Here is a 144,179-nt window from a genome sequence, read left to right as displayed (position 1 = left end):
TGTTCCTTTAAAAGATGAACACATTCACAGAGAAAAACAATCAATACAAAGAGAACTTGAAGTTCAAAAATGAAACAAAACATGAAACATCAACTTTCCTTGCTTCCCTTCATAAAAATTAGATGGCCACTTGCAGAAAGTGTAAAAGACAAGACTTCAACCAGCACATGTGTAAAGGATCTTGTGAACTTTCCTTGCTTCCCTTCATAAAAATTAGATAGCCAATTGCAGAAAGCAGAAAGATGAGACCAAGCAGCACATGTGTAAAGGAGCAAGAGATAAGAGCCTTAGGCTTGCTTCTCATATTATAATGTCAAGAAACAGGAGCACTCCAATGAGTCATGTCTGTATAAACATATTGTTTAAATAACCACATAGGCAACTGGTTCTGAAAATCATGGGACTTGTTTCCAGATGTTATACCACTCATGGGTTTGTCTTGCAACAATTTAGGCACACTAACAAACTGCTTGCTTTTCTTTCTTTCTTTCTTTCTTTCTTTCTTTCTTTCTTTCTTTCTTTCTTTCTTTCTTTCTTTCTTTCTTTCTTTCTTTCTTTCTTTCTTTCTTTCTTTCTTTCTTTCTTTCTTAAGAAATGGGAATGAGCAGACAGAGCTTTGTTTCCCAGGTTTGAAACATATATTTAAGGCATATATCTATCTATATTATCCATGCTTAGAGTAGTAGTAAGTAGGCTTATCTTGACTACTTCAAACCAAACCAAGTGATACATACATATATACATACATATATACATACATGTATTCGGTGTGTGGGAGGTGGGGAAAATTGAAACTGATTGTAATATAGTGATGCCAAGAGTAAGTTGAAACTTGAATTGAGGTCTGTACGTTTATCCTTTGATCCACCCAGCCTAAGAGATCATCCTGGGTCACATCTCTCCTTATCCTAATTTCTGAAGTGCTTCATGCTTTGGAAGGAATCTGCAAAGTTCCTATTCTAGCAGAGTAGACATCTTCCAAAATGAAACCTTTTTTTTGCACCTGTTGTCTTTATATCATATAATGTGTACTAATAGAAGATGTAAAACACAGATCTCTTACACCCCCCCATTACACATCATGGACAACGTAGGAGTGAGTGTGTTGAGAGCTGGTGTGTGTCCGTGCCCTGCAATCTGGAGTAGGGATGAAGGAGGAATCAGTTAAAACCAATTTCTACATAGAATGTGGCAATTTCATCCTGATTGAGCTTTGCTCAGATTACCTTGTGCATCGAGTGCCCACTTATGTCTGAGCTGCTTTTGCATCGTCAACGTTGTGTGTGTTTTTTAAATCCCAGCTAATTATATGCCAAATTATACACAAATACATATATTAGACATATAATATGTATTAAATTGTCAAAAGCCCCATGCTATATTTCTGGGGCATAACTTTGTGTGTTTATACGTATGTGTTTTATACAGTTACATGCATTGTTGTATATATCTGTTTATATGTTAATGACTTTAAGAAGCCTGGAATGCATATGCTTATAATATTAGGCATAATATTACATGTTTACTATTAGATGTTTAATAATGCATATAACATGTGATAATTGTTCATATGGAATTAGAAATTGTTTATGGAATTAGAAAAAAATACATGAGGATAACCTCGGCATTGAGATTTTCAGAAAATTCCATCCCTAGTCCAGAGCTCACCATGTAGCACTTTAGATCCCAGCCTACGTAAATTAGATATGCAGATGCATTCCATTTGTTCTACCTGACATGGTACAGAGCAAAAAGCAGAGAAGTGCCAGTACAGCATGTTCTGTTTCTGCTCAGCGAAGTGCAGTTAGGTGGAAAGAGCATACATGTAGCAGCCACAGCTTCAAAGCCTTATTTTACATGTAGTGCTAAAATCTCATAACATGAAGAGTGCCATTGTCATGTCTTATGGTTGGCAAAACTACACGAGGGCTCAGAAATAGTTGTTTATGCGTGGAGAATTCTGCAGAAGAAACTAAGTTCCACATATCTAACCCTTTAAAAAGGCTGCATTTCATATAGTAGCACAACAGAAGTTTATACTGAACAATCTTCTGTGCTTTTCTTCTCTACCTTATTTTATTTATTTATTTATTTATTTATTTATTTAATTCAATTTCTATACCGCCCATAGCAAGCTCTCTGGGCGGTGCACATCAAGTAAAAACACAGCAAATACAATTTAAAAAAAAAACGACCTGGTCATCAAATTACAATTTAACTGTCTGTTAGAACATTAAGTACAAAATACTAAAATATTAAAAAATGTTAAAAAATGTTAAAAAATGTTAAAATGTTAAAATACCTGGGCAAAGAGGAAGGTTTTTACCTGGCGCCGAAAGGATAGTAGTGTAGGCGCCAGGTGGACCTCGTCAGGAAGGGTGTTCCAAAGTTCGGGGGCCACCACCGAGAAGGCCCTCTTTCTTGTGATCGCCTTCCGGGCATCTCTATGAGTAGGCACCCGGAGGAGGGCCTTCGCTGTTGAGCGCAGTGTACGTACCTTAGTATGTTCATGCAGCACAGCAGGGATTTATGGAAACACACCAAGGCAGCTGGTTAAGTTTCTTCTTTTTCCAGATGGGTAGTCTCCATTTCATTCCCCTACCCCCCCAAAAAAATAGTGCGCCAAGAAAGAGCATGTAAACTTTGCCATCCAACAACAGAATATGGAATCAGCACTAATATGATTCTCCCTCAACATGTGGGTCTATCCCAGATCAAGGCCATTAAAAATAAAAACCAGCATGTTTTAAGATGGGTATATATTGTTGCGTCCCACCCCAATTTCCGAGCGGTGAGAGATCTCCAGGGGTCCCTGCACTTACCCAGGGTTTGGTTTCCTTGGAAAGAATGTCAGTGGAGACTGTGGCGACTTTATGAAATATGGTTTGTTTATTTACACACATTCCAACCTTAGCTTAAGATGGAGGGGTTCAAAGCATCAGCAGTCCAATAGATCCTGCTTTTCCATCAGGCTTACAGGAGGCATCCTAAAGGTGCAGGGAGCCAGCCTCTCTGCGTGTCTCCAGTTCCCAGCCTTTCCTCAGACTTAACTCAAAACACAAGCCTCTCTTTTGGCCCCAGGAGGGAGGGGCTCTCCTGAGGAGTTTCAATAATAATAGGATCTCCCTGCCCATTCACCAGTTAATGGGCACTTGATAGACCAATTAGTCCACCTGGCCACTCTATTAGATTAACAAAGGAGACATCTGACCAGCACAGCAGGTTTCTCAGTTGCAGAGCCTACCTACACATGCAGGGTTCCAAATCAGAGGCTGCAAGGGGTCTAATAGAAATAATCTCTATCAACCCCCAAGCACATAACAATATTATGTGCCAGACAATAGCCATGCATCAATGTTCTGTATCAACTTGTGGATAAGGAATTGGTTAAGAAGCAGAAAGCAGAGAGTAGGAATAAACGGACAGTTCTCCCAATGGAGGGCTGTAGAAAGTGGAGTCCCTCAAGGATCGGTATTGGGACCTGTAGTCTTCAACTTGTTCATTAATGACCTAGAATTAGGAGTGAGCAGTGAAGTAGCCAAGTTTGCTGATGATACTAAATTGTTCAGGGTTGTTAAAACAAAAAGGAATTGCGAAGAGCTCCAAAAAGACCTCTCCAAACTGAGTGAATGGGTGGAAAAATGGCAAATGCAATTCAATATAAACAAGTGTAAAATTATGCATATTGGAGCAAAACATCTTAATTTCACATATACTCTCATGGGGTCTGAACTGGCGGTGACCGACCAGGAGACAGACCTTGGGGTTGTAGTGGACAGCACAATGAAAATGTTGACCCAGTGTGCGGCAGCTGTGAAAAAGGCAAATTCCATGCTAGGCATAATTAGGAAAGGTATTGAAAATAAAAAAGCCGATATCATAATGCCGTTGTATAAATCTATGGTGCAGCCACATTTGGAATACTGTGTACAGTTCTGGTCGCCTCATCTCAAAAAGGATATTATAGAGTTGGAAAAGGTTCAGAAGAGGGCAACCAGAATGATCAAGGGGATGGAGCGACTCCCTTACGAGGAAAGGTTGCAGCATTTGGGGCTTTTTAGTTTAGAGAAAAGGCGGGTCAGAGGAGACATGATAGAAGTGTATAAAATTATGCATGGCATTGAGAAAGTGGATAGAGAAAAGTTTTTCTCCCTCTCTCATAATACTAGAACTTGTGGACATTCAAAGAAGCTGAATATTGGAAGATTCAGGACAGACAAAAGGAAGTACTTCTTTACTCAGCACATAGTTAAACTATGGAATTTGCTCCCACAAGATGTAGTAATGGCCACCAGCTTGGATGGCTTTAAAAGAAGATTAGACAAATTCATGGAGGACAGGGCTATCAATGGCTACTAGCCATGATGGCTGTGCTGTGCCACCCTAGTCAGAGGCAGCATGCTTCTGAAAACCAGTTGCCGGAAGCCTCAGGAAGGGAGAGTGTTCTTGCACTCGGGTCCTGCTTGCGGGCTTCCCCCAGGCACCTGGTTGGCCACTGTGAGAACAGGATGCTGGACTAGATGGGCCACTGGCCTGATCCAGCAGGCTCTTCTTATGTTCTTAACTGAAATTTCTAAATTTTCTTCTAATGTATCCCATTTACAGCATATTATAGTAGTCAATCTAAAAGTTATCAGCTCATGGAAAATCCATGAAGTCCACTTCATCAGATGCACCAAAATGTAGCCATGTTACTGCACCAAAAATAAGATTCTTGTAACTTCTGAAATACTAATTTGTGATGGCATAAGTTGTCATGGACCAGACTCCACTTCATCATATCTGTACCCATTCAGTTTTCCTCCATCAGATTCCTGAATATACAAAAGGTTATAGGTGACCCAGGCAGTTTTCATCTCAAACCCAGGGCAGATGTCAGATCAAAATGGATCCAGTAATCCATTTCTGATTATTTTCTGAGGTGCTGTATCTTTGAACATCCTGCATGGTGCTCACTGGTTGCAGCTTGAATTGGCTGTATGGCAGGGGTGGCTACTCCTTTTTGGCCCGAGGGCCACATTCACCCTTATCCAGCAGCCACATAGCAGTAGTGGGGTATGGGCACTCCACACTCTCAAATGTATACACACAGGCATGCAGCCCCCCAAGATGGCATTCACCTGTCCCATCTTATCAAGCTGATGACCAAGGAGGGAGCAAATTGTGTCTGTCAGTGTTGGGCTAGCTGAAGAGGTTTAAACCTTCTCCAGGGCTATATCTACTCTTTTTTTCTTTTTGCCACTGCTGTCAAAACTGGTGGGGTTTAGGGAGCTCAGAAACATTTCCTTGTGGGAAGGGGGCTTGTCTGACCCCTGATCCTTAGGTGAGACACCCCTGCTGTAGGAGGTCATAATTTTATGCCTGTAGCTGCCTGACCAATAGCATCATCATGAATCAATAACAGCATTGTCTGGACTTCTCAGTTCTTACAATTACTATTGTAGGCTTGTATTTTCTAGATTTTCTAAATTTAAGTTTGAAAGTTATCAGTGCAATAATTATTTAGAAGCTTCTGACAATTAAACATTAAAACTTTGATATGGGGAGATGTAGGTAAAAATAGGATGTGGCCCCAGCTATGTTGTCCTGCAACACAAGCCAACTTGTCTCAGAATTTCAGAATAAAAGTGTACAAGAGCTCTGTATTTCGTAAAAACCCATGTTATAAAATAATTCCAGATTAGTTTTATTTGCTTAACACTACTACCGCCTGCTGGCCAATTTGCTGAATAATTTACAGCATTAACCAGTGCTGATTTAGATATAAAGAATATTTATTTGGGAAATGCACATTTGTTAAGTTGTCCAAATCACCACCTTGCAACTGAGCACTAACAGTGTGAAAGATATACAAGAGCTATTCAAGGTGAAGAAACAGCACATTGTTGATAGCAAGGAGACTTTCAGCGAATGCTCCCCTATACTATTGCTTTCCTTTTCTTCATTTGCTTTTTTCTGTGATGTTATAAATCAGAACATTCTTTTTACTTTACAAAATATTCCAAGCTAGAGGGAAATATGCCACTGCATCATATTAAGAGACTATGAGCCAAATTAGCATTCATTTATAGAGTGTCTGCATTTTATTCAGGAAGAATAGGAAGAGAGGACAGAGAGAAGTGCTATGCCTAAAAGGTTATACATAACAGTTACCGAGTCAGTATCTTGAAGATTATAGGACAAGTGTGAGATTCAATTTATAAGTAGTCAGTATATTAAAAAGCTACTAGCAAGTTTGTTATAGGATTTAAAATTTATATTGGGGCTGGTTCTGGGGGGGCACACTGAAGCATCTAGCACCCATCTGGGTACCCACCAAAAAGATACCAACCCCCATTTGTTGTCTACTATTGCTGTTTTATTGGCTATGCTATACAGTTTAGGGTCTGGCCCTAGCATTCATTGGAATCCTGTTCCCTTCACAGGTCCCCCTCTGCTGCCCTCAGCCAGCTCACACAAGTCCGTGTTTTCTGGCCCCCTTCAGGGCAGAGAGCCTCTGAGGCCCGGCCCAGCAGTCACCCCACCTGTAGCCACCTTCTGATCTTCTTGTGGACGGCAACCTCCACCTATCTGGGGAACCTGGTCCTTCCTCCATAAGCCCTGTTTGCTGTCAGTCACTGGCCATGTCCTTGGCTGGCTCTCATAAAGGCTGGGGATTCGCTCTGCTGCTGCTCCTCTTCTCGCCCCAGGGTCTCTCTAGGTGCAAAGCGGATGGGTATGATGATGAGCCAAGGAAGACAACCACCCCTTAAGCCTTTCAGGACTGTTGTCTCTCTCCTCTCTCCTCACCCTTGGCTGAGTCGCTGAAGAAGAGCCCCTCCTTGGTCTTCCAGCCTGCCTTTATAGTAGTTGGCCCTGAAGTAGACGTAGCTGTGTTGCTGCAAGGGCTGGGCTGCTCAATCCTGTCAAAACTGCTCAATCTTGCTTTGTCCAGTTCCAGTGGCTGAAAAATGACCTACACCTGCTGAGAGAGGAGAAGGTAGAGGCAAAGTCCACAGCTGCCCACCTGGGGTGCTGGCATATATAAAATGAAATTTTTTTTCCCAAGAGGTCTCAATGGCATCACTATAAGCAGCATGAAAAAGTAGCTACCAAAAAGAGAGGGGCAAGAAAAGCAATCTCCCTCCCCCAAATGTAATAACTGCAATATGCACTTTAATAGTAATACACAATGGACTCCTTGAATACATATTAAAGAGGTCCTTTCTCGCATGTTGATAATGCACAAGAATTTTATTATTTAATTTTTCCATTATCCTTTTATTTCAACAGTTTATATACTGCTTAACACCTTAGTTTCTAAGTAGTGTACAAGAGGTTACAAAAGAGTTACAAAATCTGTTTCCATGCAATTTTCTCCATTATTTCTGAGTCAGTTGCAATCCCAGAGATGAGGGGTGACAGACCTGTGGCCCTCCAGTTATTGCTGACTCAACTCTCATAAACTCAGTCATCATGGACAATGGTCAGGGATTATGGATAATTGCAGAATTTTGAATGAATACTGCACACTTTTTTCATTTAGCCTTGTGATAGATAATTTGAAACATATGTGGCTGTTAAAAGGCCTGGGGTATTTTAATAATTTAGCCAGTGACCATATCACCTTTTTTTAAAGCTTATCCATCTAACTATGGCCTGATTTGTCTTCACCACCTGAACACAGGAAGTCACTTTATACTAGATGAGATTATTTGTTCATCTAGACCTTTGTGGTCTACTGACTGGCAGCAGTTCTTCAGGTGCCTGGATCACAGTCATGATAAGCCATGGTTTGTCTTTAACCATGGTTTAATTGTAGGGTTGCAGGTCTCCGGTTTTCAACCAGAGACTCTGTATTTGGGGGGTCCTCTCCAGGTGAGTCACCCTAATCTCCGGACTCTATGCTTTCATTTTTTAAAAAAAAGTTCTTAGGTGGTCTAGTTCAAGAGATATACACCAAAACATCAGTCGCCCTCCTCAACTTCTGTTAAATGAACTCATAGCTGGATGCTCTAACCTCACCCTTTCAGGCTTGTAGCCAATAAGTGAAGTCATAGTTGTGATTGACAAGGAATTTGTTGACCTCCAGGCAATAGGTAGAACCCATTGTAAGTCCAGAAAACAGTTGCCTTTTCCTGCTTGTCTGAAAATCTCATAACTTGAGTAAGTTTATAGCTTTTAGCAGCAGTAAGAGTTTCTTGCTATGTGCACAATAATCCTGCAGAACAGAAGATCGCAGCAGGATCTTGGTAGCCATGCACAGTAAACAATTTCAGTTATGATTATAATACCAGTGTACTTGCAATGTTTTTAAATTACTTGGAAAAATAGCATATTATACATTTTATCTTTCAAATAATTTTTGAACAGAAATTTTTAAAAAGTGCACATGCAGCTTATGATGCCATTATAATGTGTTATACTTTTCTAATTATACGGAGTCAAATAAGTTTAAATTTTCCTGGGCTGTTGAAGAGGGCAGTTTATTTGTCTAATTCATAGCCTGTTTTGAAACCCTTCCTAATATGAAGCTTTAATTCTACACTTGCTTTTCTGGGAGTAAAGCTGCAATGCTAATCCCACATATCCAGAGAAAACCCCATTGAATACAACAGGACTTACTTTTGAGTAGACATGGTTAGGATTGTGCTGTAAATCAGTAGGAGGTTTGAGTGAACATAAAAAAGGATTTACTTTAGTATTGTAATCCTTTCTCTTCACCTCCAATCCTATTTTTTAAACAGTTAGGTAGGGCTTAGTTAGGTGTCAAAGTTTTTATTTGGTTGGAAACTAATACTGATTTATTTTTTAAAAAATTCTGCAATGACCAATTGGTTTTCACAATAAACTACTATATGGGATGTATACATTTTTACATCCCCAGTGTGTGTATATATGGAGTCTTTCCAACAATCCTTTGAGGTAGGTTGCTGACTCGAAACCAAGGCACCTCACAACAATAAATGAATGTATTTATTTATTGCATTTGTATACCACCCCATAGCCAAAACTCTCTGGGCGGTTTACAACAATTAAGAACATTAAAAGCAAATATACAAATCTTAAAACACATTTTTTTAAAAAGCAATTTTAAAATTATTTATATGCAGGCAAAGTTTATTAAGTAGATCCACATAATACATATAAAGCACATCCAACTCACATTTAAGTCCATGACTTCCCCTAAAGAATCCTGGGAAGTGTAGTTCCCCCTCACAGTTATAGTTCTCACCACCCTTAACAAACCACAATTCCCATAGTTTTGTGGTGGGATTCATGTGCTTCAAATGTGTTGAATATGCTTTAAATGCATGGTGTGGATCTGCCCTAGGTAAGCTGTGCATTCAAGAGTGAATTGAAAATAACCATTTAAAAAGATCCTTTTTTAAACAGGGGAAGGGCTGTAGCTCAGTAGTAGGGCACATGCTTTGTATGCAAATGTCCAAAATTCAATTTCTGGAAAAGACTATTGCCTGGAATCCTGGAGACCCAATGTGAGTCTATGTCATTGGTACTGAGCTAGACAGTACCAAATGGCTTGAGTAAGTATAAGGAAGCTTCCCTTGTTCGTCAAAGAGGTTAGAGTCCCAAAGGCCACAGTAACTCTAAAATTTATTTATGTATTTTATTTACAACATTTATGTACTGCTTCATTGTAAAAACACCACAAAGCCATTTACAGAAGGAATTAAAACAATAAAATGATTGGCAAAAACAGTTAAAGACAGGAATTTAAAAACATTCAAAATAATAAAACCAACAATAAGTTAAAAACAGATAAAAAACATAATGGCTTCTACAAGCCTGGGTAGGCTTGCCTAAACAAAAAATGTTTTTAGCAGGTGCCAAAAAATACAATGAAAATGCCTGCCTAATGTCAATAGGCAGGGAGTTCCAAAGCATAACTACCCATAACATGGAAATCACATCTTGAACTTAGCCTGGTAGCAAATTGGCAACTAGTGCAGATTTAAGAGCAGAGGTGTTATGTGCTGATAGGGTCTCACTCAGGTCAGCAATCATGCCACAGCATTCTGCACTAACTGCAGACCCTGGGTCAAGTTGTGCTGCATGGGGATTTCTGTGACTTTGGCTGACTGGCTGCCAGGATATTTTTAGTTTCGGTTTTGGTTAGGAAATCTTAATGATACTAAGTTTTCTGCCTTACTCACAGGAATCCTGTTGTGGTTGGTATGGTATTGCATTTAGGAAATCATAAATGTCTTTTGTTTTTGTTTTTCTATTTACATTTCATTTACCTATAACCTCACTCCCTTACATCCATAGTAGCAACTACATTGGTTCCATGTGCTCAGTTCAACCCCCTTAAACCCACTGATGATGCACTTTGTTGGTTCCATTACTGTTTTTTTTTTACCACTATTGGGCAAGAAACAGAATTCACATACTGGGAAGTGTGGTTGCAACTACTGTTGTTCCCAAGCTGCTGCCCGTGAAGGTAGACTAAACCATGTGTGTTTTCTCTCTGTCAGTTATTACTCACTGGAATTGAGTGAGTTTATAGCAGTCCACAGGGTAGGCAGGAAAGGGTAGAGAATCTACACTTACTCATTTCTCAAACCTCTTTCTGATGTGCAGGGCCAAGTCTGTAAAGATGTTTAGAGCAGCCATGTTAAAAGGCAGGGGTAGGGCATTCCAGGCAGAGCATTGTCAACTGTGCTTGGATATGGACATTTTTGCAGAAGATCCCTAGTCAATCCTTACCAACAGCACAATCTGAACCATATCTTCAGAGAAGTAAGTCCTATTGAATTATATGAGACTTAGTCCCTTATTCAAAATACACTTACCTAGGACTAAGTCCCATTGAACCCAATGGAGCTTACTTCTGACTAGACATGTATTGGATTTTAGCCTGTGTGTTTAGAACTGCAGCCTCAGGGGCATCCATCTTTACTCCTGAGTACTCTATCTAACATCTCTACAACACTAGGCTTCCTTCCTACAATGGCCTTCTGGTGATTGGCCTGGCTTGAGGGCAGTTAAACCCTTTTTGCCAGAAGCAAGTAGGCTAGATTAAATGTGCCCTATGCAGGCTCTCCAAGAGGTGAGAAGGAATGATTCTGTCACTTCAGCTGGACCTGGGGAACACCATATTTTAGCTAAGATGTCTATCTTTCCAATCAGATAAATGTTTTTGTTTGAATTGTATGATCCAAGCAACTATGGTTGATATTTAATGACATCACTATGGCCCACCCTGTGGCATCACTAGGGAGGTGAACTAGATGAACCAGGTTCTTATGTGTCTAGGATAATGCAGTATGTTTCCTTGCAGTGTGCAGCTTGCCTTATCCTGACCTGCTTATCTTAATCTATTGTACAGTGCAATTTCAGCTTGCCATGTTTTTCCCTAAGGCTTTGTGCTTTTAACAACTGTGTAGCAGGCAAAAATTCAGCAGGGGCATTTCCTAGGCAAAGAGCCTCTGTTGGGATAACTGGTGGCAACTCCATTGTGGCTGCAACTGCAAAGTAATAATGTAGGTGGATAGTCCTGTTTTGGAGATGAGGTTGGTTGTGATGGTGGTGGAATAGAGGTATGAATTGTAAAGTGATACATTTCCTTCAGGAAGAAATAATGATTATTCTCACTTTAAAGACCATTCTTACCAGAATTTGCATCCCTAGAGAGCAGGTTGCATTTTTTATAAGATTTACTCCCATACAGGCCAGAGCTTAAAACATGGCAGGATTCTATAATAAATAATTGTCTTTCACCATTTCAATTACTCCCTTTATTTTATGATGTGGAATTAGGGTTGCCAGGCTCGGGGCCTGAGAATGATTCTGTATCTTTAAGTGAAGAGAAAATTCAGCCAAGTGCAGGTTTTCTTGTAACACTATAATGGGAAAAACCACCAGGTGAAATTCTCCCTTCCCCCTGCACAACTTTTAAAGATACAGAAGACCTCTTGGAGGCTGGACCTGGCAACCAAGAGATCTTCTGTATCTTTAAAAGTTGTGCAGGGGGAAGGGAGAATTCCACCTTGTGGTTTTTCCCATTATAGTGTTGCAAGAAAACCTGCACTTGGCTGAATTTTCTCTTCTCTTAAAGATACAGAATCATTCTCAGGCCCTGAGCCTGGCAACCCTGTGTGGAATACAGGGCCCTTGGGTTTCCTCCAAATATGGGATTCTATGTCATGCAGGTGAACTATCTTGTACTTCATTTTCATAGAGTTTATTAATATTCACATAAAGGATCTGAGCTAGCACCTTACTCTGAAAGATTTTCAGTGCCAGGATGATAAGTTTACCCCCTGCTGTACGATAAAAATTGAGTATAGCTCCACATGTTCTAAGAGCAACCACTTTAGAAAACTCACTATGTTTCTTCCAAGAGAGAGCCGCAAAGTGCAAACCCAGATACTTGAAAACACGACATTGGTCAGTTTGGTGTCCCCCAACAGACCACCTAAGGTTAAGGTCCCTTTTGCCAAACACCATGACCTTTGTTTTTGTGTGATTAATTTGGAGATTTTCTTTGGCACAATAAACGTTAAGTGTTTCCAAAAGTCTCCTTAGGCCCATGAGGGTGATAGAAAATAAGATGTCATCCGCATAAAGAAGCATAGATACTTTCCTAGCTCCCAGGTAAGGAGGGAAAGAATCCGGATTTGATAGTTCAGTTACTATGTCGTTAAGGTAGAGATTAAAGAGAGAAGGCGCTAAAAGGCACCCCTGTTTCACCTCCTTCCCAACGTCAAAAGGGTCTGATAGTGAGCCCGAGATACCAACCCTTACTGTAGCACTGGTATTGGAATGTAGTTCTTTTATAAGAAACAAGAGCCGTCTGTCGATGTTAGTTTTTGCCAATTTTGCACACAACAATGACCTATCTATGGAATCAAAAGCAGCTGCCAGATCGACAAAAGCGACATATAGATGTTTCGTGGGGCCATTCACACTCTGTCTGGCTAAGAAAAAAAGGGATAGACAGTGATCGATTGTACTTTGCCCTTTCCAAAAACCAGCTTGTTCGGGAAAGATGACTTGATTAGCCTCTTCCCACTCTTCCAGTTTAAGCAGGAGATATTTGGCATAAAGCTTCGCACCAATGTCTAGCAGGGAGGTCGGGCGGTAGTTATTAGGATCATGCCTCAGCCCCTTTTTGTAGATTGGAACGACAATGCTCTGATTCCATCCCTCCGGAAACGTGCCTGTATTATTTATTTGCGTGAACAGCCTGGCCAGGACAGGGGCCCACCAGTCCGGGAAGGTTTTAAAGACTTCAGGGGGCACCATATCCTCTCCTCGATGGCCTATGGCTAAGCAGTAAAGTTATACTACTACTAATATTCACATTATTCTACAGCTACTGTTTGGATATGCATTGTGCACATTTATAATCCACACTGAATCATATGATTCAATGGAAGACCATGATTATAACAGGGGTTCCTCAAAGCAAATAAATCACATCTAGTTCTCAGCTCAACCACCTGAACATAGGAAGCAACTGCTTTCTATCAGGTCAAACTATATTTTCTTCTCTGTCTGATAGCTCTCTAAGGTCTGAAGCAGATTCTTCTCTGTCACCTGCTCCTCTTTACTGGAGTTATCAAGGATTGAAGCTTGGACTTTCTGCATGCAGGGCATATGCTCTGCCACTGTAAGCCAAATCCTGTTTCATCAAGTCATAGTATTAAAATAAGCCATGTGTATTTGAGTTTCTGATCATCATATTAACAATTTTATACCATTGGTGCATACTTAATATTATATTGTTTGCAGTTTGGCCCTAATTCTGAAAATGCTTACACAAACTGACAAATTTTTGTTAGCATCTAGTCATGCAACAGGGCTATATGCAAGAACTATATTCTTATCTCTAGGAGGACAAACAGCAAAACATATGGCTAACTAACCAAATGCTTACACATTATATAAAGGGGATTTTAAATAACACAAAAAACTCATATCTGTTAAGATGTTCATAAGTAATAGAAGTAATTGTTACTGCTCTCCAGAAATTGAAATGGCAACACCACTAATGAGATTATAAATTATGTGTGCAGGCATGGCAACAATCTCATTTAAAAATAATGTCTCTTATTGTCTACATATTTAGCAAATTGTGTCTAGTGAAAAGAAGTTGTGAACTGATGTGTCCATGATCTTTAGATTCATATAAGTCAAATGGATTAAACTAGAATGAACAGATTGCACGTTTTTGAAATGTCAGCAGACCCCCCAAAGGAAAAGAGTATGGGAAACGAGAAACATCTACATATTTGCCCAAGATCCTGGATAAATAAAAATAGTTTTAGATTCATATAACTGTAAACCGATCTAGAATGGACCTGAAGACTATGTAATTTTTCTTTGGACTTGAGGACAGGCTTTTCTACATACCCCCTAAAGGGCTTTATATAGTGAAAGTCACTTGAGTTGGATCCAAGTGACCAGAGGTGCAAACAGGAGTTGGTATATAAACATGTCGTTTGACAAGGAGGTTGGGTTCTGCTGGACTTCTGTTGCAACAGCCAGTGGCAACATAGTCTCTAAGTGTGAATTAACTGGAGACTTTACAGACAAGAATCAATTAACCGGTCATGTCCTTTAGCCTAGCAAAGCCAACTAGATTGTGACCTAGATTGACTGTAAATAGTTCATGGGACTCTAAAATCTCTACTTTTTTTAAGCATGAAGAGTAAAATTTCTTCAGAACATAAGTATAGTCAGTATAATCAGAAGTTATGTGGAAGCATTTGAGAATGCAACATTTTATCTAAGCATCTAAACCTCCCTGCAATAAATACAGTAGGTTTTCAAGAGATAGAATTGACAATTTGGACAAAAAACACAGCAGAATTTCATATTGAAACTTTCAATTTGCACTATTATGGCAAGTATCTTGCTCTATTCATACATATACACACTGCTTCCCTGAAGTCTTACTGTACTGAGTGACTAAAACATCATTTAATGAACATACTTTTTTTATAGAATCTTGAATATTTCAGCTTTTGCTAGAACAAATAATGATGTCTTGGCATGCTTGAAAATGTGACTGTAGACTCTCAGCCTATTTCCTGAATGCTCTCTATATGCACTGTAGATTCAGATACCAAGGACTGCTAAGATGAATAAGAGGCTATGAACAGTGGATAGACAGGAGATGTATGGAAGGGGTAAGGGTAATGTGAAAAACAAGGGAAATGGGGAACTATATGTGTAGGGGGTGAAGTTATATATTTATTGGTTCACATAAAAAAGTTCAAGGATTCAAAACTTTTTTCTTACTACTTTGCTTTAATGATATAGTTAGATTGTTTTTTATCTTAAGCGTTGGATGCAGACACAGGCATCAATCATATATCACAGTAAACCATAGTTAATAGTTACCATGAAACATCAATCTTACTTCCTTTGCTCCTGCCCATTTATAGCCCTGTAGCCCGGGTGGGGCAAATGGGTGCACCGCTTCTCCCCCAAAGCTGTGTTGTACCCTACCCTAGGATTTTTTTGGAGAATTGTTTTTTTAATATGTGTCATGACAGACAATGACAACCTCCATTTTAAGAATGACAGCTTGTTTTAAGAACAGGAGCAATTTAGGAATAGCATTCTTTGGAAGACTCAGTGAATAAGGCAGGGTGAGTGTACAACAAAAGCCTCATTTGGAAGAGCCCCCAAAAGTCTGCTCATTCAAGACTTTCCCTGACTGAGAGTGGATTTTTTCATAAACACAATCACCCTATAATTGCTTAAGTGATCCAGAGAAAAACACCAGCCTGTATAGTAACATGACCCTTGAAGAGTTAAATATTACAACTTTGTATTATGGGCTAGAGTTAGATTCCATCTCTTGGATTTTCATTTGTTCTCCTTTTCTATTTGTTTCATTACTGTTCTCTACCCACTAGCAGTAAAGAAGCATGCTTGTTTGCCTGCAGTAAGAAGTACTCAAAATCATAGTGGCCATTTTTTTCTTTTTCTTGAGTACTTGATGGCAAAGGATGAAAATAGCCCTAGAGGAATAGAGCACTGGTATGCACAGTACAGTTAGCCAGCTGGCTGGCCACCTAATTTGTAATTCAGGCCGAATGTCTGACTTTCCAAATGTGTGCAGCTCAGCATGAGGCCTCTTCAGGATTTCTGGAAAGAAAAAATTCAACCCAGCAACCATTAAAAAAATTCCAGTAGCTTTCCACAATTTGTTCCCAATCACTTAGTCCTTTATACAGCAGGCAGTTAAAAATGTTCCCCTTGACCGTCTACAATAGGAAGGAAAATCTAAAAGTGAAGAACATGAGCTACCATCAAGGAGGAGTTAACACCTTCTGGTATCCCCTTGTTCACTGTATCCTTTACATCCTTTCTTCTTATGAAACAAAATATATGCCAGTCATTTAATTCCTGATGTTCATCCAAATTTTTCTGTTAACTTGACCTTTACGTAGTCCATTATGTAAGTGAACACACTCTCTACATGGAGGGGGAAGGTTACTGTCTTTCCCTTTCCCTGGCCTGGCCCTCACATCCTCTCCACCATAAGTGGTAGAGGGTGATTGGCTGCAGCTATGCACCTCCCTACAAACAAATGCCCTGCCTAGAAATTTTAATATGCCCAGGCATTTTAATATGTTTTTAGTATGTGTTGGAATTGCTTCATCTTTTTAAAATTTTAAATCTTTTTAATGTGTTTAAATTGTTAATATGTGTTTATTGTATTTTGATGTTGGTCTTGTGCACTGCCCAGAGAGCTGCGGCTATGGGGCGGTATATAAGTTTAATAAATAAAAATAAATAAATAGCATATCAAATGAAAAGCAGTAACTTTTTTAAAAAAATATTTATTGCATTTACATCCCATCTTTTCTCCAAGGAGCTTAAGGTGGTGTGCATTGTTCTTCCCCTCCTCAGAGGCTGTGACTGGCTGAAGGTCATCCAGTGAGCTTTATGGTTGAGTGGGCACATAATAAGAACAGTTACATACAATCATGATGACAATAAATATTAAAAAACCAATCCATACTACATTACACTACATTATACAAAAATTACAAATAAATTAACATAGCTTAAAACTAAATCATTGGCTTTGCTATTTTATAAGAAATGCAGATTATAAAATAGCTCATGATGTTAGTGAACCAATGAACTACTAGATCATTATCAATATGGATTAGGTCCTTACAGATCCAGAAAGCCTTTGTGCTAATCCAGCACAGGAGATTGGTGTGCCAAAGCAGCCTGTGGTAGAAATGCACATGTGCACCTGCATGAGTACCAGTATTGTCTGCGCAACAATGAATTAGGTGGATGCACTTGTGATGTCCATGAACCTCTTCCACCCACAGCTACCAGTTACTAGGCACTAGCTGACTCCTAAAATACCCACAAAACATATACCCTGGAGAGCTCCTGTACTGAACTAGATTGATCAATGGTCTGATTCTTAATATAATGCCTTTCTTTGTTGTTTTACAAAAATGAATATAATTCTATGGTAGAGATATTGAAAATGTGATTGAAATATTAAGATAAATTGTGAGTTGCATAGTCTATTATTCTATATGCTATGGATCAATAAAGTTTAAGCAATCCGCATATAATCAGTGAATGTGGAATTAAGGCAATCCTGCACACACTTATCCTGGAATACACCCCATTGAACTCCATCAGGCTTATTTCTGAGTAGGCATGTATAGAATTGCACTATAAATGATTTATATTCTAGTTTGGATTTGCTTCTTTAAAAGGCAGAAATACATTGCTTGTCTCTAAGTGCTCACAGTATTCTCCTACTGAATTGCTCTTTTGAGCTTTTTTAGTTCCAACATCTTGCTGTTTTTCTAAGTGAGAGAATACTTTAATTCTTTGAGGGGCATGGCACTACCAATCTTTGATGCTCCTATTACTTCTCCTCTTGATATCATGATATTTTCCATCTTTAAACTTGTGTTTCATATAAACAGTAACATCTCTTCCTTTCACTCTGACTGCATTGTATACCCATTTTCTCTGCTTCTTGGGCTCCTATAAAATGGGTTTTGCCATTGCAGTCAATTGAAATAATCCAACATGGGGCTTCAATAAAGATATCTGTTTTGTACATTCGTGAGGCCTTAAAAAGATTTGAGAGGGCATCTGCCTATAAATATCAATCAAAATGGCAAAGTGTGAAAATGTTTCAGGTAAATCCATCCAATTCAATCTGTAACTTAGAGATGGAAAATGAATTAACAACCAACATATTGAATAATCTGTTTCTGAATCATGTGTGTCATGTCAGGTCAGTGGATAGCACACAAAACTAATCAAAACCTACATTCCTTTTATTTTCTCGTGTTACAGAATGGTGGTCACTAAAAGTAGGAAATGCTTTATTTTGCAGCTAATGACATATGAATGTTTAAACTGTTTTAATCTCATGTTCTTAAGTATCAATGGAATACTGAGTGGATATTGAATATAACAAAACAAAGCTAGTATATTTGCTCTGGACCTCTCATTTACCTCTTCTTCTCTCCAACTGTAGCTGAAAAGGACTAAAAAAGCCAGGTAGCACAGCAGTAATTTCCACTGTGACTCATTTGTTGCTTAGACTTGACATACATTTCTGCCTGTCCCCGAAACATGTTAAACTAGCCTCATATCATCCAACTGCAGTGATACATTGATGTTCATAGTTTATGAATATTTCTAAGAACACAATAACCCTTATGTTTACAAAAACATAAAAAGAGTCGAATTCAGCCAAAAGCCCATCTAGTTCAGCATCCTGTACTCAAAGCAGCCAAACAGATGCCTGTGGGAAGTCTACAAGGACACGAGCACAATAGCACTCTCCCCACTTGTGTTTCCTAGCAATTGGAGGCAATACACAGCCATCATAACTAGTAGCCTTATCCTCCACGAATTTGTCTAACCTCCTTTTAAAGCCTTCCAAGTTGGTGGCCTCACTACATCCTACGGCAGTATATTCCAGTTTAATTATGCACTATATGAAGAAATATTTTGTCTGTTCTTACCTTCATTGGATAACCCCAGGATCCAGCATTATGAGAGAGGGAGGAAAACTCTGCCCACTTTCACTGTCTCCATGAAGTACGCTCAGGACATTTGGTCTCAAGCTAGCTTTCAAGTCCTGCTCTGCCATTTGGGTTAATTTTTCTAAAGAACTGGATTAGCCTACAAGAGCTCATAGAATCAAATAATTGGAAGGCAGCTCAAATGCCATCTAGACCAACCTCTGCCAATGCAGGAAATCTACTGTTGCAACATTCCTGATTCTTTTTAATTTTCATGTATTTATTTTTTAAAATATCCAGCCTCTGCTAAAAGACTTCGAGGGAGAGGCCACCACCTTCTAACTTGAATCATCAGGAAGTAATTCCTAATGTTTAGTTAAAATTCCTTCCCCTGTTATTTGACCCTATTGGTTCACATCCTTTCTTCTGGAGCAAAAGAAAACCTAAAAATAAATAAATAAAACTTTAGACATGGCAGCATATGCACTTGAGAACTGAAATTGTGGTTTCAAGGTAACTTCTAGTTCTGTCAGACATTAAGTAGCTCCCAGTTAGGATTTTGGCTTCATTGTTTGGCTTTATTTATTAAAAAATGCTGCTTAATATAATAAAAATCTCTAGATGGTTTACATAAAGACAATAAAAACATTCAAATTCTTAAAAACTAAATAAAATTAGAGAAATACAAAACAACTCTTTATCGTGCAAAGCTTTTTTTAAACAAACTCACAGGACACAACTAGCTAGAAAGAACTAAGAAAAGCTGACTCTAAAGCATTTTGAAAAAGACCAGACAATGCACCTGAGAATATGTACAGATTATATATGGATGGATGACATATGCACATTTATGAACTCCAATGTTCTCTGTTCCTCTGAGTTGCTTAAGTTTAAGTAAAAAATTCCTCTGTGAAACACAAAGTATACCTATTATTGCTCTTAAATTTATGGAAAATTATGAAAGACTAGTGAAACAAAGGATTGGATTTGTAATTTTTGCCAGTGTGGCTACAAAGCATTTTGCACAGAAAAGCATTACAACAATTAGGAGATCTTAATGAACCAAAGGTACAAATTCACATGACAGGGTGATATCCAGCTAAGTCATACTAAGAGCAGACCCACTGAAATCAATGGACTTGTCCATTGGTTTCAATGCATCTATTTCTATGACGAAGACTGGATATCAGTCAGTATGTTGATGAATGTTCAGTGTTATTGAGCGTGTGCAGAGCGCACTATTGTAGCCTACAGTTGTTTCTAGCATTATCATAGGATATATTTAACCATCCTTTAGTGCCTGCATGTTTGCAGTCTGATGAATTGGCTAAGAGTGCCATTATGGGTTCTAGAGACCCAATAAGTCTCCACTCCATCATGAAGCCCATCTCTTAGCCCAATACACTTCATAGGGCTGGATGTGAGTATAATGAAGGGGAAAAGCCATCCTGTCCTGTGTTCCAAGGAACAGTGGGATAAACATATAAATAGTATTGTACCTATGGCCCAGTTTGGATGCAATGACAAACAATGGTTTGTTGTTTTGAGAACAAGCCCACTTGCCCTTTCTTCAGCTCTGTGCACAGCAAGGAGTTTGAAAGCTTCTGCTTTCATTTTAAATCAGAGTTCACAGTAATAGCGTATTCCAACAGGCTTTTTGGATGCTAAATATCTGTAAATGTTGTTTTTACCTGTGATTTCTACTCTTGTTGCTTTCATTTTTTTAATGGTGTATGTTTTATATGCTGTGCATGTTTTTATTTTCATCATTGCATCCTTTGTATTTTAATATATTTATTGTATTATGATTTTTAAATTATTATAATCCTCCCAGAGTGGTGCATAGGCACTAGAAGATTCAGACAGACATTTTTATATAAATTAAATATATTTGAAAAAATGTGGTCTCTTCTAACTGTGGTTAGTTAATAAATGAGATATGAAGCCATTTAAATTGGGCTTCCTCTATTTTCTGTACCACTACTTCTAACTATTTCAACATAGGCTCTCTATATAGTTCTTGTAAAACATTGCCTAGGCATACTCCACGACCCACTGAAAAGAAGCCAATAAAAGTTATTGCTTTTTGTAAAAGAAAAAAATCTGTTCCGCTGGTTGAAGATAGAGCCGGCAAGCAGTAGAGGTGCTGGTGCTAAATCCAGCCACAAAGGAAAAGGTAAAGGCCCTCTACTTCTAGGAGTAACAGAGCCATACAATATGTTACCTGGGCCTGCAAATGAATTTTACTGTGCATTTGCCGTGTTTTCATCCTTCAAGGATAGTGTTTTTTCATAGTAAGCAGAAGCAAGATTGCTATTGCTGTACAGACTACAACTAAGTGAGATACCCATTCATACTGCACAGTACATTTGTAGACTTTTAACAGAACTCTAGAGCTAAGAGGGCTGTGGATTGCAGCACAAAGATCACCTTCACAGTTTTGGTTACATTCTCTTCAATTAAATAGCAAAGGCCACAGTAACATACAAAAGCGATCCCTATTCAGATTTAAAAATGTGATATAAGCATTTACACTACCCTGCACCCAATTAAATGCACTCAAGAACCAACTCTGTACATTTATTTGGAAGTAAGTTCTATATAATGCAGTATGCTTCCAGGTAAACAGCCTTAAGATCAGAATGTAAATTCTGCTGAAGTCTATGAGTTGTATCCAACTAAGAAAGAACCAAGGTAAAAGCATTCTATTATAAATTATATAAACATAGATTTTTAATATAAATTGCACAGTATAAATAAATATAAGGAAAACTATCTCATTTATAGGCCACTGCCAATTAAAAGAAGGTACTTTAAAAAATATAATAGCCGGACATGTTTCAACGTTTATACTCTTCTTCAGTATCCAACTATTTATGGTCTAAAATAAAAATAAATACAAATAATAATGGTTAGGACCTCCTATCACTCACCCATATGTTTCTTTATTAAAAAAATCAAACTGGAAGTTTGAAATAAAACCTACATTGGGGTATGTATATCTATTTTTAATATCTTCCTAAATTTTTTATCCCATCAACTGCTCAAAGAAGTAGTAAAAGGGGATATTATTTCAATCCTGAAATGAAAAAATGTGTCCTATTATACACTAGCTTTGCCTTGCTCTTTCAAGAAAGTTGTTTATTGAATGAAGGCAGATGACTGTAAAAATGTTTCCAGGACTTATAAAAATCATGCTAAAAGCAACAGTAAAAACCAAGAGGTAATATAAACACAATAATAGCAAACAAGAAGAAAGCAGCAGTTAAACACAATTCTGCCACAGCTATTTAAAAAAAAAAAATTAGAGGCCCAGGAAAATAAAAAGAACCTTTGCCTGGAAATTTTAGAACATGTTTGATTAAGCAATTGGCCAGAAATACTATAAATGTAAGCTAATAGCTCAAGCTGTGAATATTCCAGCTATAAAAATAACTTTTCTTATGTAGCATAGATAAGAATCCAGTATCCAGCATATCCAGTAAATAGCAACAAACCATTGTATGATTGCATATCCTAAGCATGATTTGGTACTCAGATTCAGCATCGTTCAACCACCTTATCTGTTATAACATGGAGATTTTCTGGGCAACTTCTTTACCAAGGAAAACTAATCCTTGCTGATCTTTGGGGAATGGGAACGGGGAAAACAATATTGACTGGCTCTCAGTAATTTAACTACAAAGCAGTGAATGTATACCTTTTTCATGTTACAAAAGAATGCGTAACAGCTTACCTTGACAAATGCTAATTTTCATTTGTTTGGAGAAGCAAGGCTGGAGGACAGCCTGCGGAGAAAGAATTACAGGAGACCCCGTGCGACAACGAGCAAGAGGCTGAAGCTCTATCAAGCAGGGACAATGAAACCACGCACCACAAGAAGAGTACTAGTAGTGGGAGACTCCCTACTGTGTGGGATCGAAACCCAAGTATGCAGAGAAGATCCGTGGACTCGCCAGGTATGCTGTCTACTAGGAGGACAGATTAGAGATGTGACGGAACGGTTGCCATCACTCATCAAGCCCAGTCCTCATCCATGTGGGAACAAATGACACTGCCAAATGGAGCTATGAAGAAATCACACCAGACTTTGAAGCTCTGGGAAGGAAACTCAAGGACTTTGGGGCCCAGATAGTTTTTTCATCCATCCTTCCAGTACTTAGAAGAGGAGTGGAAAGGGAAAGAAAAATACTCCATGTGAATGAATGGCTACGAAGGTGGTGCAGACGTGAGAGATTTGGATTCTGGGACCATGGGCTATGGTTCCTGGAAGATGGACTGCTGGCAAGTGATGGGTTGCATCCCACAAGGACTGGGAAGAATGTGTTTGGCCACAGTATGGAGACGTTCATCAGGAGGGCTTTAAACTGATTCCTAAAGGGGAGGGAGACATAAACTTGGTGGTAACAACTGATGAAGGCTTATGCACAGTAGCGGGACCAAAGAGATCGGCTCTAATAAGGCCCAGTAACAGCCCTCAGAAAAATGTAGTAAGGAAACCAAGCCATAAATCACATGGTCTTCCATGTCTGTATACTAATGCACAGAGCATGGGAAACAAGCAGGACGAACTTGAACTCTTAATACAGGAGGGCAATTACAACTTGATAGGTATAACTGAAACTTGGTGGGATGACTCCCATGACTGGAATACAGCAATTGAAGGATACAACTTGTTCAAGAAGAACAGAAGGTATAAAAAGGGAGGTGGAGCTGCGCTATATGTTAAAAATATATATCCCTGCACAGAAATACAGGACGATGAGCTTGGTGACTCCACCGAGAGTATCTGGATTAAAATTAATGGGGCAAGTATCAAAAGGAATGTGGTGCTTGGAGTCTACTAGGAGATGAGAATGTAACTTTTGAAAACCAAATTGCTAATATTTCGAGGAGGCATGATGTAGTAGTAATGGGGGATTTCAATTATCCCGATATCTGTTGGGAGACAAATTCTGCCAAACACAGTCCCTCCAAGAAATTTCTGACTTGTGTTGCAGAAAACTTCCTCCTACAGAAAGTGGAGGAAGCAACCAGAGGATCAGCTAACCTGGACTTGATTCTAACCAATAGAGATGATTTGATGGATGAAGTGGCAGTTACAGGAACTCTGGGGGAAGTGACCACACCATACTTGAATTCTTGACTTTAACATATGCAAAAGCTGAGAGTAGCCATACGCGCACCCTGGACTTCAGGAAAGCTGATTTTAATAAACTCAGAACAATTGTAAGTACAGTTCCATGGCAAGCCACCCTAATGAGAAAAGGAGTCAAAGATGGGTGGGAGTTTCTAATAAAGGAAATTCTAAAAGCACAATGACAAGCAATTCCAACAAGGAAAAAAGGGGGGAAGCAGCAGAAGAAGTCAATGTGGCTTCACAAAAAGCTTAGAGATGACCTGAAAACAAAAAAGGACACATACAGGAAGTGGAAAGAAGGCCAGGCCGCAGAGTACAGGCAGGTATCACGGAATTGCCGGGATGGTGTCAGGAAGGTTAAAGCTAAGAGATGCTAAAAGCAACAAAAAAGCTTTCTTCAGGTATGTCTATAGTAAAAAGACAGAGAAAAGAAATGGTGGCACAGCTGCTCAATGAGGATGGCAAAATGATAACAGATGACAAAGAAAAGGCAGAAGTGCTCAATTCCTACTTTGACTCAGTCTTCTCCCAAAAAAGGGTCTATGACCCTCCCGGGAAACGTGAAGTAGAAGGGGCAGGATTGGACCTTGAGCTTGACAGACAAATGGTCAAGGAATACCTAATCACTTTGAATGAGTTCAAATTGGCAGGGCCCGATAAACTGCATCCTAGAGTATTGAAGGAACTGGCTGAAGAACTCTCAGAACCGCTCTCTATTATCTTTGCGAAATCATGGAGGACCGGTGAAGTGCCGGATGACTGGAGGAGAGCTAATGTTGTCCCTATCTTCAAAAAGGGTAAGAAGGAGAAACCGGGGAACTACAGACCAATCAGCCTAACATCAATCCCTGGGAAAATTCTGGAGATTATAAAGCAGTCAATCTGTAAGCACCTTGAAAGCAATGCAGTGATTACTAGGAGCCAACATGGATTTATGAAGAACAAATTCTGCCAAACTAATCTCATCTCATTTTTTGATCGGGTAACTTCCCTTGTAGACTGTGGGAATGCTGTGGACATAATATATCTCGACTTCAGCAAAGCTTTTGACAAAGTGCCCCATGATATTCTGATTAGCAAGCTAGGTAAATGTGGGCTGGATGGAACAACTATCAGATGCATCCACAGTTGGCTCCAGAATTGTACTCAAAAGAGTGCTTATCAATGGTTCGTTCTCACACTGGGTGGAAGTAATGAGTGGGGTACCACAGCGCTCGGTCCTGGGCCCAGTGCTCTTTAACATTTTTATTAACGACTTGGATGAGGAGGTACAAAGCATACTTATCAAATTTGCAGATGATACAAAATTGGGGGGCATAGCTAATAATGTGGAAGACAGAAACAAAATTCAAAGGGACCTTGATATGCTGGAGCATTGGGCTGAAAACAACAGAATGAAATTCAACAGGGATAAATGCAAAGTTCTACACTTAGGAAAAAGAAACCAAATGCACGGTTATAAGATGGGGGATACTTGGCTCAGCAGTACGACATGCGAGAAGGATCTATGCAGGTAAGAAGCCAGCAGGGGTGTGGTGGCTTTCCAGTGTATTGCACCGCCTGCAGCATGTACGACTATCTGCCTGTTGGACAGAAGTCGTGGGTGTGCTCTCGGTGAAATGAGCTCCTGGCTCTCCGGGAACGACTTAATTTTCTTGAGGCCAAGGTGGCGGACCTGGAAAAGCTGAGAGAGGCAGAGAGGTGTGTGGAGGAGGCCTTCAGGGACGTTATAGCTGTGTCCCACTCCAACGATGATAGCTCTCCTGCTATCATGGACAACGATGGTCTCGGGGAAGGAGAGCATCCAGCTGAGGAAGAGGGAAACGATCCCTTAGAAGGGACCCATTCCTTGGGGGATGAGCAGCTATCCTCTCGGGCCGAGGATATATCTCCAGGGGGTGGAGGGATCCTTGTAGTGGGTGATTTGATCATTAGGAACATAGACAGTGGGGTGTGTGATGGGCGTGTAGACCGCAAGGTGTTTTGCCTGCCTGGTGCGAAGGTTGCGGATATCGCCCGTCGTTTAGATAGTTTGGTAGACAGTGCTGGGGAGGAGTCAGTGGTCGTGGTGCACGTCGGCACCAACGACATGGGGAAATGCAGCCGTGAAGTCCTGGAAGCAAAATTTAGGTTGCTAGGTAGGATGCTGAAAGCCAGTACCTCCAAGGTGGCTTTCTCTGAAATGCTACCGGTTCCACGTGCACGACCAGCCAGACAGGCCCAGCTTTGCAGTCTCAATGCGTGGATGAGACGATGGTGTCGGGTGGAAGGGTTTGGATTTGTTAGGCACTGGGGAACATTTTGGGACAAGCCGGGCCTGTACAAAAGGGACGGGCTCCACTTGAACCAGAATGGAACCAGACTGCTGGCACTTAAAATTAAAAAGGTAGCAGAGCAGCTTTTAAACTGACTGAGGGGGTAAACCTGACAGGAGCTGAGGAAGGTCCGGTTCGGAATAAACCTCCCCCCTGGGATAAAAACCAAAGAAATGATGAAATTTTAAAAGGGGTAGGCCTAGAAGTAGACATTGTGAGAGCAGGGGCACAGGATATCAATTCAGAAGAGCAAAATTACCACAGACCAAACCACAAGCGCCAAAGACACTTGAAGAGAGACACTGCTTACAAGTGCCTGTACGCTAATGCTAGGAGCCTCCGAACCAAGATGGGAGAACTGGAGTGCTTGGTCTTAGAGGAGAGCATTGATATAGTGAGCATAACGGAGACCTGGTGGAATGGAGAAAACCAGTGGGATACGGTTATCCCTGGATATAAACTATATTGGAAGGACAGGGAAGGACGTATTGGTGGCGGAGTCGCTCTATACGTGAAAGAAGGCATTGAATCCAGCAAGCTCAAAACCCCAAAAGAGGTGGACTCCTCCACAGAATCGTTGTGGGTGGTGATACCATGCCCCAGGAGGGACTTAATACTGGGAACGATCTATCGTCCCCCTGATCAAAATGCTCAGGGAGACCTTGAGATATGAAATTGAGGAAGCATCCAAACTAGGAAATGTGGTAGTAATGGGTGACTTCAAATACCCGGACATAGACTGGCCGCATATGTGTTCCAGTCATGACAAAGAAGCAAAGTTTCTAGATATTCTAAATGACTATTCCCTAGATCAGTTGGTCATGGAACTGACCAGAGGGACGGCAACCCTGGACTTAATCCTCAGTGGGGACCGGGACCTGGTGCGAGATGTGTTGTTGAACCGATTGGGAGCAGTGACCACAGTGCTATTAAATTAAACATACATGTAAATGGCCAATTGCCAAGAAAATCCAACATGGTCATGTTTGACTTCAAAAGAGGAAACTTCACAAAAATGAGGGGATTGGTAAAAAGAAAGCTGAAAAACAAAGTCCAGAGGGTCACATCACTCGAAAATGCTTGGAAGTTGTTTAAAAACACTATATTAGAAGCTCAACTGGAGTGCATACCGCAGATCAGAAAAGGTACCGCCAGGGCCAAGAAGAGGCCAGCATGGTTAATGAGCAAAGTCAAGGAAGCTCTTAGAGGCAAAAAGTCTTCCTTCAGAAAATGGAAGTCTTGTCCGAATGAAGAAAATAAAAAAGAACACAAACTCTGGCAAAAGAAATGCAGGAAGACAATAAGGGATGCTAAAAAAGAATTTGAGGAGCACATTGCTAAGAACATAAAAACCAACAACAAAAAATTCTATAAATACATTCAAAGCAGGAGACTATCTAGGGAGGCGATTGGACCCTTGGATGATAAGGGAGTCAAAGGTGTACTAAAGAACGATAAGGAGATTGCAGAGAAGCTAAATGAATTCTTTGCATCTGTCTTCACAGTGGAAGATATAGGGCAGATCCCTGAACCTGAACTAACATTTGCAGGAAGGGATTCTGAGGAACTGAGACAAATAGTGGTAACGAGAGAGGAAGTTCTAGGCTTAATGGACAATATAAAAACTGACAAATCACCGGGCCCAGATGGCATCCACCCGAGAGTTCTCAAAGAACTCAAATGTGAAACTGCTGATCTGCTAACTAAAATATGTAACTTGTCCCTCGGGTCCTCCTCCGTGCCTGAGGACTGGAAAGTGGCAAATGTAACGCCAATATTCAAAAAGGGATCCAGAGGGGATCCTGGAAATTACAGGCCAGTTAGCTTAACTTCTGTCCCTGGAAAACTGGTAGAAAGTATTATTAAAGCTAGATTAACTAAGCACATAGAAGAACAAGCCTTGCTGAAGCACAGCCAGCATGGCTTCTGCAAGGGAAAGTCCTGTCTCAGTAACCTACTAGAATTCCTTGAGAGTGTCAACAAGCATATAGATAGAGGTGATCCAGTGGACATAGTGTACTTAGACTTTCAAAAAGCGTTTGACAAGGTACCTCACCAAAGACTTCTGAGGAAGCTTAGCAGTCATGGAATAAGAGGAGAGGTCCTCTTGTGGATAAGGAATTGGTTAAGAAGCAGAAAGCAGAGAGTAGGAATAAACGGACAGTTCTCCCAATGGAGGGCTGTAGAAAGTGGAGTACCTCATGAATCGGTATTGGGACCTGTACTTTTCAACTTGTTCATTAATGACCTAGAATTAGGAGTGAGCAGTGAAGTGGCCAAGTTTGCTGATGACACTAAATTGTTCAGGGTTGTTAAAACAAAAAGGATTGCGAAGAGCTCCAAAAAGACCTCTCCAAACTGAGTGAATGGGCGGAAAAATGGCAAATGCAATTCAATATAAACAAGTGTAAAATTATGCATATTGGAGCAAAAAATCTGAATTTCACATATACGCTCATGGGGTCTGAACTGGCAGTGACTGACCAGGAGAGAGACCTCGGGGTTGTAGTGGACAGCACGATGAAAATGTCGACCCAGTGTGCGGCAGCTGTGAAAAAGGCAAATTCCATACTAGGGATAATTAGGAAAGGTATTGAAAATAAAACAGCCGATATCATAATGCCGTTGTATAAATCTATGGTGCGGCCGCATTTGGAATACTGTGTACAGTTCTGGTCGCCTCATCTCAAAAAGGATATTATAGAGTTGGAAAAGGTTCAGAAGAGGGCTACCAGAATGATCAAGGGGATGGAGCGACTCCCTTACGAGGAAAGGTTGCAGCATTTGAGGCTTTTTAGTTTAGAGAAAAGGCGGGTCAGAGGAGACATGATAGAAGTGTATAAAATTATGCATGGCATTGAGAAAGTGGATAGAGAAAAGTTCTTCTCCCTCTCTCATAATACTAGAACTCGTGGACATTCAAAGAAGCTGAATGTTGGAAGATTCAGGACAGACAAAAGGAAGTACTTCTTTACTCAGCGCATAGTTAAACTATGGAATTTGCTCCCACAAGATGTAGTAATGGCCACCAGCTTGGATGGCTTTAAAAGATTAAACAAATTCATGGAGGACCGGGCTATCAATGACTACTAGCCGTGATGGCTGTGCTCTGCCACCCTAGTCAGAGGCAGCATGCTTCTGAAAACCAGTTGCCGGAAGCCTCAGGAGGGGAGAGTGTTCTTGCACTCGGGTCCTGCTTGTGGGCTTCCCCCAGGCACCTGGTTGGCCACTGTGAGAACAGAATGCTGGACTAGATGGGCCACTCGCCTGATCCAGCAGGCTCTTCTTATGTTCTTATCTTGGAATTGTCATTGATCACGGGCTGAATATGAGCCAACAGCGTGATGTGGCTGCAAAAAAGGCAAATGCTATATTAAGCTGCATTCACAGAAGTATAGTTTCCAAATCGCGTGAAGTAATAGTTCCCCTCTATTCAGCACTGGTTAGGCCTCCTCTTGAATACTGCATCCAGTTTTGGTCTCCGCACTTCAAGAAGGATGCAGACAAACTGGAATAGGTTCAGAGGAGGGCAACAAAGATGATCAGAGGATTGGATACAAAGCCCTATGAGGAGAGACTGAAAGAACTGAGCATGTTTAGCCTGGAGAAAAGACGACTGAGGGAGATATGATAGCACTCTTCAAGTACATGAAAGGTTGTCACATAGAGAAGGGCCGGGATCTCTTCTCGATCGTCCCAGAGTGCAGGACATGAAAAAATGGCTCAAGTTGCAGAAAGCCAGATTTCGACCGGACATCAGGAAAAACTTCCTGTTAGAGCCATACGACAATGGAACCAATTACCTAGAGAGGTAGTGGGCTCTCCGACACTGGAGGCATTCAAGAGGCAGCTGTACAGCCATCTGTCGGGAATGCTTTGATTTGGATTCCTGCATTGATTCCTTGATGGCCTTGTAGGCCCCGTCCAACTCTACTATTAAAAAAAAAAAGTATAAGTTTCATTGAACCTAGTCGCAGTCACTTCTGAGTAAACATGCATGGGATATTTTTCTAGTCTAGTGGGGGGAAAGTATCAGCAGGCACCACTAAAAACATAGCATTTCATATTAAGTACTTTGCATCTCCAGACGTTTATCCCTTATTCCAACCATGGAGCAACTTTGTCATTCTGTAAGGTTTATAAATATAGCTTGAAATCTGACAATACGACTGCCAGTTAAGATGTACTAAAAATGTTAGCAACAACTCTTTCCCTCAGCAATGAAAGAAGACATCTCTATATAAATAGTCTAAAAACTGTCATCTTCCCTACACAGAGCCATTAAGTCTTGTGATCACATCAAATGCTTGTGAGAAATTCTGATTGAATTTGAGGGGCAGGGGGCTGAGGGAGCTGGGAAGAAAAGGGTGTAGTTTATACATAGTGGTCAAACAGCACAATTAGTAAGCTTTTGATGTGAGTTTCTCAGTCAGAGGCTCTTTGTGCTGCATGGCAAACCACCTAAGAACAGCATGTGATATGGCATAGGGAGAAAAAAATCTAAAATCATACTAGGCATATCCACTATCAAGGGCATACCCAACAATAAAGTGTATTGATAAACAGTGATTAATTTGGACTAGACAATCAAAATGACTACAGATCTAGACAATCAAATCTTTGACTGCAGATCTGTCTAGCATGGTGCGATATATTGGGATATATTTATAGGATGGTTTAAAGGTTGCAGATCTTTATCCAGCTGTTCATTTATACTTTACTCTGCTTAACAGCATGATTAATATATAAGAAAATACATTAAAAGTAGGTTATTAGTGTGGGACAGTAATTTCTTCAACTCTTTTGTCTTTATCTCCCATCACATACTGTGCTTGTTCTAAACTGGCAGGTTTGTTTTTGGTTTGTTTTTAAAAAAATGAAAACAAATGGTTATACTCTCCTTGGATCAGTGTACCAAGTTACCAAGATTTATTATTTATTTATTTATTAAATGTATATCCGCCCTTCCTCATAGAAGGAACCCAATGATAATGGCAGGATTTCAATAGATCAAACAAGATTTAAAAAAATATTCAATAAAAGTACAGAATGTAGTTCAAAGTTTTACATCACAACAATAAGACACAGCAAACATTTGCATTTATTTAAACATACTAATTTCATTTTAGAGCCAAAGTTTGTGGGAAATTTAAGAACTTTCCAGCAATGCATTGTTATTGGTTTTTTTTAAAAAAAAAATAGTGTCAGTATTGCATTCATGTTGCAAAGTATCTTTCTACAAAGCCACATACATACTTGATCCAAATCCTAGAACAATTTGAAATTACTTATAACATGAATTGAAAAATGGACTGCCTTCAAGTCGATCCCGACTTTTGGCTACCCTATGAATAGGGTGTTCATGGTAAGCAGTATTCAGAGGGGGTTTACCATTGCCTCCCTTTGAGGCTAGTCCTCCCCAGTTGGATAGGGCCTGCTCAGCTTGCCACAGCTGCACAAGCCAGCCCCTTCCTTGTCCGCAACTGCCAGCTGGGCTCCTTGGTACTATGCAGCTTGCCCACGGCTACACAGGTGGCAGGGTATGTAACCCCTGAGCCACTCACTGTGGGGGTGATCTTTAGCTGGTCCTTGACACCTAGGAGACACGAGCGGGGATTTGAACTCACCGACTCTGGACTCCCAGCCAGGCTCTTCTCCCCACTGTGCTATACCAGCTATAACATGAATTAATTGGCCTATATTAAGGGCACTGTTATTCAAATGTACTTCTATCTGTAAAATACTGCATCAAATTATAGATGCCCTTTTCAAAATATACTATTACACCAGATTCCTTTTAAAAGCCTATTTCAGCATCCATATTGCAGAATACTGCATAAAACTCAAGAAGCTGATTTTTCCCAAAGCTTGCTTGAACTAATGAAGAAGCCAGATGGAGTTCATTAAATCTAGGCATACAGGGATTAAAAATAAATCCCCCAACACATCCAGAAAAACAGTTATTTTAGTATTTGAAAATTGAGAGTTTGAGTAATTTCCTTTGAATTGGCTACAAGTGAAGTAACATCTCTAACTTCAGTGTCATCAATTGCTCACATACTTCCATTAAGAAACTGACAGAATTGCTTATTATTTTAAAGTGAACGTTAACCTGTAGATTTTTTCCAGTTAGAAATGTACAGTAAACGACTTTGGAATAGCATTCAGTAATAAAGTCTTAAGTAATAAAGAATAAGCCTAGCTAAGCTAACTTCTAGAGCAGTGGTTCCCAACCTTTATGAGTACGGGACCCCCTTTTTAAACTCAAAATATTTTGTGACCCCCACATGCTAATTGTTGTAATTTTAGTATCTGTTAATTGGGAAAAAAATACATAATGAAGTGTTAAGTAATGTCATACCCATACCCAGGGACTCCCAGCCCCACACGCGTGCAGGTGCGCATGCATACACACACACACTCAACTCACTCACCCACCCACCCGAACAGGTCCCTCCCCAAATGAATCTGCTCAGATAATTACTTCTGAAACCCACATTCTGAAGAAGAGTGAAACCAGGTCACATTCACAACATGCATTTATTCTACTATTATTCTACTTTAAATACTCATGGCTTCTCCCCCAAAAGCCTGGGAAGTATAGTTTATCAAGGGTGCTGAGAGTTGTTAGGAGGCTCCTGTTCTCCTCAGAGAGCCACAATTCCTTGAGTGGTTTAACATTCCAACCCTTTTGTCCCAGGAAACGCTGGGAATTGTAGATCTGTGAGGGAAACAAGGGCCCCCAGCATACTTTGGGGGAAGCCATGACTGTTTCAAGTGGAATAATATTGCAATAAATGTACAGTATGAATGCAGCCCAAGAGTGTCCAGGTGACCAAATGATTAAGTGTTGACAGGCTCTTAAATCCATGGCATAACTGAGTTAATGAGAAGGCTGGTGCTGTTTTGCAGCTGTCTGAAATTGCCACTACACTACCGTGGGGCAGCGAATTTAAGAACAATTGGGTGTCATATATAAAAAATGCTTCGGAAGTATTTTAATTTAATAATTTAACAGGTTTTTAAAGTTTAAAAACGTAAGGTTATAATACAAACTAATTAAAAGAGCAAGCAACTTAAAAACAAAATATACAACACCGTCCAATGACCTTACACAAAAGAAAGACAGGTTCTCACAGCATTTGGATAAAAGTTACCTTGGGAACAACCGGCCGGCTCCGGAACTCGCCTTTCCCTTCCCCGTGGTGGGCAAGACAGTCATCTCTGGTGGTGGTGGTGGTGCAGCAGCCTCTAGCCTAGCCTGCCTGGTAACCAGCTGCAACGCTGCTCGAGGCCCCACCCCGCGGGAGATCCAGCCTGGCACCCTTCCCTGCTCTTCCCCCATGCCTTCTACATGCTAGCGTGGGCAGGGCAGCTCTCCGCCTGCCCCGCTTCCCGGTGCCTAGGAGCAGCTCTGGGTGTCACCCCTCTGATGGTGTCACACCTGGGTGCAGTCCGCACCCCCCTAGTGACGCCGCTGGTAGGCAGGCAGGCAGGCTCTTTTCCCCCGCCTCTGTACCTGCGGTGGTGGCAGCAGCGGCATTTCCTCTGCAGTCTGCTCTCTTGCCCGCAGCCCCCGTTTTACTGGTTCGCGGCCCCCTTGGGGGCCGCAGACCCCAGATTGGGAATCACTGTTCTAGACTACTGCATCTATATTGTTTCTTTCTTTAGCTTGTTTCTCAAACTATAAAGCAGCATTTTTCCAAATGTGTATATATATCATTTTATTTAAAATATTACTCTATATGTTAAAACATATCACATTTATCTATGCCATTGTATTAATACAAAAAGTAAAACAATGTCACAGTTGAATTGTACAATCAAGAGAGGTTACACAAAAATATACACTTTTTTAGAATTGTGTTACAATCAGTGTGGGTATAGTACAAACAGGCACCTCTGTTTGAAAAGTTTGTTTGGACAACAAGAACGATATGGTACTCAAAGCCTTAAAGAGCTGTGACTAACAGAATACACTGGCATAACCAAACAATTGGACAGCATAACCAAACAATTCTGCTAAGGCAAGCACAAATACATCAATTTGTAAGGGTGTGTGTGCGCATGAGAGAGAGGGAGAGAGAATGGGTGTGTGTACAGCTTTAACTGTCCATTGGCAAGGTTCTTTCAAGAATGTCCTCTTTATACTTTGGAAAGAAGCCCCGACTCTGGAGCACTTGCCTTAATGAGGTTCTGGATTTCTTTGAATTTGGGATGCTCTTTGTCAGCTATTAGCTGCAGCAATATAGCTTCACTAGTGGTAACAATAATCCCGGTGCGAGCAAGACGCTGAAAAGCAAAAGGAAACAGCTAGAGGTGAGTACATGGTAGCTATCTAATGAGTAACTTTTCAACAATAAAACCACTGTTTAAAATTTCTTGTGGTAATCTTTAATGGCTTGTTATTTTAAAACAAGGGAAACATACATTACCATTTGAGGAAAGAACTTCAGTTCTCTTTCATTGCAATGTAGATGGACTAGATTAAAGACCCAAAGTGCTAGGACTTAAATCACTCATATGGAATGGTAATACACACATGCTTATGTCCCTGGTGAAATTAAATGGAATTTAATTCTCCCATGTAACATTCTTCATTCATGAGAGTGTTCGGACAAGTCTCTCTGGTGAAGAAAACAAACATAGGAAAGAGGAGGAAGATAACTCCTTTGTGAGTTCTTAATCTGTGGTTAGCAGAGTCTATGGTGTCTTTATGAAATATTATTTATTTATTTACACACATTCCAACCTGAGCTTAAGATGGAGAGGTTCAAAGCATCAGCAGTCTGATAGATTTTGCTTTTCCATCAGGCTTACAGGAGGCATCCTAAAGCCATGGTGCAGGGAGCCAGTCTCTCTGTGTGTCTCCAGTCCCCAGCCTTTCCTCAGACTTAACTCAAAACACAAGCCTCTCTTTTGGCCCCAAGGGGGGGGGGCTCTCCTGAAGAGTTTTAATCATAATAGGATCTCCCTGGCCAATTACCAGTTAATGGACACTTGCCCACCTGGCCGCTCTATTAAATTAACAAAAGAGACTCATCTGACCAGCGGAGCAGGTTTCTCAGCTGCAGAGGCCACCTTCAGGTGCAAGGTTCCAAAACAGATGCTGGAAGGGGACTCTTATAAATCATCTATCTGAACCCCCAAACCCATAACACTAATAATATGAGTGTGTTGTCCAGCATGCATTAGAAAAGCTGAGGGGGCAACTGGTTTTGCACTGAGGATCAGCAAAAACACTATGCCATCAGATATAAAAATCACTTTCTGCAAGCCAGAGGATAAGAAATGTACTTTTTAAAAGTGATGTTAGGGATTTTCATGATTCTAAATGGGAAGAATCTCTAGACTGTGCATATAAGACTTGTGGGCGCAAGCTGCTCATGATGGACAGCAGTAATTTCTTCATTGAAAGGAGAATTAGAAACAGAAGCTTGGCATTTTTCCTTTGCTAGAGAAGAACAGTGCAGTTCTAATGTGCTACTCTGGAAATGTTAATGTGTTTTTAAAATTAGTAATAGATTTTTAAAAGGTTTAAAACATCTCTTAATAATAGCTTTTGTTCCAATGATTTTTACTAGAGCAGTTCAAATGTTTGTGCCCAAATGGAAAATCATATCTGCTTTCACTTATACTCTAGGTCTGTGATCCTATGAACACTTAACATGGGAGTAATCTTACTGAAAGCAGTGGGACTTTCTTCTCAGTAAAGATGCATAGGAATGCTCTCTAGGGATGATACAATGAAAAATAGGGGCAGGGATGAGTATTTTAATATATTCCTATATGGTATATAAAATCAGAGAATGACAGTTGTGGCACAGAAAATAGTTTCTTAGTAACACTATGAGACCTACAGCCGAGACTGAAAGTCTGGAAAAACACTATCTAACCTGAACCAAACCATTCTACTATGGCAAAATTCCCTAAACTGAAAACCATTTTTCACTAGATACTTATCCAGTTCTTCTTACAAACTTCCAAAAACAACTTCTTAGGGAGCTTGCTCCAGTGTTAGTCCATGTGTAAAAAACTAAAAGCCTGGATGAATATAAAAGGGTTTACATCTTTTCTAAATCCAGGTAAAGGGGAACTGCCTCACAGGGCTTACACCAGCCCCTTAGGGATACTCCCACTACCATCATGGATGCACAGCACACGGGACATGTGCACTGATGTGCTAATGTGACAAGTAGGTGGGGTGGACAGGCTTGTTTAAGCCCATGTCGCCTATATAAGGGAGTTGCCTGGGAGCTCCCGCTCTGTGATCCACAGCAGCTTCACCCTCCCATTCTAAGGAGGGGCCTCTCAGGGGCCCCCAGCCAGGGCCCAACCTGGCTACCTATTGGTACTGGACCTGCTGCCCAATATCCCCAAATTGTATAAATTGTACAAAATAAGCAAAACAAATTGATCTCACCAGTCAAGTAAATAATGAAATCAGGAATTACAAATATGCTATCTGGGGTTTGTTTATCCATGTGCAGGTCTAATCAATGCATTACATGTTCCATCAAGAAGGATTCCTGCATATACCAAACCCCTTAAACCTTAACTTCTGTCCCTGGAAAACTGGTAGAAAGTATTATTAAAGCTAGATTAACTAAGCACATAGAAGAACAAGCCTTGCTGAAGCAGAGCCAGCATGCCTTCTGCAAGGGAAAGTCCTGTCTCAGTAATCTATTAGAATTCTTTGAGAGTGTCAACAAGCATATAGATAGAGGTGATCCAGTGGACATAGTGTACTTAGACTTTCAAAAAGCGTTTGACAAGGTACCTCACCAAAGGCTTCTGAGGAAGCTTAGCAGTCATGGAATAAGAGGAGAGGTCCTCTTGTGGATAAGGAATTGGTTAAGAAGCAGAAAGCAGAGAGTAGGAATAAACGGACAGTTCTCCCAATAGAGGGCTGTAGAAAGTGGAGTCCCTCAAGGATCGGTATTGGGACCTGTACTTTTCAACTTGTTCATTAATGACCTAGAATTAGGAGTGAGCAGTGAAGTGGCCAAGTTTGCTGACGACACTAAATTGTTCAGGGTTGTTAAAACAAAAAGGGATTGCGAAGAGCTCCAAAAAGACCTCTCCAAACTGAGTGAATGGGCGGAAAAATGGCAAATGCAATTCAATATAAACAAGTGTAAAATTATGCATATTGGAGCAAAACATCTTGATTTCACATATACGTTCATGGGGTCTGAACTGGCGGTGACCGACCAGGAGAGAGACCTCGGGGTTGTAGTGGACAGCACGATGAAAATGTCGACCCATTGTGCGGCAGCTGTGAAAAAGGCAAATTCCATGCTAGCAATAATTAGGAAAGGTATTGAAAATAAAACAGCCGATACCATAATGCTGTTGTATAAATCTATGGTGCGGCCGCATTTGGAATACTGTGTACAGTTCTGGTCGCCTCATCTCAAAAAGGATATTATAGAGTTGGAAAAGGTTCAGAAGAGGGCAACCAGAATGATCAAGGGGATGGAGCGACTCCCTTACGAGGAAAGGTTGCAGCATTTGGGGCTTTTTAGTTTAGAGAAAAGGCAGGTCAGAGGAGACATGATAGAAGTGTATAAAATTATGCATGGCCTTGAGAAAGTGGATAGAGAAAAGTTCTCCTCCCTCTCTCATAATACTAGAACTCGTGGACATTCAAAGAAGCTGAATGTTGGAAGATTCAGGACAGACAAAAGGAAGTACTTCTTTACTCAGCGCATAGTTAAACTATGGAATTTGCTCCCACAAGATGCAGTAATGGCCACCAGCTTGGATGGCTTTAAAAGAAGATTAGACAAATTCATGGAGGACAGGGCTATCAATGGCTACTAGCCATGATGGCTGTGCTCTGCCACCCTAGTCAGAGGCAGCATGCTTCTGAAAACCAGTTGCCGGAAGCCTCAGGAGGGGAGAGTGTTCTTGCACTCGGGTCCTGCTTGCGGGCTTCCCCCAGGCACCTGGTTGGCCACTGTGAGAACAGGATGCTGGACTAGATGGGCCACTGGCCTGATCCAGCAGGCTCTTCTTATGTTCTTATGTTCTTTAAGAAAAGATACTTTTAGATGAATGTCTCAGAAAAGGCAAATAGCAAACAGCATCTAAACGATAGTAAACTAAATGAGGAAACAAGAATGAAATGCAACAGAATGTGGTCTCTATAAACAAGCTTATTATCTCAATTACTGACAAATAACAAATCTGAAAGCCAGACTAGAGAAAGCAAAACTGGCCAGCTTTTGCCCTAAGATTAGCTCAACTACAGGATCAGAGAGAGAAAATAATTTAATAACATACTCAGCTCCCTGATATTTGCATTTAAAACTTAGTTGTTTCACTGCTACTCTTTAGTCATTATCATAAATGTTTGGCTGAAATACTTAAGATTTTAGATTTTTTTTTTAAAAAAGGGTACACAATTTCAATCCCTAAGAGGATTTTATATGCTAGCCAAAGTCAAATGCTAGATGAATGCTTGTGAAATCCCCTCTTTAACAACATCCAAGTCTGAAGATGGATGAAGACTGCCAGTTTGGTATTGTAACATTATGAATTCCTACTGATTTTGGTGATATCTTCAAAAAAAGTAACCTAACTAAAATAGTATTTACAATCCAGCTATCTATCAAGCACTTGTAGGTCTGGGGTTGTTTTCTGCATTGATGCAAAGGAGCCATTTTAAGAGTAGGTATTGACCATGGCTCTCCCAGGACATTCCACCTAGATTTTTTTGCTTATTTCAGGATTCTGAAAACAAAACGAAGACCACTGCCAAGGTATTTAAACAGGAGTCACGGGGCTATTTCTGGCCCTAAGACAGCACTCAGAAAGAGCAGGCAGCCAGCTAGACTCTGTATGAGCTTTGATGAAAGGCTCTGTAAATATATCAGAAAGAGAGATGAACTAAAAGCATAGGATGAAGAGTTGTAGTAAAGTACAGTGCACTAACTTCCTATTCCATCTAAAGAATTTCTCAATTGCTTCTGAATAATATGCTTTTTCATTATTAAATTGAGTTTGCACCTGTCATCTTCAGAGAAAACCCATAGCAGTTCTGCAGATAAGTTCTTCCACATATATGGTAAGGGCAGCAGACGAACGGTGCCCTTGAATCCTAAAAGTATATATTTTAGGTTGTTTAAGGAAGATGATAAACCACTGGTTCTGCTCTAGGTTCCTAGTTGTGGTGGGAACAGTCTAGTCTACCTCTGCAATGAATACTTCTTAGAATTTGAGAAATGGGGTGAACGTGTGTGGTTACCACTTGTCATTGTCTTTGCTATTCTCTTATCAGACAGATAATCTCCAGGAATAAATAGGGCAAGCAGACAAGAAAAGGAGTTTAATTTCTTTTGTTGCTGTCTAGATTATTAGTTTAATCAATTTTGGTTTTTATTAAAATTGTAGGCCATCCTGAAGGCTCAACTTTTGAGACAAAAGGACAAGGTATAAATCTTTTAATAAACGAACTAAATAAATATTGCATCTGCCCTGTGCTTCACAGTCATCAGAAAGGCAATGTGAAAGCTAAAGTTTGGTACAACAAACATGTGAGGTGTATCTGAGCCTGAGGCTCTTATTCTTATACTCCTTGTGTGGCGTAAGCATTATAAAATGATTACATTAAACTTCCATTTAATTCACTGTAACTTGGGTTTTATTTATTTATTTATTATTATTAATAATAAATTCCTGCCAGTAGGAGCCCAGGGAAGCAAACAAAAGTACTAAAAACACACTTTAAAATGTCATAAAAACAGACCCTAAAACATATTAAAACAAAACATCCTTAAAAACATGTTAAAACAGAAGAGCTTTAAAAAATCTTTAAAAAAAACTTTAAAAACGTATTTTTTTAAAACAAAAAGCATAAACAATGTATTTAAAAGCAATTCCAGCACAGAGGCAGACTGGGATAAGGTTTCTACTTAAAAGGCTTGTTGAAAGAGGAAGGCCTTCAGCAGGCACCAAAAAGAAAACAGAGATGGCACCTGTCTGATATTTATTTTCGTCACCTTAAGGATATTTATCAGAAATTGAAACGTTTACTATTTGATAGCACACAACCAATAAGTAGCAAGTAATATTGCTTATCTCTCAATGTTTTATATTTGAAGGCTCTACAAAAGTTCCAGAACAAAAAGGTGCAACATAAAACCTGCCAATTTCCTTAACATTCAGATGAGAAATAATCACAAAATATCCTCTCTTTTTTTCTCTTGACCAAAGCCGGTAGCAAAAACACTGCATTGGATACTAACAATGGTAGAAAAGTGGCACATAAATTTCCAAAAAATATTCAGTCCATTAGCTGTCTAGTTATTTCTTCAGTGGAATATTCTTCTGCCAAAGAAATTACTAGACAGCTAAAGGATTGCATATTTAATTAAATATCTATACCACTTTTCTACCATTGTCAGTTACCACAAGATGGTTATCACTTCTTTTCTATGAAGCATGAATTCTAGCAGCTAGTAGAAAATTAGTAGTTACGTCTGTCTTAACAATTACTGAGATCAAACACATATGCAAGCTCATCTAAAAGTAGGTACCTCTAGGGCAAACATTCTGTCCATCATACTTCTTGAAGAGGTTGCATCAGCCACAATGTGAACTTCCAGACCTCTGCCTACCAATTCCAGTGCTGTCTGTTGGATGCACACATGAGTCTTGAAGAAAAATGAAAGTTAGCTAGTAAGTAATCCTAGTTATTACATAAACAGGATATCCAAAACTATAGAACAAGCTTGCAGTTTGTATATTTAATTTCCATGCTGTTGGACATAGAATGTTCTCCATGTAAATGGTTATTGCTTAAAGCAAGCTTAGCAAGTAACCTTTATGAAAAGCACATAACCTATTCTAAGTATCTATTAAAGGTTTAGCTTTAGCTTTAAGTATATTATGGAATAACTTGTCGGTTTTCATATATTTATTCTTCTATAAATGTTTATTTAAATATTTTATAGGATTACAGTCGTAAGTAAAAAACACAAACATGTAACCTTTATCTACATAGTAATACTTCTTTAGAAAATTTATAAACAAGAGATAATGATGTACCTACTTCTACCCCAAATAAAACAACACTGCGAACTCCAGGAATCTCTGCTATTGCAGACTCAACTTCAGGCAGTACCATAGAAAACTTTGTTTTGGGCAAGACAAGTTTAGCTCCAGTTAAATCAATTTCTTGCACTGTGCTTCCAAGACCTTTAGGATACTGTTCCGTTACAATGACTGGGATTCCTAAAATCCGTGCACCTTGAAGCTACAAAAATAAAGAACCCACATAATAATTAAAACTTTATTTAAACAAGAAAATATTCCGTAACAATAAAAATTAGACAGCAGCAGCTGATGAAATAAGAAACGAAGTATGTTATGTTAAGAAATCAAGTAAACTTACTAATCGTTGGCTTACACTGATGATATCCCCAAAATACTTGATGGCAGGTCTGAATCTCTCTTGCATATCACAACAGAAAAACACAGTGCTTGAAGGTGTAAGGTTGCCCAATGTAGTTATCTGAAAGAAATGAAAACATCAGAAATCACAGGTCAAATAAGTCATACTTAATGCCAGGATCCAAACACCCACTTCAGGTGAGCCCAAGGGGCTATGTGTGTCCAGCAGGGTATTTGACTTTTTCTTTGAACAGCACACCCCCATGTCATATCGCCAAGTCACAAAACCTCCATTTCAATATCAAGCAAGAAGAACTAGTTTGAGAGAGAAACACCAAAAGCCCCTTCAAGTGTGTTGAACTAATTATGCAGTTCTTTGGACCCCAGCCACTATCTGTAAGAACAGCTCTTACATGTAGCTTTCCAGTGTTTGTGCAATCTAACTGTATTTCAACATAAAGACAACAGGTATCAACACAGATTTCTGAACTGAGCAACACCAAATATAATTTTTATATTATAGAATCTATGGCACTGTGCAGACATATTGCCCATGTTATACTTTACAAATGGCTAAAAGGCTAAATTTTAAAAAGTTAAAAAAATTATAAGGAGAATCTGTGTGATTCCAACCTCACGATTTGCATACTTACCACTAGGGTGAACAATGGACTGATAAACTGTTTCCCATGTTAAGGAAATGTGACAACCTACCCCACGTGCATCAAGCAGACTGACCACTTCTTACTGTTTTGTTTTTCGTAAGTAGCACAGATTCATTTATACAAAGACACACTGATCCTTCACCATTATAAAACAAAACGAACACCACAAACAGTTTAAATGGCAAAACTGACACTCAACAGGCCCACAGCAGACCTTGCCCAGCACAGAGAAATCTATGTGTGTCTGGAGGACAGTGATAGCACTCTTAAACAATCTTCACCACCTTAAAAGGGTTGTTAGTATTCATCCTTATTAATTTCACTCAGAACATTAGAAGGACCTCTGCTGGCTGGAGAGGCTAAAGCAGGGGTGGGAAGCTGTGACCCTCCAAATGTTGTGGGGGCTACAACTCCCATCAGCCCTGACCATGCTGGCTGAGGTAGATGGCAGTTGGAGTCCAACATCTGGAGGGCCAGATGTTTTCCACTAGGACTGGAAGTTATTTATAATAGGTTAAGATTCTGGAGCCTCATGTAAAATTATAAACATAACTACAACATACAACATTGTTTTATAAATGACTTAAATCCCAGTTTAGGACATGAATATGAATTTATATTTGGACACTAGCAGAGGCTCTATCTAGCAAAGGCCATGTCTGGACTCAGGACCTCCAGGCACTACTACAAAACTCAATTTCTGATCATCCAATATTTAGAAAGATAGTAAACTTAGAAATTTCCCAGGTATGTATTGCTATTAACTAAACCAGAATGGTTTGCATTTGTAGACTACGTTAAAGACCAGCAAAAATGTGTACACCACCTCACTAAACTAAAGGAATATACTTTGGGATTTAAGTAAGTATGAGATGCTGCAGAAAAATCAGATCATGAAAGAGATGTTTTCAGCAGATTACAAGGGTACTGGTAAATAGCTTAAACTCCAAAGGTTACCCCTTTGTTCAGTAATCCAGTGTTTTTCTCTTTCAGAGTTTAGGTTGCCCACTATCCTTTTATGTTGCCCTTTGTAATGAGAAATATTTTCAGCAAAGAGCAGGGATACAAAGCATCACATATCTAGCAGTGTACCTACCCCTAGAGACCCCAAAATATCAAAGTACCCTCATGAAGCACTGGAAGCTGCTGCCAGAAATAAAATTGGTTATCTCTACCCCAACATTCACATACAGCTTTCCTATGAAAGTGCACATGCATTGGCCTCTAGATCTATATCATGCATCTCTGCTTGTCTCAATATATTTCTACTACTTCTGAAATATATCATAAATGAATTATCTTTGAAACAGTTTTATTGTCCTTAGCTCTTGTTGTTATAAAGGGATCTTTATAAAAGTTAAATCTTTATAATAGACTGGCAATCCTATCTGTGTTTACGTGGATACAATCCAACTAATTTCAGTAAGATCTACTCCCAAATAAGTGTGCCTAAGATTACCGATTGGGAGACTGTAACAGTGCAATCATAACCATATCTATTCAGAGGTAAGTCCTTGAAATTCATTGGGGCTTACTCTGAGCTAAGTGTAGTTAGGATTGTAGATACACCAGGATGAGGGGCACCAGGATGCACTGGAGCTGCGGTGAAGGCGGATGGATGTCGGTGCCACTGGGCTCTGCCCGCAGACTCCTACCCCCCAGTGCAGACGGGGTCTAGCTGGGGAACTTCACCACCATCCTCGCTGAGCTGGTTCAGCTGAGAGTGGCACAAGTGGAGCTGGCAGAAGGCCTGAAAAAGGGGCATTCCGGGAGTGCTGGGGGTTGAACTGAGGGGAAGGGGACTTCCACCACATCCTGAGCCTGTTAGGCTTGGTCCTGCGGCTCTCCATCCTGGCAGCCACTACACCAGGAAAAGGGGTGGCAAGAGATATGCATTTTGTTTCTTTCTGCCACGCCCTGCCACCACATCCAGCATCCTCCCCTCCCAGTGGTGCCTGAATGGAAGTTGGATTGTGCCCTAAATCTCACTTCTGAAAAACCACCTAAAGTTTTAATTGAATAATTGTACAGGAAATTTTTATTCAATGGTAGCACACATCAATTAGAATGGCTGAGACTGCCCCCTTTATGGCAACTTTTGCTTTTGTATGCTATTATTATAGGTAATGAACAAAAATATATCGAAGACAGACTTCTTATTCTGACAGTATATGGTTGCTTTCTTTAATAAATGTCAAGGTTTTAATTTCTTTTCAATATTCTGAAAAAAGGCATCCATCTTAAGGTCTTAAGGTTTTAATATGGATATATATTTAAATTAAATTAACTGTCCAATTTATTGCTAAACAGAGATGATGAATCAACAACCATTTTAAAATTAATGAATATATAGATTCTCAAGCATTTGTCAAACTTATACGCTCACAGTAACACTATCTAACATACTGTGTTGTCTCTAGAAACCTTCTGTCATTCACAGGACATAACAACCTAGTTGCTTCATATTTACAGTGCCTTGCAAAAGGAACCCAACCCCTGACCAATGCTCTCATATTACTGAATTACAAATGGTACATTGTAATTTCGGTCTGTATTATATTTTATTTTGAAACACTGAAACTCAAAATCAATTATTGTAAGGTGACATTGGTTTTAGGTTGGGAAATGTTTGTAAGAAACATAAACAACTGAAGCATGTTGGTTTCATAAGTATTCAATCCTTGTGCTGTGGAAGCTCCCAGTTTACAGAGATGAAAGAAATTGCCCTATAAAAACCCCACTGTTGAAGGATCGCTGGTCAGGCTGTGGATCTGAAGGAAAATGAAGATCAATAAGCATTCTACAGAAGTGAGAGATAATGCAACACAAAGGCATAGATTAGGGAAAGGGTACAAAATAATATCCAAGTGTTTGGATATCCCAGTGAGCACAGTTGGATCAATAATCAGCAGGTGGAAGCTGCATCACATCATCCAGGCACTGCCAAGAAAAGACCGTCCCTCAAAACTCAGTGCTTGAACAACGAGACTTGTGAGAGAAGCCACAGAGAGGTCAACAATCACTTTGAAGGTGCTACAGAGTCCAGTGGCTAGGAATGGAGTAATGGTGCACCAGTCAACCATATCAAGAGCACTGCATAACACTGCCCTGTATGGGAGGGTGGCAAGAAAGAAGCTGTTACTCAACAAGTACCATCTGAAAGCACATCTGGACTTTGCCAGAAAGCATGAGAGTGCCCCAGCTGCGATGTGGGAAAAGATTTTGTGGTCAGATGAGACAAAGATAGAGCTTTTTGGCCAAAAAGTTGTTTAATAGATGAACATTTAAACTGAAGCAGATTCAACATCATTTAACACAGACTAGCATCCTTCAAATATATTTTTGTGCATACTGGCATAGTTTGTGCATCACTAAGCCACAGTTTAAAACAAACTATGGTTTCATGTAAATGACTAGCATGCTTGTGCATGCTGCTGAAAGGTTTTGTGGCACTCCTTCTCTGCTGCTGCCGGTGCCATAGACAAAACAAGCCAGTTTGGCTTGTGTTGTGCAAACCCAGGTCATGGCTTGCTTCCCCCCAAACAAACCATGAGCAGTACGCAAAGAACATACCTCGGCTATTGCTCATGGGTTGTTTGGAAAAAAACAAACGAGAAGCCTCAGTTCAAAGGACCAGACAAGACAGACTCAGGATCAGCAGGGGCAGGAAGAAGCCATGGAAACCTTTGAGTACTGGCACACTGTTCATACAACTATAGCTTGTTTCAAACGATGGTTTAATGTGACATCTGAACTGGGCCAATGTGTGCTGTCGAGATAGTAAAGATAGTAGACAAAAAAAATATGAGGCATTGTCTCCTACACCCACTCTGCTCAATTGCTCCATTCAACTCAAATTCACTTTCATGAGCAGCAGTACACAGCTGATCGTTATTGGGTCTTACAGTTCACAGCTGTGATGAGAACACAAATCAAAAGTGAATATTGACAAGTAGAGAAAATGAGAAGATATGTTATCACATAGAGGTGCTTGTCAGCTATTTCAAGCTGAAAGTTTCAATTACCATTTTATAAATAGTTAGGCATGCCTAACTCTGCACATGATCAGGCTGTTAGTGTGCTTCCAAACAATAGCTTAGTAATTGAGAGAGGCACTACTTCATGTATTATTTGTACCAATCACCTGTCCTTGTATGCTGTTGTAATGGATGAAAGTTGCCTGTCAGTACTTGAGGTTACTTGCTCTTACTAGAGGAATCCACTTTCTAGAGGAATCCTCCAGTCAACTGTGTTTCACAGTGGATGTTTTGCTTGGCCTTTTATATGATTAGTCTCATATACCTAGTTCACTTTACATGAATTTCCTACTTGTCCTTTGCTGAACTGCAAACTCTCATTTTTATTCTGTATTGAGAATATTTTCATGAGAGCTTCAGAATAACATGAGTCAGGATTCCCACTCCCCATCTAAATGTACTTTTAAAAAGTGGGGGGAAATCCCCCACTTCTTTTTGCCTTTGAGCCCATTTCTGCGGGGGGGGGACTTCATCCATCCAGTATCAGATGGGTGAGATTTAAGGCACTCCAGGGTCCTAGATAGGGCTAGATGAGAGACCCTGATCATAATCAAAACTAAGTAAGGGCAAGTACAGAGTGGTCAGAACAGTCACTTTCCACCTGCCAATAGCAATCTCCTCCCTTCCTTCTTGGGGGGGGGATGCATTTACAAGAGTCCAGTTTCTCCCTCCACCCTGAGATTTCTTGCCACCCTTGCTTGTATTTTACGTGAAGACATGGAAACAAGTTCCACTGAAATAACTGGGGCTGTCTTAATAAAAAGCTGGGTCAGGTTGGATTTCCTGACAGCTGATACAGGAGAGCCCCAGTTCACATCTCCCCTTATGCCCTGACCTCCTTACATGGCCCTTCGGAGGCAAGCCACACTCTTTTGGCCTCAGCTCAGCTTCCCACCTGCCATCCTGGCACTGGCCTACTTCAGAGGTTTGCTCTCAGGATTGCTGAGAATCATAAACACTCCACAGGGCTCTCCACACATGCTTCTGCTAGCTACTTATGCGAAAGGCGGTTGCCTTTCCGACTGTGTAGTTTACCCTTACTCCCGTGTGTTTGGCGGGAGATGGTGGGGAACCAGGACGTTGTTCCTCTGGTGTCAGCTGTGAGATTTCATCTCCTCCTCCAAAACGAGAGCACTGTGGGTGTGAAGGGATCTTCCCTTTATGTCCCTGCGGGTGCGTCTGTGAAAAAAGACCGACAAGAGGTTGCCCCGCTGGCTGAGCAAAGCTTCCTCTCTTGCTGTTCCTCCTCCGTTTTCTTCTTCTACCACCACCTCTCTCTCTCCTTCACCCACCTGTATCTGCAGCGGCACGAGGCGGACTTTGCAGCGGTCGCTCACCAAGAAGCCCTTGGGCAGGTCGATGTATTGGCTCCACTCCTCGGAGAAGAGCTGCACCACGAACTTGCGGTGCATGTCGAGCTGGTCGCCGTAGAGGCTCAGGAATTTCTGAATCAGCACCTCGTAGCCGGAGCCGTGCGGCACGGTCGAAGGCCTAGCGAACACCGAGAAGCAGAAGAGCACCGGCACCGACCCAGGCGAGGAGCCGGCACTGCCGCAGGTCGCTTCCCTTCCTCCACTTGCCAGGGGAGGCGCGACGACGGCTTCCGTAAAATGCTGCTGCTGCTGCTGCTCCGCCGCCGCCATATTCGGGGGCAGCCGCTCCGGTTCCGCGCCGCCGCTACTGTTGCTGCAGCTCCTCCTGCTGCTGCTGGCGTTGCCTCCTACTGGCCAGGCGGGAGGCGCCGGCGGCCCCCAATCCCGGCTCCTGCTCCTCCTCCTCACCATGGGAGGAGGCACGGCCCTGCCCTACCAGGGCAGTCAAGACCCGGCCAGGTGGAGACCGGAGGCGGGGCGCGCTTCTCTTCGCCTCAGGCCAGCGATGACTAGAGGAGTCTTCTTGTTACAGCCGCGTCTGCTTTATCTGAGCGGGAGTCCCGCTGGGGGGGAGTCTCTTGAAGAGTCAGTCTGTCCCACACGCACGTTGCACCGGAGCGGAAAATCCGGGCGAGCGGGCGGCTTGTGATGTGGAAGAACTGAGGTGGGCAATGACGGTGGTTCGGCAGTGGTCCCAGGGAAGCATGTCCGCTGCTACAGTCTGGCAGTCTGAAGGAGAATTTTAGAACTGAGTTGGAAATACCTGTCCCTTGGTTTCCTCTGTTTTTTTAATTTATATCTCCTGGCGAATAGTGCTACTCCAGTTTGCCTAGTAAATACTACCCTCCCCACGCGCATCCTGCAACCCGTCTCAAAAGATGCTGTGCCACTTCCCCCCCCCGTCAAGTGTTTAACTCAAATGCATGAATTGAACTGAGAAGATGTATATAAATACCGATATAAATAGACACGCACCTACAAGATGTGTGTTAAGGTGAAGTGAAGAGCAAATAACACTTTAATGTTTTTATATATAAAATACTTTCAACTCCACCTTTCCAAAGCACGTTACCAAATTCTCTTAAAAAGAGAGTATTAAAAATCCAACATATAACAATCAGTCAAATTCTCAGTCCAATAATGAATAATCCAGCAGCAAAGTGCCAAAGCAACAGTTGCAAAAGATAATGAAATTTCAGCCTAAGAAAATAAGCTGTTCTGCATTGGCACCTAAAATATGTATATGCACCAAGTGGACATTTAGGATGCAGTCTTATACTTGATATACTTTAGGATGCAACTTCTATACTGCTGGTTGAGGAAATGCAGGATTTTGCAAAAGTCTTTCTATGCTAGTGAAGCTTAAGCTTTGCCACCAATATGAAAAATATGCTGGTGGAACACTGCTGGAGAAACTGTCACTGGCAGAGCAGCAAAAATGGGGCAGGATGAAGGTAATTCTAGACCTGGACTCTAGATTATGGCTGTGCACCCACTGATGGCAGAACTGTACACTAGGTTTGGACCTGGTGCAAGGAAATTCCATCCTGTTGACTCCAGTGGAAGGGGTGAATTAAACACAGCCCCCAGCACCTCTGGTTGATTACCATGTTGCCACAACAGATCATAGGATATGGCATAGCGCAGTACCCAGTCATACCATACAACTTCCAGGACATACCCCAGCCAGGGAGAGTACAAATTCAGATGACAGGTTGTGTGACATAGGGTTGTATCCTTTTGGCTCAGGTTGTACATGCTTAGAGCTCACAGGGTGGATCTATGATGTGGGTAAACAGGGTGAAAGAGCACTTTGCACGAAACAGTCTGGTCCCGCATCACATTTGAGCATTGAAAGATATGGGGCAAGTTATTTCAGCTCCTTACATAAACAAGTAAATACCATTTTCTTGCTTCTGTAGATGTTCTATAGAAGTTATTTGTATTGCATGACAGGACTATGTTCTCTACCACTTTTTCACATAGAGGAACCAGTTCAGTGTGAAGGAACAGCTTATTCCAGGGTTCTTACCTGCTGTTTTCCTCACAATTCTTTGCAACTCCAGTCCATTCATACATTTTATGCAATTCTCATAAAAATGTATTTCCTAGCTAAGCTCTCTGGTAGGAGTGACATCCTGGGAAGGTGTGGTGAATGCTCTACTTTGTTAGGTTACCTAAACCAAACACAACAGTTCAGGACAGCTTAGCAGTCAGCCATTGTGAACAAGTAATCATCGCTTAACTAGGCTGAAGCTGGTTTCCAGTTCTTTATTCAACCTACAAATGAATAAGGAACTGAAATTTATACATATCTGATTTCCAAAATAAGCTTTGGACCTCTGAAATCATTCCCCTGCAAGATAACCTAATGCCATCTATGTCTGTTTTTTTGTTATAGTTCAACATACTTCTTTCTATGCTATCCCCAGGCTGATACATAAGAATAAGGAACCAGGGGGAAATCATTCTTTGTAGATAAATTACTTAAAAGACCTAGTAGGCTACCCTCTGAAACGTTGCTATAACTAAGTAAAGATGTGCATTAGAAAGAGGCTAGTAAAGGCTGGTTCAGAAGCAAGCCTGCATTATCCAGTGGAATACTTGCCACTGCCTTGAACATACCAGTTATATGGGGAATAGGACTTAAAAGATTTGCAGAACTGAAATATCTATTTATGCAAACTTGGCCTTGGCCTTTTTTACTATGCTCTGCAACATTATGTGGCCATTCTTGTTCTTACAGTAGCAAAATATTAACTACTGCTAGATTGATCAGAAGGTGTCTCCTATGAGCCACTATCACATAATGGCTAGACTGCTTAAATGTAAGAAGACCAAACTGAAATTTGTCCTCAGCTGTGAAGCTTACTCGCTGGCATTGAGCAAGTTATTGCAGCCCTATTTGGGGCGGTTTTAGATGTCTGGAAAGGCTGATCCAGCCCATCATGTAATGCTGGGATAGGGGAACATGAGGCTCTCCAGATGTTGGTGGACTCCAACTCCCATCAGTGCTAACTAGTGTGGCCAGGGATGATGGGAGTTGTATTCCAGCAATATCTGGAGAGCCCAAAATTCCTCAAACCTGATGTAGAGCAGTGAATCATTTCCAGTTCCACCATCCATGGCCACCCGTTCAAGGACTGCCCATAAAAATTTGGCCAATAAGTTAGGAATGGGGCTTTTAACCTAATCTAGTTTATAGGATTGTTGTAAGGCTAAAAGTGCTACTTTGCTTGGAGGAAACATTGAGTGCAAATAATAGTAATATTGTACCAAAAGGATTGAATGCTCTCAGATGACAAGGATATGCAGTTTTCTTTTACAAATACACAGATTCATGTGTGTTTTTCTGCACTACATTCTCAGTCTCATCCATCAACACATAGACATATATGTATAGTATATTTCCTTCCCCCCACCTACCTTCCTGCTTTCCGTCACGCATCTTATATCTGAAATCTTCTATTATAAGCACTGTTCTCCTACTGGCCAAACTACCAGTATCCAAATATTAGCAAAATTGCAAACATGGCCACTGGTTCTCAATGTTGCTAACCTGGGCTCCTTTGGCAGGAACACCAGGATATAAATGTAATGAATTAATTAATTGATAATGCTGTTGGATTAAAAAATACCCGTTTGAAGCTGCAGGAAATGCTCAGAGCCCTGTGAAAGGAAGAAGATGGGCAGGGACATTTTCCAGACTAATAAACATGGTGATACATATCCATATATTCTGAGCAACACTTAGCAAAGCAAACACAAAACCCCTTCCTGCCCTCTCAGTCATGCATACATGTGTCTATGGAACTGCACTTTCACAACTCAAGTTTATCATAGAACACTATCCCTTTTAAAGAGATAATGACCCTTGTTAAGATGTTACAAAGCATTATGCAAAATATTATAATTCATCCAGAAATAAGAACTTGGAAATATTTGTATGAATCATGTAAAAAAAAACCCCTCTATCTTGTGCATACTGCCACAATAAATCCCACATTTAATGGCCAATTATCCACGAGTTTAATTACTCCTTGAGGCTTATCCTAATGCTGATTGAGTTCATAACTGCAGCCAATAATTTAATGCTGCTATGACAGAAGCGCACAAAGTGGTCAGCTGTATGAGCTAGTCATTAACCAACTTGAATCAATTCCAGTTCCTTAATTAAAAATGATAGTGACAATCCTATTTTGCTCATTTGATTTAATCAGTCTTAACTTGCCATGTGTTGCTTTTAAAAACAAAGTCATTTAGCATCCAGGCCATATTAATACTCTGTGTTTTACAATTTCATTGTAAATTTATTGCCATTTTTAACATACAGTGTACTAGATTGTGTTGTTTTGATTTTTGCCAGGATTTTTAAATAGTTAGCCATTAGTTCCACCCCACCCCGTTCTATCTATGATGCTAAAGTCTGAAGGAAAAAGTGGATAGGATTGTACCAGTGCAACAGCAAGAAGTCCATAATGAGAAGGAGAGAATATACAATAGAGGCAGTCTAGGGGTGTGGGAATATTAAATATAATCCAATCCATACCAGCCATCCCACGAAGCCCTTTGAACTGGTGCAATGTTATTCCTACAGGGGTCACATGAATATTTTAACTCAAAGTCTTACCTGGAACAAGGCATCAGTGACTCACCAAGAAGAGCCATATGTTACACAAGCTGCACAATGAGGTATTCCACTTCTTGGGAAGGGAACACGTCTACACATACAGGCTCTCTCTCTGCAGAAGTCCATGCCAAATGCAGATTTAAAAATACAATCAGATTTAATAATACATTCATATCACTGATGATGCCCAAATGTGGGAAAACCGAAATAATGAGGTTGGTGCTTGGTGGCTCCCCCTGGCAAGAGCTTTCCATAAATAGGACATAATTGTGGGATACAGGATGGTGAATTAGATAGACTTTTTTCTAGCCCATCAGAACCCATGTTCATTTTTCTGCCAGTGGCTGAACTGGGAGCAAATGAGCCTCCACAATATTCAGGTGAGATGGGCAACCACCACAGAAAAGGACCAGAAGTAGAAACGATCTGTTGTGCATCAGTTGTGCAACGAGCTTGCTCAATAGAAGAAAATGGGCAAGGGAAATAGCAACCAAGAAAGCTTGGAGCTTCTGGAAGTGGAGGTTCTGTAAATGTACTGGGAATACCTGTTTCTCACTGAGCACTCATATGAATATGTATGTTTGGAGCGAGGCTTGCTTGCATCACTTATATTGACCTCTCTGTGTTTGTCTATTGAATACATGCACTAAATATTTTTGCAGCAGAATAGCTTTATCCAGCTTTTCCTCCTTCTAGAATTTTTTTTAAAAACAAAAAACTCACTTCTCCAGAAGTACAGGAAGAAACTAATCACATACCAAAACAAGATGTACTGAAAATCATGGGGGACTGGAGTACAAAAGTAGGGAACAGAAAAGAACTAGGAATTGTGGGGAAATGGGGCTTAGGAGATAGAAATGAAGTAGGAGAAAGACTTACTGAATTCTGTGAAGCCAATAATTTGTTTCTTGCAAACACATTTTTTGAGCAACCAAAAAAACAACTGTAGACATGGACATCACCAAATGGTCAATATAGGAATCAAGTTGATTATATAATTGGTAGCAGAAGATGGAGTAGTTCCATACTTTCTGCTAAAACAAGACCGGGGCAGACTGTAGTCCAGATCATGAACTGGTAATATAGAAAATCGGAGCAAAGCTAAAAAAGAACAACAAAGCAATCATAATGCCAAAATATAATTTAAATAACATCCCAGAAGAATATAAAGATCAAATAAGGAGTGTGGTGTAGTGGTTAAGGTGCTGGACTACAACCTGGGAGACCAGGGTTCGAATCCCCAAACAACCATGAAGCTCACTGGGTGACCTTGGGCCAGTCACTGCCTCTCAGCCTCAGAGGACGGCAATGGTAAACCCCCTCTGAATACCGCTTACCGTGAAAACCCTATTTGTAGGGTCACCATAAGTTGGGATTGACTTGAAGGCAGTCCATTTATTCAAGGAACAGGTTTGAGGCTTTAAACTTAGTTGACAGAGAACCAGATGAACTATGGAGTGAAGTCAGAGACATTATCAGGGAAGAATGCAAAAAGACAATACTTCTAGTTACAAAGAAAGACCTCAGGGGATGACTGAAGAAACTTAAAATGGTTAAAGAGAGAAGGAAAGCAAAAGCAAAAGGAGAAAGGAACACGGTCAGAACCCTAAATGCAATAATGCAATGACTAGTATGTAGGGACAAAGAGAACGATTACAATAGTTATTGTATAAAAATAATAGAGGAAAACAAAAAGGGTAGAACATGAACCCTATTTCAAAAGATTAGAGAAAGAAAATTAAAGGGAAATTTAAACCAAGAGTAGGGATGTTGAATAATCAACAGGGAAACACACTGACTGACCGAGATAAAATAAAAGGAAGATGGAGGCAATACACTGAGGAACTCTATAAAAGAGATGCAAGGAGGACATATTCATTCATGGAGGAACCATATGATGAAGAACCAGAAATTTTAGAATGTGAGGTGAAAGCTACTCTTAAAATACTTGGAAGAAACAAACCACTGGGAACAGATGGCATACCAATAGAGTTGCTACAAGCTACTGAGACGGAATCTGTCCAAATTATGGCAAAAAATTGTTAACAAATATGGAAACAAAAACAATGTCCCACAGACTGGAAGCGTTCAATATACATCCCAATTCCAAAGAAAGGGGATTCCAGGGAATGCAGTAATTATCAAACTATTGCCTTAATATCCTATGCAAGTAAAGCCATGCTCAAGATTCTGCAACAAAGGGTCTTACCATATATGGAGTGCGAAGTGCCAGTTGTCCAAGCTGGATTTAGAAAGGGAAGAGGTTCCAAAGATCATATAACGAACATACGCTGGATAATGGAACGGACCAAGGGATTTCAGAAGAAAATCACCCTGTGCTTTATAGATTACAGCAAAGCCTTTGACTGTGTAGATCATGAAAAACTATCTCTCTCACTTAACCACCTCCCAGACCCTGCCCTGCCACCAACTAAGGGACACTCACCCAAGCAAACATTTTCCCCTGAGATGCAAAGAAGTTAAAATACTGCAAATGTGGCACAGTACCCAGAGAGGATGGTGGAAGCCACTTTGTGTGCCAAGTGCAAGCACACACATGTTGTCATCTTTCACCTCCACAGTTCTTTATCTCCATTCTGCTGCTGCCTCCTTCTCCTTTATCCATGTTCTTGCCCTCCGGCTCCTTTTTCCCTCCACTCCATTTTTTAAAACAATTGTTTTCTCCACTCCACCCTGTCTCACTCTCCGCCTCCTACCCACCCACAGACCATGATGATAATGAACGTTAAAGAGGAAAGCACAAAAGCAGGACTACAGCTGAATGTCAAGAAGACTAAAATAGTGACAACAGAAGATTTATGTAACTTTGTGCCATCTAAACACAGCCACTCACTTCACCAGTTGGAATGAACTACTCTATTAAGAGTGCTTGATTTGCAGAGAGGTGGAGGATGGAGACTAGATAACCCTCCTATCCCTTGCCCTATGGTTGTATGGCCAGAGCTTGTCAAACCCTATGCCCAAAATCAGATTGCTTATCATAGGGTAGGATAGATGTCAGCAGGGTTGGCACCAGGCATGACTGGGCCCTTGGGCACCAGCCTGCCCTGAGCCCACAGTGCCCACTTGCATGCACCACCTACCTCTCCCGCTGCGGTGAATGCTGGGTGAGCTGCGTGTGTATGCCTGCCATCAACCAAGATGGCGGCAGGGGGATCAGCCCCTTAGGGAAGCCTCGGTCACGATCTTGGTTGATGGTAGGTATGTGTGTGCAGTGCACCCAGCATTCACCACAATGGGAGAGGTGGGTGGGATGTGCAGGCAGGTGTTGCAGGCCTGTGCAGTTGTATGAGGAGTGCCTGGAAGCTCCCTCTCTATGATCTGGGGCAGGGTCGGGAGCCAACACTACCATGGATCACGGAATGGGAGCGCTACCTCCTACCCTAAGGAAGGTATGGAGGCTACCCTAAGACCCGGCTGCCCTCTAGCACTGGCCCTGGATGTCAGTTTAGTTTTCTTTCTAGATCAAACTTCCTGGCATCTGTCTCCTTTAACCAAGTCACAGTAGTATTGCTTTGCATTTTGCATCCAAGATTACTTTTTTTTGGAAAATATACAAATCAGCTGGCCCAATTGCTTTTAATGGAGCAAAACATTTAAATAAATTAATCTGAGTAACTGACTAGTTACAGTTCTACTAATTCCTTCTATTGTCTGTTTCACAATCTATCTGAAGATACTCAACACACACATATGCACACACACACACAAATTTTTGGACATAAAATATCTATGTTTGTGTGGCATGCATGAGTGTCCTATTGGAGCTCCTACTGGCTCCTATAGGAGTTATCTCCTATAACTGGGACCCTAACCCCTGAGGGCATTCCCTGGAGTATGATAATATCTGAGGGGGTGCGAGACTAATGCTGGTTTTAAGAGCCCAGTGTGTCTTTTAGAAACTGCATATCCATCTAATGTTTCTTGACCAAGTCTACCCATGTAGCACAATGAATGGGGTATACCTCTCAGAAGTCATGAGGAAGGATAATTAACTTGATCTTCAATAAAGACATTCTTTCTTGACCTGTCTCCAAATTCTCTGGTGGATTTTCTACCACAAAATGTCCAGCATGACAATTTGCTGGAAAAGTGAAGTCGGTGTGAGGAGTCTTTCTTATAAAACATATTTGCTTCATCACAAAATACTGCCACTATCAGCCAGGGATTTAGTATAACTCAAAGCTTCCCTGGTTGCTTCTATTGGCACATATTTTTAAATTGTGTTTTCAGTTGAATGATTTATTAGTAATCTGAAGAGTGGCAGCAATTTGAAGAACAAACTTTCCACTATCTTTGTTCTTCCTTGCAGTAGGATGGTTCCACTGATTGAAGGAATGATGCCAATGAATGAATCCAAGAAGCTTACAGTCTAAAATAGATAGCAAAGGAAGGAACATATGCATAGGGTTATTGAAACATATATTTCTATTCAAGACTGTTAAAGGCCTTTATTCTAAGTATTTAGAAAGAAAAATGCCTGAGTTTACTTGTTTTCCTCTTCCCTCCCCATCTCCCTTTCCTTGTGTACCATGTTGGTTATAAAAAGAACATAGGCTTTACTACAAACCCAAACATTTGGTTTGGAAACTTCATTTGTTGTATTAATCTGACAAAACATCGTTGCAAGCTCTCCAATCTCCAGTGGAAATTGGAGGCATACGTTCAGTTTCACATCTATGGAAGATATTGAAATTTATCTGATTGGAAATTAAGATAGAAATCTTAGCTAAAAGATGGAGCCTGGGTAGGGAACATTTAATCTAGCCTACCTGCTTTTGGCAAGGTTTTAAGTGCCTTCAGGCCAGGCCAGTCACCAGAAGGCCATTGTAGGAAGAAAGGAGCCTAGTGTTGTGGAGATATTAGATGGGAGCATTCGGGAATAAAGATGGATGCCCCTGAAGTAGGGTTGCTAGGCTCAGGGCCTTAGAATTATTCTGTATCTTTAAGAGAAGAGAAAATTCAGACGAGTGCAGGTTTTCTTGCAACACTGTAATGGGAAAAACCACAAGGTGAAATTCTCCCTTCCCCCTGCACAACTTTTAAAGATACAGAAGACCTCTTGGTTGCCAGGCCCAGCCTCCTAAATCAATGGTTAGTTGTGATTAGTTTCACCATTTATTTCAATACGTCTGTTCCAAGTATGTCATAGGATCATAGAATAGTAGAGTTGGAAGAGGCTTATAAGGCCATCAAGTCCAATCCCCTGTTCAATGCAGGAATCCAAATCAAAGCATTCCTGACAGATGGCTGTCCAGCTGACTCTTGAATGCCTCTAGTGTCAGAGAACCCACTACCTCTCTAGGTAATTGGTTCCATTGTCGTATGGCTCTAACAGGTAGGAGGTTTTTCCTGATGTTCAGTCAAAATCTGGCTTCCTCAAATTGAGCCCATTATTCTGTGTCCTGCACTCTGGGACGTTCGAGAAGAGATCCCAGCCCTCCTCTGTGGGACAGCCTTTCATGTACTTGAAGAGTGCTATCTCCCCTCAGTCTTCTTTTCTCCAGGCTAAACATGCCCAGTTCTTTCAGTCTCTCCTCATAGGGCTTTGTATCCAATCCTCTGATCATCTTTGTTGCCCTCCTCTGAACCTGTTCCAGTTTGTCTGCATCCTTCTTGAACTGCGGAAAACTACATAGCCTCACTCAGAGCAAAGCTTACCTCAAACCTTCTGAGCCAAGACTTCAAGTAACCAGGGTTATTACATTGCTAAGCTGTAGTGAGAGTCAGTGTGGTGTAGTGGTTAGAGTGTTGGCCTAGGAACTGGGAGATTAGAGCTCAAATTCCCAGTCAGCCATGAAGCTCACTGGGTGACCTGGGCCAGTCACTGCCTCCCAGTCTAACCTACCTCACAAGGTTGTTGTGGGTATTAAATGAGGAAGGGAGAAACCATGTAAACCACCTTGACCTACTTGGAGAAAAGGTAGGATATAAATGCAATAAATTAATAAAGAGTGTAAAGCATCCTGTGGAGAAAGGTGGTGTATACATGCCTTTAATATATATAATTAGAAGACAGGGCTCCTGAAGCTCTAATAGTTGTATAAAAGAGGTGTTGTTTCTAGCCGGGGTAGCTGCTTTTGTTTCAGAGGCAAAAAGTACAACTCCTTTCCCAAATGCTTTCTCCTGCTGCAACTTAGAGATATATAAATGAACACTGTCCGCATTTCACGGTGGGTCATTCTAACCAACTCCGGGGACGGTCACTACTACACCAACTGATGGTGGATGTCCAACCTGTCCTGGAAGGGGTTGCACTCCCCCTGAAGAAGCAGGTTCATAGCTTGGGGGTTCTCCTAGAATCATCTCTGTCACTTGAGGCTCAGGTAGCCTCGGTGGCACAGAGTGCCTTCTACCAACTTTGGTTAGTGGCCCAACTACATCCCTATCTGGACAGGGATAACCTGGCTTCAGTTGTCCATGCTCTGGTAACCTCTAAATTAGATTACTGCAATGCACTCTACGTGGGGCTGCCTTTGAAGATGGTTCAGAAACTGCAGCTTGTGCAAAATGCAGCAGCCAGATTGGTAACAGGGACCAGGCGGTCCGAACATATAAAACCGATTCTGGCCCACTTGCACTGGCTGCCTTTATGTTTCCGAGCTCGATTCAAGGTGCTGGTTTTGACCTATAAAGCCTTACACGGCTTGGGACCACAATACCTGATGGAACGCCTCTCCCGATACGAACCCACACGTACACTACATTCAAGATCAAAGGCTCTCCTCTGGGTGCCTACTCCAAGGGAAGCTCAGAGAACGGCAACAAGGGAGAAGGCCTTCTCAGTGTTGGCCCCCAAATTATGGAATGATTTGTTTGACGAGGTGCACCTGGTGTCAACACTGTTATCTTTTCAGCGCCAGGTCAAGACTTTCATCTTCTCCCAGGCATTTTAGCATGTGTTTTATATTGTTTTAAATTTTTAAATTGTGTTTTAAATTGTTTTTTAAAAGATGTATCTTAATTTTTTTTTTTTTTTTAGTTACTGTAAACCGCCCAGAGAGCTTCGGCTATGGGGTGGTACACAAGTATAATAAATAAATAAATAAACTGAAGCGAGACGAGGGGGGCTCTAGAACAATCGCGTGGGAACGGGAATTGGCAAAGTCAACGCCAACTCTCTTCAAAGGGTCCGTGGAAGCAAGCGGAGTGCAACGCAGCCCCAACTTCACGCTGCGAACTCAAGCTGGCTGGTGGCACCCACAAGGGCTCATTCTGTCCCGCTAACTCACCCATGTAGTTTCGCTTAGCTTGACACTCTGCTCCACACTGTCATCCAGACAGAAAGGCTGCTCCTGGGAGCGCCAGCAGCTGCTCCCACAGTGACCCTCCAGCACTTTTCCTGAGAGCCACCGCCTCCCCTAGCTTCCCCCTAGCCCAGGCATCAGCAAAGTGGAGGCGGGCCCAGAAACCCCTCCTCCACTGCCCCCCACTTGCCTCGTCCCACTGCATGGAGGGATGCCAAGTCTTAGTCCCAGCCTTAGTGTTTTAATCGCTGCAGTTCTTTTAGCTACATGGGGCAGAACAGGGCAGGGGATGTGCCACGTGCCTCTCCTTCACCACAGCTACAGTAATAACCACACCCAGCCTCTTTTTGCCATCCCAGCTTCTGAGGGTCAAACTTACAAGAAGTTAAAAAAGCTTTTGAAAAAGTATGCCCGACGCTGCCCCTTTTATTTCAAAGAGAAAGCAGCCAATCAGCAGTAGCTGCTGCTACCAAGAAGACTCGATCAAACAGTGGACAGTGAATAGCAATCTCTTCTCTCTTCCCCTGTCCTGAAGCACAGCCTGGACAAAGAAGAGAGGGATGGACTCCCCAACCAGGAAGCCCCCTTGAACACACACACATACGCCCCTTGCGACATCTCAGCCTTTAAATCAACCTTCCCCAACCTGGTGTCCTCCAGATATTTGGGATTAGAACTCCCATCAGCCCCAAGCAGCATGGCCAATGATTGGGAAGGATGGGAGTTGTCATTCAAAACAGTTGGCGGGCACCAGCTTCAGGGAGGCAGCAAGAAAGGAAGAGAAAGCTGTGACTGCTCCTTTTTCTTACTGACTGTCTCTAGACCCTAAGAAGGGAAGGACTGTGCCCAAGATGCTATGCAGAGAAGGAGCTGCCTGCAACACTACCTGGGGCTGCTTGGCCTGTTGCTGCAGCGACGCTGCAGGAAGAAAGTCAGCTGCCCTGATGGTGTGGCTGGCTTCTCTGAGGGAGAAGATGGCTGTGGTGGTGCCTGCCAGTGCTGCTGCTGCCGCTCCTCAGCACCAGGCTCACCCGGGGTGGCGGCGGGGTCATGATGGGCTAGGCTGGCGCCACTGCCGTCCATCGGGGCAGGACATGGTGCGCAAAGGAGCTGAGCACTGTCTGGCTGCCATCAGCCCCCCACAGCTCACCAGCGAGCAGCACCACCATCATACACAAACAAACACAGGCGGGAAGGAAGGAGGGAGGGAGCGGCCTGCCCAGACCCCTTCTCAGCAAGTAGAGAGCGAGGTTGGCTCCTCTGGGAAAAGGCAGCCAGAGCCTTTGGCATATGCGTGAATCACGCATACGTGGCTGGACGGGAGCCTGGAAAGCCGGAGATCCAGGTATTTGGGGGTGAATATGACTGGAGAGAGCCACCAGATGTCAGAGTCTCTGGCTGAAAACCGGAGATCTGGCAACCCTATTAAGCATCCACAGAGTATTTCAATGCAGGAGGATGAGAAGAAAACCAGACCTGTGATGTCATTAGGGTTGCTGTGAGCTGGAAGGGCTCTGGATGTGGCTGTAACTTTGCCATAGATCTCCACCCATCCACACACTTTGGATTGTGAGTATTTTGTACTGAAATGCAGTTTATAAATTCATAAAATAAAGTTGATTTGAAGGATTTTTTTTACCTTCAGCCAAAAAATGGCTCCCAAGCAAAGATAAAATAATGACACTGCCCTTTCTTTCAGACATACCTTCCTGCATCAGCTACAACTTGGTGCTGCTTTCAGGTGCCTGATGATGGAAGGATGCCCAATAGAGCTGGCTTTCACCAGAGCTAATAGTGGCCCTGCTTCCCTTTACTCCATTCCTCATGGAATGGCTGCTGCCAGATGACGGAGTGAGAAGCCATCAATTCTAAAATGGGGATTAACAAATTTATGGAGGCGATATCTAACAGTGGGTCTTAGCCATTACAGCTAAAGAACCTCCAGGTTCAGAAGCAGTATAATGTGAAATACCAGATGCTGGTGATAAACAACAGGGAAGGAAAGTAGTTGAGAACAGTCTGGTTTTTTGAGACACAGGTGTTGAGACAATGTGAAAATCCATTTGAATCATGGTGCACCATACTGACTGTTTCTAAACAACCAACAATATGTAGCCTGATTTGTTATATAGCATCTTATATTTGGGAGAATCCTCTGAATGCAAAACCACATTTAAATTTCTAGGTGCAAGATGGAAATAGTGAAACTGAGCTTTAGTAGAAGAATGGAAACGTTAAAAAAACCACCCATCTCTTTATAGTCTCTAATTGGACTGAAGCAGTACTGAAACAGCTTTTGTAGCAGATAAATTGGGATATAAAAAAAGTATGAATACATACATTTTCTCTTTATAGTTCCTAACTGGACCAAAATGGTACAAAAATCAAAATTGTTTCTGAAATAATGTGCTTTGTTAAATCTACCCTTATCTCTAAATTTTGTGCATAACTTTAAACATAAAAGCAAACTGTATTATTTTGAATAAGAAGATAAAAAAGGGAAGCACACTTCTTAATTTGACAGCAGACTTCTTGCTGCTAGGAATATATGGTAATTGGGAGCAGTAGGGTAATTGCTTTAGGGATTTTGTGTAGAAAGCTGAGCTGCTGACTCATTCGACTCCTGAACTTGGATTATTTTTTAAATACATATTCCTACTTGACTAACACATTAGCAAAAATCATTAAGTTGTGTGATTGGTGTCTCTCTGAAACTGTGTGTCTTTTTAGAGTGAGACATACACAAAGTTCCACCATTCTAATTCTTTCTGTAATACATTCCATTCATTCATCTTCAACCATTTTGTTTGCATTTCTTATCATTTGTATTCATCTAAAAAGTTTCATCATTTCCTTTTTGTGTGTGTGTGGAATTGTAATAAACAGCAATAACAAAGGAATATATTAGAATGGAAGATCAAAGCTTGTATTTAGTTAAAGAGTCTTCCCTTTTACATTGGTCTGACACTTTAAAACTGAAAAAAGCAACACAGTTAATTCAGCCTATTGCCTAAAAAAAAAGCATAGCCATGCCAACAACTAAAAACACCATTTCTATAAAAAGATTAGAACTGAAAATGAAGGATTAACAGGAGGGATTGTTACAAATGCACTTTATATCTGTTATGATGAATCTTGACAATTCCTTCACGTACAAAATGGAAATCAAAGAGATTATCTTCTAGGCTACTTGTAGTCATAATGGAACAAGTGGGATTAAATACGCAACCAGTGGATGCCCTGCAGATGGATAGCAGGGTTGCAACTTTAAATAAAACAGCATAGTCATGATTTAGCCCAACATAAGCACTTTTTTGTCCAGTTGGCTTAAGCCCATGCATAAATCTCTCTCATTAAAATCAACAGGACTTAAAATGCTTAATTTTGGCTAGATAGTGCTACAAACATTTTCTGTGTGCCTTAGAATTAAACAAAACGATATAAACCGGTGTATATCAGGGGCTTCCAAATTGTGGTCCACGGACCACCAGTGGTATGTGAGCTTCATACAAGTGGTCCACATAGCTAGCGCAGTACATTACAACTGCTACAACAGGCAGAAAAATAATTAAGTACTCTGCCAAGACCCTCAACAAGTGGGGGAAAATGTTTGGGAACCATTGGTATATATGATACAGTTACCATTCAGATCAGGAAATATTTGTAGAACTGTATTATGATTTGACTCAGTCATTATTTAATGATGATTAGATTCTTGTTTTTATTAAATGAGAGGTTGCAGTTCTCCCACACAACAGGTCTCATATTCTGCATCATTACATTGCAGGGAAAGTTTGTTCATCTCTAAAGAGGGGCATCTTTTCCTTGCAACTCATCTGGAAGTATCTCCACTCAGGATATGGTGGGGATACATCATATATTCATGATGTAAATGTAGCCTAGGTGTGCAATTACTCCAGATAAAACAAACAAAAATACATTGTTTTAAAAATGTTGGTCCTTTATTATTGATTAAAACAGCTTAATACATTCTGTAAATTTTAAAAAATCATAGGAAGCCTCCTACCAAGTACTGGGCTATTTGTCCATCTTGCTCAGTACTGCCTACTCTGACTGGCAATGTCCCTCCAGCTTCTCAGGCAGAGAGATTTTTTGTCCCCTCATTCTTTTAAATGGTGTAGCCAGGGATTGAACCTTGGGTCTTCTGTGTGCAAAGCATGCACTTTGCACTGAACCATGGTCCCACTCACATATGTTCTTATCATAGAATAATAGATTTGGAAGGAGTCTATAAGGCTATCGCATCCAACCCCCTGCTCAATGCAGGAATCCAAATTAAAACATAGATAGAACCTTTAGATACAGAAGACTTCTTGGAGGCTGGGCCTGGCAACCAAGAGGTCCTCTGTATCTTTAAAAGTTGTGCAGGAGGAAGGGAGAATTTCACCTTGTGGTTTTTCCCATTACAGTATTGCAAGAAAACCTACACTTGGCTGAATTTTATCTTCTCTTAAAGATACAGAATCATTCTCAGGCCCTGAGCCTGGCAACCCTATTGCCTATATACTAAATTACTGAATTCAGCAGGACTTACTTCTGAGTAGCATGCATAGGATTGCACTATAAGAGGTAGAGAACAATTAGTGTGCACTGATGGTCAAAACAAAGATAATAGGAATATTAATTGTAACATTTCAACAGTGTATAACTCTTATCCAGGAGACCATATACATAAACTAGCTGACGAACTTGTTTAAAGTTTTGTTGCGTCTTGTGCAGTAACTTGCAAACTCCTTATTAACAAACACTAAAGTTTCATCTGTCCAGATAAGATCTTAACATGTAGTTCTTTGGTTAATAAAATGTAAGTCTTTTTACAACTGTCCAAAAAATATAGTGGGTCACTGACTGCAGATGGATTAAATCCTTCCCGCACCAACTGAAATTTTTGTTGCTTGAAAGTTCCTGTAACTTCCATTACTTCCTACAGACAAAAGAGAAGATTTTTATTTTGTTTTGTTTATTGCAGAAAAATTAAGCACACTCAGACATGTGTTATCTTTTTATTTGGGGAGATTTGAATATCTAGAGAGTCTGACCCACTTTATTTGTCACAGGCTGTATTTGCACATCACGGTTTACCATGATGTGCATGAGTCACAACAACCTTAGGCTTGCACCCTTTCTCTACTACAAGGTGAAGTGGAAGAGTTTGGAAGTTTGTTTGCTTTTAGTTAACAAAAGTTTGCCATGTCCTCCAGACCTGGAATTTTGGTTAACGCTAACTGTGGTTAATTTCAGCAAAACAGTTTCTTAATGCATGGTTTGAATTTGGCTTGTTTGAAATTAATCATAGTGTTAACCACAATTTGTTAATTCCCATGATGCTACAAACCACATACAACACTAAAAGCTTCCAAGCTCCTCAGTCATAGAGCAGGAAGAAGAAGAGAAGAGAGGGGAATACATGATCTCAAGTCTCTTTCTTACTCATGAACACCACAGTAAACCACAATTTAACATGACATGCAAATGCAGCTTCATTAACTTGATTCACATGGCAAGGTAAGCCAAACTATGGTTTACTGAGGCCACATGAATATGTGAGCTTCTGGAGAGGAACTCACAGCCATTTTGTTCTTCCCAGATCTTTTTATTGCCATACCACTATGAGTGAAGCCAGCTTTGCCCAACTTGTCAGTAGCCAGATTATAGTTCCCATAATTACTGACGACTGGCCATGCTGACTGGGGCTGATGGGAGTTATAGTCCAGCAGAATTGTGAGACCCAAAGGCTAGGAAAGGCTGAGCTCTCTGCTCACTAACCATGAATTGTAGGCCAAGAAAACAACCTGTCTACAGCTTGTGGTTAGTGAGGAGAGAGCTTAACCATGAATCCTGGGAGTCACACACATTTGGGTCATATCAGTAAGGCACAGTGGAAGCTTTTTGTGTTGTATGAACCTGCTCATTTGTCAAGCATAGTTCTGAAGATTGCAGTCAGGATCAGTGAACTAGAATTTATAGTAGTACCTTTATAAACTCACAAGTCTGCTATAACTGGCTGGGCTTTTAAATCTACAAATTTGTTTGAACACTAACAACGGTCATTTTAAGGAATTTTTAAGAAATAAATATTGATGCAAAAAGGCATTTTTTAAGCTTCCCATATAGTTTTCTTCTTACTCATACCATTGTCACAATAATCAAAGGTGGAGAAGGCAATTAGGATCCTCTCTCTATTGACACAAGATTTATCAATTCAATATCTTTTTACCCTTTGCCCAACCAAAATATATTTCACAGAAGCCAGTAAGGACAACTAGGTATATCTACCAATACATGTGGTAGTATGGATTATCCCTGACCCTGTTCTGTTCTCTCTTTTTTCCTTTTGTAGTGCTTGAGGAAATGCATAGAGATTGCTCTATTCAAAAGCAATTCTTAGGGTGTACTTATATTGAAACTTTATAGAAATAGTCATCCTATTAGAAGAAGTAAAGCTAAGACGTCTTGCAGGATTCAGTTTTCAATATGTATCTTTCAGTCTAACCACAGAGCAGCCTTTATCACCTCTCAGTATCCCTTCCTACCAGATACTGATATAGGAAAGGACCCCAAATACCCTGGCTCAGCTAAGACCTATATTTATTTCATGGGTAGCCAGTATCCTCCCCGTATGTTGCTGTTGAATGACAACTCCCATTATCCCTGCTCTTTGGCCATGTTGCCTGGGGTTGATGGGCGTTGGAGACCAAAAACATCTGGGGATACTATGTAGGCTAAATGTAATTTATTGGACAAGGTGATGTGTGTTCCTTTTTTCAGCCATGGCCCAAATCCCAAATTAGAAGCCATCATTACAAACACAACTGTCTGACTTGACTCTTCAAAGTAGAATGGCACTCAAAAGCAGCCTTCCCTAAGGTGGTGCCCCCCAGATGTTGCTCGACTGTAACTCCCATCATTCCTGATCACTGGCCATGCAGGCTGGGGCTGATGGATATTTTAAGCTAAAGCATTTGGAGGGCAACAGGTTGGGAAAGTTTGGTTTTACATAATTTCTAATATTCTGTCCATTCTAAATGCAGCATCCCTACATTCCATCATTATATCTTTGCCAATCTCAATTTCATTTTATTCCTGGTCAATGTTTCTAATCTCTCTAATCCCTTCATATTATCTTTCCTGGACTACATGACTCTTTCCAATTTAGTATAATCTGTAGTTTTCATTAGTGTGCTAATTCCAGCCTGCTAATGGAGATGGTAAACAGGACTAAAAGTACCACTCATATCTGAAATAACCATTAGAGAGCTATCTCTGAAGTCATCTCTTAGTTTTCAGTATGTTTATCTTAACAGATCCCTGACCAGATTTTCTGCTAATGATGAAAAGGCTTGCAAACATGTCTCCAGTTCTTGCTATGTTATTACCTGGAGTCTTAAAAATAGCGGACAGGCATAACTGGGCAGATATGTTACCACATGTTGATAAAGTTGTTCCAAATCTAAGGACTTATTAGGCTTTAAGATGACAGAGACCATTCCTGCTTTTCCTTCATAACCTGTGGAAAATTATTAACATTACATCCATTAAAATTCCAAAATTCTGAACTATCAAATGATACAGTTAATGCTTCTAATATTATACAGTAGTATTGTTGTTTTTGAACAAGGGAAGGAAAACACTGCCTTGAAAATAACTGTAGTTCAGGGATGTGGTCACCTATCCCCAAAACATTTGTCTGAGGTTCTTTCCTTAGCTCTTTAGTTCCTAGTCTGGGTCACTTAAATCCATGCTTGTGACATTAAGGATGTCTGCTTCCGTTTCCAGACTGGCAGCATAGTTAATAGTGTGTATAGCTTGCTCTCTTTTTTTCCACAGGAGACCAGATGCCAGTTCTAATGTTCTGTATCAGAGCTAAACATGCATTTTACATTAAATCAGGAATGAGGATCCTCTGGCCTGTGAGCCAATCTTGGCCCGTCAGAGGGTCAAATGTGGCAAGCAAGTCCATTTTTTTTTAAACCACACCAGCTTGCCAATTGGCTGATGTCACTTTGATGGTGGGGTGATGTCAGCTGATGGGGCTAGATGCTGTGGGTTTTGGAGGTTTAAAGGGCAGAGCAGGGCTGCTTGCAAAATGGCTGTCAAACAGCCCAGCATTGCTCTTTGAACTACTGAAAAATGGAAGTTCAAAGAGTAGAATGGGGCTGAAAGCCATTTTGCAAGCAGCCCTGTTGTGCTCTTTAAACCTCTGGGCTTTCAAACAGCCCACACTGCACTTTGAAGTCACAACAACACGGCTTCAGAGCACAGCATCACCTGACATCTGGTGAATGTTAGGTGGGAAACCCCACCCACCTGTCAAATTTGGCTCGGTGGGGAGACAAAGATTAAATGGGTGCTCCTGAAGTTAAGAAGATGGAAAAAATAACAAATCAAAAGGTCATGGAATTTTGTTAGCAATACTGCAAGGAGATAGGGTATCCTTGCTGATGCATGCCATTTGTTTCCAAATATTTTAAAGAGCTATGAGGGTGCACTTACAGGAACAGTAAAATTGAGAGCACTTAGCAATTTAGAATATCAGAATAATAAAACTAGGGGAAAAACTGACACTAGCAGTCCACCAAATGCCAAACCAAATATGGATCTCCCATGGGTTTTGTTTTGCTGATCAATAATCCCATAGGCTACTGATTGCAAAGTTCCTCACCAAAGGCTCTCAAATAAACTTGGCAGTCAAGGAATAAGGGGATAGTTTTTCTTAGGAATCAGTAACTGGTTAAAAAATAGGAAGAGTTATAATAAATGTTCAGTCTTCACAATGGACATGTGTGTTTTAACTTGGTCATCAATTTCTTTGAGTCAGGGGCAAAGAGTGAGGTGGTCAAGTTTGCTGATAACACCAAGTTGTTCAGGGTAGTAAGAATAAAAGGAGCTTGTGAGAAAGTCCATAAGAATCTCTCCATGTTGGGGGAATAGGCAAGGAAACGGCAGATGTAGTTTAATGTAAGTAAGCACTTCTGCCATTGGAAAATGATCTGCCCAGCATTCTGGGTCAACGGTGGGCACTCTGCCAGCCTCTGAGCCTCAGCAGTGACTAACCATGTCATCCATTAACTTGTCATCTCTTGATGACTTCAGCAGCTGGAACAATCACTCCTAGGTGCTCATACCAAACCAGAATTTTAATTTCTTCATGGTATTCTGGAGAGCTACCGACAATGAAACAGCAAGAATGATAGCAAAGTGAAAGTAGCAAAAGACTTGAGTGACTCCAAAGATTAGAACCACGTGAACGCCAATCCCATGGCAAACGTAGTGGTGAAGAAACTGTACTTCTCTTTCCTCACTACATTTGTGCTGTCATCCTATGATACTGTTAGGTGCTTAGTGCAGCAGACACTGCTGACTTCAAATGCAGTCTTCCCACCCCTGCAAATCTGTCATAAGGATCCATTTACTTTTGTGAAAAAGGAAAATAAGCTGCACACACAACTAACAGAGTTGCAATGAGGAATTTGGCTTATAATTTCTTACGTGTTATGCTTTCTGATTATTGTAGGCTTTATTGATTGTAAGTTTTCTAAACAAATATTTTACTATTTACTCTTAACAGAATTAAAAATTAAATGAATCACAAATTAAGTTATTTACACTTTAGTTGTGTGTGTTGTGTTATTTGTTCAGTTTTAAAGAGCATCTACAATTAATCTTTTTCTGCATGCAAAGGATGCTGCTTGTGTGAGTGGGCTTTCTTCCTTTCTTTATAAAGCAACACTTTCCAAAAAAAGGTTGTATCATGCATTGCTTAAGGCTAAAATACTATACACACATTTACTGTTACTTACTTCTGGATAAGCATGCATAGGATTGCACTGTCAAAAACTGCTTTCATGGCACAGGGGAGTTTCTCTTTGGGAAACAAGAGGTCCGACGATGATGTAGCAAAGAGGCCTGTATCAGGCCTATTCCCATCACATAACAGCAGCAGGATCCTGCAGTCCTAGCCCTTCTCTCTCCCTGCCACCAACCCCCCCCCTTTTCGATTTAGGCAGTCACTTTGGGGTGCTGCTAACTGGCAGATCCAAGTAGGCCTGGGCTTTCTCATTGCTAGTGGAGTTCTTTTGCAGATCCAGGTAGGGCTGGGTTGAGGGACATTTCTGCCTCATCTAATCCCCCTCCAGTACAGTGAATTAGGAGTTTAGATAACGAGGGTTTTTTTCCTAATTCATAGTTAAGCTTTGACAAATTTCATCAGACTTAAGAAGCTTGCTTCCTAAAGAGTGTCCTTTGGAAGTTAGCACATACCTTTTGCGTTGACTGTGTGGAGTATATTTACCAAGTAAAGCATAAAATATTTTTCTTACCTTGCACAGAAACTCCATAAACATTGGCTTCCTGTATGAAATCCAACATACCAATGACATCAGAAATTTCAGTAGTGGCAACATTCTCCCCTTTCCATCTAAAATAAAATATGTACAGCTAAATATGTGTGGTACCTCATGATAATTTGAAAGTCTAATTTTTAATTTTAACTGGATTTAGAAATACATCAAGCTTTTCTTTCTTTTAAGGACTATGTTCTCTGCAAAAAAAAAAAAGACATTTTGCTTCAATTGGGATTTTAACTATATTTGGACTATGTAACATGAATGAGCTTCCTCCACTGGAAGCTTTTCCTTCCATTTTCAATTAGCTAGAGTTGAATATTCATATTCAAATTAAATTGTGGTTAATCATAACTTATTGAAATAAGCCTACTTAATAATTTTTGAAATTGGCTTGTTCCGGTAAACCACAGTAAAGACAGTTTGTCTGGGTTTAGACATGACACCTAACTGCATTTAGCTAAAAATGGAAAGGAAAGCTTGCAATCTAATTACTGTTCTAGAGAATGAGAGAATTGGGTAGTATGTGGGCCCAAGGCTCATCCAGGCTTGTGGATGTAATGGAAAACCAAGCGATTGTACCCAGTGGTAGTACTACTCAGAGTAGACCTATTGAAATCAAAGGACTTACATTAATTTCAGTAGGTCTGAGTAGGACTAACATTGGATATAACCCATATTTATCATTATGTCCCAATACAATCTTTGAGTTAAATGTCTTGATGAATTAAATTTATTAAGGCAAGCTATGAACTGGAATGTAACTTACAAAGATATGCTATGAATTTAGTTGTAAGAAAAATTAATTTGTAAACTTTAAAACAAAACACATCCATAGTACATTTAGGTGTTTTAGTATGCAAATATATTTCCTGCTTTTTTACATTCAGCTATATCTGAAGATTTTTTGTGTGTGTAAAACATTTCCTAAGATTGGTGAAAATCTTTGTACTCAGATTTAGGGTACAGTGGGCAAAGAATGAAAGTGAGTGTAAACATCACTATCTGTTCACATATACAGGGTGATGGTTTGAATTTTATTAATGACCGTACCTGAATGTATCCCCTGTCCTGTCCCAAAAATAAAGAAAGTTATCTTGATCTTGAAATATCAGGTCTCCTGTATTGAAATAAAGATCCTCCTTCTTAAACGCACCACGGAGTAACTTCTTTTCTGTGTCCCTCATATTTCTAGCATAGCCAAAGAACGGATTCTTTGCATTCACTTTGGATATTAAAAGGCCAGGCTCACCTATGTGTAAAATTGTAGAGAAGATGCATGTTAGCTCAGCATAATCTGTAATAATTTACCAAGATGTCTGAAGGTATGAAAAGAACCGTATGCCTCTAAGTATAGTTCCAAAGATCTAGCAAAAAAGGGAAGGAACTATTTGTGTGTCTATTGCATTGCCTCTTTTATAAGGAAGTGAATCCAAAGTGATCACAAAATGCTGACTAAGAAGCATGATAAAGGCGGCTTTATTCTGCTCTAAATTATTACATAAACAGACTGTACTCAGCATATAATCTCCACAACCCAGGGCCAGCCTGAGACATTTTTCTGCTGAAGCAAAGGACAAGATGGTGTCTCCTCATTCCATGTATAGAATCCAACTGGACTGGCTGTTGAAACTTGCTTCAACACTGATGATAGGACAACATCCTCCACCTGACCTGAGGGCAGCTGGATAGTGCAGGGAACACAAAGAAGGCTATTTTAGAGTACTCTGGGAGAATGGTACTGACACCTGGCATCTGAGGCAGTGTGATGGTAGGACAGGCCCTCTAGAACTCTTACAACCAGATATACTTGGAATGCAGCACAATATGACTCCGATACATTTTTACTGATAGGATGAAAAATGAATTTGGAGAAAAAGAACTTGAGAGGGACAACTTAGCTCCAAATTGGCCAAAGTGGTTCAAAAGGTTTATTGTGTTTGGAAGAAAATATTTTAGACTAAGATTAAGGGTCTGCCCATATACAGCAGGAGACTGCACCTCAAAATTTCAACACCCAAATAGCAGAGTGCTGCATATTTTGCATGCTATCTTGGTCTTTACATTATTGTGCCCTGCAGTGGTTTAGAAAAAACAGAACAGAGTGGATAGCATACACATCGAAATTCAAGGTTATATTGATTATATTAAGGGAAATCAACATACAAAAATTCCTTCACTGCCTCAAAATCAGTTTATTGCCTCTAACAAAACGTGTCAGGTGGAAGTTTATCAGCTTGCATTCCCACAGTTTATTTCCTCTAAATATGGATTACAGGACATGACAAAGAATCCCAAATAAACTGACTAATAAGAGCTATAATCATGTTAGCTTTAAGGAATTATAAGTGCATAAACAGTCCACAAACAAAAATAAATAAAAAGGTTTCACAATCTGACCACCAGATGACAGCAGTAACTTAACATAATTTAATACTTTAATTTAATTTAAAAGCTACACATTTTAAAGTTCTGGAAACTTTTCTAGCAAGTAAAAATTTAAAAGCTACACATTTTAAAATTCTAGAAACTTTTCAAGCAAGTAAAATTAGCAGTATCTCTATAAAGTGTATGTATAAAGATCTTGTAATAGTGCAATTGTTAGGGATTTGTTCACACACATCACTGACAACATGGAAACTATGATAGGTTCTAAAAACTTAAATTACATGAAAAACTTCTAGAAACAATGCAAGATTAAGAGCATCTGTTTTGCCTGCAGGATGGCATAAAAAGGGCATAAAATGATACAGTTGGAATCTGGTGCTCTTCCTTTGAAGCTGGATGGGATGTCAGAATATTGATTCTGAATGGATTAAATGAGGACCAAATAAGAGCTCACAAAAGCATCAAGTCACAATGCCATCTTAGATGAAAGTTGCAGTCACTCATTTTAAGCTGATGATGACGATTAAGAATAATATTGAAACTGTCCAAATTGCTTTGTACAAATAGCTTCCCATGTAATGCAATGGTTGTAATGAAATTTAGTTACATATTTTGCCTGCTCTCCCCTAATGTGTTTCTGGTATATTAAGCTCAGCAACCAATGTGATTAAAGCATTTTAGTAGAATTTGATAGTGCCTTTCTGATATTTCATATCTGTTAATTTCTGCCTTCTTAAGCCACTGAGCAGCACTTAACTGTGTTGCAGTATCTGTATTTCTGTATATGACAGGCCCTTCAACTTTAGTAAAATCTTCCTTACTATACTTACGTTCTTCTCTGCAATCATAGTAATTACTTTTTAATATTAAAGCTAGGATTTTCAGCATTCTGAATGATACAGCTTGGTCCTGAAGTTCACAGCATAACCATGGCCACGGCGGTTTCTCTCCTATCATTAAGGAACGACTCTGCCTTCTAAGAAACCATGGTCTTGATTGTAATTTGGGAAGTAGGGTCCACCTCAATTATGGGTCCTTTTCTTATTCCAGACTAAGCCATGGCCCACCGCCACCATTGTTCTTATAATGGGCTTGTCCACATAACAAGAGGATCCTGCTGTAAATCCACAGTTTTTCTCTCATGGACGACAGAGGTCTCCAAGTGAGCACTGTAGCTCCCCCTACAGCTCAGATACAGGAAACTGAAGCGGGCGGGAACTGACCACAGCCTTTGCCGAGTGCTGCCTTGTCTTTTTTGAATATTTTTTCTTTTTTGAAAATTGACTTGCCATTTTTTCCATGTCTTGCAGGGAGTAGAAATCAAAGGTAAAGCACAAGTGGAAAATACCCCCAGAAGTGGAGGAATTTTGACTGAGAGGTAACTAGACACTTTTTTAAACACTTAACAAATAGAAGAGGTAAAGAGAAGAGATAAATAGAGAAGAATGAGACACAAAAATTGGTGAAGACACCACAGGGAGGAAAGAAGCTTCTTCAGATAGGAAGACAGTCTAGAAGGATGTGCTCCGAGCTGAGACAGGAAACAAAACTGAGCCTCAGCAATAAGGGAGGAGCAAAAAACTTTGCTGAAGCATTTCCTGTCTCTGAGCTGTAGGGGGAGCTACAGTACCCACTTGGAGACCTCTTGTCATCCATGAAGAAATACCATTTATGGTAAGAAGAAACTGTTCCTTCCCTTCGACGTTAATCTCAATGGTTCACACTTGTGCGTGTTCAATTTGATTCCTTCAGAACCAAATTCATAGTTTAACATCCATACCAGTTGGCGTTTGCTTGTCTGACCTACCCACATTGTCCACAACTATTCATTTGCTAATTCTGCTCCCCTACTCACTGCCATTCTACAGCAAACTAAGAATGCATGCAGATAGCATATCTATGCAGCACAAACTCTTTAAAAAAATTGAAGCTCCAGGGCATTCTGGAAGCAGGAATCATGAACAAGAAACAATGGCAGAGTGTGGAATTAGTGATTGCAGGTTATGAGGAAGTCCAATAGTTAATAATTCCAGAGTTCACCAAAACAATCTTATCGTACTTGAAGAGTGCTTATCAACGGTTCCTTCTCAAACAGGGGGGAGGTAATGAGCAGGGTACCACAGGGCTCAGTCCTAGGCCAAGTGCTCTTTAACATTTTTATTATTGACCTGGATGAGGAGGTGCAGGGAATGCTTATCAGATTTTCAGATGACACAAAACTAGGAGGGATGGCTAATACCCTGGGGGACAGAAACAAAATTCACAAGCAACAAGGAGAACAGAGGTGGAGTGCTCTGTGTGCATGTACCGCTTTGGTGTGGAACTCGATCAATTCTTTTCAACATCTACTAGCTTTGTATGTGTGCATGTGTGTACATTACATCCAGCATCTCGCTAGCAATTGATTAAATCCAACACACCAGCAATCCCGTATTGTGATGATTAGTTGTGATGAGGTATTCACAACCTCCCTTGGACAAGACAAAACATGCCACTCTAATAAAGCTGCTACAGATTCTAGCAAATGAAGAGGGTGATGTGGTCCTGGAGGGTGGGTTCTTAGAGGGGAGAGGGCTGGTCATCTGCTTTGGGGGAGGCTTCCAATGCTCTCTTACTTTAAAACAATCAAAACCCATATTTTTGTACAACATCCCCCTCCCCACTCCTAAAAGTGAGAAGGGCTTGTCGCTGCTGCCAACAAAACGCATGGAGTTGGCTTTCATGTGCAGGGATAGTTATGCTTATACTGAGGACAGTCAGCATATTCTGCTTATGTGAAAGTCTGAGGGTTAAAACATTTCTTAAAATAAAATGCAGCTGTGTTTGTGACTTGTTTGCTGAAGTATACTTGACCACAGCTGAGATAGAAATGAGAAAGAACAGAAGTGAGGGCATGGAAAGGAGAGTTGGTAAAAAAAAAAAAACAGACTCCACCCCCAGGGGAGCAAACTGAAGTGAAGCTACTGCAAAACATGGTGCGATTTAAAGTTGCATTTCCCCCAGCATTTTAGATTATCCACAAATCTGGAAAAAACAAATTTGCAGTTAAAAAACAGCATGTTTAGTTGATTGGGACTGACATCACGTGGACAATGCTACTTTAACACAAAGACAGGCAGATTCTAATCCACATTAAACTTTGGTGTGGATGAGCTCTACATCTCAAACAAACTGAAAATATTTAAATGTTTTCATTTAAATCTAGAGTGTTTATTGTTATCAACATTCAGGATAAAATTCTTACCTTTCTTAACTCTTTCACACCATCCATGTTTATTTCTGATTGGCTCCTCTTTTTGAAAATCATACTTAATCAAGTCAAAAGGGGAAAAGAGCTTAAAATAGAAAGGAAAATGGGCTCAGTAATGTTTATACAGTGACATCTTGTGGCAACATTCAAAAATATGCATTAAATGAGTTGTGTGCTCTGCTTAATGCTTTTAGTTATCTCAGAGTAAGTTTTTATAAATACAGATGAAGCAACAAAAACATTTTAATGGTAAAGATACTGTAAACTAATCGGAACACCTCTGTTATTGTCAATATATAAAGATCATAAGTAAGGAAGATATTTAAAAACTTGAACACTAATGCTGTAAGATAAAGTAATTTCATATACCACCCTATAAAAGTCTTAACTATGCTAGGTCCCATCCCAAGACACAACAACAGAGGCTCTTACTTGTAAGCAACAGATAAACTTTTATTCAAGTGAGCGACAGTACAGGTTCAGCAGTAGGCACAGGATTAGTGATTGGGGAGAATATCCACTAAATCAGATTTAGTAACAGATTTCAACTCAATCTGACAGTCTGCTGTATTTCCAGACGGCAGGTCGCGGCTGTCACTGGCACGGATTTTACATTATTATCTTGTAATTGGCTGTACTCTAAGTTGCTGCGTTCTTAACAGTTGTCCAGGTGATAACAATCACCATTTACATCCTTTAACCTCTCTCCAATTTTCTCTTTGTTTTATTAATTCTCAGAAATCTCCATTAACATTCATGTTAATTTTTTTCTTTGTCTGTTCTCTAATTCTTCTATTCCTTAAATAATGTTTAAGTTAAGTAATAATTTTGGTCATTATTCATTTTCAAATTAAGGCTGCTTTCACACATGGGGCTCATTGCATTAGTTTAATGGATTAAAAAGGTAGCGCTTCTGTCTCAATTTCTAAAATCCCTTTCACAAGCAGTACCTGTTGCGTTAAGTAACAGCAGCATTTTCAGCCGATATATCAGCATTTTGCGCAATTGTCTTTCACATGGATTGTTTTCGTCCCTCACCCATGCACACTGTTCCCCACTGGGCAGGAGGTCTAAGATCTCTTCGCCATGCAAGCCCTCTTCCTTTAGGATCTGAGTTTTTAAATTGTTTTAGTTTTATCAACACAGGGTTGTGTGTGGGAAATCCTGCTATCTGTGCCAATGCCAGAATACCAGTACAATTTTCATCAGGCAACCCCCCCATGTGACTAAAGGGCAGGAACGCACTGCATGCTGGGATGCCCATCACGTGAGCGGCTGCAGCTAGCAAAAAACTCCCGCAATCTTCTGGGTTCCCGGCTTTGCTAACGGATTATTTCTGGTATAATTTATCACGGAAATTTGTGCTAAACTTCCATTACATTCCACTAGAATTCTGGAGCTAGCTTGTGCTTCGTGTGAAAGATCAAATATAATGCACAAATTACCAGGCAAGAAATCATCAGAAACAGAATAAAGTGCAGTGTGAAAGCAGCCACAATCTCAGAAGAAAATGTAGGTTTCTCAATCTACCAAATGATGTTTCAATGCAATGCATTTTTTTTTCATTTTCATTTATGAAAGACTACGTAAATTTTTCTTCTAAGTGGCAACAACATCATGGATACCACACGATAGCACAGCAGACACTCTGCGTTATTTTATTACAACAAACCATCTGTCAATTGCAGCAGTTTCTCTCACACTAGCTTATTTAGATGTTGTTTTACACATACATGAAAAAATTGGCTGCTTCTCCTTACTTACTACTATTATATAAATTGATCATGTCAGTCCATTATGCCAATTACAAAAAGAATTATGTTTCACTGCAAGGATGCTATTTTTTTTTTAAGTATTCAATTTTTAATAAACTTTAAAAAACAATACCCAGGACTCCTCAATAGTGGAGCCGGGTTCAACGAGTACAAATAATTTCTACCATTGTAAACACAGATGCCATAAAACCTCAATGAATATAGACAACGAAACATTCATACAGTACTGTTTTAAAAAATTAATCAGTTCACTTCCGGGGCTTGTCCTTCTGATACTTTTACATAACCACTCCTTAAGGAGACATGGGTAATGGGGGGCAGGCCATCTCCAAAGGGCAGCCAGGTGGGGCCCTGGCCATGGGCCCTGTGGCCCACAGGGCCTCCTGAAGGGCCCCTCATTATGGTGGGGGAGGAGTGTTCCCCTTCAAATTGCAGGGAGGGAGCTGCCTGCCTGCTCACCCTCCCCCCATCCCCTTGCTTACCCTCCCCATGTTCGCCCCCGCTCGCACTCACACCGCCCCCTGCTCAGTTGTTTGCTTGCCCCCCTACCTGCCTCGTAGGTAGGTAGGTGGGGCGTGCGTGCGGATGCCAAGGCCAGGGCAGGCGCCAGCATGCCTGGGGCCGGCCCTGATGGGGGGGTTTACAGAAGAAGAAAATGAGTTCACATAACTCAGAAAAGGAAACCACACAGTATCAAAGCAGTCTTTTTTAGAAACACCCTTGACCACTCTGTTATGCCTTGTAAGACACTCTGAGAGAGCTTAATATCCCAGACTTTAGCTATCCAATATTGAATTGTGAGGTCACTGCCTGTTTTCCACTTCATGGAGACTGCCAGGCTGGCTGCAGGTAAGAGGTAAACTATCAGCTCTCTATGAACAATGTCAGGATTAAAATCATGCTGCAGGGAAAGGGGTGCCAGAACTGGGTCAGGGAGTAAGACCCAACCCACAATTGGTGACATTACTTGAAAAAGAGATCCAGAAATCCTGAATAAGATTCACAGTTCCACCACATATGCCTAAAAGACCCAAGAGCATCACAGCCCCTCAAAGGGGATAGTCACTTATTAATATGATACGGCCTGGTTGGAGTTCAATGCCACCTAAGTAAGATCTCAAGGGTTACCCTCTTGGATCTTTGCTGATATCATTTTAAGAGGTGGTTTCACCCATACTTGGCTCCACATTGTATCGTGAATGGTCACTCCAAGATTTCTTTCCCAATTTTCTTTTAAAACTGTTGGATGTTCCCATTATCTTATACAGCTAGTTTATGTATATGGTCTCCTGGATAAGAGTTATACACTGTTGAAATGTTACAATTAATATTCCTATTATCTTTGTTTTGACCATCAGTGCACACTAATTGTTCTCTACCTCTTATAGTGCAATCCTATGCATGCTACTCAGAAGTAAGTCCTGCTGAATTCAGTAATTTAGTATATAGGCAATAGGGTTGCCAGGCTCAGGGCCTGAGAATGATTCTGTATCTTTAAGAGAAGATAAAATTCAGCCAAGTGTAGGTTTTCTTGCAATACTGTAATGGGAAAAACCACAAGGTGAAATTCTCCCTTCCTCCTGCACAACTTTTAAAGATACAGAGGACCTCTTGGTTGCCAGGCCCAGCCTCCAAGAAGTCTTCTGTATCTAAAGGTTCTATCTATGTTTTAATTTGGATTCCTGCATTGAGCAGGGGGTTGGATGCGATAGCCTTATAGACCCCTTCCAAATCTATTATTCTATGATAAGAACATATGTGAGTGGGACCATGGTTCAGTGCAAAGTGCATGCTTTGCACATAGAAGACCCAAGGTTCAATCCCTGGCTACACCATTTAAAAGAATGAGGGGACAAAAAATCTCTCTGCCTGAGAAGCTGGAGGGACATTGCCAGTCAGAGTAGGCAGTACTGAGCAAGATGGACAAATAGCCCAGTACTTGGTAGGAGGCTTCCTATGATTTTTTAAAATTTACAGAATGTATTAAGCTGTTTTAATCAATAATAAAGGACCAACATTTTTAAAACAATGTATTTTTGTTTGTTTTATCTGGAGTAATTGCACACCTAGGCTACATTTACATCATGAATATATGATGTATCCCCACCATATCCTGAGTGGAGATACTTCCAGATGAGTTGCAAGGAAAAGATGCCCCTCTTTAGAGATGAACAAACTTTCCCTGCAATGTAATGATGCAGAATATGAGACCTGTTGTGTGGGAGAACTGCAACCTCTCATTTAATAAAAACAAGAATCTAATCATCATTAAATAATGACTGAGTCAAATCATAATACAGTTCTACAAATATTTCCTGATCTGAATGGTAACTGTATCATATATACCAATGGTTCCCAAACATTTTCCCCCACTTGTTGAGGGTCTTGGCAGAGTACTTAATTATTTTTCTGCCTGTTGTAGCAGTTGTAATGTACTGCGCTAGCTATGTGGACCACTTGTATGAAGCTCACATACCACTGGTGGTCCGTGGACCACAATTTGGAAGCCCCTGATATACACCGGTTTATATCGTTTTGTTTAATTCTAAGGCACACAGAAAATGTTTGTAGCACTATCTAGCCAAAATTAAGCATTTTAAGTCCTGTTGATTTTAATGAGAGAGATTTATGCATGGGCTTAAGCCAACTGGACAAAAAAGTGCTTATGTTGGGCTAAATCATGACTATGCTGTTTTATTTAAAGTTGCAACCCTGCTATCCATCTGCAGGGCATCCACTGGTTACGTATTTAATCCCACTTGTTCCATTATGACTACAAGCAGCCTAGAAGATAATCTCTTTGATTTCCATTTTGTACGTGAAGGAATTGTCAAGATTCATCATAACAGATATAAAGTGCATTTGTAACAATCCCTCCTGTTAATCCTTCATTTTCAGTTCTAATCTTTTTATAGAAATGGTGTTTTTAGTTGTTGGCATGGCTATGCTTTTTTTTTAGGCAATAGGCTGAATTAACTGTGTTGCTTTTTTCAGTTTTAAAGTGTCAGACCAATGTAAAAGGGAAGACTCTTTAACTAAATACAAGCTTTGATCTTCCATTCTAATATATTCCTTTGTTATTGCTGTTTATTACAATTCCACACACACACAAGAAGGAAATGATGAAACTTTTTAGATGAATACAAATGATGAGAAATGCAAACAAAATGGTTGAAGATGAATGAATGGAATGTATTACAGAAAGAATTAGAATGGTGGAACTTTGTGTATGTCTCACTCTAAAAAGACACACAGTTTCAGAGAGACACCAATCACACAACTTAATGATTTTTGCTAATGTGTTAGTCAAGTAGGAATATGTATTTAAAAAATAATCCAAGTTCAGGAGTCGAATGAGTCAGCAGCTCAGCTTTCTACACAAAATCCCTAAAACAATTACCCTACTGCTCCCAATTACCATATATTCCTAGCAGCAAGAAGTCTGCTGTCAAATTAAGAAGTGTGCTTCCCTTTTTTATCTTCTTATTCAAAATAATACAGTTTGCTTTTATGTTTAAAGTTATGCACAAAATTTAGAGATAAGGGTAGATTTAACAAAGCACATTATTTCAGAAACAATTTTGATTTTTGTACCATTTTGGTCCAGTTAGGAACTATAAAGAGAAAATGTATGTATTCATGCGTTTTTTTATACCCCAATTTATCTGCTACAAAAGCTGTTTCAGTACTGCTTCAGTCCAATTAGAGACTATAAAGAGATGGGTGGTTTTTTTAACGTTTCCATTCTTCTACAAAAGCTCAGTTTCGCTATTTCCATCTTGCACCTAGAAATTTAAATGTGGTTTTGCATTCAGAGGATTCTCCCAAATATAAGATGCTATATAACAAATCAGGCTACATATTGTTGGTTGTTTAGAAACAGTCAGTATGGTGCACCATGATTCAAATGGATTTTCACATTGTCTCAACACCTGTGTCTCAAAAAACCAGACTGTTCTCAACTACTTTCCTTCCCTGTTGTTTATCACCAGCATCTGGTATTTCACATTATACTGCTTCTGAACCTGGAGGTTCTTTAGCTGTAATGGCTAAGACCCACTGTTAGATATCGCCTCCATAAATTTGTTAATCCCTATTTTAGAATTGATGGCTTCTCACTCCGTCATCTGGCAGCAGCCATTCCATGAGGAATGGAGTAAAGGGAAGCAGGGCCACTATTAGCTCTGCTGAAAGCCAGCTCTATTGGGCATCCTTCCATCATCAGGCACCTGAAAGCAGCACCAAGTTGTAGCTGATGCAGGAAGGTGTGTCTGAAAGAAAGGGCAGTGTCATTATTTTATCTTTGTTTGGGAGCCTTTTTTTGGCTGAAGGTAAAAAAATCCTTCAAATCAACTTTATTTTATGAATTTATAAACTACATTTCAGTACAAGATACTCACAATCCAAAGTGTGTGGATGGGTGGAGATCTATGGCAAGTTACAGCCACATCCAGAGCCCTTCCAGCTCACAGCAACCCTAACGACATCACAGGTCTGGTTTTCTTCTCATCCTCCTGCATTGAAATATTCTGTGGATGCTTAATAGGGTTGCCAGATCTCCGGTTTTCAGCCAGAGACTCTGACATCTGGTGGCCCTCTCCAGTCATATTCACCCCCAAATACCTGGATCTCCGGCTTTCCAGGCTCCCGTCCAGCCACGTATGCGTGATTCACACATATGCCAAAGGCTCTGGCTGCCTTTTCCCAGAGGAGCCAACCTCGCTCTGTGTCAGCTCTGCACTGAGACAGCAGTGCAGGTGGGGGCTGGAAATTCCTGGGTATTTACCAGGGTGGGAAAGTCCTTAGCTGGCAGTAAATCTGCCAGGCTAACAAGGATGAAGCGAGATAAGGGCAAGGCCCTTTCCAAGCTTACGTGCCACGCCAGAAGTCCAGAAGCGAGGTCAGTAGAGGTCGGGGTTCAATTGCCAAGGGGTCAGTCCAAGATAAGGTTCAGGGAATCTGGAAACACACGAAGCCACACCTGACGTTGTAGTCAGCAACAAGCTGAAGCCAAGGTTTGTCTTTTAAGGAGCAGGTTTGTCAGCAGGTATGAGCCATCAGCGTTTTTGTCTTAAGTGGACAGGCCTGCCCCTCTTCTGCCTGACCTTCTGCTGTCTACGTTCTGCAGGTGAGGGGGAGTATCCTGTTCACTGTCTGCGTCTGGCTGAAGGGCTTCAGCTGTGTCTGGGGTGCTCTGCAGCTGAGGGGGAGAAGGAGCTGGGTTCTCAGGAGTTTTCTCCATTTCTCCTTCTGGGTCTGCTGCTGTTACTCCCGAGTCATCCTCATCTGATGAGTCATCCGAAGGGGCCGTGACATGTCCAAGGGCTCCATCTCCACCTCTCTCTCTTGCGCAGTCACACACAGATGCTTATCAAATTCCTTGCCACTTCCCAATGAGGCTCTCTGGGATGGCGAGCCGGATTCTCCTTCCCTAACAGCTACAAAATCTGCATTCTAGATCTGCATACTGTACTCACAGAAGAATGCTGGTGTATCACCTGTTGCAACATGTGCCTTACTCATGAAGCCATAACAATCTCTTCACTTGAACAAGAATTCTGTTTTGAAAGACGGGGGATACTTGGTTCAGCAACATTACTATTCTCTGATTCATATATTATCTTCCAGAAGTCTAAGTGCTTTCCAGAGTCAGAAAGATCCTGCTTCTTTTAGGCTGAATGATACTATTTCCCTTCCTGATTTTCTTTCCATTAAAATAATTTTGTCTGCATTATTATCTTGTTATTATTATGCAATGATAGTCTGGTTAGGAAACTTGCTTCAATAATATGTTTCGGATAACATACAATTATAGGAGCTCAGTAAAACATGCTGTTCCAGATGTAAAAGCATAAAAGTTTTCAAAGTGTTTTGTTTACTAACTGGAAAAGCACCCCTTGCACAACATTGTGAACACTTTTGGCTATTCAGCCCTCTTCAATAGCTATTGCTTCAGCAGTTGCAGCTTGTAGTTGTTATCCGACTCCTTCAGAAGAGGCTGTTCTGCTGGAATGGAGTCTGTGTAACTGATCAAATGGAGGCAGATTGGAGAACACTTTAGCAACTGTAACTGATCATGAGTTTCAGATGCCAGCAGCTTAATAGTTTTTAAGAAAAATGAAGCTCTGTAAGTTGCTGAGAGAGGGGAGTGATTCTTCTCCAGCCATACTACCTTTTACCAGGATCAGAATTGGGAAGAAGAGAAGGTGTTTGTTGGCACAGAAATTACATCTTCCAAGCAACAGGGAACAGAACCTTGAGAGCAGAACAAATGTGATTCTCCTTCAAGTGATGGACTACCTGGTGAAAGACATCTGTATCCTCTCACTGGATGTTCTCTATTAATAAGGCATTGAAGAATCTCATCTCTTAATACAACAACAGATATGGACCCAGTTTGCATGCAAATGATACAGGAGAGATTGCAGCTGCTTTGCTTGTCTTTCAGTTCTGCTGCTGCGAACCAACCCATGGTTTGGCTCATTAGGATTGGGACAACACAATAAGTCAAGCCATGGCTTAGCTCACAGCAGCAGGAGGACCATAGGAGCAGCAAAGTAGCTGTGTAAAAAACCCAGCACACCACTGGCATTCCATAAATGTTAAAGATAACAACAACAGAACTTTGTTCAGCAGAGTGAACAAGTGTAAAAATTTTCTGTACAGGAGTCTTGATTTACATGTGGTGTTGGACATAGTATTTTAAAACAAACGGCTTCACTTTAGGATGTCCCATTTGAACAAAATGAATAACATATTTCTTCATCTAGGAAAATTAATATTTTTCTATGTTCGTTTTTGTATTTTACTTTTTTTTTTTTTTAAAAGGAAGCTATTCTGTGCATTATCCATAGGAGTGGATACTGTATTGTTTTCTTGGGTTGAAATATAATACTTACTTAAAAAATTCAAGAAATCACATCCCCAAGTGGAAACAAAATGATATAACTCCCTCTGAAGTCTACTATGTGTTCCCTGCTACTAGTCATTTCAGAGAAAAACAAAAAATCAAATTAATACTAATTCATAGAAAGTCTCAGCTGACATAGATTAACATTCCCAGATGGGAAATGACTAACCAAGTAATTGAAAAACGAAAGGAATAATTATTGTTGTGTTTCTGCTTTAGTTTATAGGAAAATGAAACGTAGCATGATTGAAGTACGCTACCAGCATATCCAGTTTCAAAAAAAGGTGAAGGGTTGCTCCATCCAATGACCTCAAGAAAGAGAAATGCTTGACATATAAAATGAATAGTTTATTATTGGGCCCAAATACTCATTTCCTCTGTTTCTGGTGTTCAGTCTGTGAGTGCTATTGCTCATATAGCCAAAACTGCACCACTGCTGGAGAACAGGAGGTTATCAGCAGGCTTATAGAAACCCTCAAGGATTTATAGAAGTACAAAAAAACCCACAACAATTTAGGACCCCTCCCCAATAATTAAGTCCTATATATCTACTGAGAAGTAAGTCCCACTGAGATAAATGGGATTTATTATTAGTTAAGTGTGCACAGAAATGCAGCTGTAAGGGGAGAAAATGTCAAAACTAGCACAATGAGGACCAAGCACGCCCAGTGGCCATGAAATGCTGACCAACTGTTGTGTGTATGTGAGAGAAGGGGAAAGGGAATGGAGTTGCTAGAATCCTGAACAGAAGCATTCCACAGAAGCATTTTGTTGGAGATCTTGCTTGCATTTTCACAATACACAGTAACTATCGTAGTTTAATTTAGAAAACACTTCTGTGGTGGACTTCCCAGGAGGATCCCTATGCCTGTGCAGCCTCTGAGACGAGCTCTCGTCTTGGATGAAACTTTTCCAGTTTAAATTCAGTCAGAAGGCTCTTTTCTGACTGGGAATAATTTCTTCCGGTTAAAGAAGAAACGTGAGATTTCCTACATAGCTTTGTTTTGATTGTTGGAGTCTGGAATTCGTCAGAATTGTCTGTCTTCCAGCAGCTCAGACAGAGCGAGGATTTTTATGCTAGCTCAGCTGGATAAGTGACCCGTTTTTGTATACGGATTAACAGGCAAACATCCTCCTGTCTACATTCATCATTTTCTTATCTATACAGCTAAAGAGATTTGTAAAAGTAACAGCAATTGAGATAACCTAGGTGAGGTAAGACTTTCCTTTTTTTATTCACGGAACTAAGGGGGAAGAAAATATAAATAGCGTATCTTTTTTTTTATTGCAAAAAGCTGACATGGAAAATAGCATTCTAAAGATTAAACGGATGAGAGATTTCTGATTGAAAGAGATAAGACTGGGACTATTTTTCTTGATCTACTTTTTTTTTTTCTTTTTGACGAATCTGCTCATTCTCTCTGCTACTAGCTATTTTGACGCTGTGAACTAAAGCCGTTCTTACACTTCTGGGCAGATAAGAGATAAGGGCTGTCTAGCGTGTGACGTTAGTTTGCTGGAAAGATTAACTCCTTTGTAACTGGTTAAAGAAATAAGCTGCTCTCTGTTTGGGACATTGAAAATTGAAGGAGTTTTGTTCCTTTGGTTTTAAGAATGACAATTAAGAAGATCATGGATGTACAAGAAGGGACTTTATCTCTAGACATGTTTCAGAAAATAATGAATGGGATTAACTCAATAAAACAAGAACTGAGAAATAATAGACAAGCGTGGAGAATTGAATTTCACGAAATGAGACAGGAGCTGAAAGAAACTCAGGATTCTATGAGAAAGGAGAATAAAGATAGATCTGGAAAACAAAAAAAGGATGGAAGAGAAATTAAAGGCAAGGTTCAAACTATGGAGATTGGCTTAATTATGGACATGAAAAAAGATTTGGATTTTCTGGCTGTGATGGATCCTGGAGACAAATATTATAGTTTGGAATTCAGCGCTGTCCTTGAAGGAATTGAAGAGATTGGAGATAAAGATATTATCGGTTCAAGAAAATTCTTGGACTGGAAGGATTTGATGGAACTTGAAATGGAGAAAGTTAACAGAATTAATCCCTGTTTTGTGTCAATGGAAAAACCTTCAAGAGATGTACTAGTGTATCATGTGGAAAAGAGGAACAGAGATGCGGCTTTGCAACAACACTTCAGTGATACGTTTGGATTTGATGGTAAGAAAACATCTGTGATGGAGGAAATTCCTATCAGACTTTTATTATATGACTATGACAGCAAGATTTTTGGGTGCGTAAAGATGGAAGATGGAAGATGGACCCAATATGGATAATGACAGAAGAGCGATTTAAAATTACTGGACTTAGTAGATTTGATGAGTTGGATTAATTGGCATGTTTATTTAGAAAAAAAATTGATTGACATATATCTCAAGGATTGGAAACTTCTCTTTGACTTTTTGTGGAAGATTAAAATGATATGATGTTAATGAGATTTGAAACCAACTAAGATAACCGTTGGAGGAAGGTGATTTTATAATCTATTAAGAGATAGGTTTGTTATATATTATAGATTTATAGCTGAACTATGACAAATCGGAAGTCAATATTCTTTCTTTTTTATATATATATATATTTTTTCTTTCTTTTTGTATTGTACTAGTTATTGATTTGTGTTGTTTTCTTTTGTATTGTTTTGGTTTTGAAAATTGGAATAAAAATTAATTGAAAAAAAAAAAAAAGAAAACACTTCTGTGGTTTGGAACAGATGGAACTCATCAGGAAAACTGGTTAACTCGCGTCATGTGACTAGCAAGAGAAAGGGCAACACACTGATTTAAAGTGAGAAAAAATCATTTTTTTAGAACGTAAAGAACATAAATGTTATTAACATATAAGTTCTTATTTTAACACAAGCCTTATGAACTGACATTATTTAAATACATTGCAGCAGCAGCAAAATAGACATTTTAGAAGTGATCTTGAACTTACTGGACTCAATGGTTGTGCTGTCCCCAGTTGCGATGATATGAGTTGTCTGCTACAATACTTACACAGTTGTTTGTTTTTAATGCAGTGTAGTGAGTAAGAATTGAAAGAAATCACATATTTAATGATTCAAACAGAAACCATATTGCCTGTACTTCATAAATACACATTGACACAATAGCATTTTAATTAAAGAGCATAACATCCTAGATTCTATCAATCTATCAATGAAAAGGCCCTTGGATCAAGTGAAGGCTTGTTTGAATGGAAGTGGGGATGTAAGTTTCTCTAATTCTTGCTTCCCTCTGCAGTTCCCTGTGCACTCCCCCAAACCTGCTCCAGAGGTTGGAGGGGGAGGGAGAATCCTCTAAAACAGTGTGACAATGGGAAGGCTGCAGAAGAAACGGGACGAAATCGTCTCCCTGCCGTTTCCATTCATGAAAATGTCTGCTGCACCAAAAAGTCTTCTGTTAGTGGAAAGACAGCACTGGATAAAATCTAGTAAATGTCATTTTAAAAAACTACTTGTTTTAAAAGAAAATATGGATTACTTTTTATTAAACAAGTTAAAGGTACACATATCTCTCTTGAAAATGAATCATGGCCTATTCAGCACATAATTAAGGGTTGCTTTTCTACATAAAGGACAGAATGGGGAGGGGGAAAGTCAGTCTCTCAGTCTAAGCATTATAAATGACATTTTAAAAATCATATTTTATATTTATTGCTCTGTGTCTCCTAGCTCCTACTAGACTAGCAAGTCATCACATTCACTAAGGTCTGGGTGATCCACTCATGTATTTTACCAGGATCATCCTGCCCTCTGAGACCAGCCAGTAACAGTCCCTGGGGCAATGCAATGAGTGGTTCAAAATATGGAGCCTGAGCAGAGCAGGAAGGAGCACTTGGCAGCAATACAGCCTGGTGAGCTCATAAAAAAAACACTGTAGAGCATTATCACTACTTCCATGTACCCTTAGTATCAATAATGCTACAGCATTGGATGCTCCCAGAGTATTCATCAAGTCCAGTTCTTCTATATGTAAATATAAACTCATCTGGGATAGTCAAGAATTGGAAAATGAGTAAGTCAAATCAATGATTTAATAGTGAGTGCACCTATGTGATCATTTTCTATGTTGAACACTGATACTACAATAGGACTCAAATCTTTTTCCTACAGATCCACAGACATATCCTATCTCATACAGGCTTCAAGATCACAGGACCACAGGCTTTATGACTGAAGTAGTATTCCTTCCTTCTGTAAGGAATCAAATATGGGGAATTTTTAATCTTTGATTCACCTCAGTGAACCAGAGTTTGGAAAACCTGCAACAGCAAAGATTCCTGGAAAACAGCCTCTCTGTGACCCCTGAGAACATATTGTGAACCCTGAGGGTATAGACTTCCTGACTCCTATGGAAATTTGGGGAATGTTGCCCAGTAAGAATAAGGCACTCCTTTCAAACAAAGAAACAGTTTTACATAAGGATTATGATAATCTTAACCTTTAGGAATCATCAGGAATCTACAGCAGGGACATCACACCTATTATTTGGGAACTTATCAGGAAATGGGTTGGTTCACATCTTCCTGGTCACATCTACATTGGGGTCAGTTTAGTTAGAAAAAGGTATAAAACATGAGGGGTTGGGAGGGGTCAGCAGTTCCTCCTTCTGGAGGGCTCAACAGCTGCTTTTCTTACCAACACACCCTAGCATCTTTGGGACAATTTCAGAGTTAAGGATTTGGGTGGGATCTTTCAAATCTAGCGCTGGTTACACAAGGGCGGAGCTTTGTCTCATTGGGTTATATACGAAAGTCTCTCTCTCAGCCTTAGTCTTGCAGCAACTCTCCAGGAAAGGTAGATGCAACTTCTGGGCCTCTTTATTTCCTTTTTCTTTCTGTCTGGGTGAGCTTAATGTGAAAGTGTTCATAGGGTTAGTCTCCTTGCTTTAGTCTATCCAGTGTTGCTGAATGAATGAATATTAGTTAGAAAGCTGCTCATTGTTAACTGTAATTGTACACTGCAATATTTTTCCTTGTTTCTTCTCTTAATAAAACCACTCTTTATTTTACTTTCTGTGTGCGTCATTGGGTTGAGGGTAAATTTACACATGCTCTGGGGGTGATGTGTGGGTAACTCCAGCAAAAGATCCTGCTGCACTCTCAATAGGGGAACTTGCGTTTCTAGTGAGCTATGCTCATGAGGAAGTTCAAGGTCCATTCATAACACTTCCTTTTCTGTTTGGGCCTGTTTTCCCCCCTGGGCAAATGGGATGTTTGTAGGGAGTTGTTTTCAACCTTTTCTATTCTTTTGGTACTGTTTGGATTGCTAGGGGATTCTCAGGAAAAGAGGTGCTCATGCAACAATAACTATACAAAGGAAGAATCCTACTTCACCCACTAAAAGATGAACACCAGGAACAGGCCAGAAATCATACTACCATATGATCTGAGTTAATAACCAAAAGCCTTGGCAAGCAGGAAATCTATACTTGGCTGATCTTCCTAGGGCTATGAGTTCGATCCAATCCCACTCCCCTAAATTAGGGAATGACAAACTCTGCATATTGCTGTATGCAGACGATGCAGTCTTAATATCACTCACCCAGTTAGGGTTAAAAAGATTACTTTCAGGCTTTGCAGCCTATTGCAATGATAACTTTCTAACAATTAACCATGCAAAATCAAAGGTTATTGTTTTTTCAAAGCGGAAGGTTAGATTCCCCTGGTCTTTAGGAAGTGGTAGAATCGAACAGGTTAATTCCTACAAATATCTGGGAATGTGGTTTCACGAGTCGGGTAGCTAGAAATCACAAGCAAATTATATAAAAGACAAAGCTGGTAAAAATCTGGGAGCACTAATATGATTTTATCTCTCCAAAGGAGGGAGGTATGTCCCGGCAGCCATACGTATAATTAGGACCAAAATTATTCCAATGTTGCTATATGGTGCTCCGATCTGGTCCCCATATTTTAAGGGGTCTATAGAAGGCCCTCTTCATGCTGCTCTGAGATCTATACTCGGTATCCCTAAATGTGTCTCAGGGGTCGTTCTTATGCTGGAGGTCGGCTTAAACTCTTTAAAATGTTTAGCTTGCCTCTACACAATTTATTATTGGTTACGCTGCTGCTGTAAGCTTTCTCCAAAGTCTTATGCTAGACAGATTTTAAACAATTCTTATAATGCAATGTGGCCTAATTGGTCAGGCTGAGACTTGAGTCACTTGGTCTTTTACCCCAAGAACTGCTATGGATGGATTTTCAAGCGGCCAAGGCGTTAGTTAAAAGACGTCTCATTGACATAGATAATCAAGAACTGCTGGCAGCAGCCAAGGGGCCGTGTTCCCCCAGGGCATTGGGATTACCCACATTGCCTTGTATGGAAGGGATGCGATATCTATACTGGCTTTTTATTCCTAAATATAGGCAGGCCTTCACTTTGGCTTGGTTTGATGCCCTCCCTTCGAAACTGTTGGAGGGCAGATATGAAAAGATCCCAAGAAATATTAGATTTTGCCCTTGTGATGTGCATGAGGTGGAGACGGTCATGCACGTCCTTTTTAAATGTAAATTTTACGAGGATGTCAGAAGAGATCTTTTAAATCCTATTCTTTTAAATTATCCTGGTCGTTCGGCCAGTACACTTTTAAAGATTCTTATTCAGGGTTCTGATGAACTAGTCACTTTAAGTGTGCCCAAATACTTAAATCAAGCAATGGTGATTAGAAAGGACCTGATGGGACCAAAGGTCTGACTGTACGCTATGCATCGGACGATTTACAGCTTATTGCTAGTTTTTACGCAAGTACTACAAACTAAAGTAAAGTAAGCGGTTCTGGAAGCCAGTGTATAACAATCTGTTAATTGTATGTGCTGTGTATTTGTACCTGTTCCTGCTACGGTCTATTCACTATGCAATAAAGGATGATGATGATGATGATGATGACGACAATGACAGGCATGTTCCTCTGGGAACAGCATTTCACAAATGGGAAACCACTACTGAAAAACCCTGTTCTTGTGTTGCCATCCTCTGCACCTACCTCAGAGGAGGCATACAGAGGAGGACCTCTTATGATAATTGCAGGATCCAAGTAGATTCATACAGGAAGAGGTGGGCCCTGAGGTTTTGGAGTCCTGAGCTGCATAAGGATAGATGAAAACCAGCAGTTTGAATTGTGCCCAGAAACTAATCAGTAGCCAATGCAGTCAGGTCAAAATCAGTATTATACTTGGGCTTGGAGGTCTGAGTCAACAATCTGGCTGATGGATTCTGCACTAGCTACAGTTTCTGAACCATCTTCAAAAGCAGCTCCACATATAACATGTTGCAGTAATCTAACCTGGAGGTTATCAGAGTGTAGACAACAGAAGCTAGGCTATCACTGTTCAGATAGGGTCACAGCTGGACAACTAGCCAAAGCAAATGGAAGGCACTCTGTGCCACTAAGGCCACTTGTGCCTCCAGTAACACAGTAGTGGATCCACAGAAATACCCCTAAGCATATCGATGACAATGCAGTCCAAATCACCAGACGTTTAACAGCTTGGGGGTACAATCAGCCCCTGAAACACTCCACATTGGAGACTCACTGGGTCAAACAACATTCACCAAGCACAACCCCATCCAAGCAAGACCAGAGCCACCACAAGGCTGTGCTACTTGCTCCCACTTGGACAGCTGCTCCAGAAGAATACCATGGCTGATGGTATCAAAAGCCACTGAGAGGAGAAACATGGTAGTGCATTGTATGTGAGAGAAAATATGGACTTCATTGAGTGATGCTGTTCCACTTGTTTGGTTGGCACTGCAAATTGATGAGTGCCATTCATGGACCACCATCTGACTGATGGATGGTGGGAACACCTGTTGGTATTACTATTGTAGCTCTTAGTTCTGATTCTGTTGTACTTTCTACTTTGCTGCTAGGGGTATGGAGGATTAAGAGTATGTGGCATTGGCATCAGTGCTGGCATAGTAGCTGCTAGCACAGCAGAACCATAGTATGGTCTTGTTTAGGGATGGGGAGAATTTCGATGAAAATTGGAGTGTCACAGGACTCCCTGATAAATTAGCATGTTTGCTTTCTTTTGCGAACGAATCCTGAGTGCTGCGAGTATCCGCAGCTTTTTTCTGATACCAGATTCGGTCACAGCAAACTGAGGCGGAGGTGGCGAAGGGGGCAGGATATGGGTGAGTGGGCACTGACAGCTGCTTTCCTTTCTGAAAGGACCTGTCCTCTTTGCTTCCTAACGTGAAACTGACTAAGAGGAAGGCTAAGGATTGGGTGGATAAACCACTTTCCTTTCCTGAAATGTTGAAAATAACAAAATATTGTTAATTTTCAGGAGAAAAAATATCAGGATGGTAAAAGCAAGACAGTGGACAAAGAATGCACTCAAACTGATACTGCCTGCTAGTTTGATGGAAATGTGTTCAAACTGGAAGAAACTAGTGGCCCCCATCGCTAGTTTTGTTAGTCCTGATCACATAGAAGTACATGTATTTTTGTAAGATACATTTGAAAGAGTTTCACAATGAGCTGTTATAAGTTAAGCTTGTTTACTACTTGCTATGCTAATGCATGCACTGATAACTCTCTGTCCTCAGTATTCAAGTTTCCACACAAAGAGATCTTTCTAGAGACTGCTATGAATGAATTCCTACTGCCTAGGAGTCATGCTGCTGGAAGGTTTCATCCTATCACAGCTGACTGACAAGCCCCAGAGACATTTTAGAGAGAAGGGTGAGAACTAGTTGGATTCACAAGCAATATCCCAATTTTCTACAGACCTAAAAGAAGTATACAATGAAATTATGTGATCCCAGAACGATTTTCTAAGAAGCGCTACTGGTCAATACACTTTTTAAAGAAAGGATAGGGAAGCAAACATTTAGGCCTTCTTCATAGTCATCGAAACATTAAGCAAATATTGCACGACTGCATACATAATATCTGACAAGAGTAACTTGCATTGCCCGACAAAATTCAATTAATAACTATATTCCTGATTTAGGACTTGATTGAGAGCTAGGTATAAGGCTTGATTTTGTATGGAACAGCAGCTACTCAGTGAGTGATTTAAACTCTGATCTGACTGACTAGACTACTGCACTATAATCATGTTAATCTGGCATGCCTTCATACAATATGTACATGTAAATAGTCACCTTATAAAAGAAATTAGTTCGGCCCACAGATCCAACTTTGCCTGTGTGATTTATGAAACAAATGTTTCCTTCTGTTGCACCATATAATTCACGTATCTTGATGTCACCAAATCGATGTAAAAATTCCTTCCAGATGTCTGCTCTTATTCCATTCCCAACTGCTAGGCGAACTTTGTGATTCTTTGCTCCCTCCTTCTGTAAGACATTTTTTTAAAAACAGAGACACACGTAAAATGAACTCATGACTTTTGAACCTATAGGAGATTCCAAACTTGCATTTAAAAGGGGGGAGGGAATCCAGCCCCCTCTTGGGTTTATTTACAGACTGGAAATCAGCTATACATTCTGCAGTGCGATGGATCATTCATTCGCAATCAAATCCAGGAAGCTTTGTGATTAAGACCTAAGGTGAGGGACAGACAATAGGGTTTTTTTAAAAAAAGTATGTTGAAGGTACTATGTCAGAAACACCATTGACAATGGCATGTATAATTATTCCATTTTCACTTCTGTGTAAACAGGTTTTACAGGGTTTTTTATTGTATTAAAAAACCTGCAAAACCTCTTGGATTACAGATGGTGGTAGCAAGACAGAAAAAATGTTTGTATATATTTGCAATAGAGGGCAATATGACCTCTATTGAATGGTGAATCACAACATCATGGCCTGATTAAAATGAAAAATGGACTGCCTTCAAGTCGATCCTGACTTATGGCGACCCTATGAATAGGGTTTTCATGGTAAATGGTATTCAGAGGTGGTTTTACCATTGCCTTCCTCTGAGTGGTAGGTTCCATATTTTCTCTCTTCCCGTTCCCCAATTACTTAGTTCTGTCATTTAATTTCAGTGTTTTTAGCAATGCTCAGATGAGCATGAAAGGGACTATTGAAATAATAGTTAAAATATTAAAATTATTATAAATATATTAAATATTTTAAAAATAATTGTTAAAATATTACATGGGGGAATTATTAGATTTGGATTTATTTTGCTAAATTTTACCTTCTTATATTAGAAAATTATGGTTAAAGAGGTATCACTTCAGAGTAACATAAATTATCCATATTACTACCATTGTACAGTCTTCTTTTTTTACGTATGGAATAGTTTTTGATTTATTGCAATTAATGCCAGTCTGTGTGCATGTCTCAATTTGCATATCAAGCTTCATTCCACATTTCAGTGCTCAAAGGAAACAGATTCTGTACTTGCAGTCTCTGTGTGACTGTTTCTCCCCTACCTTGTCCCATCCACAGTAGCCAACATAAAGAGCTACTGCCAGAAGGAACAATCAGGAGGCTTCTGACTTTGGAGGACTATCCTTGAAACTACTTTTCTGATGCTCTGCTGCCTAGAAACAGCCAGAAGTTGTTCCATTGGTTACAATAGGCTTGATGGTGCAATTCTAAACATGCTTACTTGGGAGATAGCTCTACAAGCAGACTTGCTTTTATGTAGATGTGTATAGGATTTCACTCCTAGCCACAACTACCTTTAGCTGGATCAAGGCAACCATTGTAAAATAAGCAGAAGAGTCTTTCATTGTTTGTTTCCTCACACATTTCACATTATATTGGTTCTGTAGAGTTGATTTAAGCATTGATTTAAAAAGGAACTGATTCCTTGCTAAATTCACATTAACATGTCATCTGTAACACTGCAGCTACTCTTTACTGTGGTCACTGGATTCTCTGTAATCCTAGTAACACCAGACTAAACACAACAACAAAGAGGCTTTTATTGTGCCCTTGTGTTCAGTGAAGAAAAAACGAAAAAAGCTCAATTCAGACTGAATGGTTTATTCACAGGCCCATGCAAAGTGAAACTCTCTAGTTGCCATTTTAACACATAAGTAAACTTTGTTTCCATCTATCCTTTTAGTTAACAAAAGAATGCTTTGTTGATTGTAGATATCCCATAGAAAGAGCTAGATTAATTCAAAGTTGCTATAGCACTATTTGCAGCCTTCATAATTTACAAAATCACAGTTACTGTCACAAGTCTGGTGCAAAGTGACTCTAAACCAGTTCAACAAATCTCAAGTCAGGTAATACTTTGAAGCAAGGGTCAGAGCCAAGGAGCAACTTTTGGGATGAAGAGTTTAGAGTTGGGAAACAAGCATACGTACGCACATACACAATCCATTTTGTATATTTTTATCATTGTAAACCAATTTGAGACCTAGATGGTAAAAAGGAGGATATACATTTTAAAAAAATAAATAAGTGCAGAGTCCAAGATATTAGAAATACCTTGAAGACATCTTGACAACATTGTGAAAGACTTACATAAATTTTAGGGCCAGTCAGTGAGAAAGATAGGGCAAGATGGTCATATAGGAACATGGCAAGAGTTAGGATGTCAGGCAATTTCATAAACTTACACATTATACATCTGCTATAGACACATATTTTTCATTCAGAGCAGTTTGGTTTTACTGTCTATTTGAAAGGGATGTTATTGCTGTAGTGTATTGTTTTAATAGGCTAGATTAGTTGTCTGCTCTGTTATTATTATTTTAAATTGTGCTTTGTTTTGTATTACTCTGTTAGCTGCCCTGGGAACAAGCATTTATGTTGAAGGTGTGGGATATACATTCTGTAAATAAATCACATTTTTTAGTTATTTCCCCTTCAGCAATTACAATGGGTGGAGTAAGAGGAAGGCAGCTATCAAAATCTGTCCTTCAACCAGAACCAGAGCAATAGTGCTCTGATAGGTTATCCCAAAGAAAATGAGCAAGATCTTGGCTTGCTCTCTCTGCCACCATCACCCCAACATATTTAAATAGGATCAAAATGTGTTTCCTGCTATTCTCACCTCTAGACTGAAAAACATAAAGAGCATAATCAAAGAGCACCATCATTAGGCAGGGTTTATACCAGGGCATCAAATATCAGATCCAATTTGCAGAGTATTGAATACATCATAGTAAAAGGAATGACAACCTGTTGGCAGGCACTGATAATGGTGGACATGTATAAAGCATCTCTCTGACTGGCCATTTCTTCTACAACTTTTGAAATTACTTCATTTGGGATATAAATTTGTGGGTGCTACTACAATATTATACAGTAGTACTTCAAGGACAGTGATGAGAACCAATGATCTATATTCCTCTTGGTTTGAACAAAAGTATTGTTATCTCTCAGTTTATCTTCTAGGGTAAGCCACAGAAGAAAGAGAACACCTTTTCTAGATGTTTGTGGATGGCATTGCAGCAATGTCGTCAGACCCAATACAGGCCTTACCAGAAACAACTAAGAAGTTGCCATACTATGGGGAAATTGCAAAGTTAAAAAAATTAACTATGACAAGTCTGGATACCTTCATGTAAATATTGGCTCCAAACTGCAAATGTAGGTCAAGTATGCTATGGGGATTACACCTAATGTTAAATCAATCTGATATCTGGAATCCCATTCTATTTTTTTTTTAAAAAATGTATGCCTAAACATATGCCCGTTTTCATAAGAATTAGGAAAGAAATGAAAAGATGGATAAGCTTTTCATAGTAATGGCAGAATACTGGTGACAAACCTGTCAATCCTTCCCTCATTGTTATTTGTATTTCTGGTACTTCCCATTTTAATTACAGGAAACAAGCTTAGAAAATGGCTTCTGAACATTGGTTATAAAATCATATGGCAGAATAGCTAAGAGACTGAATGAAATAATCTGAAGCTACATTAATCACAATTAGGCTGGCTTTATTAAGGACAGAAAGTTAAATACTATTAACACAAAAGTAGTGAATAACTTGAAGAAAGCTCAAAAAAATTAGAACTCCCAACGATTTTGTTCTTAGATGCCACCAACCCTCTCTAGGATGCACACCTTAACGTGGTGAGGGGGTTTGAGAGTGTTGAAGAAGCTGAGAGCAAAGCCATCAGGAGTCTAGACCAAGAGGCTAGACTCCTAGCAGGGGCACCCAAGGCGGAATGGTCAAAGCTGAAACACCAGACTAAGATGCATCAAAACTCAGAAGCCAAGGGTAAACCACCTCTGAATATCTCTTACCACGAAAACCCTATGAACAGAGTATCCAAAATGCAACATGAGATAGTGCTGGAAGATGAGACCATCAGGTCAGAAGGCACTCACCGAGCTACTGGGGAAGAACAAAGGACAAGTACGAGTAGCGCTGTGACTAATGACGCAGCTGGGTCAAAGCTAAAAGGAAGCCTAGAGGCTGATGCACACACATGCAAAAGGGGAGTCCGGAGTTGTACAACGCACACAATAGGAACATGGAATGTGAGAAGCATGAACCAGGGAAAGTTAGAAATTATCAAGCAAGAAATGGAACACATCAACATTACAATACGTGGCGTGAGCAAACTAAAATGGACGGAATGGGACATTTTCAATCAGGCAACTACAAAATATTTTATGCAGGAAATGAGAAATTAAGAAGAAATGGGGTTGCTTTAATAGTGAGAAGTGATGTAGCAAGAGAAATTAGGAGTTACAATGCAAGGTCTGAGCGAGTGATATCAATGAGATTAAATGGGAAACCTATCAACATAACCATCATCCAAGTCTATGCTCCAACGGCAAACAGAAGAAGAGGAATTGCAGAGATTTTATGCAGAAGTACAGGAAGAAACTGATCACACACCAAAACAAGATGTGCTGATAATGGTGGACTGGAATGCAAAAGTAGGGAACAGAGAAGAATTAGGAATTGTGGGGAAATGGGGCCTAGGAGACAGAAATGAAGCAGGAGAAAGACTTATTGAATTCTGTGAAGCCAATAATTTGTTTCTTGCGAACACATTTTATGAGCAACCGAAAAGACGACTGTACACGTGGACATCACCAAATGGACAATATAGGAATCAAATTGATTATATAATTGGTAGCAGAAGATGGAGAAGTTCCATACTTTCTGCAAAAACAAGACCAGGAGCAGACTGCGGTACAGATCATGAACTGGTCGTATCGAAAATCAGAGTAAAGCTAAAGAAAAGCAGCAAAGCAATCATGCCAAAATACAATTTAAATAACATCCCAGAACCATATAAAGATCAAATAAGGAACAGGTTTGAGGCTTTAAACTTAGTTGACAGAGAACCAGAAGAACTATGGAATGAAGTCAGAGACCTTATCAGAGAAGAATGCAAAAAGACAATACCTCTAGTTAAAAAGAGAGAAAGACCCCAATGGATGACTGAAGAAACTCTTCAAATGGTTAGAGAGAGAAGGAAAGCAAAAGCAAAAGGGGACAGAAACACGGTCAGAACCCTAAATGCAACAATACAGCGACTAGCATGTAGGGACAAAGAGAACTATTACAATAGTTACTGTATAGAAATAGAAGAGGACAACAAAAAGGGTAGAACAAGAGCCCTGTTCCAAAAGATTAGAGAAATGAAAGGGAAATTTAAACCAAGAGTAGGGATGTTGAATAATCCACAGGGGAACACACTGACTGACCGAGATGAAATAAAAGGAAGATGGAAGCAATACACTGAAGAACTCTATAAAATAGATGCCAGGATGACAGATTCGTTCACGGAGGAACTGTATGATGAAGAACTAGAAATTTTAGAATGCGAGGTGAAAGCTGCTCTTAAAATACAAATCACCAGGAACAGACGGCATACCAACAGAGTTGCTACAAGCTACTGAGACTGAATCAGTCCAAATTTTGACTAAAATCTGTCAAGAAATATGGAAAACTAATCAATGGCCCACAGACTGGAAGCGTTCCATATACATCCCAATTCCAAAGAAAGGGGATCCCAGGGAATGCAGTAATTATCGAAATATTGCCTTAATATCCCATGCAAGTAAAGTAATGTTCAAGATTCTACAACAAACACTCTTACCATATATGGAGCGAGAAATGCCAGATGTCCAAGCTGGATTTAGAAAGGGAAGAGGCACCAGAGATCATATTGCAAACATACGTTGGATAATGGAACGGACAAAGGAATTTCAGAAGAAAATCACCCTTTGCTTTATAGATTACATCAATGCCTTTGACTGTGTAGATCATGAAAAACTATGGAATGCTTTAAAAGAAATGGGGGTGTCACAGCATCTGATTGTCCTGATGCGCAACCTATACTCTGCACTAGAGGCTACTGTTAGGACAGAATATGGAGAAACTGATTGGTTCCCCATCGGAAAGGGTGTGAGATAGGGGTGTATTTTATCACCCTATTTATTTAATCTGTACGCAGAAGATATCATACGGAAAGCAAGACTGGACCAAGATGAAGGTGTGAAAATTGGAGGGAGAAATATCAATAATTTAAGATATGCAGACGATACCATACTACTAGCAGAAACCAGTAATGATTTGAAATGAATGCTGATGAAAGTTAAAGAAGAAAACACAAAAGCAGGACTACAGCTGAACATCAAAAAGACTAAAGTAATGACAACAGAAGATTTATGCAACTTTAAAGTTGACAATGAGGACATTGAACTTGTCAAGGATACCTCGGCACAATCATTAACCAAAATGGAGACAATAGTCAAGAAATCAGAAGAAGGCTAGGACTGGGGAGGGCAACTGTGAGAGAACCAGAAAAGGTCCTCAAATGTAAAGATGTATCACTGAACACTAAAGTCAAGATCATTCAGACCATGGTATTTCTGATCTCTATGTATGGATGTGAAAGTTGGACAGTGAAAAAAGCTGATAAGAGAAAAATCAACTCATTTGAAATGTGGTGTTGGAGGAGAGCTTTGCGGATACCACGGACTGCAAAAAAGACAAATAATTGGGTGTTAGAACAAATTAAACCAGAACTATCACTAGAAGCTAAAATGATGAAACTGAGGTTATCATACTTTGGACACATAATGAGAAGACATGATTCATTAGAAAAGATAATAATGCTTGGAAAAACAGAAGGAAGTAGAAAAAGAGGAAGGCCAAACAACAGATGGATTGATTCCATAAAGGAAGCCACAGACCTGAACTTACAAGATCTGAACAGGGTGGTTCATGACAGATGCTCTTGGAGGTCACTGATTCATAGGGTCGCCATAAGGCGTAGTTGACTTGGAGGCATATAACAACAACAGATGCCACCAAAGCTTTTGACAGGGCAGAGTGAACATTTATTTAAAACATTGATGGCAATGAACACCTCATAAATTTAAGTCCTGGATTCAAGCTATATATTTTGCTCCAAAAGCACAGCTGCAGGTTAATAGGCATCTGATGAGGGAGCTGATATTTAAAAGAGGGACATGACAAGAGTGCCCTTTGTCCCCCTTATTATTTAGTTTGGTGGTTGAACCGCTAGTGTGTGCAATTTGAAGACAGCCACTGATATATGGGGTATAGTAACATCTAAAAGCCATAAAAAATCACTCTTTATGCTGATGATATTATGCTATCCTTAGAAAAACCACTTCAGTCATTACCTAGAGTATTTAATATTATTCAAACTTTGGAAGAATATCAGGTTATGAAATCAAAAACAGAAATAACATCTAATTTATCAGCGCAAGAGAAAAATAACATTACACATCAGCATGGCATAAAGATGGAGGATAAACCAGTTAGATATTTAGGGTTGAAATTATTTGAAGATGTTTCTAAAATTGGTAAAATTAATGATGAGACTCTTGCTGGAACTTTAAAGCAGAAAATATAGATGGTGAAGATCCCTTGGTTAGCCAGAATTAATGCTGGTAAAATTGTCATTTCCCCCCTTTTTTTTTTATATCATTGCCGCTAATGGTAGATGCCAGAGAATTAAAGAGTTGGCAGAAAGACATACTCAAGATTTTAAAAGGCTAGATAAGAGTCCAAGGATTCATTAAATTATAATGCAGACTTCTACAGAAAAAGGGGAGGGGCAATCCCAAATTTAATGCTATATTATGATGTGGCACAATTGACGGTGAAAGCTATGGATTGATCAAAAGGAATAGAAAGATCTGTATTACCCGTAACAATTATATATAGAATATTGTTTAGCAAATTTGATGTGGTCTCTTGAAAAACAGAGGGGTAATATGTTAAATGAGCATTTGATTCCAACCCAGCTGGGACCAGTACAAATATAAATTAAGTCCTGGCATATCTAAATGGTCTTCAGTAATAAGACACTGTGGTTTCAAAGAGATTTTTCAAAGTTCGCAGTATCTTAATTGGGAACATAATGGTTCCCAAAATGGACAAATATCATCTTGGCAGGCATTCTAAGATATAACAGGCAGATGGCAACTACCCTGGTTCCAATATTTTCAAGTTAGACACTTTTTGATTATTCTGTTAGGTCCAAGCCTCAATTTGAGGCAAGAAACCAAATGGGAAACATATTGACTCAAAAATCTGAAGGGCTGCTTTCAGAAATTTATAAGCAATATTCGGACATGAAGCCAACCTTTTTAAAGATCGAATTAAGATGGGAGAGAAATTAGGATAAAATACATCTCAACAACTTTGGTGTGAACTCTGGTCTAACACAGAATTAATATAATTAAGTCTCAGTATTTCAGAATCTCAGTATAAGCTTTCACTTAGATGGTGTTTGACACCTGCCAGCTTAAATAAAATTTATCTTGTAAACTACTTCAGATGTTGAAAATGTAAACTGGTTAATGCTAAGATGTCATGTATGTGGTGGAATTGTGTATTTGCAAAAGATTATTGGATTCAAATTCTACATTGTATTTCAGAAATGATTGGCATTGTAGTTAGACCCACCCCAATGTTGGCAATATTTAATCTTGTAGAGCATGGTAAGTAAAAAATCTTAAGGTATTGGTTCTTAACTTGATGATTGCTGCAAAAATTGTGTGAGCCAGGAAGTGGAAAGCATCTACTAGCCCAATTTGGAAATGGAAAAAATGCTTGGATACTGCTGGTATGGACAAACTTACAATTTGGGCAAAACAAGGAAAGAGTAACCCTGAAGTACTGATGGAACAGTGGTCCCCCTTTGTAAATTAATGGAATAGATATCATGCAAACATGAGATTGGATCACTATTTGTTTTTGTAAACAAGTATTCTGGCATTCTATCATATCAATCTGAGATGTGATTGATTTTTTGTAAGCATGCATTCTAGATTTAAATGATTCCATTTAACCTGAAGGAAAGGTTAATTTTGTTTGTTGTTTTGGCTTTGTATGTCTCAAAAAATGAAAATAAACAAACATAAAATAAAAAAGGCGTTAATAGGAGTTTAATTTTCAGAATTAAAGAACCAGACTTGTTTGTGATATACTATACAAAAGGCTGATACATGGGTGATAGAGAATATCTGAAAAAAGAATAACAATCTCCACACTGGAAATTGTATAGATCCTCGTATCTTTCTGGTTCAGATAGCCACTAACCCACCAACTACCAACTCCCACTAGCGGGCTTAAATAGGCACGTAGCTCCACCCCCCCCCCGTGCGGAACGTCGCGCGTCATCCCAATGCGACATGCGACGTTCCCTTCTTCAAAATGGCTACTGCGGCTTCACCCTTGGCCGCAACTGTGCTACCGGTCCCCAGAGCTTCGCGCAGGTAAGCGAAGCTGCATATCTGAAAAAAGAATAACAATCTCCACACTGGAAATTGTATAGATCCTCGTATCTTTCTGGTTCAGATAGCCACTAACCCACCAATTACCAACTCCCACTCTTTATATACCCCTACACTTATAGGCCATCTCCAAAGGTTCCCAGGACAACAAACATATCAATACTAAAACAATACAATTAAAACATTTAAAAACAGTTTAACAACCCTCTTAAAATGCAATCACCTACACTCAAAACTAGTAATTTCAGGGTGGGCAGGGACAGACATCAAATGCCTGGGTCAACAGAAAGGTTTTTAAATTTCTCCTAAAAGTTAATAATGAGGAAGATTGAGACATTTATTAGGGAGGGCATTCCACAAACAGGGAACCACCACTGAGCAGGCCATGTTACAGGTATCCATCAACCGGGCAACCCCTAGTGCCAGCACCCCTAAGAGGGTCTCCCCTACTGATCATAGGGTCCAAAATGGTTGATACTGTCCTCTTTTAGGTACTTGGATCCCAAGCTTTTTAGGGCTTTGTGTACTAGTACTAATATCTTGAATTGGGACCGACAGCTTACTGGCATCCAATGCAGTGCTCTAAAGATCAGGGACATATGGTCCCTCAGGTTATCCCACTTACCAACGTAGCACCCACATTCTGCACTAGTTGTAGCATCTGAACTGTCTTCAATGGGCAGCTCCATGTAGAACACTTTACAGTAATCCAGGCAGATCACCAGAGCAGACAGCTGAGACCAGGCTATCCTGATCCAGGAACAACCATAGCTCGTGAACCTGCCTAAGCTGGGCAGAAGCACTCCTAGCCTAGGGTTGCCATACTGCTGGTTAGCTGGGTTTTACCCAGATTCTATCCATGCCACCCAGTGCATGCTCAGTCCATTAGGTGGCCCAGACTCTCAGCTTTCATTTTTTTAAAAAGCTAGTCTCTAGCCCTTGTGGATCCAGAGAAAGAAGGCAAAACATGAAGGCAGTTTTCTGCCCATTTTGCCCAGACGTCAAATGCAAAGTATTTAGAGTTTTCACCATAGAGATGACCAGGGGTTTAGAGTGACGCCAGTCTCCATCCATAAAGCCCATAAGCCTACATCACTTCCTTGTCTTTTCTTTTAGAGCTTTGGTGGGCGCATGTGCTGCCCACGAGTAATTTTTTGTTGTTACCGCAGCTGCCCTTTGCTTGGTCAGGTTGCTATGGTGAGTCCAGGGGATGGTGTTTCTTGCATGTGAGCCAAGATGTGCCGTGCCCTTGGGGGGGGGGAAGACTGGCGGCTCCTGAGTCCCAAGCAATGTTCAACCCAAAGGAATCAATGTAAGAGCATACTTTAGCCATAGAGGTCCTGCTAATCTCGTCTAGTCTACAAAATCAAGTCTAAAATCCTTTTAACAATTTCTGTAAAAGTTTTAAAACCTTTTATCTTGGGTAACTCTAATATCACACCAATGTTCTACATAGACTTGATTTGTAGTTTATAGTAACATTCTCCTGTGTAGTACACTGCTACAAACTGCACTGATCACATATTATAGCCATTCTGCCCCTGTATTATCCTATAGGTTTTTTTAAACAGAGCTAAAAAGATGAGTAAATATTAAATGTAGAGGGACAAAATATATCTTTTTAGAGAAACAGAATAAATGTGTTGATTACTGTAGTAGAATATATGATCAGATTGTCTCTTTGGATATACTTTTAAATGTACTTTAGATGTGCTTTTGAGACTAGTAAACTTGTATCATTTACAGTGCAATCCAATATATGTCTACTCAAGTAAGCTCCATTGGGTTCAGTTCCCAGGTAAGTGTGTACTGGATTGCAGCCTTAGTTATTCTTTATGTTTGTTAGATTTTCTATGTATATTCTTTTTTTAAAAAGAGGTATGTGGAGTAACTAGGGTAATCAACTAGATTTTGTTCATTTTCTTTCACTACCACATACTGAGGATATGATCATAATTTCTCATAGCCCTGGAATATATTGCTATTGTTCCCAGTTAAGGCTATTCTGCCTGCCTCATGTAGCATGGATGTTCAGTGTAAAGTTTCATGTCAGTGAGAGATATTTCATATATTTTACAGTATTCTGTACAGACCAACATCACAATATTGCAATACAGAATTAGTAAACTACAACAGATGTTAAAGAACTATAAGGAACAAAATCAGCAGGGAAATGGACAATATAAAAACTGACAAATCACCGGGCCCGGATGGCATCCACCCGAGAGTTCTCAAAGAACTCAAATGTGAAATTGCTGATCTGCTAACTAAAATATGTAACTTGTCCCTCGGGTCCTCCTCCGTGCCTGAGGACTGGAAAGTGGCAAATGTAACGCCAATCTTCAAAATGGGATCCAGAGGGGATCCCGGAAATTACAGGCCAGTTAGCTTAACTTCTGTCCCTGGAAAACTGGTAGAAAGTATTATTAAAGCTAGATTAACTAAGCACATAGAAGAACAAGCCTTGCTGAAGCACAGCCAGCATGGCTTCTGCAAGGGAAAGTCCTGTCTCAGTAACCTACTAGAATTCTTTGAGAGTGTCAACAAGCATATAGATAGAGGTGATCCAGTGGACATAGTGTACTTAGACTTTCAAAAAGCGTTTGACAAGGTACCTCACCAAAGACTTCTGAGGAAGCTTAGCAGTCATGGAATAAGAGGAGAGGTCCTCTTGTGGATAAGGAATTGGTTAAGAAGCAGAAAGCAGAGAGTAGGAATAAACGGACAGTTCTCCCAATGGAGGGCTGTAGAAAGTGGAGTCCCTCAGGGATCGGTATTGGGACCTGTACTTTTCAACTTGTTCATTAATGACCTAGAATTAGGAGTGAGCAGTGAAGTGGCCAAGTTTGCTGACGACACTAAATTGTTCAGGGTTGTTAAAACAAAAAGGGATTGCGAAGAGCTCCAAAAAGACCTCTCCAAACTGAGGGAATGGGTGGAAAAATGGCAAATGCAATTCAATATAAACAAGTGTAAAATTATGCATATTGGAGCAAAAAATCTTAATTTCACATATACGCTCATGGGGTCTGAACTGGCGGTGACCGACCAAGAGAGAGACCTCGGGGTTGTAGTGGACAGCACGATGAAAATGTCGACCCAGTGTGCGGCAGCTGTGAAAAAGGCAAATTCCATGCTAGCGATAATTAGGAAAGGTATTGAAAATAAAACAGCTGATATCATAATGCCATTGTATAAATCTATGGTGCGGCCGCATTTGGAATACTGTGTATAGTTCTGGTCGCCTCATCTCAAAAAGGATATTATAGAGTTGGAAAAGGTTCAGAAGAGGGCAACCAGAATAATCAAGGGGATGGAGCGACTCCCTTACGAGGAAAGGTTGCAGCATTTGGGGCTTTTTAGTTTAGAGAAAAGGCGGGTCAGAGGAGACGTGATAGAAGCGTATAAAATTATGCATGGCATTGAGAAAGTGGATAGAGAAAAGTTCTTTTCCCTCTCTCATAATACTAGAACTCGTGGACATTCAAAGAAGCTGAATGTTGGAAGATTCAGGACAGACAAAAGGAAGTACTTCTTTACTCAGTGCATAGTTAAACTATGGAATTTGCTCCCACAAGATGCAGTAATGGCCACCAGCTTGGACGGCTTTAAAAGAAGATTAGACAAATTCATGGAGGACAGGGCTATCAATGGCTACTAGCCGTGATGGCTGTGCTCTGCCACCCTAGTCAGAGGCAGCATGCTTCTGAAAACCAGTTGCCGGAAGCCTCAGGAGGGGAGAGTGTTCTTGCACTCGGGTCCTGCTTGCGGGCTTCCCCCAGGCACCTGGTTGGCCACTGTGAGAACAGGATGCTGGACTAGATGGGCCACTGGCCTGATCCAGCAGGCTCTTCTTATGTTCTTATGTTAAATATTATTTCCAAAGTTGGACCAGTAGCACAATGGATTTAGATCTAGAACTTATAGTATTTCTAAAACTATTATCTGAATTTTGACTTGTTTTTAACAGTGGAAGGGCAGGATATAAATCCTCTTAAATGAATATTCCATAATATTCGAAACTAAAGTGTAGGCATTTAAGGCTGAAAATGTAAGGTGGTGTTTTTTGTTTTTTAAAAAAAATAGATTCCTCATATCCTCCTTTTTGGTGGCAATTACTAGCCACAAAACAAAACAAATGGACAATGCAACCATTAATATACTTAATTTACATAATTGCATAATATACAAATTAGCCTGTCCAGATTTGTGGAACTGGAATATGGCAACCCTATCCTAGCCACAGAAGCCACCTACATCTCCAGTTAAAAGTTGGAATCCAGAAGTACTCCCAGAGTATAGACCTGTTCCTTCAGGGGAGTGCAACCCCTCCAAAAACAAGTTGTACATCTAATTCCTAACAGAGTCGTACCTGGTATGGATGCTATTCTAAAACACTTAGCAATAAGTTTGCTAAAAGGAAATGTTTGGGGAGGGATTTATTCAATAGAACTTAAATTATCTACTAAAAATCAGTTTTTATTTGGGAAAATGGGCAAACAAACTATTTTGTTTGAACATTATATGTGGAAGCTACGGCTGCCCAAAGAGTCAAAGAGGAAAGGGTAGGATGACATTGAGACGCATTCCTGAAACCTCATTCCAATGAGTGATTCATGTGGCTTTCTAGTTTTCAGAAACACACACTAGTTTCTGAAATGCCATGGATCACCACTTCTTCATATTCTAATGCCGAACTAGTAGACTCTATGCAGATAAGTAGGATTGTGACATTTACCCAGGATCACATAGTTTACAGATTAAATGAAGCTTCACTCTCTATAGTTATAAAGAAAAAGAAAATCCAGTGCAAAAACTTAGACTCACGGGTTACAAAAGGCCCCAAATCCATCATGAAGACAAACCATGAGTTCCAACCATGTCCATTAAAAGCAAAGTTTCAGAGTTTCAATGTGAGGGGTAATAAAACAGAATACAGTTAAGTGAGAGTGTCAAGTGGGTGGGAGACAAAACTAGATTCTAGTCAATCACATACCTTCACAGTTACTAATTGCAAGGTTGCCTTGGCCAATATCTATCAGCCATCAAATGCATGGGTAAACATGAATGTCTTTAAATGTCTCCTTCAAGTCAGTAATGAGGGAGACAGATGCACCTCATCAGGAAAGGCATTCCACAAACGGGGAACCACCACTAAGAAGATCCTGTAATTGGTCAATACCTACTGGACAACAGTGAGTGGAGGCACTACCAACAGGGCCTTCCCAAGCGATTGTAAGGCCCAAGGTGGTTGATACTGGGGGAGATGCTCCTTAAGGTTCTTGGGTTCCAAGCTATTTAGGACAGCAGCTACAGAGGAAGGTTTTCCCTCAAGAACATGGTTGGGGAAGAAAGGATTAAGTTCCCCATCACCACCTTGATTCCAATAATTATCACCTCCTCTACCCCAGCTACTTCTATTTGCATTTTACTTCTATTTGCATTTAAAAGTGTGCACGTGTGCACACGCACACACACACACCACTACCCTAGACATTAAATAAAAATCTAGTTTGGCCCTCAGATACAATGTTCCACAGAGATGCACATGTGTTTCAAATCTGTGCCATTTTCAACTACAAATCAAAAATGAGCGTCATCATCTTTTCAGTTTTAGCATGCTATCTGTGAAATGATCAACAGTTCTGCATATTTAAAATGTTATAAGCCACATATTTCTTATTTGATCCTAATAAATATTTTAGACTGGATATTATTTCCCCTTTTTAAAAAAAATGTCAAAACCAAGCTCTGCTTTTAAATGCATTTTAGAAAGAAACTGATTTCTTTTAGCAGCAATATTATAAAAGCTGACAATCATTTCAAATAGTTGGCTGGCTGAAAATATATTTGGCTGAGATCCTTGACTCAAGAGAGATTTATGCATGCTTGGCATGAGTGAAATTCTTGTAGCACCCACTTTTTAAAAAGACATATTTACAATCTTGTAATCTTGGGGACAAATCCAAAGCTGTTTACTCAGGCTAGAAAACATAGACAGCTGGAATGCTCCAACCCAATTTAGATTTGTTCAGGTACCAAAAAAAGTCAGGTTCAGGCAAATATTAAGTGTTAAAAAGCCTAATTATGCCTCCAGTGGGCATTCTGAATCTTCTTGGTGAGGTGTATAAGATGATCAGATTTCAGAAAAATAAGACATTTATTTATTTTACTAATTTATAAACTGCTTCACGGCCATCAAAGTGGTAGTCTGGGGGTGGTCCCAAGATTCTCAGCTGTTGCTTGAAGCTCAGGTTGCAAGAAGTACATATTTCCAGCCACATGTTATACCCTCACATTTGGACAACTGTAATGAGCTCTACACAGGCCTACTGCAGGGGGTCTGCTGTATGGGAGTCTTAAGATGGAATCACGTTGCATCACTCCTTTGGCAACTGCATTGCCCTCCTATATACTACTAGGCCCAATTTAAGGTATTTAGTGTACAAAGCCCTGAACAACTCGGGTCTAAAATACTTAAAAAGGAGCTCTTCTTCCAATATGTGCTAGCCCATGACTTGGTATCACTATCAACAGAGACTCTTATGGTTTTGTTGATGGTTGTGATATGCTCTTTGACAGCACAGGACAGGGTGCTTTTCCATAGTGGCACTCTGATTGTAGAACTCCTTCTCTTTGGAAGTAAAATTGTCCCTTTCATTGGTGACCTTACAACACTTATTCATGCAGGCCTTTTGGAAACAGTTATAAATCTGGGTGATTTACGGATATCAGAATATTGCTGTTGAAGGAAAATAATTTCACAATCAAATTTAGGAGAAGCAGTCAATTGGACAAGTTTATTGCAATAAAGAAAAATACTGATGTACATCAGGAGAGAAAGTTACCTGCACAAAGGAGAAAGTCTTTGCCTGTGACATAGACACACACAGTTATATAGGCATGGCAAATTAATTGCAAAATTACATGGAGGAGGGGTTTTCAGAGCATGTGATGAGTCCATGTACTCATTCTTACTAATTCTAGTTCATACCAGTTCAAAATGTTCCTAAACAGATTTGAAATCTTTCTCTAACTGCAACTTCCCTTTTCAGGAGCTAGCTGGCACAGCTTGCCATTTCCCCATTTCCTCTGTAGCTTAGCAAAATGCACCTTAATATGCGAGTTTAAGGGAAGCCTTTTAGCTCTATTGACAGATATGAGCATATTGATTACTGATCTCCCTTATATTGGTGAGGGACCCGGGTCCAGCCTCCCACATTGCGTTCTGAAGTTTTCTGCTGCATATAATGTTTTAAATATTGTTTTAATAATTCCTTGTTGTATTTTATTGAATTGTTTTCTAAACCACTTTAGGGTTTTGTTAGACAAAGAGTGGGCCATAAATAAAACTAATATATAAATAAATATATTATTTGATTGAACTTACCACAGGCTGCTTGCAAAGGTAACGGCACAGTTCCCCAATGTACTGAATAACTGTAACATTATACATTTTGCAGTCAGTCCAGAATTGACTAGCTGAAAATTTCTTTCTTAACACACAAGTTGCACCTTGGGGAAAATAAAACCATATCTTTAGGTTTAATATTTCTCTGACATTATGTATTATAGTTATTGGAAAATGTAACATCCTTAACAATAAACTGAATTGATATACACTAGTTGCAAAATATTTTTAAATATCTATGTCAACATCTGGCAGTACATCAAGATGGGGAACCTCAGGCCTAGAGACTGAATGCAGCCCTCCAGCCGATCTATCTGGCCCTTGGGACTCTCTCAAGATACACCCCCTATCACCAGGCCACAGCCTTCACTGACCCTGCTTTGCACCCTCCTTCAGTGTTTTTGACTGGCTGGAATGTGTCAAACTCTGATAACGCCTCTTGGTTGTCTGGATGACGAATAGAGGAGGGTGTATGATTGTGCATAGAAACTAGGCTAATGGACAAAGGTAAAGTTTACATTTGTAAGATAATGTTTATATTTGTTGCTCCACCCACTTTTTCCTCTAGCTTCACCATGGGCATGTGGCCCTTGAAAGGCCTAGGAGGGAATAAGGCTGTTGGGCTAAAAAAAGTTCACTACCCCTGCAATACATCATGCCTTTTCCATGCAGGCTAGAAAAAAGCAAGGCCCAGTGACCCCACTGCTGCTCCTGGGGTTTGGATGCAAGTTGCACTCTTCATCCACCTGTACCCAACTCTGGCACTTTTATGTGCATGGAACATAGGCACACTGACCTCTATATACCAAAAATATCACTAAGTTGGATCAATGTGAAATTTCACCGTTTATGCAGGGGAAAGTCTAGTTCCCACTTTTTAGAGTATAGCTGATTAGGAAAAATGCAACTGCAGTAAGACTCTTTCATCTCTGGATTTTTTGCAGTAGATCATAGAAAACATATTATATTTTGTTGCACTGAGGGACTGGAGACCTGCCCTGGAAATGAGTACTTGAGCATCTGGGTACTTGCTTGCTGTCACTTGAGAGAGCTGAGACCCTGGTAAGTGCTGCAAGGTCTGGGACCCCCCCTGCCTAACCCTGAATCCAGAGAGAGGCTGCAGTCAATCATGTAATCTCTTGCATCAGCTCCTGGCTGGGTCAGGGGGCATAAAAGTCTAGCTGTCTTTGGGCAGCAGGTCTCCCACTGCCAGGGTCAACACCAAAGGTGACTGTCCCTTGGGGGGTCCCCTTACGGAATCCCGAGGGTGAGGGCACTACTTCTATTATTACTTTTTAAAAAAAACAATCTAGAGGAGTTTGGTAGTGGGGAGGGTGTATGGTGCATGTGTAGTTCCTGCGCAGGTTGAGAGCTTGTGCAGTGAACTGAATGATAGGAGAAAGTCAACAGATGCCTTCAGAGTGAGAGCCTACAACTGGTAGAAGGCTAGCCCTCCCTGGGTGTGAGATGGGGGTGTGTGAGTAGATGTGCCTTTTGTGAAAGATATTGAGTGGGTCTGACTGTTCCTAGTTCTCTCAGAGGCCTACTGGGAAAACTGGTTCAGGTAGGTTTTGTTGGTGGGTTCTTGTGCCCATATCAGTTGTTTAGGAGGAGTCTTAGTAAGGAAGGATATGGGTGATGTCACCCCAATCTCAGTGATCATGGGTAGTGGGAGGTATAGCCATGGGGAAGTAGTGAGCTACCACAGAAGATGACGGCAAGGCTGTCTACACCTTGCTCCTCCCTCCAACTTCTCCCATGGATTCTTCTTTGCTCATCTGCTGTGCCCACTGGCCTGTGTGTGCTGTTTAATGCCAGATTGGTACACATTAAGACCACATTCATCCAATTTGGTGTACATTATCAAAACATGGGTGGGTGAGCTGGGAAGAGTTGATCTGACCCAGCTTTGCCTACCTGGATACTCGGTGCAACAATAGCATAGGCTACAGGGATGGCGAGGGGAGGGATTGCTGTGGTCTACAGAACTTCCATCTCTATCTCCATTTCCACAAGGAAACCACTCTGTCTTGAAGTTGGCTGTGAGGGCCTATACTTGGTGTTAGGCCAAGGAGACAGTAAACTAGGGTTGCTGCTGGTGTACCGTCCACCATGCTGCCTGGAAGCTTTTTCTGACTCAGCTGGCAGATAGTCCTGGGTGATTTCAATATCCATGCTCAGGCCGCCTCTAGTGTTCTGACTTGGCACTTAATAGCCTCCATGACGACCATGGGGCTGTCTCAAGTTGACACTGGCCTGACACATAGAGCAGGGCACACACTCGACTTGGTTTTTTCTCCAGATGGAGGAAGGAGTGTTCTAGAGATGGGGGGGTTGATGTCACCCCCATTGTCATAGTCAGATCATTTCCTGGTGAAGTTTAGACTCACTGCTCTGATCCTCCCCTGCAGGGGTGGTGGACATATTAAGATGGTCCACCTCTGCAGACTAATGCAATCCACTGGATTCCTGAATGCCCTGGGGGAGTTCTCAGTAGACAGATCAGGTGACTCTGTTGAAGCCCTTGTCACACTGTGGGACAACAAAGTGTGTTGGGCTCTTAACATGGTTGTCCCTCAGTGCCCTCTCCGGCACTGTGGAGCCTGGTTTGTACATTGGTACACCAGTGAACTAGGTGCATTGAAACAGACTGGATGATGGCTAGAGTGCAAGTAGCGAAAGACATGCTGTGACACTGTTTGGGCATGAGTAAAACATTATAACCATACCTACTGTGTAGTGGTGAGGGCAGAGAAGAAGGCCCACTTCTCTGCCACCATCACATCCTCAAGTATCCATCTGATGCAGCTTTTCTGTATTGTCAGGGGTCTGTTGACATCACCTCCAGGAAACTGAGTTTTAGACCCTTTGGAGGCACGCTGTGAATTGTTTGCAATGTGAATTGTTTGAGGGTAAAGTTGCTCGCTTCTGTAGCAATCTTGATGCCCATCCACATCTACTGTTGTCCCCAGTGAGGTGTCCAGTCAATGTCTGTTGCAACTTCTTGGGATCGGTTTCAGCTCATGCAGGCTGATGACATGGACAAGATGCTTGTGACGATGTGGCCAGGAATGTGTTCTCTCAACCCTTGCCCTTCTTGCCTTATTAAACCTTGCCGAGGGAGTGTGACAGAGTGGATCCAGGGTGTGGTCGATGCATCATTGCAGAAGGGAGCAATTCCAGTGCCCTGAAAGAGGCGGTGAGCCAACCTCTCCTGACAAAGCCCACCCTGGACTCATTGGTTTGTGACAACTACCAACCGGTTGCAAATACCCCTTTTTAGGGACAGTGATTGAGAGGGTTGTGGTGCAGCAATTGCAAGTACTCTCAGATGAAACAAATTATCTTGACCCATCCCAGTCTGAGTTCAGGCCTGGTTATAGGACTGAATCGGCCTTGGTCACCCAGATGAATGACCTTTATCGGGAGAACGATGAGGGAGTGTGACCCTGGTATTCTTACTTAATCTCTCAGCAGCTTTTGATACCATTAACCATGATATTCCTCCTCTGGGCCAATTTGGTGAGATGGGTCTTGGCACTGTTTTACAGTGGTTCCGATCCTATCCCCAGTATCATTTTCAGAGAACAGCATTGGGTGGTTTTTGGCCCCCTGGCAGTTGTGCTATGGGGTGCCACAGGGAACCATCTTGTCCCCAATGCTATTTAACATCTATATGAAGTCCTTGGAAGCAGTCATCAAGAGATTTGGGGTGAGGTGTCAGCAGTACACTGGTGATACCCAGCTCTATTTCTTGTAACACCTGAATCAGGAAAGGCCATGCATGGACTCTGTGGTGGGCTGGTTAAGGGCCAATAAACTGAATATGAATCCTAACAAGGTGGAGGCGCTGTGTGATGGTGGTTCCCGAGTTCGGATAATTGGTCAGTTGCCTGCTTTGGATGGGGTTGTACTCCCTCTGAAAGAACAGGTCCGTAGTCTGGTGGTGCTCCTGGATCCATCTTTGTTGCTAGAGGCCCAGGTGACCTCAGTGGCTAGGAGTGCCTTTTACCAGCTGCAGCTGTTTCTGGACTGACATAACCTGACCACTGTTGTCCATGCACTGGTAACCTCCAGGTTGGATTACCGTAATGCAATCTATGTGGTTGGTCCACATACCTGAAAAATCATCTTACCCCTTGTGCACCCAGTCGATCACTATGTTCTGCAGGTGAGAGCCTCTTGCAGATACCATCTATCAGGAAGTCTGTTCCGCACAACATAGGAAGCGGACCTTTAGTGTAATGGCACCTACCCTTTGGAATTCCCTCTCCTTTAACATTAGACAGGTGCCATCTCTGTTATCTTTTTGGCGCCTACTGAAGACCTTCCTCTTTCAACAAGCCTTTTAAGTAGAGGCCTTAACCCAGTCTGCATCCTCTTCTGCACCACCATAATAAATGGTTCTTTAAAAAAAAACCAGACAGGGCCCTTTAAAATTACATGCTCCACTCATTGGCGATGGGGCCACAACTGCTCAGAGAACACTGCAGTATTATTTAAGGCTAAGTGTGGCTTGCTGGTTATTGGAGGTACATTCAGGCCTGCCTTGTTAACTTCCAGACTAATCTTCACTTGGAGCAATCTGAGTGCTATCTGCTTTCCTTGCCTTTTGGACCATGACCTCTACTTTGTCTAATCTTGCTTCATTGGACTGAATCTCTGCTGGACCTGAACTGAGATTAGTGATGTGTGATTTAGCATCCCTGGAATCTACTTCGCATGCACCCCCATTGGGCTAGAGCTTGTCCACATGCACATCAATTCTGTCATAATTAAGGAAATTACCCAGCTTGTCTAATTTGGTATCCCAGGAAAAGGACAGAATGGGATTTGAAATGTGACTTGAAAGAACTTAAAGGGACATCCTAGTGCTATTATTGCATGTGAGGATGCTTTTCAGTGTAGAATTTGGTTATTTATCTCCTTTTAGGAACACTTCTTCTGCACCTTTTTCCACAATACATACTTTCCACAAGTAAAGATTGCTTGCCTTACCCAGTTCAATACATCCACCAATGCCAAGGAGAGAGGCTGCACCGTGGTAAAGAGGGAGAGTTATATAAATTATATCATGAGGAGCAACACCAAGTACCCATAATCCAGCAGCAAATTTTAGAACTTGCATATGACTGATAACTGCAGCCTTTGGTAAACCTGAAACACAAAAAATTCACATACACATTTCCTTTCAAACTAGATAAAAATTGTTTAATTACTTGATATCAATGGCTAGCTTTCCACACTTCAGGATGAAATTTTCAGCTATAAGCCTAAATGTGCAATGTAATTTGCAAACAAGTTGTTCCATCGTTTTGGGCTATTATTATGTAACATCCAACATACATAAGTCAGCTGCACAACATATTCTGCCAATAGATTCAGATAATAGGCAAGCTAAGGCAGTAAGAAAATGTATTATTTGAAAACAATTAACCAGTGAAGCCACTTATGTGAATTATACAACCCGGGTATAAATAAAAATAAGCTGAATCAAAACTTTTTACAGAGAAAATCAAAACTTCTTTCAGATTGGATCTCATGATTTTATTTCACCTATGCCACTTCTTTGATCTAAAATAGGCACCTGTCTCACAGCAGTTTCAAGGCCAAGTAGCTTGGATGGGGGGAGGGGAATCAACTGGCAACCTCTTCCCTCAGCTGCACTTGAGTAAAATAAAATATGTCTTAACATCCAGTCTCTGATATTCCACGAATTATGTTTCTGCACATTCTATGAAAGGTGCAAGCAGTTTTACCAATACAACATTTTGTGTGAGCTGCTGCATTCCTTTCTATGAGCATAATGCACACACTGATGTAGTCTTAAATATAAATATATGTAAATGTATGATTAAAAAAAGTAATTGTGCACTACATCATTGATCAGGAAATACTGAAAGGATAGGAGTTAAGAAAAGTTCTGGAAGCATCAGAGAAGGAATACTATTGATATATACCTTAAAAACCTGTCACATATTTCAAGCCTACATTATGTTATAGAATGTTGTACCTGTTGTTCCAGAGGTAAAAATGTAGAGTTGAGGATTCTTTAGGTTATTAGCAATACGGAGATTAACAGGTACAGGGTCATCAGAAGCAACTTCCAGCTTGTCTAAAATGGTATCAACCTGTGGCAATGTGGATTCTTTTGTCATCACCCAAACCCTGATATCTTCTTGAAGGCTAGGAAGAATTTCCTCCAGGGTCCCAAGCATATCTTTAAAATAATATTGAAACATATTAAATTCAATGCTGGATTCAATCAATATATCTTCATAGTGAAATATCTGTCAATATTGGGGTGGTGGGAGAGGACAGGGAGCAGGTCAGGTATTGTATGGGGCAAAAGACAAATGTGCACCAGTGTACACATGTGTATAATTTCCTTACAATCTTCCAAAAGGAACAATTGAGAAAAAAGTCCTGCACTATCTGCTTTACTCAACAATAATCCAGAGATCAGCATAGGGGTGACTAAGCTGTGCTCCTTGTCCAGATGCTGGCTGGGGCTAATGCGAGTTAAGAGTCCAAAACACTTGGAGGGCCATACATTAATCAGTCCTGGTTTAGCATTATGGGAACAAGCCTCTGCAAGACTTGGGCTTGCACACATCTGCTTCTCCTCTGATATAGCTATGAGGAGGCACTTAAAAGCTTCTGCTTTTAACAATCCTTAGAAGACCTTGGTCTATACCATGGGAGGCAGTTTGCTAGGTATCCTTGTCCCAAATTGTTTAGCGTCTCTAGTGAAAGAAATGAATCTAGGACCAGCCACAAATTTCACCCCTGCTCCTTCAGAAGGAGTACAACCCCATTCGGAGCTTTTATACCACCCAGTTCCCAGACCTGAAGCTGCCCATCCATAGGGTCTCTATCTTGTCAAGGTACAGTTGCAGTTTATTTGCCCTCATCCAGACTATGACTGCATCCAGGAGCTAGTTTAGGACATGCATTGTCTCTACTGATTCCTATGTTACAGAGAAATAAAGCTATCGTCAAGATCACTGGGTTCCCCAAACCTGGAAACCATCAATCTTGTAAGTCACCCTCAGTTGCCAACCTTACCAGGGCTGGAAAACACCAAAACCAACTCTGTAAGCTAGATCACATTGTCGCCACCCCACCCCCCCATCCACCAGCTTGAACCAGGGGAAACCCAAGCTTTAAATTAAATGGACCTCTCTGGCATTTCAAAGAGCTAAAAGCCAGTCTCTCTGCTTCCTGGAGTCCCAAGCTTAACAGACTATTCAACAGCAAGTAGCCAAAGTGGCTTAGGTGCTAGATTTAGTGCCCAAGGCTTATTTGTGAGAACACCCAGAAGGAAACATGTATTTATTTTATTTAACAAAATGTATATGCTGCTTAATTGTCAAAACCTCTAAGCAGTTTACAAAAGACATTAAATTATCAATAAATATGAGAAAGCTTCATTAAAAAATAAACATGCATAAAAATAGCACCATAAAAATTCTTAAATGAGGAACATGCATAAGGCATAGGTACAAATCACCAATCAACATTAAAAGACAGTTGAGAATTGAAATGCAGGATAAAGTAACAAATCTAATTATTCCTAACTCTAAACATACCAAAAGAGCTTAGGATAGCAAAGATACCTGATCCTACCAGGAACAGCAGAACATCACCCAGATGTAGTGTTAGGGTAGGATGTGGGCAACCAGTCAAAGTAAGTTTTAACTCTTATAGGGAAAGACCTAGCAACACCTAAGGGTGGGGTCTAACAGCCTATCACGAGGGTCCTGAAAGATGGAATATTCCAGGCAGTTTTTGTGCCTTCTTGGACATGCACTCCCACAGCTCGTTCAGTCTGGTGACCTTGAGTACCAGCTTACACCAGATAACACAGGTGTCTTCAGTTATGAGCTTAACACTTAGCTAGTGACAACAGACTGCTTCTCAGCAGAAAGATGTTACACACAATCCCTCACTGCATTATTTCATGCCAAAGAAATAGGACTTTGTGACAGATATTGTCAGCTTATTATCACCTGTGATATGTTGCCCCACAGCTCCTAATGATAGCCCCCATTGACTTCAGATTGTTATTAAAGAGCATTGGGGACAAAATCATGCCCTGTGACACATCACAGAACAACTGCCAGGGGGCCATGGCACAGGCACCTAACACTACTTTCTGGAATCGACCCTGTAAGTGGGAATGAAACCACCATAAAATGGTGCACCCAACCCACTTCTCACAGAGACAGCCCAGGAGGATACTGTGGTGTCTACTGAGAGTGTGCTAAGAGCTCATAAAGAATTAGCTCATTTCAGCTGCTCCCATTCTCTTGGCAGAATTGCATTAAGTTTCACTGATGCCCTTCTCAGACATCTCATTTCTATATCATGCTACATAATTTCCTACGCTGTTTAAATACTTCCTTTTGGAGCGCATTTGATTTGTTAAAGAAAATCCCTTTGCCCCTATTCTAAATACACATTAGAAAACATTTAGCTTCTCCTTACTTTTACAAGATGAGTTTCATCAATGCAAGAACTTCCTCCCATCAATCTTTAAGACAGCTGTGTCCATCAAGTAATATGCAGGTTAATACAACTTCCAAAATAAAGGCTTTTAAAGTGGAATATTAAACTGGAACATGATAAAAGAATAACTGTTTCAAGTAAAACTATAACATGGTAAAAGAATGACTAAATTCTTTACCTTGGCCTTTAACACCTGAGATGTATATTTTTGTTATGTGATTTTAGGTTGTTTTTAACTGTTTTTAATTATGTATTTTAAAACTGTTGTGGCCTGTCCTGAGACCTTTGGGTGAATGGTGGGTAATAAATTTTAAATTATCATCATCAAGTGATTTAAAAAATGCATATATTTTATCGCTATTTGACTCCTGGTCTTACTATTATCATTCCTTTAAAACAATGAAAAAACAGACCAAAAAATCCATTGACTGATTTTTATGTGTAGCATGAAATAAAGAGTGACTCAAACCACCAAGAATCATTTTGCACTAATTGGAAGTCTACTTCCAAGTAGGAACCTAGACATTTGTGCTATTCATAGCTTAGCCACCATCAGTTGTTACTTCCTGCTGCACATACGCATGACAAAATAAGGCACATGTGCATTTACCATATGCAACAAATGACACATGGCATTTTTGCAATATTTAACATTGGAATTAACTACCGTGCAGGAAATTAGTCTTCTGTTAAGAGGCGTAACAGACTATGATCAGGATAATTGAAATATATATAATTAATCTTCCAGGGGGCATTACTGATAGTGTTTTATAGAAATCTTTAGTCTTCACTAAAGTTGTATTCAAAAATTATGTTCTTCATGTGGCTATTCAATAATAGCCTGATCATATGAAATAGTCTGCATGTATCAGCTATTTCAGAAAAATGTTATCCAGGAACATAGTTCTTCAGTAGTTATACTTGTCATGACCCTCTTGCCGTCAGGGCACAGGGTTCATGCATCAGACTCAGACCCCCACCCTTAGGGAAATGAGACTGGAACCACAAAGACTATTACTTCACCCTTGCCAAGGCTGTGTACGCTCACAACAACCCTGCAAGGTAGAAGGTAGGCTGCCACCACCCCTGTATACTGGTTCACTCAGAGCCAGGGGATCTCTGAGCCCAGAAGATATATAAAACCAAGGTCCTAAGAGGCAAGAGTCACAGTTACACTCCTTGCCTGGCACCTCTGGTTTAACACTTAAAATCCAAGCCTTTAACTTCTTAACCCTCTTTGGTAGTTAGTGACTGAGATTGGTCAAGGTACTGAATCCAGAACCACCCCTTCTCTCAATGAACACACCAGGTTAAATAGAAGTAGCTTTATTAAGATATATAAGTGCACATAAAATATAGCAGCAAGTAATCCTTTAAGACCATACACCCAAACAGGGGTTTAGGTACTTACAAGAGAATTCATACACACAACAAGAAAATAACAAACTAAACTCACCTAACTACTTACACACGAGGTAGTTGGTTGTGTGGCACCCCTCCTAAGAGAGATGGATGTTCAACATAAAGCAATGGAACCAGACATAGGTTACCTTCCCATAAGCAACCCCTGGAACCATAAGGCAGAAGGTTTGGAACTCTGGTGCCAAGTCAGCATAGGCAGAGAACAGAGAACAAAGGCTATGTGTCTCTAGCCCTATACTTAAAGGAAAAGGATCCTAACGGTCCAAGTTTAATTGACCAATCAGGAATTGGCTGATGTAACTTTCTTCTCGATGTTTTCTCCCCTTTTCGCGCCTTGCAGGCCCCCCTCCCAACTGTGTTTTCCAACTGTACAGGCCAAGGATGACCTTGGGTACCAGGCACTTGCTAATCAGCAAAGATAAACAGGTGCAGCTTGTTAAGGCTTCTCTAACCATCTTCAGCTGGGAAGTGAAACTCAGAATTGTAAATTGGCAAAGGCTTGTCTTTTCTAACTGTAACCGTCTCCCAGAGTCCCTTGCTGGAGCCAAAGTGTTGCTCTTAGATTTTTAATAACTCATGAACATTACAGGTTCATGACACGCCCCTTTTCAGGAAGATGATGTCAGAACTCTGAATAGTTCTGCGTCATCGCCACAGCAACCAGGGATAAGAGGAACAATCAAAAATTACATCAATACATCAACATTGCACTATATACAGCATTAAAAGAAAAAAGAATTAATAATACATTAAGCAAGTGAGCTACTTCTTGACTTATGCCTTCTAAATATATTTTCAAAAGGTACAACAAAGTTACAAAATAACACCAAGAAAATTAGGGGACCCCTAAAAATACCCAGGAAAAGGAAGACTTTATTAAAGAAATAAAGAAATAAGATAAAAAATGGGGTAATCCAAAAGCTGGTCCAGATTCAAAAAAGGTCATAGCCATAAAATCCTATAAAAGTTCATAAAACATGTTAAAAGCGTAAAAGAGTAAAACAAGGTCTAAAACAGTCCAGAGGTCATCAGAGCTGGGAAATCAGTCAGTAAAATGGCATGAATCAAATATCAATCAACTGGAACAGATAAGCGAGATAGAGCATCAGCTACTACATTATCGCGCCCTTTTATAAACTGGATTGAAAAATCAAAATCTTGGAGGGCCAGACTCCAACGTAACAAGTTTTGGTTGGAGTTTTTCATCCTGTTTAACCAACACAAAGGGGAATGGTCTGTCTGCAATTGAAAATGACGTCCCCATAGGTACGGGCGTAACATGTCAAGAGCCCAAACCAAAGCAAGACACTCCTTTTCAATGGTAGCCAAATTGCGCTCTCTTGGAATCAATTTCTTACTAATGTATGCAATAGGGTGCAAATCTCCAGCAGCATCTTTCTGGAGCAAGGCAGCTCCAAGCCCAAAGTTGGAGGCATCCGTCTGAACTACAAAAGGGCTTGAAAAATCAGGGGCTTTCAAAACAGGGTAGTTTACCAACATGGTCTTTAAAGCATCAAAAGCACTTTGACATTTATCAGTCCAAATGACACGCATCGGCATAGTCTTTTTGCATAATTCAGTTAGGGGGGTAGCAACACTGCTAAAATGTGGGGCGAATTTTCTGTAATAGCCTGCTAACCCCAAAAAAGACTGAACCTGTTTCTTAGTCTTAGGGACAGGCCAATTGTGCATAGCTTCGATCTTAGCCTCCAGGGGTTTTACACGATCCTGCCCCACCCTATGGCCAAGATACACAACTTCCCCCAACCCAAATTGACATTTCTGCGCTTTGATGGTTAGTCCAGCAGCCTGCAGTCTCTGTAAAACAATTCTCAAGTGATTCAAATGTGAATTCCAGTCAGGGCTAAAAATGGCTATATCGTCCAGATATGCGCAAGAAAATTCGCCTAGGCCATTAATCACAGAATTAATAAGCCTCATGAACGTTGCTGGAGCGTTTCGAAGTCCGAATGGGAGAACCTTGAACTGGAACAAGCCCATATGCGTGACAAAAGCAGATTTCACAGCAGCATCCCCATCTAGAGGCACTTGCCAATATCCCTTGGTTAAATCCAGAGTAGTGATGTATTTTGCTGCTCCCAGCCTTTCTATTAAATGGTCCATCCTAGGCAAAGGATACGGATCCACTTGGGAAATCTGGTTCAGTTTCCTGTAATCCACACAGAAACGCACTTCATTAGCTTCCCGTTTAGCCACTAGCACAATAGGGGAGGACCAGGGGCTGGTAGACGGTTCAATAACTCCCATTTCCAACATAGCTTGGACTTCCCTCTCTACCACCTCTGCATTCCGTCCTGTAACTCGATACGGAGAAGCTTGCATGGGAGAATGATTCCCGATGTTAATAGAATGAATAGCCAAATCAGTTCTTCCAGGCTTACTGGAAAACATGGGTTTAAATTCAGTCAGGATTTGGAATAATTGATTTTGTTGCTCATGAGTCAAACCTTTGGGCAGGGTAACTTCAGTTATCCCCCCTTCTCGTTGGCTCTCTGTAACCAAATCCAAAGAATCCTCTGCAAGTTCACACACCTTAGTGCAAGCCATAATTAAATGTTCATTAAGAGAATTAGGTTTCTCAGCCTTTAACAAAGCAGCTGGGTTGGCTTCCGTTTTGCTTTTACAACTCTGGAGGCTTCCCTTCTTTAATAAAACTGTCTTAGTTTCTTGAGAGCCAGCAGGCGGCACTTTGCATTCCATCAGCCCCCCTCCTCTGGGCTGCAAAAGTGAACTTCTTTCCTGTGGCTCAGGCAAGCCCACGGCCCGCTCTTTCGAAGCTTTGGCTTCTTTCCCATTATATTTCAAGGCGTCTAACAAAACTTGAGACCTAGCAAGAGCATCCCTCTCCGCCCTACGTTCAGTCTCTTTATGGTGCAGGAAAAGCAGGTCTGCTCCTATCAAAACGTCCCATAAACTGTTGGTTGAATGAACTAGAACTCTATGGCGCCCAGTCCAGTTCTTGTACGAAAGCACCAGCTCAGCTACACGAGCTTGTACTGTCTTGGGTCCATACGCCGTGACCGTCACTTGTAAGTCTGGGACATATTGTTCTGGCTTAACCAGGTGTTTAGCAATACTGGTAATCTCAGCTCCCAAATCTACCCTTCCCATGACCTGAACACAATTAACATATATGGGTTCTGAAAACTGCGTTTGAACCCATTCCTTACATTCCGGTGAAAGAGGTTTTGGGGAGTTTCTCCCTAGAAACAAGCTATTCTTTACTCCTCCCTCTCTGCCCCCGGGTATATTTTGTACAACACTCACCGACAGGGCTTTGAGTACAGGTCCACGAGGAGTTTCAGGACGGTCTTGGGAATTTGGGGCAGAAAATACAAAATCCGATTCTGCTCCTTCATTCTCATCTGCTGACGACCAAGAGGAAAGTTCAGGGGGTGCCGCTCCAGGTGAAGCTAAGTCTCTTACACGCACAACTGGGGCAACCCTTGGATTCTTCCTTCCAGCAGGATTGGGCTTAGGCAAGATTTCAGAACAGGAATTAGCCTTATGGCCGATTTTTCCACATTTAAAGCAGGTTATTTCTACAAGGGGCTTCTTTTGTAATCCAGTCTCCGTCAGAGTAGAAGTTACTTTGGAGTAGCTCTGCCCTCCCTTCACTTCCCTCGGCGGTTGCCATGGTTTCTGCATACTTGGAATCTCTCGCCCGGGCGGTTTCACAGGAACGTTCTCAGGTTTCCGAAACAGAGTAAACTTTTCTCCAGCTCTGTTTTTAAACATACAATCTGCTAGCACGCCTGCTTCAGCCAGCAAACGGGGCTGCTGGTCTCTAACCAGAGCCATCAGGTCTCGAGGGAGACGTCTATAAAACTGTTCTTTAGCAAACAGATCTAAAACTTCACCTCAGGTTGCTGCTTCAGCCGTGTCTGCCCAGCGTTCCACATTCCTGCCCATTCTCGCAGAAAAAGCTGAAAAGCTCTCTCGAGGCTTTTTCTGGTCTGCTTCTAAACGCCGAAAGCAGTCCTCTGCTGTTAGAGCAAAATGGGATCTAGCTAGAGCATAGAAATAGTCAAAATCATCTGCATATTCCACTGGCAGAGAGTGCAAAAGTTCTCTTAATTCGCCTTCAGCATTAATGCGTAGAGCACTCATCCAGTACTTTTTAGGCACACCTTGGTCTCTACAAGAGTGGGCAAAAACTTGAAAAAAGGTAAAGATGTCATCTGTCTCACGAAAAGTCGGAAAAGCTTTTTTATGGAGGTCTGGTCTTCCTCCTTGCGGTTGTTTCAGCTCACGGGCAAAACTTTCTCTACTCAGGCGATCTTCCTTCATAGCCTTGAACTGTAGGGACAGCAGCTTCATTTGCTTTGCTAGGTAACGCTGCATACTTCTAGGCAGCTCTTCCCCATCAGAATCTTCCTCCTCCTCATCTTCACTTTCCTCCTCACTTTCCTCAGTTTGTTTAAACACGATCTCCTTGTCATCCGCAGAAGGCTGAGGTGCAAGTGACGGGGCAGCAGCGCCTTCCTCCAGCTGAACAAGCTGACTAGGCAACGCATTGTCTGCCATGTCCACACCTTCGGCTCCGTTCTTTTGAGATCTGGTTTTTATCTTTTGTGACATTCTGCACTGACCTCACTACCCAAAGTAACAAACGGTTGTGTCAGAAGTCTCTTTCAAATTTACAACTTGCTGCAATGCACTTATCTCACACAGTGTGTTCACTTAAGAGCAGGAATGGCCTCGATCCTCACTGCTGCCAACCATGTCATGACCCTCTTGCCGTCAGGGCACAGGGTTCATGCATCAGACTCAGACCCCCACCCTTAGGGAAATGAGACTGGAACCACAAAGACTATTACTTCACCCTTGCCAAGGCTGTGTATGCTCACAACAACCCTGCAAGGTAGAAGGTAGGCTGCCACCACCCCTGTATACTGGTCCACTCAGAGCCAGGGGATCTCTGAGCCCAGAAGATATATAAAACCAAGGTCCTAAGAGGCAAGAGTCACAGTTACACTCCTTGCCTGGCACCTCTGGTTTAACACTTAAAATCCAAGCCTTTAACTTCTTAACCCTCTTTGGTAGTTAGTGACTGAGATTGGTCAAGGTACTGAATCCAGAACCACCCCTTCTCTCAATGAACACACCAGGTTAAATAGAAGTAGCTTTATTAAGATATATAAGTGCACATAAAATATAGCAGCAAGTAATCCTTTAAGACCATACACCCAAACAGGGGTTTAGGTACTTACAAGAGAATTCATACACACAACAAGAAAATAACAAACTAAACTCACCTAACTACTTACACACGAGGTAGTTGGTTGTGTGGCACCCCTCCTAAGAGAGATGGATGTTCAACATAAAGCAATGGAACCAGACATAGGTTACCTTCCCATAAGCAACCCCTGGAACCATAAGGCAGAAGGTTTGGAACTCTGGTGCCAAGTCAGCATAGGCAGAGAACAGAGAACAAAGGCTATGTGTCTCTAGTCCTATACTTAAAGGAAAAGGATCCTAACGGTCCAAGTTTAATTGACCAATCAGGAATTGGCTGATGTAACTTTCTTCTCGATGTTTTCTCCCCTTTTCGCGCCTTGCAGGCCCCCCTCCCAACTGTGTTTTCCAACTGTACAGGCCAAGGATGACCTTGGGTACCAGGCACTTGCTAATCAGCAAAGATAAACAGGTGCAGCTTGTTAAGGCTTCTCTAACCATCTTCAGCTGGGAAGTGAAACTCAGAATTGTAAATTGGCAAAGGCTTGTCTTTTCTAACTGTAACCGTCTCCCAGAGTCCCTTGTTGGAGCCAAAGTGTTGCTATTAGATTTTTAATAACTCATGAACATTACAGGTTCATGACAATACTCATCAATGACAATTAGCACATAATCCTGTTTCCAAGAAGTTCCATTGATCTTTGTATTCTTTCATATCTGGCGATTTTGCATTCGACAGAGACTTTCATATAGGAAGGCTCTGCAAACATTTTAAGAAGCCTTCTTAAGAGGTCACAAGGGGTAATTTGGACTCAAACATTTGTGGCAACTGGGAAAGGTTCATTTGTAGTCTACACAAGAGCCCCAGGGTGACAAATAACATTAAAATAATAATTAACAATAAAAATGTAAAACACGATAAATCAAACAGCATCATAAAATTAAGGAAAAATTACAGTAGCTGCACCTTTGTGGAGATAACTAACGATATCAGGCATCATCTCTGCATTCCATTATCTATACAACCAAGGAAACTCATGACTGTTGTCTTCAAATATCTGGGGGGCTGTGCAGAATATGGAGCAGTCTTGTTCTCTGTTGCTCCAGATAACAGGACAAAAATATATGGGTGGTATTCTATACTAGTCCTACTCAACAGCAGATTCATTGAAGTTAATAAATGTGCCTAACTTAGGTTCATTTATTTCAATAAGTCCACTCTGAGTAGGAATACAGCCCAATAGGTGGAAATTGCAGAGAAGTAGATTACAGCTAAAGATTAGGAGAAGCTTCCTAACAATAGGAGCTGTTCAGCTGTGGAGCAGACTGCCTCAGGAAGTGGTGGGTTTCCTACACCAGAGGTATTTCAGAGGATGTTAGACTGCCATCTCTCAGGAATGCTGTAGTTGTATTTTGTGTTGTAGATCCAGCATTGATCAGGGGAAGCAGGACTAGATTATCTCCAAGGTACCTTCCAATTCTATGATTTTGCTCAGCAGTCTCTCCCCATGAGTGCCTTCCTGCTCCGTGCAAACACAGGTTTGGGGATACCAAATATATACCTGTTGACATATCATGCATTTTATTTAATAAAATTTGTATGCCACTTGCACCTGTAAATAAGTTTTATTCTAACAGGTGATGTCTTGACAAATAGAATAAACTACCACTTGCTGGTTCATGGTTATATTCAACAAAACACACACGAATAATCAATCTATGTGACTAGAAAGATAATCCATCCACTTATCATTTTTTATCACACTTTGTTTTGAAATGGTCTAAAGCATAACAGAGAGACCAAGTAATCTTGTGGATGTGCCTCAAATGCCTTTAAGTTTAAACATTCAGCATAATCATGAAATGGACTGCCTTCAAGTCGATCCTGACTCATGGCGACCCTACGAATAGGGTTTTCATGGTAAGCGACATTTAGAGGTGGTTTACCATTGCCTTTCTCTGAGGCTGAGAGGCAGTGACTGGCCCACGGTCATGCAGTGAGCTTCATGGCTGTGTGGGGATTCGAACCCTGGTCTCCCAGGTCGTAGTCCAACACTCTACCAGTTCAGGCTACAAGATTGGGGGGGGGAGTAATCACAAGTTTGAATGCTATGTATATATAAGATCGCCATGCACATGCAAAACTAGACTATCAAGGAATGGATTTTACCCTAAAAAAACTATTTTCTATGTTCACATACCATTTTACACTAGGAAGTGTTTAAACATGCTTCCCCTGACCTGCATGCAGCCTGAATTCGTATAGCTCCCTCCAAATTCTCTAGAATGAATAAATGTGGGTATATGCAAATATCAGGTGTATACTGTACCTGCTCCCACCACCAGCATCTTGGGCGCACAACTGGAGATACAATGCAGGAGGGACCTGGAGTGGATGTTGAAATTGAGAAAAGCCACCACACAGCCTAACTTGGCCAGTCCAAACCACGTATGGATGAAATCAGGCTGAAATCAGGCTCGTTGCTCATCAGCAGGGCCACGGTCTCTCCCCTTTTCAGCATCCCTTCCTTGAGGAAAAGTTGGGCTATCCTGTTGCTCCTCCTGTCTACCGCCTGGTAGGTATGAACCTCCCCTTCGTAGACGAGGAACGGCTTGTTGGGCCGCCTCTCAGCCAGCTTCACAAACCGGTCCAGCACGGTGCAAGTCCTGCCCCGCAGCCTGTAGACCTCCAAAGTCAACGTATACTGCACCACTTTCAGCAAGAACTTCAGGTCAGCCCAGAAATAAGGGAAGAAGAGCTTCTGGAGGAGGTGCAAAGAGACTAGCCCACCTACCAAGCCCGTTACCCAAGAGGGTAACATGAGGACGGCTGGAACAAAACGGATCCGGTCACTGTGGGAATTCTTCGCCCAACCAACAGCCTCTGCCCTGGCCCCGACACAGGCAAACCCACGCCGCCTCTCAGAGTCAGTCAAAAGAAGCGCCCGAGAAGCATCTTAACGGAGGGGAGGGGGCTCACAGAAGAGCAAGAGCGGCTGGAGAGGATCGAATGCAGCTCAAAGCAAGGCCAACAGGTTGAACACCAAGGACAGGGAAACAAGAACTGCGAGTCTCCTCTTGAAGGCACGCAGGCTTCGCGGCATCCACTTGCCCCTAAAGAAACAAAAGACAGAAAGAGTCTTCTTTCCCTCTGCCAAGCGAAGCCAGCCACTTCCCGCTCTCCCAGCCACACGGCGAGAAACGCCTGACAGGACACAAACAGCAGCTTCTCCCGCCAACCACCCGGCAGAGACAGGGCGCGCTCGCAGTAGACGCGCAGCTTGTCTGGACATCGAATGCGCGCGTCTGCTGTATTGTTTCAGCTCTTGCATAAGAACCCCGCCCCTTACCCGGGGCGGTCGGTCGGCTCGCGGGGGTTAGTTCTTGCGCGCACAACAAAAAGCCAGCGGGCACCGCCGCCCCGCTCGCCTCATTAGCTCTGCTTGCATGTGCTTTGCAGTTGCTGGCGCATGGTTAGCTTTGCTGCCCTTGGTCTCCTGGAAAGAACATCAGGGTAAGGGGAGGACCAGCCTGGTCCCATCCATTGGCCAGAGAAGAAGCAGCTGCAGGAAGCTTGCTTCCCCCCCCCCACTAGCTCCCAGTTATCCAAGGAATGGGGAACAGAAGGGAGGTATGTTTTGGTCTCTCCTGTCAGCCAGCAGATTAAGGGCTGCTGAGTTGTGTGTGAGAGAGAGTTTTGAGGGGTTTTCTATTATTATAACCTGTTGCTTCCCTTAGAATAATTTCCTTATAAGGCAGATTGGTGTATCTCAGGAAATAGAAGGTAGTCAGTGCCCTGACATTGGCCCTGTTTCCTGCCTCTGTAATCCAAAATCACACCCTACATTATTGTTAAAGCTTGTACCTTCCACTTTCACTCTCTCATTAACACAATCCACACATGCATTCAAATAGTAAGAGAGGCAGGCAGCTTTAAGTCAAGTGTGAAAATTCCAAAAATGTGACTAATTCTTGGAGTAGACCAATGCTGGCCAATTTTGGGGAACTATGCCACAAGAAAAATTCAAAATATGTGACAGTGCCAATCTAAAGATGTGGGAGAAGGAGGTCTGACCACTTGCAGAACCAGAAATATGTCCATTACACCTCTTTTCTCTTTCGTCCTACTTCTCTATCATCATTATGTAAGAAAAATACATTTTGAGTCCTTACATTTCATTACACTTGACACAACCGAGTGTAAAAAGGGCACATCCATTATATCCAAGAGAGCTAGAGATGTTGCCACTTCTGTGTTACATTTTTCCTGAAGAAGTCCAGTACAATGTGTGATGTAACCATAAGTTCCATAGATTTCAATAAATGTACAAATAAGTTTGCTAGCTATGGTTATTTTTTTCTAGGCAGACATGATTGCTAAACTGAGGAATGAGACTGAGAGCTTTGGTAAGTTCCCTGAACAACAAGGGAGCGGAACTTTACACAACAGCCAATTCACCTGAAGCCTCTTATATGTACAAGAGTGGAACCTGTTGGCCACATTTTCCTACTGTTGTTTAATCCTGTTGTTTTTGATGATGCATGCAATTTTATTTATGAATGTTTATGATGTCATCTGACTATCAGATAAATTCCCCATTTATCTAATGGACAAGTTGACCTTCTGCTGAGTGTTGGGCCTGTTCTAATGTAACATTTTGCAGTTAGATCTAGCTCTTGCAGTTCTGAAGTAATATATAATGTTTCAACAAGACTATATTTTCTTGAAAGTAACTGTCATTAAATTCCATATCACTTACTTCCAAGTAAATTAGTATAAGATCAACATGACAATTATTTGTGTACCAAAGAGCTTGATATTTATTGCAGGAGTATTGCCTTGTTTTCCTTAAAAAAATCCTTTATCTTTTCAAGATAATTTTAAATGGCATGCTGGTTTGTATATCATTTGTTGTTTATTCTGTCATCTTTTATTTTATAAAATTTAATCACATTTCTTAAAATAACTTGATCCCAAACCTTGGCAATAAAACATTGCCCATTGTTAAAATTTATCTTTACTAAGTGTTGAATGTATATTAATTCTGTCAGGAAGAGCAATCCAAATAATGGGAAGACAGCAGGGGGCAGGGCAGCAGAGGAGTTGCTGGCGGAAAGCTCTGCTGCATCCACTTGCTGCTTGGGAGCTGCCAGCCCGGCTGAACACCAGCTCTGTTGGCAGCTGTGCACAGGAAGAGCCAGCTTCCACAAACAGGCTTACCGGAAAGTAAGCAGATCCCATAGGCCAGCACTGCAATTTGCTGACAGAATTATTGTGAGGATCAGGACCCAGAGGAGTGCTTCAAGGGGTCTTGGAAGTCGTGTAAGTCCCCCCCCTCAGTTCCTCCCCTGCCAACACTGCTGGAATATCCCGTTTTGGGGGCTTCTGCTGGCTCTCTGTCCGCCGAACTGGCAGTCCCTGGCGGACCCCCGGCAGCTCAGTAAGGGTCCGCTGCATCCAACTCTCCCCAGTCTGGTGGAAATATGACTTGGATTGTGCCCTAAAAATACAGCTGCATGTAAGTCATACTGTAAAACATAATTTTCAGCTGTCTGTTTTGGATTAGTCCTTACCTATACAGTATATGAGGTCTCTGAGTTATTGACCAATCAGAGAGCTCACACAAAATAGCCTTTTATCTTCTTATTGTTTAAGCTTCAGATGAAAAAGGAAGAAAGAATTAAGCAGATTTTGTTTGCTATATTCAGGACATGTCTAACATTGTGTAATCATGTTCCAGTTCTTTGAACTTAGGAAGTATAAATGATAAGTATTACCTTTTATTTGTAGTTTGAAGCCTCAAAGGAATATATAAAATGGTTAGAAATGTTAGATGTGAAAAGTAGCAAGGGTGCATGTTGTCCTGCTGTTATTGTTGTTCACAGAGCTGGCATTTGTTTGGCACTTAACTAATTGAAGGTGAAGCAAGAATGATTGGAAACTACATCAGGTTTTAAAAATATTAATAATAGGTATAAAGGAAATTAAATAATAGATCACAATGATCTATTGGGGGGAGATTAAACCCACTGGTACAAATAGGATAATTTTTTCTAAAGCTAATAGCAATGCAGGGTGGGGGATTTTTATTGGGATCATGACCTGGGAGGGAAGAGTTAAACCTCCCCCCTCTACATGCTGAAGCCTTGATGAATATCAGCCTCCACTTATTATCACCATCATCATCATGGCACGGTTTCTAACAAAGCATGTAGTGTCACACATAGTTTGGCCCCCAGAGAAATCTCATTTTTTTCCCACATCAAGATTACTTAAATGTAGTCAGAAGGATATTGCACAGGACAGTCACCTCAATGACTGTGCGGTGGCTGAACTAATGTACTCATGACAAAATAAACCCCACAGCTGACAGACAATAGTGTATACTTGTTTTCCTACACAGGAATTATCTCAGGAAAAGTGTTATAGGAAAAGTGGTTAGAATTGAAGCAAAGTTAAACAAATCTGAAATGTTGCAAAAGTTCATATAATGGCTTTAACTTTTTCACTTCTAATTTGCTTTTATCAAACTTGAAATTCAAGGTTACTTATAAAAGAAGGTAAAATCGGATGAATTTTGAAGTGAATAACATTCAATACAGTATCAACAAATACATGTTACATTTTCTAATGCTTCTATATCCAACCACAAGCTGAACGGGAGATGTTAGAAAACATTTTTATTAGGAGAGTATAAATGTGTATTTTGGCAGTAAATTCAAATTATGAAAATTTTAGATCCCCCCCCAGTCAGTTCATTTTGGTTTTAGAAATAATACTTTGTTTCAAATAATTTTTTATTTTACCTTTTTAAATTTCTTTTACCAGAACTGAGGCTGCAATCCTACTTACTCCGGAAGAAGTGCAATTGAATTTAGTGGGACTCAACTCTGAGTAAACATGCTTAGGATTGTTCTGTAAGTAATGTTCAGAGATACTCACACAAGCAGAATGTCTGGCTCTTTTGCCAGGGGTCATGTTGTCTGGCATCAATCCCTTTTCTGGCTTACAAGAAGACTCAGAAGGGACAAAAGCACCACATGGGGAGCCCTAATCTCCCATTCGAGAACCTTCCAGGCCAAAAATCACAGGTTGTGGTGGGGATTAGATGAAGGGGAGAACCATGTACTCCATTTTGAGCTACTTGGAGGAAAAAAAAGTGGAATAAAAATGCAATGAATGAATGAATGTTATTGTTTTACACAATGTCTCAGACATAGAGAGCATTCCCAGTCCCAGTACTGTCCTTACTGCCCACATGCCAAGCCAGAGGCTACAGAATGATGCAATGCCTTTTAAGAAACAGACAGCTCTTCAGAGGGGGTGGGTTTAACAGCAGCTCCAGGCCAGCCAGTCCTCAGAAGGCCTCAGCATGTTGCTGAGACAAGCAGCATTTGATACATTGATCTGTCCAGGGTCCTGACAGGCCTGGCCTGCTGCAATCCTGAACAAGTTTATTTGGACTCTGCTGTGTTGGATGTGACATCTGCCCTGTAATTGCTTCAGCCCACCCTTCCAGTCTTGGGAGGCTTGTGCTAAGCTAGGGTAGGACACCAAGCAATCATGGGCACAGCAGCAGATAGCCATCAGACACATACCTTACTCTTCCTCCAGTCACTGATGTCAGGAGCAGGAGGAGGAACCCTAGCCAAGCAGAAGAGTTCATATTTCATATGGAAGGGGCCCTAGATTTCACTCCAGGCATTTCAGCCAATTAAGGAGGACCAATAGACTGAACTCACATGCAGCGCTGGCACCAGACTGCAGGGGCTTTTGAAGGCAGTGGCGGCAGTAGCAACATGGCAGGACTAAATGTAAATGTACTGCCTTCAAGTCGATTCCGACTTATGGCAACCCTATGAATAGGGTTTTCATGAGGCTGAGAGGCAGTGACTGGCCCAAGGTCACCCAGTGAGCTTCATGGCTGTGGGGATTCGAACCCTGGTCTCCCAGGTCATAGTCCAACACCTTAACCACTACACCACACTGGCTACTGCCATGTTAAATAAGCCCGGCTGCATCAGCACATTAGTATGCTGAGCGCACATGTCTGCCATCATTCAAGATGATGGTGGGGTGCGTTGATGTCCCTGGCACCATCTTGGGTGATGACAACCATGCACGCACTGATGCGGCAATGTGGCCAGCCTGCACTGCCAGCATGGGAGGTGTTGCTTGGGGGGTGTGGCTCTGGCTCCACAATCTGTGCCAACATTGGGTCGTGGGGCGCACACTGTGCAACCTGGTACTAGTGCAAATTGTGGAGCTGGACCTACTCCCGCTCAGCCCCAGCAACAGGCCCTCAGTCAGGGCCCAACCTGGCCACCCGCTGGCACCAGGCCTGCCCACATGGGCTAACCAGCCCTTTTTATTTATTTTATTTATTTATTTGTTTCATTTATAAACCGCCCATAGCGAGTAGCTCTCTGGGCGGTGTACAAAAAAGTTAAAATACAAAATATCACAATAAAATCAGCCTACAAACAATGAACACAAGCAGCAACAAAAGAAAGTAGAAAATTTAAAATTATAACATTAAATGCTTAAAATGCCTGGGAGCATAGCCAGGTCTTAACCTGGCGCCGGAAAGATAGAAGCGTAGGCGCCAGGCGTACTTCTTCGGGGAGGCTGTTCCACAGTTTGGGGGCCACTACAGAAAAGGCCCTAGATCTAGTAACTGTCCTCCGGGCTTCCCGATGGGTTGGTACCCGGAGGAGGGCCTTAGATGCTGAGTGAAGTGACCGGGTAGGTTCATAGCGGGAGAGGCGTTCCACAAGATATTGCGGTCCCACGCCGTGTAAGACTTTATAGGTCAAAACCAGCACCTTGAATCTGACTCAGAAACAGATGGGTAGCCAGTGCAAACGGGCCAGAACAGGTGTTATATGCGCTGACCGGCTGGTCCTCGTCAGCAGTCTGGCTGCTGCGTTTTGCACTAGCTGGAGCTTCCGAACTGTCTTCAAGGACAGCCCTACGTAGAGCGCATTACAGTAATCCAGCCTAGAAGTTACCAGAGCATGAACAACTGAGGCGAGGTCATCCCTGTCCAGATAGGGGCGTAGCTGGGCTACCAGCCGAAGGTGGTAGAACGCGTTCCTTGCCACCGAGGCCACTTGCGCCTCAAGAGACAAGGAAGGATCGAAAAGAACCCCCAGACTACGAACCTGTTCCTTCAAGGGGAGTGTAACCCCATCTACAACAGGGTAAACATCCACCATCTGGGCAGGGAAGGCATTCACCAACAGTTTCTCAGTCTTGTCTGGATTGAGACCCAGTTTATTAGCTCTCATCCAGTCCATTATCGCGGTCAGGCAATGGTTCAGCACATCCACAGACTCACCTGCAGAAGATGAAAAGGAGAAATAGAGCTGCGTGTCATCAGCGTACTGGGGGCAACGCACTCCAAAGCTCCTGATGACGGCACCCAGAGGCTTCATGTAGATGTTGAAAAGCATGGGGGACAAAACCGACCCCTGAGGGACTCCACAATGGAGAGTCCAAGGTGTCGAGCAATGTTCCCCAAGTACTACCTTCTGGCGACGATCCGCCAAGTAGGAGCGGAACCACTGCCAAGCAGTGCCTCCAACTCCCAACTCCGCGAGTCTCCCCAGAAGGATACCATGGTCGATGGTATCAAACGCCGCTGAGAGATCAAGGAGAATCAACAGAGTCACACTCCCTCTGTCCCTCTCCCGACAGAGGTCATCGTACAGGGCGACCAAGGCTGTTTCAGTGCCAAAACCAGGCCTAAAACCGGATTGAAACGGATCCAGATAATCGGTCTCATCCAAGAGCACCTGGAGCTGACCGGCAACCACCCGCTCCAGAACCTTGCCCAAAATGGGGACATTCGCCACCGGTCTTTTGGCTGACACACACCTATTTTGTGTGATAGGACAGCCCTGCTGAGTAGCTCCCCACCAGGACTCATGACCCCTCCCCCTCTCAGTCCTTTCCTCCTCATGCCCATCCCCCCCATGCCCAGCTGCCCTGGTGGTAGCACCATCCCTTTTGTGCAGCCTTTCATGGTATGGGTACAGCTTCACTGGGTGCAGCAGGGACCTCTGCAGCAGTGGAGCTGGGTAGAGCCCAGCAGCAGCTGGGGAGTGTCACTTAACCCCCTCCAACAGGAAAGATAAAAGGAATAAAAAGAATAAAGGTTATTTGGTCCTATGATAACACCGGAAATCCTTCTTAGGCAGAACACAAAAATGGTTGACTTCAAAATTGTTTTACCTGTTGGCCACTAACGGCATCTTTACCACCTGTAGAGCTTAAGAACTTTATCCTTAGAGCTTTATCCTTAACTCAGAGGTTGCCAGCATGCGACCCTCCAGATGTTACTGGACTGCAACTCCCATCATCCCATTGCCCATGCTAGCTGGGGCTTGTGGGAGTAGCAGTCTAGCAACATCTGGGAGGCATGACGTTGGCTACCCCTGCCTTAACTGAAGAATACTCCTCAGATACAGCAAACAGATAAGAGATTATGGGTCCCTTTGTGTTAGCCACATCCCCATGGCTATATTTCCCTCTACCTGTGATCACTGAAATTGGGGTGGCATCACCCATGTCCCTCTGTACTAAGACTCCTCCTAAACACCTAATATGGACCCAACACAAGCCCACCAACAAAACCTGTTGGAGCCAATTATTCTAGTAGGCCTCTGCGAGAATTGGGAACAGTCATACCCATTCAAACTTTTTCACACAGGGCCCATCCACTCCCTCTCCTGTCTCACACCCAGGGAGGGCCAGCCTGCTGCCAGTTACAGACTCTCACTCTGAAGGCATCTGGCGACTTTCTCCTATTTGCCACTACACTCCTGGCCTGGCTCTGTGTTGCTTCATAAGGTTTCATATCTGAGCCTTACTGGATTCCTAGAGGAATCCTCCTGTGAGTTGAATCTTGCCTGGTTTTTGCTTTCAGAGAGATACATCTAGGAGCTCCCAGGGGACCTCCACTGAGGTAACATTCCTGGTGTAAAACAATGCTCCCCCCTCCCCTTCATATTACCCACCCTTTACCAGCAGATCCCAGAACTGGTTACAAGAGTTTGAAATTCAATATCAAAAACAATTAAAACAAATTACAGTCACAGGATTAGGACAGGTTCTAAAACACACACATCCCAAGTGTCAAAGGCCAGGGTACAGGGGTGGGTAATGAGCAGCTTTCACTGAAAAAAACCCTTACTTGTGTAAAAATAAATAAATCTGAAAATTGCTACCACACCTTCATTCTCAAATCCACAAAAACTGCAAAATGGGGCACTTATTGTTGACTCAGTATTGCCTATGCATATGTTTTTTGTAGCATCCACAGAATATTATTGTCATCAAAATGCCACCCCAGATTTCACCACCACCACTTTAATCTGGATTTACCATTTCCATATTTTTCCCCATTTTTTGAATTTTCTGTGGGGAAATAGTAAATCTGGATTAAATGGAAAAATAATCTAGGAAAGCATTTTGAAGACAATGACATTGTGTGGACACTGCACACAACTTGCATGCATGATCAGCACAGAGTCCACAGTAAACTGGAAGTACCCATAACCAATTCCTCATCAGGGTCAGGTAACAGGCTAAATGAGGAAAGATTTGGTATATAATATACACCAACTCAGACTACTTTTCAGACCATTCTTTAGCCTCTATGAACAATTTTATTTATAAACTAAATCTAAAAAATAAAGTGTTTTCCGTATACACATTTTGTATCACTTGCTCTACATTTTTTCAGTAATGCTCCCCAAAATTACTTCACTACATTATGGATGTGTTCCAGTCATTTTGAGCCCTCTTGACTCATATTAGCTCCAAACTGGATAGTACATATTTTTAGGCTTTTTGTTTTACATAATTCATGTATTTTTTTTTCAGTGAAACTTATGGCCAATGTGGTCAATAATTTTACTAGGGTCATTAAAAAAGGCCACCTTGTTTATTTACCCTAGATGGTAATGACCATCCCATTTTTAGACCCCTGGTCCATTGACAAATATTATTTCCATAGTGGTTCCCAGTCCTTTATCTAGCCCTTTGTGAAAGTATCCAGTCAGAGAAACCCTAAGTATAGAAAACTGGTGTAAGTTTCCCCTGTTCCAAACTCTGTTCAGAAGTGAGAGTGGGGCTACTGTCAGCTGAACTGAGCCTGGCATAGGGAAAACGAGCCTTTAAAATAGGGTTTGACTTACATCACCCTTTTTGCCAATGTAAGTTCCAAGTCCGGGTTTGGAATAGCTGTAAGCCTTTCTTTGCCACATCCTGTTTTTTGGACTTAAACTGGTTTAAGATGAGCTGCGATGAAGGAGCTCAGCTCAGCCATGATTTATCTGTTCCAAACTCACTCATCCCACATCTTGATCAAGATCTTGGGTTTCGATTGCACTGTAAAAGTATTGCAATTATTTGTTAAAGCTAATTAGAGTATGGCTTTCAATTTCACTGAACAAGTGTTCTCTGGCGCTCAAAAATGTGCCTTCTCTTTTATCAAAGTAGGTTTTCACCTATGCAATTAGTGTTTCACTTTGTAGCAAGAAGCTTGAATGGTTCATTTCTTTAATATTTAATTTCAAAATAAAAGTAAAGTTTTTAAACACTGCCACCCTGTGGTGGCTAGGAAATATAAAACTTTCAGTTTAAGTTTCATAGTATGCCATTATGCCATATTTATGCCTAACTTTCAGTTCCTAGTCAGGCCAGAATGATTCTGTCTTCATGATGTCAGCACATTCTGCTTTTCAATCCAAAGAATCTACACCTGAGCACACTAAAAATCACAATAGATCCTTTATAAATTTGCCTAACTTGCTTAGAATCACTGAGGCCCTTTTGTCCCACAACAGTTTCAAAGGTGTTATTTCATAATTTTGCATTTCTGCTTAAAAGCCTGTTTCTGAGTATATTAATAACTATTTTGTAGCCATCAGCTTTTGCAATCATATTTAATCTAAATATTGCCCCCTCATTATTCTCTTCAATATTCATAAAGATGAGTTCTGTTTACCTTCTAAAGAAGAGGTGGAGAACCTCAGGCCCAAGGCCTGAATGTGTTCCTCCAGGCCTTTCTACTGGGCCCTCAAGACACTGCTCTTGGCTATGTCCACTCCCCAGGACCCACATCGTATTCCCGGGCCTCACCTCTCTGTGCCCTCGTATACTGCTTTTGCCTGGCTGGAGTGTATTCTCAAATTATGGTAATGTCTCCTGCAAGCCAGAATGGAGGATTGTGAGATAGTATTAGAAACTTCTGACTTTTGAATGCCTCAAGCACCAGCCCTGCGAAGGAACACATGGGGCACCATTAGTAGGATTGAATAGCATCCTGGGTGGAGATGGGTGGGGGGAGCACTCTCCCGCCCTTTGAGACACTTGCAAGACTTCCTATGATCTCGAGAGGTCGTGCAAGACATATCAAAGAGGTGGGGTAGGCAAGCTTATTTAAAGACTCACCCTGCTTCTCGCTGGCCTCTTTATTCTTTGAGCCGGCTTTCTGTCATGGCCCCGTCAGAGGACTCATCAGACAAGGATGACTCAGGAGTAACAGCAGACCCAGAAGGAGAAACGGAGGAAACTACTGAGAACCCAGCTTCTTCTCCCCCTCAGCTGCAGAGCACCCCAGACACAGCTGAAGCCCTTCAGCCAGTCGCAGACAGTGAACAGGATACTCCCCCCCTCACTTGCAGAACGTAGACAGCAGAAGGTCAGGCACAAGAGGGGCAGGCCTGTCCACTTAAGGCTGAAACACTGATGGCTCACACCTGCTGACCAACCTGCTCCTTAAAAGACAAACCTTGGCTTCAGCTTGTTGCTGACTACAACGTCAGACGTGGCTTTGTGTGTTTCTAGTTTCCCAGAACCTTATCTTGGACTGACTCCTGGGTAATTGAACCCGGACCTCTACTGACCTCGCTTCTGGACTTCTGGCTTGGCACATAAGCTTGGAAAGGGCCTTGCTCTTATCATGCTTCATCCTCGTTAGCCTGGCAGATTTATGACCAGGCTGCCAGCTAAGGACTTTCCCGCCCTGGTAACTACCCCGGAATTTCCAGCCCCCACCGGCACTGCTGTCTCAGTGCAGAGCTGACACTTTCCCACCCTGATCCTCCCTTGGTTTTAGTGCTGCACTGACCTTATTGGATCACTGGTTGATGGAGCCAGATAGGAATTTTTCCTCTCAACATAATCTGGCCTCCCAGTTGAGTAGGTTTTTTTGCCTATCCCACAGTGTTTGCTTGACTATGTTAGACATCTGCAATTTTCTGTCACAACTTTAGTCCAAATGGCATTGGGCAGGATCAAACATAAAAGGGGACCCCCATAAGGGGTCCAGTGGGGGAGACATATAATGAATGCTCCTAGCTTGGTTGAGGCCTGATCTCATATGACGCGCATGTGATGTTCCTCTATTAGTGTATATATGGTAAGTGCTGTTTGTATAGGAGATACATGGTAAGTGGAATGAAAGAGGAGGGGGGAGTGAATGGGCAGTAGAATGCTGGATGATTGGCTGAATGTTTAAAATGGCTGACAGTATAAATGGAAGGATGTCAGGTAAATCTGGGTGGATGTGAGGTGGAAGGGTGGATGTGAGGTGGAAGGGGGATGTGAGGTGGATGTTAATGGGTTGTTTTGGTGGGTTTATGAGAGGAGAGTGTGGAGTTCGGATTAATACTAAGACCAGTACCTCAGGAATAGATGGAACCATATGCTTAAGTGCCTTTTAAAGTAATCTTGTTATCTTTGTTATTTAATAAATACTTTTGGTTTACCAAAGGCCTGATCCTTGGCTGGGGTTTCACAGACCAGAAGGGAGGGTAAGGTAAATACCAAGGCTGAAGAGTGACAAATGGTGGCAGTGGGGAAGGGAAGAATAACACCACAAGTATTCAGAGCAAACTAGAAATATATGTATCTGCATTGATACAAAGGGATTGGGACAGCTTGAGCACGCAGTCACAGAGGTAACCTGATTGAGAGAGACTCAGGCAGAGTCTCTGGGGATCCTGGTTATAGAACGTGACTGGTGGTGCTGCCTAGCAGGGGGATCTGGTGAGGTCTATGCTAGAGCGGAGAGAGAAACCATAAAAAAGGACGGTCCAGACTGGTGGAGTCCCTGGTGGTGCCTAGTGACAGGCAGTAACCACGAGCAGGTAGGAACCTGACGGGGAGAGCCAGGGAAGGACCGTCACAGCGCACCCTCTCCCACTGGTTGCCCAGCAGGATCCCAGGCATCTTAGGTTGCACCCTCCTGGGATCCAAAGTTGCTGGCCAATCCCCTCAGGTATTTACCCCTGGCTGCTTGATGGTTAGGGAAGTATTCCCTCAGCATAGGGTTGAGGGGAAAAGGACCCTCACCCTACTGCCATGCCAACCCTGCTTGCTTTCTGTAACCAATAAAGTTGTTGTGTGATTTCATCCGTACAAACAACTGTTTTGTCAATTTATTTCCAGAGCCAATGGGGAACGCATCATGCATCTGCCACACAAATGTACCTTACTGTAGAAAACTAAGAATCACATTTGTTGCTCTGACACTTTTTGCCTCTGACCACACTAATTTTTACTTATTTATTTATTATTTGATTTATATCCTGCCCTTCCTCCCAGCAGGAGCCCAGGGTGACAAACAAAAGCACTAAAAACACTTTAAAACATCATAAAAACAGATTTTAAAATACATTAAAACAAAACATGTTTAAAAACATTTTTTTAAAAAAGCTTTCAAGACATCTTTAAAAAAGGTTAAAAACATATTGTGGGGTTTTTTTTAAAAAAAAAGGTTTAAAAACATATTAAAAAGCAATTCCGATGCAGACGCAGACTGGGATAAGGTCTCGACTTAAAAGGTTTATTGAAAGAGGAAGGTGACACCTACATTTATATCCTGCCCTTCCTCCCAACCACTTCATTGATTAAAAAAGCACACACAACAAAACACAATAAAGCATCTAAAACAGATTTAAGAACAGATGTAACCAAATCTGGATGAAATCACCAGAACAGAAAAGTTTTCAGCAAGCATCTAAAAAAAAAAAAAAAATACAGTGATGGTGCCTTCCTAATGTCAATACGCAGGAAGTTCCAAAGTTCAGGTACTCCCACATTAAATAAATGACTCTTTACAAACATGGAACGGACATTGTGTGGCAATTGTAGAAGTGCCTCTCTGACCTGGCATGAAGCCCTCGGATGGCTGATAAAGGTTCTTCATCCCTGCTCTAAAGTGTCTGAATTAACTATCTGAATGCTTTGAATGCAGCTTTGTCTAGCCATCCTGATAACTGGTCTTCTATTTTTCCTGTGTTAGCTATGACTTTAGTTGCTTAGGGATACCCACTTTTATGTGGATTTGCAGTGGAAAAGGAAACCATTATAATTGTTCTTTCAAAGTAGATACTACAACACACTAATGAGAAGATTTGGAACACCTGTATTCCCTTTCCCACCCAGGCTCCCGTATTTGACATTGTATCATAAATAGGCTTGTATGTCTCTGTGTAAATCTAGAATATATTAAGCATGTCTTTCCTTCTTCCTTTCTTTGACTGCTGTGCTGAGTCTGCTAATATGTTTGCCAATTAGCTCACTTGCACTGGCAAGGTTGTGTGATAAGAGCCATGAGCTATTGCTAGTCGGGCGGTATATAAATTTAATAAATAATAATAATAATAATAATAATAATAATAATGCGGAGAAAGACCAGTCAGGCATTTCACTGTCTGCTGAACAGCTGCCAGCTGGTAATAGCTTTCCATAACTGGCTGGATTCAAGCAAATTACTCAAAGCACCTTTTGCTTCAAATGCCAACTTTGTTCAAAGATATTCACTACTTGAGATAGAAACGTTAATGAGTAATCCCCATTAAATATTTTGTTTTAAGCTTTTGAGTATACATTTCCTTTTCTCTCCTTCTTTACTGCTAATGAGCCCTGTTGTTATGCACCAGGCCAGGGGTTGCCAACCCATTGTCCTTGGGTGCCATGGCACCATGCAGGCCTTCAGTGGTACACCCAGCAAGTAGCCAAGAATCTAAGCTTTCATGGGAAAAAAAGCAAGTCTCTACCCCTCCTAGAAAGAAAGTTATGGAGCAAAATGTGCAGGTACCCTTCTAAGTTATTTATGTAAAATGAGCCAGCCTGGCTACTGCTGCCTGTCAATGTTATTAGCCAATGAGCAAAAACTTTTCTATTCCGACAGGATTTTGGAAACTGACTGCAAGGGCTATTAACAGGGTGTTTTACTTATTTTTATTTTGTGTTTTTAATCACTATGTTTTAAATGGTTTTAATTCTATAGATAGTTTAATTACATTTTAATTATAATTTTCTGTATGTTTTACTGATATGTTTTTAACTGTTTTCTTTATTTTTTGTAAGCCGCCTTGAATCCCAGTTCTGGGGAAAAGGGAGGATATAAATGAAAATAAATGATTGATAAGTCAGTTGTTTGGACACCAGGCAATAGGAAACACTGTCATCCTAAAGAGCTGCTGTTTTGCCCTCCCTTTTTGTGCTCTTTTCCTGCTTCTGTCTTTTTTCCTTGGAATCCCCATAGTTTGCCCTTTTTTTTTCCATAGCAACCTGGATGCATCTTTCCTATGCTGAGTTCACCTGAGATCAGGTAGTAACTAGAAAATATTTTCTGCAAATACTACATAGTAAGTGTGGATAAATGTTAAAGAATCTCCTTCCCCTCCAAAAGGCAAACGTGAAAACTTTCCGAAGAGGTTTAGGCATGTCTGAGACTCATTAAGAATTCACTGCATAGGTAACTTACAGTGCAATGATATACAGATCTATTTAGAAGTAAGTTTCTTTATGTTTAATGGGGCTTACTTCCAGGGAAGTGGGTACAGGATGGCCTAGGCTTTGGTTTAGGGTTAGTATTGGAGAAAAACAGGGCCCTTGTGTCTTTAACAGTTGTGTGGCAGGCAGAGATTCAACAGGTCAAGGGTTTTCTAGTATGGGAATGCAATATGAAGCTTTATGGGCAAAGCTTCACCATACTACTCTCTAATTTTGTGTTATGCCATGCCTCCCATGGTAGCCATTTTGTCACTGGTGCCCCCAGCGCTTTCAAAATGTGAAATGTGCCCTCTGGACCAAAAAGGCTGGCAACCTCTACACCAGACCACAGACCTTTAACATTTAATTTCCAGCAAAAAAGCAGGGGGGGGTCATCTTTATAGTAGGAGATAGACACTTTATCCCTGATCCAAAGGTTGTTGCATACTGATCTGCTAAACGGATAGCAGAGGCCAACTTTGACAGCATCATCTATCCGGGGTGATGAGGGCATAGTGGGGCATCAGTTTCCTTATCTTCCAAGGAGATGATAGGTGCTGATGGAGCTGATCATTTCTACATAATCCTGATACAGCAAAAGCAAAGTTCCAGCAATAATAATAATACTTGGTATTTGTATAGGGTTTTGAAGTGTTCAAAGTGTTTCATATGTATTATCTAGTTGTAATCACTGCG

General features: G+C 41.0%; 2 protein-coding genes across 18 annotated transcripts; both read right to left on the bottom strand.

Annotated features, from left to right (window-relative positions):
• Positions 1–34,145: 34,145 nt before the first annotated feature.
• ISOC1 (isochorismatase domain containing 1) lies at positions 34,146–48,423 on the bottom strand. 4 transcript variants are annotated; one of them, XM_061625461.1, is made up of 6 exons: positions 47,832–48,419; positions 47,575–47,718; positions 41,839–41,958; positions 41,497–41,700; positions 40,982–41,098; positions 34,146–34,730 (listed from the first exon to the last, which is right to left on the bottom strand). In XM_061625461.1, the coding sequence occupies exons 1-6, from the start codon at positions 48,321–48,323 to the stop codon at positions 34,584–34,586; spliced, it is 1,224 nt and encodes a 407-aa protein (XP_061481445.1). In that variant the 5' UTR covers positions 48,324–48,419; the 3' UTR covers positions 34,146–34,583. The 4 variants fall into 4 exon arrangements, with proteins under 4 accessions (XP_061481445.1, XP_061481474.1, XP_061481454.1 ...); XM_061625481.1 differs by having other exon boundaries at positions 34,644–34,730; positions 41,493–41,700; positions 47,832–48,423; XM_061625490.1 differs by lacking the exon at positions 41,497–41,700 and having other exon boundaries at positions 47,832–48,423.
• Positions 48,424–63,750: 15,327 nt separating this feature from the next.
• SLC27A6 (solute carrier family 27 member 6) lies at positions 63,751–139,506 on the bottom strand. Of its 14 annotated transcripts, XM_061625430.1 has the most exons (12): positions 139,149–139,506; positions 128,017–128,800; positions 127,158–127,248; positions 116,568–116,774; positions 115,553–115,711; positions 110,534–110,658; positions 93,632–93,826; positions 75,807–75,897; positions 71,228–71,426; positions 70,151–70,248; positions 67,208–67,338; positions 63,751–64,755 (listed from the first exon to the last, which is right to left on the bottom strand). In XM_061625430.1, the coding sequence occupies exons 4-12, from the start codon at positions 116,770–116,772 to the stop codon at positions 64,579–64,581; spliced, it is 1,380 nt and encodes a 459-aa protein (XP_061481414.1). In that variant the 5' UTR covers positions 116,773–116,774; positions 127,158–127,248; positions 128,017–128,800; positions 139,149–139,506; the 3' UTR covers positions 63,751–64,578. The 14 variants fall into 14 exon arrangements, with proteins under 14 accessions (XP_061481414.1, XP_061481431.1, XP_061481423.1 ...); XM_061625447.1 differs by lacking the exons at positions 127,158–127,248; positions 128,017–128,800 and adding an exon at positions 137,891–138,083; XM_061625439.1 differs by lacking the exons at positions 127,158–127,248; positions 128,017–128,800.
• Positions 139,507–144,179: the final 4,673 nt, after the last annotated feature.

The sequence above is a fragment of the Rhineura floridana genome, chromosome 1 (genome assembly GCF_030035675.1).
Source record: "Rhineura floridana isolate rRhiFlo1 chromosome 1, rRhiFlo1.hap2, whole genome shotgun sequence".
Classification (NCBI taxonomy): Eukaryota; Metazoa; Chordata; class Lepidosauria; order Squamata; family Rhineuridae; genus Rhineura; species Rhineura floridana.
This window is presented reverse-complemented; position numbering and strand designations above follow the sequence as displayed.

Bases quoted from the DNA above. Each gene is read 5' to 3' on its own strand.
- ISOC1 (XM_061625461.1), bottom strand. From the start codon at position 48,323: ATGGTGAGGAGGAGGAGCAGGAGCCGGGATTGGGGGCCGCCGGCGCCT. The intron at 47,719-47,831 runs GTGGGTGAAGGA...CTTTTTTCACAG, and splicing joins TCGTGCCGCTGCAGATACAG to ACGCACCCGCAGGGACATAA. The intron at 41,959-47,574 runs GTAAACTACACA...CATTTCTTTCAG, and splicing joins CCAAACACACGGGAGTAAGG to ATAACTACATTGGGCAACCT.
- SLC27A6 (XM_061625357.1), bottom strand. From the start codon at position 124,309: ATGGCTCTGGTTAGAGACCAGCAGCCCCGTTTGCTGGCTGAAGCAGGC.